The following is a 144179-nucleotide window of genomic DNA, read 5'->3' on the forward strand; positions in this document are numbered from 1 at the left end:
CTGAACAGGGTTGTTAGTTCATTCCTTTGCCAAAAGTCCCCATACCTGCCGAGGACAGGATGGTTTTATGGGCATTCTGGTAACTGCCCCAGTTTCTTCAAACATTCCCTTGCAGGATCAGAGCGTTGTGCAGCAGCTACAGCTGCTGTGGTGGATTGATCACCTGCAGTCACTGAGCACTTCTACACAAGAGGAGTGAGTGTAATTTGGATGGCACCAGCATCTGCCTCAAGGAGCGGTTCAGGCAAATCCCCCTCCCCACCCTGTGTACCCACCAAACAAACTTCTTTGATTGAGGGCACAGTCAAGAGGGTCTTGCCCCATGATCTTAATTTCTGGTCTTAAACATATGGGAGAAAATGGCCCTTAAGAAACTCTGGCCCAAGTCACATAGGACTTTAAAGGTCAAAACCAACACCTTGAATTGGACTCAGAAGTGGATTGGTAGCCAGTGTAAATACTATAATATTATGGTCACATGCTCCTGATAGCTGTCCCCAACCAGCAGTCTAGCCACAGTGTTGTGCACCAGCTGTAGCCTCTAATAAAGCAAGGTATGCACAGCTGGAAGGGAGAACTGATGGAAATTGCAGAGAATCCCAACACTAGCAGGAATGCCTTTTGTTCATAGAAATAGCCCTTAGATCCTACTAGATGCCCTTCTGTCATAGATTTCCTTTATTTGTTGCCATTATGCTCACCTTGAAGTGCGTTGAAAGGTGATATCATAAAATTGGGATGAAAAAATATATTGGTTGTGTTATCTTAAGTGTTTTTAAGCCTCCTGATGCCTCTAAAGGCTAGAGAAAGAAATACTCTCAATCACTTTCAGCTAAGAGACTGAAAATAATGTGCTTCCTTTGAGTGATACAACTATCGTGCTGCCACTAGCAAGCCAGAAAAAATGCCAATGAACTATAAGTATTAACTCCGCTTTTTGTTTGGTTTAAAATTTCTTTTGTACTCATACCATTTTACCTCAATGCTCCCCCCCCCCTTTACTGACTTGCCTGGAGCAAATGTATATCAAAGTTTTCCATGTCAGTACTGTCAAACTATGTGCAATTTTAATATCAAAAGTTCACAGGCAGAAAAAAGCAAGACAACACAAGATATAAATATTGATATGTAAAGTACAAAACTTGTACCAAATAAACCAGTCAAATTTATCCATATATGTGGCTCAGATGACATTGTTTTAAAAATGTATGAAAATCAATACATCCATTCTATTAAAAAAAGCAGTAGTTATCATCCAGCAGGGAAATAATTACTGAGAGCTATAAGGAAGGGCTATGGCTCAGTGAGATGCCACACACTCTGAATGCAGGAGAGTGTGGCTTTATCTGGCATTCCAAATAAGGCTTTTAGCTAGGTGGGCTGGAAATGGCTCTTTCCTTGAAAGCCTGCAGAGTTACCACCAGCGAGGCCGGACAGTAGTGGGCTAGATGCACTACTGATCTGACTCGGCAGAAAGTAGCTCACATGCTCTATTTACAATGCAATTTTCATAGCTTGTTACTTAATTTAATCAAAGGACACTATATTTGAATTCTGTTGAGAAATCTGTGATTGTTTTGCTGTGAAGATTGCCTTCTTAGGCTTAGTATCTGCAGAGCTTAAGCTTCCTTTATAGCAGGGGTGGCCAACGGTAGCACTCCAGATGTTTTCTGCATACAACTCCCATCAGCCCCAGCCAGCATGGCCAATGACTGGGGCTGATGGGAGTTGTAGGCAAAAAACATCTGGAGAGCTACCGTTGGCCACCCCTGGCATATAGCCATTGTATATCATCTTGCCTTGCAGTGTGATTGACAAACCAGACTTAATTCTTGGTTTCTTCTCCATTCTATGATTTCTGTAATCTTCTATTACTCCTGCACAACTGGAAAGAATTTCTGTATTTTCAAGAATCTAGTTCTCATTCTAGTACCTCTGTCCCTCCAGAGGAAAGTATTTCTGACCACAGAAATATTGAGCAGTCATTGCCTTTGCTGAAGGAGTGCAGAGACATTCAACCATTTTTCTATAGAATGCATAGTTGAGTTTCTTGTGATTCTTTCACAGATTGGACTTCAAAGAAGTTGGAAGTACTCTTTTGTTTAAAATTCTTCCCTCTAAAGAATTTTTAAGAAAAAATTCCAGATCATTTTCATTATATTTTTGTCAAATGCAAAGCTGATGATGGACCTCAGAAGGATGAATCCCAAAGAGAGAGAAAAAATCTAGAGCCATCAGGTCACAAGGAGAGAGTCCAGGAGAATACAGCTACTGGGGACCATGCAAAGAGTTTCCATTTTCTCCTCAATAATTCAGGGACTGACTCCAGATCAGGAAGCTTTTCAAATCCCTAGCAGTAGTTCACTGGATCAAACTGTACTCCATCATCAGAACCATGCAAATAATGATTCTTCAAAGCTGATCAAATGACTTTAATGGCAAATTCTCTCTGTCATTTCTTTCTGAAAGAAAAAAAAGAGAATTTGATATGAAGCCTGAGTCAACATAACTTGTATGCATCTAATTAAACTTTGCATGTAAAATACCTAGAATCTTTGGTAGCCTCAAAACCTTCTACACTGATATCCCCATCAATGAGGCAAAATTAGTAGGGGTTATCTAAGGACTTTGCTACCATCCTATAATCCTAGCGAGTTCACCACACCACTTTAATAATTTCAGTTATTGGATTTGAAAGTGGAAAACAGCTTACTAGTGCCTAATAGTTGCTACAGCCCCATATTATCCTATTTGTATTATTAAAATGTATATGCCGTATTTCAGAGCAAGGCTCACAAAGTACTGCATTGTATTACTTGATTTTTTTCATCCAGGTTTCAGAGTGGAGTTTAAAAAATACACTGCTATGCTTCACTACTTACACATACCTTTTTTTTCCTTCAAGCAAACTGAAATGGAATCAACTGACTGCTACATAGGATTACCAGCCTTCAGGTGGGGCCTGGAGATCTCCCACTATTACAACCAGGGCTTTTTTGAGCAGGAACGCAGTTCCAGCTAGCTTGGTGCCGGGGGTGTGGCCTAATATGCAAATGAGTCCTTGCTGGCCTTTTTCTACTAAAAAGCCCTGCTTACAACTGACCTCCAAGCTGGCAGAGATCAGCTGCCCTGGAGAAAATGTGGCTAGGGTTGCCAAGTTCAATTCAAGAAATATCTGGGGACTTTAGGAGTGGAGCCAGGAGCAAGGCTGTGACAGGCATAATTGAACTCCAAAGGGAGTTCTGACCATCACATTTAAAGGGATTACACACCTTTAAAATGATTTCCCTCCATTGGAAATAATAGAAGATAGGGGCACTATTTTGGGGGCTCATAGAATTGGACTCCCAGTCCAATCTTTTTGAAACTTGGAAGGTATTTTGTAGAGAGCCACTGGATGCTATGCTGAAAATTTGGTGCCTATACCTCAAAACACAGTCTCCCCCAGAGCCCCAAATACCCACGGATCAGTTCTCCATTATACCCTATGGAAATCAGTCCCCATAGGGAATAATGGAGTGCCCAGCAGACATTTCCCTCCCCCCTCCTTTCTGATTAACCTGAAGTGAGGGGAGGGCCTCCAAACCAGGGAATCCCCTGCCCCCACCTGGGAATTGTGCAACCCACCCAGAATCACGGCAAATTAGGCAGAGAAATCCAAAGCATAAAGCTTTCTGTGAAAACCAGCCTCCAGACACCAAGGACAAAATGAATAAAGAATGAATACAAAAGCATATATTAATTCACAATAATATATGCAGCCAACAATCCAGAAAAGAACAAGGTAGTACTGGAGCCCTTGTTTCACACAAGCTTCTTCGAGCTGCAAAAATAATTAATACTTTTTACACCATTTTCAAACCCTGAGTAAGAACGCCATTCTATTACAACATTGGAAGGCACTTGAATATTCAGAGACATTGATCAATTTCATAATTACTTCACCTGGATTCTTGTGGATGAACTCAGCATTGATTTACTACAAATATTGGACTGATTCCCGGTGAACACATTCCTTACTTGTATAGAGGACCAATTGTATGGTCTATTGTGAATTAATATATGCTTTTGTATTCATTCTTTATTCATTTTGTCCTTGGTGTACAGAGGCTGGTTTTCACGGAAAGCTTTATGCTTTGGATTTCTCTGCCCACCTGGGGATTGGCAACCCTATCTATGGTACCATGCTGAGGCCCCTCCCCAAACCCTGCCCTTTCTTTGATCCATCCTCAAAGTCTCCAGGTATTTTCCAACACAGACCTGGCAACCCTACCAATGATTCTATCTTTTCCCAAAATATGATCATGATAGGCTTTATACTTAGCTTAGACAGAGATACCAGACTATGAAGTATGCATACAAAATTATGAATTAGTGACAGCCTTAATCACAAAAAGACTTTTTGGTAACATAATATGGTATGCTAATGATTCTGTTAAGGCCATAACCACTCTCTGGAACAGGGCAACAGCCCAAACTATTGACACCACCACCCCTAAGCACCCTCTCCCCCCCCCCCCCAGATAGAGCCAAAAAAATCTTTCCTGGTTTAGTGGGGAATTGATTGCAATGAAACAGGAGAAATTATGGCCTGAGCACAGCTGGTGGAGAATTCAGGGTGAAACTAGCACCGAGCCCATATTAGAGCATATTTTGTTGCAGTGATGATGGCAAAAAAGGGAATATTTCTCTGCCACCATTGCAACTGTAATTATTTATTAATTATTAGATTTATTTATTAGACTGTATGGAATTGTCCAGCTGAGCTGTTTCATGTGGTTCAAGGGCTTTTATGTCATAGCCCCAGGGAATTGGAATCTGACAAGCCCATGGCTTGCTGTGATCGATTTGCTTCTTAATCTGCAGACAATCATTGCCCAAATCTGCTTTCTGGGTTAGATGCCAGCATGGATGCACATTCAGATGATGTACCTTTGGCACCTGCTCATCCAGTTTATATGGGTACCTTTCAGCTTGTGGAGCCCAAGGATGTGAACAAGATCCTTGGAGAAATGAGATCTACCACCTGTATTCTTGACCCTTGCCCTTCTTGGGTGATGAAAGCTGCCAGAGGGGGGCTGGCTAAGTGGGTAAGGTAAGTGATAAATGCTTCCTTGATGGTGGGAGCTATGTCGCCTATGCTCTAAGGGGCAATGATTAAACCTGTTGTGAAAAAATCCTCCCAAAGTCCTACTATGTTGGAGAATTTCTGGCCAGTCTCCAGTTTTCCATTTTTGGGCAAGATGCTTGGGTGGATTGTTGTTTCTTAACTCCAGGGTTCCTTGGAAGTGATTGATTTTCTGGACCCATTTCAGTCTGGCTTCAGGCTGCAATCTGAAACAGTGCACTTTGATCACTTTGGTTGATGACTTCTACCAAGAGCAAGACAGGGGGAGTCTTATTCTCCTGATTCTACTGAATCTCTCAGCAGCCTTCAATACAGTCAACCATAGTATCCTGCTGAGCTTCCTCTCAGCACTGAGATGGGGGGTGCACAATGTTGTTGTTGTTTGGGTCCTCTCTGAGACGTTGATTTAATAAGGTGGTGCTGGGGATTCCTGCTCTGCCCACAGATTCTGTGGATTCTGCAGGGTTTGATCTTACCCTCCCCCCCGCAATGCTATTTACTATCTACATAAAGCCACTGGGAGAGGTCATCAAGAGGTCAGTGCTGTGGTGTCATCAATACACAGATGATAACCAGTTCTACCTTTCTTTTCCCACCTATGACCCACTAGGAAATTAAATATATCCGTTCTGCCTATGTCTGCTCCTTTGAGTTACAGACACATTAGAAGAAAGTTATGAAGCAGATTGGAATGTAGACTTAATAAAGAAATTCCAGCCAAGCATATTCATTCTAAGCCAGGGGTGTTGAACTCATTTGTTATGAGGGCCAGATCTGACATAAATGAGACCTTGTTGGGCCAGGCCATGTGTGTACCTATTTAAGATTACGTAGCAGAGATATAAATTTTATAAGGAACACAAACACAAATATATATATATTTTTTTTAAAAACTAAAAACATGCTTAAAACATTAGCACTCATTGTTCTTAAATATGCTTTCTTTGTATTTCTCCCATGGGGTCCAGGGAACTGGGCAAAGGAAGTTCTGGCTCTTTCCTTCCTTTCCCAGGGGACCAGGAGGGGGAGGAGCCTCAGCCAATAGAAAGAAGAGAGGCTTGGCTCAGTAGCTCTGCTGTGCAATTGAAAGAGTCTGGCAAAGTAAGCTATCCTTCCCCCCACCCCTTCCTACTCAAGGGAGGAGCCTCAGCCAATAGTCTGTAGCTTCTGTGCAACTAAGCAAGCCTTGCAAAAAAAGCTGCTTGCAGAAGGAAGCCAGTTTCTTGGGGGCCTGATAGGAGCCCTCCGGGGGCCTGATTCGGCCCCTGAACTGCATGTTTAACACCCCTGTTCTAAGCTTTCTACACAAACTGTCCACCTGGCTTCAAAGATGAGATTCTTTTGTTTTCTCATTGAGATGAGTTTGTATCAGGGACTTTCTGGTTCACAATCTTACATTCTGATTAAATTAAAACCCTTTACATCTGATGGATGTATTATGTTTGCAAGATTTTGTTCCATTTATCAGTTTATTCCAGCTTAATGACATGATTCCAAATCATCAATACATTTATCACTTTAAAAACTCCAATTAATTGATCTCAGAATTAATTCCTATTCATAAAAAACACACCAATGAAATATTTCTATGGAATCTTTAATGAACTTCTAAATGGATTCAGCTTAGAAAAGCCTGAAGGCTTTAGTTTTGAAAGAAATAAATTGCTGAATGGAGGCTTGGGCAGCAAAAACAGAGCTTCAGTGCCTCTTGCAGAGTTGCCTTGGTGATAAATACAAGGATCAAAAGAAGCCGAAATGCATAAAAGGTTGTGTTGTGACTGAAATCCAATTTCCACTTCAATATTTTCTTTTCACACAAATACAAAAAACGGGCTGTGTGTGTGTGTGTCAGAGAGAGAAAGAGAGAGAGGAGGTGGGGAAACTTGCTATAGCTGTTGCCTATCACTTTCACCTTGCCGATGAGGTCCATATCACTGGGAAATTGTTTTTATACATAAACAAGGACTCCTAATATTCAATTTATACAGCTATGTACTTTATAGTATAATCATGCAACACTAGTTGGAACAGCAATCAAATGTGAACTATCGTTATGAGAATGTGTTTATGATATTCAAACAGTTCCCATCAACAAAGAAGGAAACTTCAAGAATTAAGTTTGAAATAATTTGTTATTTATTGAATTTATTAATTAAAACATATACACCCCACCTTTTTTCTTGGTTCAAGATGGTGAGCAAGTCAAGAAACTATTGTAAAGAAGTCAAAAGCAATGGAAAGGCTGAAATGAATGTTTTTTATTTGGGCAGCTACATCCATCTATATGAAAGCCAGTGCCCAACATTTTATAACACTCTAGCACAGGGTTTCCCAAACTTTTCTTTCCCGTGGCCCAGTTATTTTTACACTTCTCCTTCGTGGCCCACTAAAATTTGGGGGTGGAGCCGGGAGACAGAAATTATGTCATTTCCTGTGGTGTCAAGGACCAAGTGATGTCATTTCCAGGGCACACTGAACCAAAACTCCATTTCCTGTGATGTCACTTCCAAGGCACTCCCCCAAATCTGCCTCCTCTTTGGAAGTAAATTCATTTTCAGAAAAATCTCTCTGAAACTCATGCTGAGCCAAAATGAGGGTAGAAAGTGGGCAGTCCTCTCTTTTCACCCCCACACCTGCATGCACCTATCTGTGTATTTTTCTCCAGCTTGCAAGCACTCCTAATGCCCATGTTCAATTGCAGGCACCACCTGCACATCCCTTCCTCAACAGCACTGGCCAGTGTTTGCAGTTGGGAGTGCTGTTGCCATTGCCATCAGGAATGCCAGCACTGTGTATCACCCACACTGGGCCCTGGCAGTTGCTCTACCTCAAAATATGCTGACACATTTAGTAGGCCCTTCCTTCAGCTGCTACTACTGGAACACTGTCTCAAGCTACAACCAAGCTTGCTTGGTTTCAAGAAAATCTTTCGACAGCTATTTTTCATACTTTTCTTTGGTTGAAACACTGGGAAATTGCTGTGAAAGATAGCAGAGAATTGTACTGCAATTAATTAATTTCAAGTTATATGAAGTTCATACAAGCTTTTCTGCAGTTATCCCAAAAAGAATATTTATGAGGGGCTTGCAGCTTTTTACTGGCAGTGTTTCCCATGCCTTTAAAAGCAACCTGTTGTGCAGATACTTAGCCAGTGAACTACTTTCATCCTTTTTAATATCTATAGGAGGAGTTTAATTTTGGTGTCAGACAGCTGTTAAAAGCAGGAACAGTAAAATCGTGCCAAGTTCATAGTACCATCTCTTCCAGTGCTGGAATCTCCAATAATCTCTTTCTGCCCCATACCTCTTACTCTCACTCACACAGAAATTTCATAGAAGGCCACCTGGCTACAACTGGGGGTGCCAACTTTTCATTGGCAGAGCTCCTATGTCTGCAACAACAGTATGATGAACAGAAAAGTTTCATCCAGCAAAAATGGAAGGAAAGAAAGAAAAAGAATGAAAGGGGAGGAAAGGAAAAGGAAGACATGGAAAGAAAGAACATAAACATAAGAGGAGGCATGTTGGATCAGGCCAGTAGACTATCCAGTCCAAAATTCCCTCATACAATGCCCAAAAAGCACCAGAATGTCCACCAGTGGGGCCAGGGCACAAGAAGCCCTCCCACTGTTGCTTCCCCCTCCCCAGCACCAAAAATACAGAGAGCATTTCAGGGAAGGAAGGAAGGAAAGAAAGAAAGAAAGAAAGAAAGAAAGAAAGAAAGAAAGAAAGAAAGAAAGAAAGAAAGAAAGAAAGAAAGAAAGAAAGAAAGAAAGAAAGAAAGAAAGAAAGAAAGAAAGAAAGAAAGGAAGGAAGGAAGGAAGGAAGGGGGGCAAAGAAAAAAAGCCTTCCTCATCATCTGATTTATTTTATTTTTTAAATTTATTTATTTAAGATTTGTATCCCGCCCTTCCCACTAGTGGCTCAGGGCGGCTTCCAACAATTAGTTGGATGATGACCCCAACCAGCAAAAATTCTGCCCACGGGTCGTTTAGTAAAAAAAACAGCTACTGGAATTCCTACTCCCCGCCCCTCCCGGCTGAAAACACACACACACACACACCCTTCTTTGCCGTCCATGCCTCCCAGGGAAATCTCCCCAAAAGAACATACTGCAAGGCACATGAAAGCTCATACCCTGAAGAATACTTCATGGGTCTAAAGTGCCAATGGATGTCAGCTTTTCTCTCAAACACTGTGAGCGGGGGAGAAGGAAGGAGAGGCAGCCTAGCTCCTCTCTGCACAACTCAGAAATGGGGGCGGGGCCAGCTTTGGCTTTTCTTGTGACCCAGTAGTGAGGCTTCCGTGGCCCAGTCCTGGGTCACGACCCTGCAAATGGGAAACACTGCTCTAGCATGAACAAGAAACAAGCCAGGGATATGTTAGTGAATGGGTGCCATTAATTCCTATGGGAAAGGTAAAGTACTGCATTTGGGGACACATTACAAGAACAAAAACTGATTCTATTCCTGACATAGGCTGACCTGGCCTACACTGACAGGAACACAGGGTTGCCCACCAACCTTTCCAGATGTTCAAGATAGAGGGTCTCGCACTATACAAACATAGTAATGGTTCTATCCATTCCCACGCCTGTTGTGCAATTGTGAAAATTTAGGCACAATGTGCAAAATTGGAACTGACCTGTGACCAGCATGCCCATGAGCTATTTAATGAGAGCTGTTTGAGGACTCATTTCTTTCCCTCTCGTTTAAACCATTTTCTCCAAGACTAGCATGGAAGCATACATCAATGCTCTGAGCTGAACTAAGAAGGAACAGCTGATAAAGTTACTAAGGAGTCAATGTTAGGCTGACTCAAACTCCTCTGTGTGCAGTTAATGTTCAGTTTATTCCTGCTCTTAGTAATTCATTCTCATATGAAACTAATTACCTAAAACATTGGACAGTAATATTAACTGCCTTTTTGCATGCCACAATAAACTTCAAAACATCAATGAAGAAAAGGTAGATGAATGGGACCTGGTAGTCATTAAGAATGATCTACCTATTGGCACAGAGGACAAGTAGAGGCACAAGCCCCCAAAAGTAAAGTGTTTGTGTCAATTGGCTCTGAATCATAACATTAAGAATTGTTTCATGAAAATGTTCAATTTGAGGCCACTAGGCCAAGGGTTAAAACCCTGGCAACAGAAACACATTATAGGAAGTAGAATGAGACTGTGCCTGTGATCATCAATATACTTAATCTGAATCAATCCCTTTGTAGCCAGTTCCAATACCATTCTCTTTTTTTCTTTTGATCATTTGTTAAGTAACATTGCACAGAACATTTGTTCTTCTGGGCTCTTTACTGTTTTTTTTTTAAAGTGAAATGAGAACTGAAGGCATATCTCATATCTAGCATTTGCCAAGGCAGTCCAAATGTTTGTGACTCTTCCCCCACCCCCACCCCGCTCTGAAGTTCAAAAACACACAGAATTCTGTGTGCCTGGGGAGAAGAGTGGGAGTTTTATCTTTACTGTCCTTCCCTCATTTGTCTATCCACCCACACATTAAAAAGCTAAAAACAAACTGCAGCAAAATATTTTCCCAAGCATTCATCTCCCACTATTTTTTGCCAGTGAGACAGAGTGCATGTGTGAGAGAAAGAATGATAATGATCTATAGCACAGGCAACAGACTGGCACAAGAAAAGTAAGTGATGCTCAAGAACTGTTTGGTAAATGAGTTGCTTCATGGATACAGAATCCCATGTCTTGATTTGTTTTTATTCACCTTGCTATTGCATAGTATTTAAAAGTTTGAGTCATGATTCTGAAAAATGTTTTCTATCTGAAACATGCTTACATCAAGTGATGCCAAAGACAAGGGCAGCTGTTCACATCAACATCCTAAAATGTCTCCAAGTTCAATTGATATTGGCCATATGGTACTATTCTCCATAACTGCACCCCTTCAAGATGTATGCAGAGGCCTGTGTCAAGGAAAGTGCACTCTTAAATTGCCAGGTTACAACAATGCCCAAAGTCTGTAGGCAGCCTCTTTGGTCCAGGGAAAAAATCCCCCAAACAAAATGCTATAAAACCTCCATATTCAGACCAATCAAACATCACAGAACAGTGATTCAGCATTCTACATGTTTCAGCAGACTACATGTTTAATACAAAAAGTATGCTCAGGGAGAAAGAGGTTGAGGCACGGCATAATGCAAAATCCCCAGTCTGTAAAATCTAGAGTTTTAAGGCAGAATACATGATATGTCACAGACTTGTTGAGTACAAACAGGTTTCAGGAAGTACTCAAGGCCGTTAGGACAAAAAAGCAGCAAAAATGGCTTTTAAGAATACGAAAACCAGTAGTAATTACATTTTCCCAGAAATAATCAGAACACACAACCCCTTGTAAAGCATAGGACAGAAAAAATAGCAGTCTTTACTGTCAAAGAAGCTGAAATGTAATTTTAGATAAGGCATGAGGTAGTCAATATAAGCCAAAATGGGCAATATTACCTAATGGTTGCAGAAGTAATCCACATAAGCAAAGTCCTATCTGAAGATTATCTTCTCCCAGTTGCAGAATTTCTAACTTTTGTTTCCCTAAATGTCATTCTGTTAACGTGGCCTGTTATTCTGAGAAGTCCTGCCATAAGCAGTCAATAAAGCACTTACAGGTAGATCTGTCACCTTGACCAAAATGGATTTCAAATTCTGATGGTTCTTTCCCATTATAAACAGAAGCTTTTTTTCTGAGACTGCAAGAGGCTGTTGTTGACATTCCTTAAGGAATCTAATCACCAGCAGTCAAAAACAACTGAAAATTATCACTTAATAAGGAGAGAAAACATCTGCTCAGAGATGCATCTTTTCAGATGACCCCAGCTGTATTTGGTTCCACAGAATACTGTGATATGACAGGAAAGCATGGATTGTGGAACTTTTGTTCTCATTTTAAGTAATTCTTTCAGTGCATTCAGAAGATTTAGCTGAAGGAGCTTCAAAGATGGCAAAAGGGAATGAGGTGCCACAATAACAAGATATACTTTGCTGACAATGTTCCAACTGAATCAAAGCATGCAAGAAGATAAGCAGCTGCTGAGATGCGGAGCCCACAGAGAAAGGCCTGAAGGATCATGATTTATCAGGAATTAATATTACATACAACTAAACCACCCAAGAAAAGGTCTTTTGGTTAGAAAAGGTCCAAGAGGCTGGTAGGTATAGTCAGCTGGGGATCTGCACTGGCTGTTCTGGCACTGTAAATTTCTGGCAAATAATTATAGTAACACCTAAAATTTAGAAAGCTTAACTTAAAAATGGCAGGAGGGTGATCTTATCAGGAGGTGAGAAGCTGGGATGTGGCACATTCAATTCAATTGCTGTACCACATAACTATCTGGGTTTTTTTTTCCTTTTGCTGATTTTATTGTAACTCATTATTTGTTTTCAGTTGCTTTATTTGCAATGCATGTATATATTCCTATTTATTCAAAAGGACAACAACCCTGACTGTAAGATGACCCCTTAAAAATGTTACATACAACAAAATTTTATTTGTGAATCTAAGATGACGGCCTCTTTTTTGATAGTGTACCTGTGAAAAAACTAATTAACATTTAAGTAAATTCCTTTTTGTCCCTCCTTTAATCTTTTGTCCTTCCTCTGCAGAACTGTGCTTACTAAAACTCATTCATTTAATTCAGAGCAGTTCATGCTCAGTTTCTGTCTTCTTGCTGATCAAATATCTCAACCATGGGGGTGATAAAAAGCCCAAACTAACACAGTCCAGCTCACACTGTAGGAGAACCTTTGCTAACTGATGAGGACCTCACAACTGACAATCATGCCATTCAGCTAGTTTTGGATCTAGTAGCACTTTAGGGACTGTGGAGAAACACCATTTTAGACCTGTGCTTGTCTGGGAGTTGGCTAGAGGAGTCTTAAATTCTAGGCAAGGCTTTGGCCTAGTCTATTCCTCCTTCCCCCTCCCCTCCTGTCTGGGAACAGCAATTCTGAGGAGGCCTCCTAGAGTGACAGGAAGTCTGTAAGGCTGGTCTCCCAGAATGCTGCAGGCAGGAAAACCAGTTCCTGCGCAGGAACTGGGTTTTATATTAGGGGTTTTTTTGCAGGAAGCTGGCAATTTGGGATTTTGATTTGAGTCTTGGTGACTGGTGAGTCGGTTCTGGATGGTATGGTCAGGGCCAGTTATATATTAGGAAGGAAGGAGCATTTATCCCTATTTTCATTTATTACTTCTGTTCACCCTGTATTTAAAATGCCTGTAAATAGTTGCACGTTTTAAATAAATGTTTTATTTGTTTAAAAGGTAGTCCCTCTGTACCACCAAGGTTCCCCAACCGCCTTAGAGAACACTACTGTTAGAGGGGAGTCCAGGGAAGGCGTACAGTTGGAAAGGGTGCCAATCCTCCAGGGGTCTCCCAAAGAAGGATTGTGGTCTCCGTGTTAACCAGGTGCTGGGTTGGCAGAGGACCTTGAGACCACAGAACTGGCAAGGGGGATTGGGAGTCCTGTTCCTCTTGGTTTCCCTCTCATGCTAGCTGACATTGAAAACAGTTTCAAAACTGCAGCATGTGCAGAATTCAGCACTGTTTCATAATGAGGACAGGCACCTAGAAAAACATTATGCCACTGCTCCAGCATTTTTCAGTAACTCCATGCCATCTTCTGCTCACAATTTAAGATGAAGGTCTAAGGTTGCCAAGTCCAATTCAAGAAATATCTAGGGACTTTGGGGGTGGAGCCAGGAGCAAGGGAGTTCTGGCCATCACATTTAAAGGGACCGCACACCTTTTAAAAGAAGGATGGGGGCACCTTCTTTTGGGGCTCAGAGAATTGGACCCCGTAGTCCAATCTTTTTGAAACTTGGTGGGTATTTTGGGGAGAGGCACTGGATGCTATGCTGCAAATTTGGTGCCTCTACCTCAAAAAACAGCCCCCCCCCGAGCCCCAAATACCCGCGGATCAATTTTCCATTATAGCCAATTGGAATTGATCTTCATAGGGAATAATGGAATTCCCAGCAGACATTTCCCTCCCCCCCTCCCACTTTCTGATGACCATGAAGTGGGGGGAGGGCCTCCAAACTGGGAAATCTCCTGCCCCCACCTGGGAATTGGCAACCCTATGCAGGTCATATAACTTACAACCTAAATTGTCTTATATGGTTTATGTCTAACATTCCTTTTAGCACCTCCTCCCATATGGTTGCCGATCCCCAGGTGGGGGCAGGGGATCCCCCAGTTTGGAGGCCCTCCCCCCCACTGCAGGGTCATCAGAAAGCTGGGGGGGGAGGAAAATGTCTGCTGGGCACTCCATTATACCCTGTGGAGACTGATTACCATAGGGCAGGGGTGTTGAACTCATTTGTTATGAGGGCCGGATCTGACATAAATGAGACCTTGAAGGGCCGAGCCATGTCGGGTTGGGCCATGTGTGTACTTATTTAAAATTAGGTAGCAGACAAACACAAACATATATATTTTTAAAAACTTAAAACAGCCTTAAAACGTTAGCACTGATTAGTCTTAAAGGTGCTTTCTTTATAGGAAGCAAGAGAGAGGGAAAAGGAAGCAGATGACAGCCAGTTGCTCAGGGGCCTGATAGGAGTCCTCCGGGGGCCTGATTCAGCCCCCGAACAGCCTGCATATTTGTCACCCCTGCCATAGGGTATAATAGAGAATTGATATGCTGGTATCTGGTAGCTCAGGGGGCTATTTTTGAAGTAGAGGCACCAGATTTTCAGCATAGCATCCAGTGCCTCTCCTCAAAACACCCCCAAGTTTCAAAAAGATAGGACAAGGGGGTCCAATTCTATGAGCCCTAAAAGAAGATGCCCCTATCCTTCATTATTCCAAATGGAGGGAAGGTATTTAAAAGGTGTGTGGTCCCTTTAAATGTGATGGCCAGAACTTCCTCTGGAGTTCAATTGTGGTTGCCACCCCCAAAGTCCCCAGATATTTTTTGAGTCAGACCTGGCAACCTTATTCTCCCATGGGCCCCAATTCAACATTTGAGTTCCACAGAGGATCTTAAAGATCCTGTTTTTGTGGCAGGTTCAGACAACCAGAGAGGGGGTTGCTCTGTGGCTATCCTCAGCAGCTCCTTCATATTCAGCATGACCAAAGTCTAAATCTAAGCAACCTTAAAAGTGGGGGGGGGGGGGGGAGAGAGACTGAATTAGTAAGAAATTTCAACTTGTTTAGGAGAGGACAATTAGCACTTTCTGTCTTTCCCAAAAATAATCCACGATTTTGCTATTGCCTGTTGCTGCTATCTATTTCTCCCAGAAAATAAATAATTTTTTAAAAAGTGTTGTATCTTTAAAATTAGTCTTGGGCCTTGAGAGTGAAGCCACAGATTTTACAGAGCCAAATACAAAGAGGTACAAAGAAACTGTTCAGGGATGGAAGCATAAACAAGAGGTCTAGAATACCTTATTAACATATTGTGAAATGTGTGTGTAGAAATCAAACATTTTAGCAAAAGCATAAGTAGTGTACATAGATATTAGAGCCAGCAGGGCTGAATTTGATGAGACTTCATACTAACATGTGCAAACCATGGTGGTCTGAGCATATCAGTGGACCTGGACCGTAATTTTCTATCTGTAAAATGGGAACAATTACACAGCTCTTACAGTTATTGTAAGAGCTCTTACAGTTATTGTGAGGCATATTGGCAGTGCATGAGAGGGCTGGTGAAAGCTAAATTACTTATGCTTCTTCTTTGCAGAATGTACAGAATACCAAGTGAAAGGGGCTGCAGTTAGGCTGTGTAGATTTCATAAGTCTTGCTACCTTTTGAAGGTAGCACAAACCCCTCCTCTGAGTTTGAATACTTTATTTCAGGGGGTTTCACCATAACCCTGAGGGTTTAAAATATTGTGGGTTCTTAAAAAGGAAATATAAGAGTCCTATGAAGAGCTGTGAGATTCTGTGATAAGATCAGGGTTCTGTAATTAGCTACACAATAACAATTTCCTCAATTTCTATATCATTTGGGGCTCACGAACAGATGTGATAAGGAATTTACTACAGCCAGAAGAAAAGGTTCATAAATAAAGTTCAAAGCCAGGTGCTGACCTGAAACAAAATAATTAGTTTATAGTATCAGTTAAGAATCAGAGAAAGCAGATGGAGTTATGATGATGGTGAGGACAGGGCTCCTAAATAGTTGAGAGGTGTGAAGAGTGTCAGCCAATGTAACCTTGCTGAATAAAACGTCTTGTAACCTTACTGAATGAAATGCTTAGCTGCACTGTAGCCATCTTTGAACCCTGTTACTAACCATGAGAAAGAGCCTTGCATATCAAAGTAGAAAATTCAGATGTTACCAATGCTTACTGTGAACCTTCCTTTCCCTTGATACTAACAAAGGCAGAAATTCCACTCTTTGAAGATAAGGCGCCTCCAGGGACGGCTCTGGACTGTCCCCGGAAGACTAGCAGTAACAATAAGATAAGAGAACAAGACCGTGTGAATCTTTGCACCTCAGTTCAACAATGTTTAGAATTGTGGTTTTGTATGATTCCCTTTGATGTATCCCCATATAGCTATCTCCCTAATGCTATAGTGTATCAGTCTCAATTTCCCTGTGCTCAGATACTTATGGATTACAGAATAAAGCCTAACTTTGCAACAATTCAAGGTCTGGTTGATTCTGAGGTCCCATCGTCTGACAAAGAGTGACTATTCTGTTGCCTTTATGGTGTCGTGGTTAAGAGGGTCAGACTAGTGCTGTGATGGCGAACCTTTTAGAGACCGAAGTGCCCAAACTGCAACCCAAAACCCACTTATTTATCGCAAAGTGCCAACATGGCAATTTAACCTGAATACTGAGGTTTTAGTTTAGAAAAAACAACTCACAGTGAAATTAACAAACTGAAAGAGCATTTGGTCTGGATAGCATTTGCTTAGAAAACAACAAAATAGTAACTTGTCAGAATGGGAGAATGATGGTGAGAGTGTCATAAGGCAATAAATGGAGGCTATTCATTGCTCTGTTGCTTGCAAGTCTGGGTTAAACTGAGAACATGCCTTTCCCAGAGTTGTTCCTGTCCATCTAATTTACTTTTGAACATGTAACATACATTATAAACTTCATTCTAGTTTGCCATTTGGGAAAAAGAACACATTAAAATATAGTGTGTTTAGTAGGAGCTGGTGGTTAGGGTGTCCAAATCAGATCTGGGAGGTCCTGATTCATATGCCCACTCTGCCCTAGCAGCTTGCTGGGAAACCTTGGACCAGTAATATACTCTGAGATAACCCGCCTCACAGGTTTGTTGTGAGGATAAAAGAGAAGGGGAGAGTGTGTCAAACCACTTCAGTGACCTTTTGGGGGAGGAAGTCAGGGGATACATGATGTTAATAAATTAAGTTGATGAAAGGAGTCCACTGATTTATATGGCTGATTTATATGGCAGCACCTCAGAGAACAGAATTTTTGAGAGTCAAAGCTCCATTTATCTAATCAAGGGAGTTCTAATGCTGGAAAGCTTGTGCCCCCTCCCCCAAATCTTGTAGGTCTCTAAGGTGCTCCTGGGCTAGAATCTAGTTGTTCTACTATGGACCAGCATGGCTACCCTTGGAAACTTCAGGGATAGTCTGAATGTATTAACTAGAAAGTCTGATGTGAAAGAGGAGGGCCAGTTTGGTGTAGAGGTAAGCGTGTGGACTCATTATCTGGGAAAACCAGGTTTGATTCCGCACTCTTCCTCTTTCAGCTGCTGGAATGGCCTTGAGTCAGCCATAGCTTTCACAGAGCTGTCCTTGAAAGGGCAGCTTCTGGGAGAGCTTCTCTCATCCCCACCTACCTCACAGGGTGTCTGCTGTGGGGGAGGAAGATAAAGGAGATTGTGAGCTGCTCTTGAGACCCTGAGATTCAGAGTGAAGGGGGAATATAAATCCAATATCTTCTTCTTTCTTTAAACTAAAACTGCAATCCTGTGCATGTGTAGAGAGTAGGTGCCACAGTGCTCACTGTAGATTACTTCTGAGTAACCATGGAGAGCAAGCCCAATGAGGAATGGTTAAGGGAATTGGGGCTATTCAGTCTGGAGAAGAGGAGTTGAGGGGGGAGACATGATTGCTCTTTAGAAGCGCTGCCACTTAGAGGAGGGCAGGAGCTGTTCCTGCTGGCAGCAGAGGAGAGGACTGACACAGGAAAAACTTTTTAACAGTAAGAGTTGTTCAACAGTACAATCGATCCCCTCACTGGCAGTCTTTAAGCAGCAGCTGGACAAACACTTGACAGGGATGCCATTTGGCTGCCTGACCCTTTAAGAGGCTGACAATGAAGCATACCTTGGTAAAGCAGCATGGAGGCCAGCAGCTCCTATACCAGCCTTCCGCTTACTCACCAGGATCAGCATTGTGGCAGCAGTGGTGGGAAGGACGAAGAGTCACTGAAAACGTAGCCGATGCTTCCTCCCTGAATCGCAGCCACTCTGGGAAAAGACTACTTGTCAACAACTAGAAGTCGACCATAACCACGATAGTCCAAGACTTCCATTGCCACTTGGGGTTGTCTATTGTTTCACCGTTGATTAGAAAAGCGCAGTGTGCATGAACTTTCAAGAGGCAGGAAGTAGTTCTCCTACCTCTGAGACATGTGACTTCTAAAAGGAGACAAACTGGTAAGAACCTCCCTCACACCAGAAGAAGGGATGTAGCTGTCCAGCCCGTCCACTAGTTTGCGCCAATCTCCAACACCCAGAAAGGTCCAGCCTGAAACACCAGATGAATGAGATTTCCAGAGGACCCAGACTTAGGTGTCATCCACTACAGACTGTAATTGTCCGCAGCCACCAGCTGAATGCATCTGCCAGTATTTTGCTGCCTGATTTTGGCCAGAAGGACGTTTTGGCAAAACCAGAAGGAGGTCAGTTAGGAAGAACTGATCCAGACAAAGACTCCTTGCCCACATGCCAAGTGCGAATGGTCCAGAAAACACAACATTCAAGGACTGTGCAGCTTTGTGAGAGGCTATATCGCAGAACAATGTGGGGAGGGTAAAAGTTGCGGGTTACATACATAGTTCTTGTGAAGGGTCAGGGTGATTGGAGATGGTTTTAAAAGGTTCATGGAAGGTGTGTTTTGGGAAATATGAACTGAGCCAGAACCCAGCTCACCACCTTGGGATTGGGTTCTGTCATTTGAATAAGTGAGAAACTGATGGAGTAAGAGGGTTTGAGTGCTATCACTGCAGGAAATAGCAACATGACTCTACATGGACCAGTTAGGAGGGATAGTTAACTGGAGAAGCAGACCAGCCTGGTTTACTTGGGTTGGTCAAAGCTGAGACCTGTAAAGGTTTAAAAAAAAAGAAAAGAAAATGAGGCATTCCTTCAGAAATTTGAGTTTTGAAGCAACTGTAGTTTGCCTTGTGATTCTTAGCAAATCTATATTTGCACTTGGGAATTTGCATGGGGGGGTGGAAACCAGAATGGGGAATGAGAACAAATGGGATGGGACTAGCAAAAAGTCTGAATCTCACCAACTTCTGTATGCACCATGTTTTAACAGGAGATGAGTTGTTTTCATCCTGTCTGTGAGGAGCCCAGAACGGTCAAAATAGGATCATCGAAACAGATTGCAGAAGTATTTAGCCTGCAATTTATTTATCAGTGGACGGGATCTCCCTCACAAGAATTGGCAGCTAGACTTTCAATTGGGCTTTCCAAAATTATTGCTTCTATTAGGTGTAACACGAGACCAAGAAGGGAAGTGTTTGAGTTTAGAAGCACAGCTACTGAAAACGCAAAAAAGATATATTATTCTTATTCCCCAGAGTCAGACAGAAACCTGTCTATAGGTCAGTTTCTGTAATGTGGACTGGTACATTCCAGGAAGGGCTTACCAAGGTCATATATTTGGCAAGCTTATCAGACTGATTATCCCATGGAAAGGGAACACCACACACACACACACACAGGAGAAGAAAAGTACCATACAAAAGGGGTAGGACTTGGAGGAGCCTAATCCTAGATGAAAACTAAGATTTACCAGGAGTTTGTTTACTCACAGATATAAAATATGCAGCCCTAGCAGGCTCTTTGTTTGGACTGCCAGGTTTGGCAGCAGGAAATGGAGGGAATAAAGATGGGTTAGCTTGCCTAGTGGTAAAAAGGATCAATGGAACATCAGAAGTCATGAGGAATCTGTGGTTAGATCTCAAAGCAACAGAGAGGGCCAAAATACATGGTCATAGATTTCTTGATCCTTAGAGCTGTGGATGCAAAAAGTTTGAATGTGTTATCTAAACTGAAGTTCATTGTCTAAGCTTAAGTGACCATTCCCCATCCTTAGAAGCACACGTGGAAGAGCAACAAAACTAAGACACCATCAGTGAAGAAGTATTTGGAAACCTATTGGGAGGTGTTGGGAAATGGTTCCAAAGCCTGGGGTCAAGGGTCAAACTTGTCCTCATGAATGCTTGCCTATGCATAATTTTGCTTGCATGCTTTTGCACCTGTATTCAATGCATACCTTTGCTTATATCATGCTTGAAAACAATGAACAAAGGCTTCCCCCACAGGGAAAGAGAATGAAAAAGAGGAAAAAATATACACAGAGAGAGGCCTGAGATTGATGAAAGTGGAGCGTATATTTATTTTTTATTTATTTATCTGGGATTTATATCCCGCCCTTCCCACCGAGTGGCTCAGGGCGGTATATGCCTTCCCTCCACTTAATAAAAAGAAATTGTCGGATGTAGATTCAGATTTGTACTTGAACATGGACAGAGTGCCAAATTTGCACTAACCTGCCTTAACAGTTATAACTAAGCCCTTACATTCAAAGTATTATATTTGCATAACTTGCCTTAAAGTATATAGTGCCTCCTCTATGAATTTTCAAGGCCTAAAGTGGTCTGGGGAATAAAGAACAATGGCTTCTATTAGAGTCTTTGCTAAGCGTATTAGAGATGAAAGGAAGCAGGGCTTTTTATGAGGAGGAACGCACAGGAATGCAGTTCCGGCTGGCTTGGTGTCAGGGGATATGGCCTAACATGCAAATAAGTCCCTGCTGGGCTTTTTCTACAAAAAGTCCTATGCGTAACAATGGTGCTGTCAGGGGGTGTGGCCTAATATGCAAATGAGTTTCTGCTGGGGTCTTTCTGCAAAAAAAGCCCTGAAAGGAAGCCTCATCTTTAGCTGAAATTTGTTATCACCATTTGTTCTATAAACATCTTTTGGTGAAGAGTAAGCTATCTTTCCTACCTCTGGGAGCCTATCTCTCGGAGAAGGTCAAATCCTCATAGAGCAGAAGCTCTGCTCTTACACATTCTGGAACTGAGCCAGCGGCCTGTACTGGAGACCAACAGGAAGGGGGGGAAACCCGCAGATATGAGGATATGAATGTGAGAGTTGGAGGTCCTGATTAAGAGTAATATCAATTCATCTCTTGCTTCTAAATCTGGAGATGTGAGGTATTTGGCCAATGAGTGTAATCAAAGTGTCAGAAGTGTAGAACTGTGTAGCCAATCTGTAAGTTGGCCTTTGTTTATAGAAAGGTATAAATGTTATGACTATGGAGAAGATGGCTTAAGGAAAATGGAGGAAGAATGACGGAAAGGTGAAAGATTGTTTTCCTTCCCACATTAATGTGAAAATAATAAAATACCTGCATATCTATCTCTTTACACCTCTGTTGCCGAGTCTCTTGATTGTAAGAAAAGAGGGGACTCTGCTGTGTACAACATTAGGTACATCCATGAAGGGAGAAAATCAAGGAAAGAGGAAGAAACTTAACCGCTCTTAACCACTACACCAAACTGGCTCTTGAAATTTGCACAGCCAGACTCAATACCACTTCTACCAGTTTAGCATGATCTTAACTTGTCCCTGGAACTCACTACAAGGAAGATAACAGTCAAGAGTTGACCACTGATTACACCAGGTTATCAGCAGAAGGAGAAAGAAGCAGAATTATTACCAACACCATTCTGCAGTGCAGGAAACAACAGAAAAGTCATACCTTTCTGGAAAAGTATCTTATCCTTATTACCTATGGTTCAGAGACAGAAGCATATACATTCGCACTTGGAAATACAATCAGCTAATAACACTACTGTGGAGTTCTTGTCATTTTGCAAAGATGTGTGTGTAGAAACTTCCTCTTATTCTTTTTTAAGGGAAGCAGGAACAAAGAGGGAAGTAGATTATTATAGTCCCCCCACCATCTCACACTTTCTGGTTTCCTGGGTTTAAATTACTTTCCAGAGGTCATCTGAAACAGGCTCAGAATAAATCAGATGAAATATGGCAGTTCTTCTAGATGTGCAATATTGCACTCATACATTCTCTAATAGCAAGTGGCTACTTTTCATGGATAGAAAAGATATCCCTACTTTGGAAAGTTTCAGCTAAAGCAGAATCACATTTGTTTGGCTGAAATCCTATGCATACATATGTGGAAGCAAATTCCACTGAACTTGGCAGGGCTTTCTTTTGAGTAAATGCACAAAAGGATGAGGTAATCCTGAAACTGGAAAAAAAATTTAAATAGTGCTCCTGCCAAGGGTTCAAACCAAGACAGGTAGACAGATGCCTGAAATAAAGTGAGCAGCCAGCTATGAATCAACCAAGAACACTTTATTGCAAGAAGAAACAGTCACACCAGCACAGGCACTTCACTCATTATATACACTCTGGCCATGGTTAACCATGCCCCCTAGCAGGCAACAGTTACTCCTATTGGCTCACTCCAGAATTCTTCGTTTGCTTTTTTTTGTTACAAGCCTAGCATCCTAACTGGCCAGTTCTTCCAGGCTTCAGGATCCTGGTTTGCAAGGAGTGCCTGTCTCAAGCTCAGGCAACAAGACCCCAGTACAACACAATACATAACAATGCCCATAATTGATCCTGGTGTTTGGCCATTATGTGAGGAAGCAGATTGCTGCTTTCTGTGTCTGCCTGTCTCCCTGCTATTCCTTGAAACAGCCCTTCTGATTCAAAAGACTATGAGCTATTTGCTGTTTGAAACTATTTAGTGAATCTTCTGTGCTGCACCAACAATAATGCACCTATGTAACTTAACAGCACCATTGCTCCAGTGAAAATACTTTCTAGAAGCACAACTAGAGTAGAAATGGCCAGAAGTACAGCTGGTTATTTCATAACTCAATCAGTGAGGAAGAAAGAAAACATGTATGTTAGACAGAAGAGTGCACGAGGGAACCAGCTTGTGGTCTAACAGTCATCCTCTTTGTACATTAAAAAAATGAGAAAATCCTGCAGTGAAGATTCAACTGTAATTAACAGCTTGAAGTTGAGAGATGACTCAAAAGGTAGTAAGTTGCCAATTCTCAACTGAAACCAGAGATTTGAAATCCGCTGTAAATACTGATAGAGTAGTAGTTAGTTTAGTTAGTTAGATAAAAAAAAAAAAGGTGTTCTTTTCGGGTGCGTGTTGTGGCGGATCGCCCTCCGGGGCTTTCCCCCCTCCTTTGTTGCTCCCTAGTTTTCCCCTCCTCAGAGGATTCTGAGAAGGTTTTTCCCTAGCACGATTGTCTATGGACAGTCGTTGGGGGTTTTTAATAGTACTATCACTGATGAGGAAATTCTTTTCATTCACTCCCTGTTTGAAACATAGAAAGCAGGTATAAAGAATGGTAAAACTCTTCTGTACTTTGCTGCCTCCAGCAACAGTTACATCTATCCAGTATGACTTTGTTATGGGATTCCCTCTAAGAATAGCTCTCACATGAGGCAAAGATTGTATTATCTATATGAAGCAGCAATTTAGCAGGCAGCTACAGTGAGTCAGAATCTGCTCGAAGCTTGCTGAAGATGATACCGATGCAGGCAAGATGAAAGGGACTGAACAACAACAAAAGGCTTTTTGAATTCAGACAAATTTTTTGGTGCTAGGAATCTTCTGGGGATTTGTAGCTTGTTGAATTATTTTATTTGCTTCCAATATACTTGTGTTATGATCCTGGGCCTAGTGAGGCCTACAGACTCCAGAGATAGGGTTGGCAATCCCCAGGTGGAGGCAGGAGATCCTCCAGTTTGGAGGCCCTCCCCTCGCTTTAGGGTCATCAGAAAGCAGGGGGAGGGGAGGGAAATGTCTGCTGGGAACTCTATTATTCCATGTGAAGACTTATTCCCATAGGAAATAATGGAGAATTGATCCGTGGGGCTCTGGGGAGGCCCCTGTTTTTTGAGGTAGAGGCACCAAATTTTCAGTATAGCATCCAGTGCCTCTCCCCAAAATGCCCTCCAAGTTTCAAAAAGAGTGGGCCAGGGGGTCCAATTCTATGAGCCCCAAAAGAAGGTGCCTCTATCCTTCAGTATTTCCTATGGAAGGAAAGCATTTTAAAAGGTGTGCGGTCCCTTTAAATGTGATGGCCAGAACTCTCTTTGGAGTTCAATTATGCTTGTCACAGCCTTGCTCCTGGCTCCACCCCAAAGTCTCCAGGCTCCACCCCCACTCCTGGCCCAGATATTTTTTGAATCGGACTTGGCAACCCTATCCAGAGTAGCCTGTCTAGGAGTAGCTACAGAGGGCCTACGTTTCCCAAGATCCCTTCTGTCTCTCTGAATGGGTGGCAAGGTTTGCAGGGAAATTAGACCAGAGTGGGGTGAGACCTGGGAGAAAAGCATAAAAGGGCCAAGCACAGACAGTGTGTTCTTTCTCTGGAAAAGGCTGCAAGAGAGAAAGCAGCAGGAGAGATCCCTTACCCTAGGGATCAGTTTGGTATTAGAGGAAGGAAATGTCTAGCTAAATCCATCAGGGCTTCTGTTTATTTGCACCATTTTCTACTGTTTTAATACTTACTATTGCACTAAATGTTTTACCACCATTTATTGTTATTTTAGAGCACTAATAGAAGAAGATATAGGATTTATATCCCGCCCTCCACTCAGAGTCTCAGAGTGGCTCACAATCTCCTTTATCTTCCTCCCCCACAACAGACACCCTGTGAGGTGGGTGGGGCTGGAGAGGGCTCTCACAGCAGCTCCTCTTTCAAGAACAACCTCTGCCAGAGCTATGGCTGACCCAAGGCCATTCCAGCAGGTGCAAGTAGAGGAGTGGGGAATCAAATCCAGTTCTCCCAGATAAGTCCATGCACTTAATCACTACACTAACCTCGAAGTTTAATAATAAACTTCTTTTTGTTGTTATACTGCCTGGGTCCTCACGTCTCCGTGGTCATGGTTAAGAGGCATGTACTAACAAGGAAAACGGGTGGTTGGGTGCTCCATGCAGATCCTTACCAGAATGGTGGCAGCCAGTAGAAGGCCCTCTTAGACCCCTGCTGTAGGACAACTTGGATCATACATTTGTTCATAAAGTAAATATTACAGAACTACCATAAATCTGCAGGTGCTACCTAACCCAAAGAAAAAAGCCCAGTAGTATTGTCCCTGAAACTTCTCACTGTTGGAAAGTAGGAAGCATGTAACAGGATCTACATTCTTACCAGTGGCTCCAGTTCCCTTTGGTCAACCAAACTAAACTCACTGATGAAGTAATAGAAGTGCTTGTAGCAGGTGTTAACATGAGCTTCTGCACCCATGCTGATAATGCTGTCAAAATGGTGGATGTAGACATGAACAAAGACTCTGAAGAGACGTGTGAGGATCTTTGTGCAGACCTGCTGGAAGTTCTTTGGGAAAGGAACACCTGCAAGATAGAAGGGGGGAGGACTTAAGGGTGTAACATAATGAATTAAAACTGGACAGTACAATCTAATGAGTAACTTCCAATTGTGTTGCTTTAATGAACATTACACATATGTTCTGTTAACAAATTATAGTATGTGCAAATACTGTAGCCTAATCTGAAGTGCATTACCTAGCTAAGCCTTCTGAAGTGATGGTTGGCATAGTTTATTATTATCATACTTCCATGCATGTAGTTTTTTGAAAAAATAAATCTTTTATTTTGGAATAGGATTACAAGTTTTATTTTTTCATCAACTAGATTTTAAATCATGGACTACAATTCTGCTCCATCCCCAGCCATAAGAGGTGAAAATCAGCAGTCTCAGCCTCAGGATTCCTGGAAACTCTGGTGCCTCCTCTGCAGACCTATAAGTTATCAGCCCTCTCTAGTCAGAGGCACTGACAAAGAGAACACAAAACTGCTTTTCTTTCTTATTTGTATTTGAAGCAAAGTCTTTCATCTTTCACAGCAAAACTACTATGGGTTTTCTTCTAATAAGTAAAGAATTACAGGCATGTAAACTGCCAGTACTCAATCAAAAGCAACATCAAAATAGGTTTTATATTTGTTCTAAAATATTGGTGGACCTTTAACTCTGTTATTGTTGAAATCATTTTGTTGTACATCTATTAATGGGGGATGCTCCATGTTTACAGTAGACACCGCCCCACACCTCCTTATATTCTAAGTTCTCTTACTCTTAAGGAAATGTTTCATTTTTCAGGGTCCTTAAGAAGCTTCACTCAGATTTTAAAAACTGTTAATATTTTTTAAACTGAGGTTAAAATATTCCATAAAAGACCTTCTGTAACTACTTATAATATTGATACTCAGGGCTCTTTTTCTTGCAGGAGCTCCTCTGCATATTAGGCCACGGCCCCTGATATAGCCAATCCTCCTGGAGCTTACAGTAGACTCTGTACTAAGAGCCCTCTAAGCTCTTAGAGGATTGTCTACATCAGGGGGGCGTGACCTAATATGCAGAGGAGCTCCTGCTAGAAAAATAGCCCTGGTTGATAATAAAACCAGTTGGACATGCTCAAAGTAAACCAACAAAGGGTTTTTAGTTCATGAGCACTTATTGATAAGTTATTTACATGCTGCAGTATAATAAAACATTTTGGACGATAACTTTAATGCATATTACTAGTCACAGTATTCCATAATACTGCCTTTATTCCTGTGAAAACACCTTTGGTTAAAAAAAAAAACAACTAGAGATCAATCTGTCCCCCCTGCCCCTGAAGAAGGAAAACAAGAGTTCAGTAAGATTTTGAAATGACCAAGAAAAATTGAGGGAGGAAAATAATTTACAAGCTAAAATGGATTAAGTTCCCCAAAATACTAGGTGAGTTATAAACTGATACATCCATGGTGGCTGTGACGGAACGGCCCTGGTTTGCCTACCAGACCCCGTTCCCCTTTTTGGAGGGAGCTATTTCTCCTCCAGCCAGTTGGGCTCGCTGCCACCACCTGCTCAGTCTAGGGGTTTGGATTGAGAGGAACAGGACTCCCAATCCCCCTCTCCAGCTATGAGGCCAGGCCTCAAGGTCCTCTGCCATCCTGTACTTGGGTATCACAGAGACCACAGCACTTCTTCGGGGAACCCCTGGAGGATTGGCACCTTATACAACTACATGCCTTCCCCCTTTCCCCAGGGCCCCTTTCATAAAGCAACGTGGTCTAAAGCGGTTGGGGATCTATGTGGTACAAAGTTTGACTGCCAGCATTCAAAACAGTAAAACTATTTAATCAGAAGAGAAAAAGAAAAGAAAAAAAAGCAGTTGCATGTAAAAGTTTAGCACAGCACCTGAACAGCAACCAGAAGGACAAATAAAAGGTGGATTTAAACGCATCCTCCCGTCCCTGGTTTAAACTTGCCCTGCCTTGTGAAGGACTTCCTTGGTCTGACTGCTTGGAGTCCACTCCTCTCCCCCAGGAGAAGGCCTCTCCCACAGTCAGGAGCCCACAGACTGACAACCTCTCTCCTTAAGGGCCAGCCGAGAACTGGCCTTTTCCCACCTCACTCCAATAAAAAAAAAAGAACTTCCTGCCCCTCTAGGAGGCTTTCCCCCTAGAGTTGATGGTTTAACTCCGGAAGGGAGGAGGGAATGAGGGGAAGGCTAGGCCACAAAGCCTGCCTTAGCAGTTCATGTTCCCTCCCAACCAAGCACCACCATTAACTAAGATGGCGTTTCTCCACAGTGGCAAACTGGGCTCAGCCACAGGATCCTAAATTAAGTTCCCATCTGCATTAGCAAATTGGCAGCAAATTTTGAAGTGTTTTTCACAGCTTGCAAGGAGTTGTTATTAATCATGCATTTATGTTCCAATGCACCAGACTGATGAAACGAAGCAAGTGAGCAAAGCTCTGTGCTGTGGAAAGACCAAACATTTTCTAGGGTCATTAGGCAATCTAAGAGAATTTGGTATGTATAGGATTCTGCCTTGGAGCTGTACAGTCATATAATGAAAATATGAAGCCATCCAAGTCACAGCATTTGTTCACCTAGCCTCCTGAGAGGCAGCAATTCTCCAATGTCTCAGGCGAGGTCTCCAAGTACTTCTAGCCTTGATATCTGGGATCTCTGAAATTGGAAATGCCAAGTATTGAACTCAGGACTATCATTGTGTCAAGCTCTGCCAGTGAATTCCACGTCTTTCTCCTTGGACACCTTATGATTAAAATCTATAATTAATATTAGAGGCTCAAACACTTAATTGCCATTTTGAGGACTGAGTTTTCATTTCATTCAACATAATTCTTTATTAGTTCTGGAGGTTTACTTATATGATACACCAGGGGTCCTCAAACTACGGCCCGCGGGCCAGATGCGGCCCGCTGAGGACGTTTATGTGGCCCGCCGGGTTATGGCAAAATCAGACCGGAAGTGACGTTCGACCTAAACTCGCGTTAGCAACGCACACTTCCGGCACTGGGCTGAGGCGGCGAAGACAGAGTGTGAGGTGATACCGAGGTGAGGTGAGTTCCCAGGCCGGGGTGTGTGGTGTGGGGAAGGGAGAGAGATGCAGAAGACAGAGAACTGATGGCCCGCGGCCTTGTACAGTAACGGCAGTCCGGCCCTCCAACAGTCTGAGGGACAGTGAACTGGCCCCCTATTTAAAAAGTTTGAGGACCCCTGTGATACACCAACAGAGGGAGCTATAGGATATGCTTAGAATCTGAGAGATGCATGCTAAGATCATTTGGCAGTGATAGTATTGGGGAGGATGGGAGGGAAAAACCTCATACTCTCAGAGATTTCTACAACTTGATCACAGTGGCTAATAGAAAATGCAGTGAACAGTTATCTGAAAGGCTATCACATGCATTCAACCTAACCACCATCCACAATACAATGACAAAAAGGTAAACAGACACCAGGCCCTCCCCCCACCCCGCCAAATGGCTCATTAATATGTTTTAGCTTCAAACAAGCCTCAGCTTGCTTCTGCTGGCCACTAATTAACTCATAGACAGTTGACCTAAAACACACACACCAAATACATCTGGTCTCTTCATTATTCTATAATATCCAAATTTAAAAATACACATATCTTACTTAGAACCAGGGCTTTTTTTGTAGCAGTAATTCCTTTGCAAATTAGACCACACACCCCTGATGTATAACCAATCCTCCTAGACTAGTCTGACACTCTTAACCACTATACTATACAGGCAACAGAATAGTCACTCTTCTCCACACCTCTCAACTATTTAGGAGCTCTGTCCTCACCATCATCATAACTCCATCTGCTTTCTCTCATCCATAACTGATACTATAAACTAATTATTTTGTTTCAGGTCAGCACCTGGCCTTGAACTTTATTTATGAACCTTTTCTTCTGGCTGTAGTAAATTCCTTATCACATCTGTTCGTGAGCCCCAAATGATATAGAAATTGAGGAAAATGTTATTGTGTAGCTAATTACAGAACCCTGATTTTATCACAGAAACTCACAGCTCTTCATAGGACTCTTATATTTCCTTTTTAAGAACCCACAATATTTTAAACCCTCAGGGTTATGGTGAAACCCCCTGAAATAAAGTATTCAAACTCAGAGGAGGGGTTTGTGCTACCTTCAAAAGGTAGCAAGACTTATGAAATCTACACAGCCTAACTGCAGCCCCTTTCACTTGGTATTCTGTACATTCTGCAAAGAAGCATAAGTAATTTAGCTTTCACCAGCCCTCTCATGCACTGCCAATATGCCTCACAATAACTGTAAGAGCTCTTACAATAACTGTAAGAGCTGTGTAATTGTTCCCATTTTACAGATAGAAAATTACAGTCCAGGTCCACTGATATGCTCAGACCACCATGGTTTGCACATGTTAGTATGAAGTCTCATCAAATTCAGCCCTGCTGGCTCTAATATCTATGTACACTACTTATGCTTTTGCTAAAATGTTTGATTTCTACACACACATTTCACAATATGTTAATAAGGTATTCTAGACCTCTTGTTTATGCTTCCATCCCTGAACAGTTTCTTTGTACCTCTTTGTATTTGGCTCTGTAAAATCTGTGGCTTCACTCTCAAGGCCCAAGACTAATTTTAAAGATACAACACTTTTAAAAAAAATATTTATTTTCTGGGAGAAATAGATAGCAGCAACAGGCAATAGCAAAACCTTGGGTTATTTCTGGGAAAGACAGAAAGTGCTAATTGTCCTCTCCTAAACAAGTTGAAATTTCTTACTAATTCAGTCTCTCTCCCCCCCCCCCCCCCCCCACTTTTAAGGTTGCTTAGATTTAGACTTTGGTCATGCTGAATAAGAAAGAGCTGCTGAGGATAGCCACAGAGCAACCCCCTCTCTGGTTGTCTGAACCTGCCACAAAAACAGGATCTTTAAGATCCTCTGTGGAACTCAAATGTTGAATTGGGGCCCATGGGAGAATAAGGTTGCCAGGTCTGACTCAAAAAATATCTGGGGACTTTGGGGGTGGCAACCACAATTGAACTCCAGAGGAAGTTCTGGCCATCACATTTAAAAGGACCACACACCTTTTAAATACCTTCCCTCCATTTGGAATAATGAAGGATAGGAGCATCTTCTTTTAGGGCTCATAGAATTGGACCCCCTGGTCCAATCTTTTTGAAACTTGGGGGGGGGGGGGATGTTTTTATGAGAGGCACTGGATGCTATGCTGAAAATCTGGTGCCTCTACCTCAAAAAACAGCCTCCTGAGCTACCAGATACCAGCATATCAATTCTCAATTATACCCTATGACAATCAGTCTCCATAGGGTATAATGGAGTGCCCAGCAGACATCTTCCTCCCCCCCCCCCAGCTTTCTGATGACCCTGCAGTGGGGGGAGGGCCTCCAAACTGGGGGATCCCCTGCCCCCACCAGGGGATTGGCAAGCATATGGGAGGAGGTGCTAAAAGGAATGTTAGACATAAACCATATAAAACAATTTAGGTTGTAAATTATATGATCATGTTCCTTTTAAATGCCTTCCTTCAATTAGAAATACTGGGGGATAGGGGCACCTTCTTTTGGGGCTTATAGAATTGGACCCCCCTAGTCTAATCTTTTTGAAACTTGGAAGGTGTTTTAAGGAGAGGCACTGGATCCTATGCTAAAAATTTGGTGCATTTACCACAAAAAATCATCCTCCCCCCGAGCCCCAGATACCCACAGATCAATTCTCTATTATATATACTGTATGGTCTCCATAGGGTATAATGGAGTGCCCAGCAGACATTTCCTTCTCCCCCCCCCACCACACTTTCTGATAACTCTGAAGCGGGGGGAGGGCCTCCAAACTAGGGAATCCCCTGCCCCCATCTGGGGATTTAGGCAAACAGGAAAACACAGTGTAACGATTGGTAAGGCAAAAATAGGAAAACAGTGTAATTTACAAAGCAAGAATAAATGCAACCACTCTTATTATGCTTTCAGTTCACTGGAACATCACAAACACAACTTTCAACCAAAATACAGTGGCTCTTCACTGAACTCAACATACATAGTCGTTCCAGATCAATATGCAATGCTATACAGGTACAATACCTTGCTGTCTAAAAATGTCCTGTTTCTTGGAAGACGCAAGTGTACCATTTATTCAAGTGCAGTGAGGGTAGCAGTCCTCAATCCCACAGGTACGGCGACATGGGGCCAAGTTTCCTTCCATGTTTCATATGCCACTTCCACTGGCCGCCTGTATTTTTTCCGGAACCCGTGCTTATGCAACAGCTCTCACATAGCTTACATGTCTCATCTGCATGCTTGGTTCTAAACGTGCAGATGAGACATGTAAGCTATGTGAGAGCTGTTGCCTAAGCACGGGTTCTGGAAAAAATACAGGTGGCCAGTGGAAGTGGCATATGAAACACGGAAGGAACCTTGGCCCTATGTCGCCGTACCTGCCACATGTGCTGAAAGACCAGGCATCTGGCGCAGGTATGCCGGTCGACAACGCTGCACCAAGGAAAACCTCCATGCCAACAAAATGGCCGCCGCCATGAGGTTGCACTTGTGGACGTCATCCAGGCACTCACCACAGGGACCCAGGTATGCCAGTTACCCCTGCCCTCCCCGGACAAATATCAAGTGACTGTGTTCATGGAAGGCAAGCCCTGCAGAATGGAGGTAAACTCCGGGACAGACCAGACGGTCATTTCAGCCCGCACGTTCAGGGAAATGTGCCTGGGGGGGGGACGACCCAGCTACAACCATCCCCATTCATAGTCCACGATTTTCAGTAGCGGGAGGTTGCAGTCCTGGGAGTGGGTCAGGTCCACATCATGTACGGAAGGTTCAAAGGCAAGCTCCCCCTAATTGTTGTGGAGGGTGATATGTGTAGCCTTCTGTGGCGGTCCTGGTTCAAGGCCCCGGGAATCCGAGTGATGGGTATCCATCATGCTCCCTTTCAAAGAGATTTTCAAAAGGTGTGCAAAGAATTCCCCACTGTTTTCCACGGTACACTGGGGACGTACACTGGGGCTAACGTAACATTACAATTGGACCCCAATGTGCAGCCCATACAGCTGAAGGCCAGGCGCGTGCCCCTAGCTCTGAGACCCAAGATTGGAGCTAGACCGCCTCATGGCCCAAGGGTTCTGGAACCAGTCACTAATGCGAAGTGGGAGACTCTCATCGTCACCCCAATCAAACCCAATGGCAGCATCTGCATCTGTGCCAATTACAAATGTACAATTAATAAGGTGCTGCAAGGCCACGCATACCCAGTTCCGGTGGTGAGCCATGTGTTGGCGTCATAAGCGGGGGCAAAAATCTTTGGAAAACTGGATTTGGCACAGGCGTACCAACAGCTTCCTGTGGACACCACCACAGCAGAGGCTCAAACTATTGTAACGCACTGAGGGGCTTTCAGAGTCAGGAGCTTGCAGTTTGGGGCAGCTTGGCTCCGGGGATTTTTCAGAACTTGATGGACTCCCTTCTTAAAGATATCCCCAGGGTCCAGCTGTTCTTCGACGATGTGCTGATAGCAGCAGCCATGGAAGACGAATTTGCTGACCACCTTCGGATGGTGTTGCAGCGTTTTGATGGGACAGCGTTGAAGGTAAAACGGGAAAAATGTGTGTTGGGGGTACCCACCATAGACTTTCTGGGGTATACAGTGGACGCGAGCGGCATTCACCCAGCCCAGGACAAAATAAAGGCCATTTGCGATGCGCCAGCTCCCACCAATAAGGCAGAATTACAATCCTTGAGAATCCTCAGTTTCTACCATGCCTTCCTTCCCCACAAGGCGGCGGTAGCAGAGCCTTTAAACAGACTGTTGGACAAAAGGGCGCCGTGGGTTTGGGGTCGCCAGCAAGCCGCTGCCTTTTAAGCAGTAAAAGACAATTTTGACTTCAAACAGCTTGCTGGCACACTTTGACAAGCAACTGCCCATTGTTCTTGCGTGCGATGCTTCACATTACGGGGTGGGTGCCGTATTGGCCCACGTGCTACTGGATCGTCGTGAGGTTCCAGTAGCATATTATTCAAGGACCTTACAAAAAACAGAGCAAACTACGCTCAGATAGACAAAGAGGGCCTGGCCATTGTGTCAGGGGTTAAAAAATTCCACGATTACCTGTACAGCTGGCCCTTCACCATCTTGATGGACCACAAGCCCCTGCTGGGCCTGTTCGCCCCCAACTGACATATGCCCCAAATGCTTTCACCACGGGTGTTGAGGTGGTCCATCTTCCTGGCAAGGTATCAGTATGACCTTAAGTATCGCTCAGGGAAAGCGATGGGTCACGCTGACACTTTGAGCTGCCTGCCACTGCCTTCCACGGACCTAATTCCAGCCCCGGAGTTCCAGATTATGTTGCTAGAGTCTCTCCCAGACTGCCCGATGCATTGACCGCCACTCCGCTAAGGATAAAACCCTCTCCCGGGTTTTGGACTGGGTGTGGAGGGGGTGGCCAGAGGAACAGGTGGGCTCGGAATTCTCGATGTTTGCCTCACGCCGGGACGAACTGTCTGTTGATAAAGGGTGTCTGTTGTGAGGAAGTAGGGTGGTGGTGCCCCTGGTACTGCGGCAGTAAGTCCTAACAGCGCTGCACAAAACCCACTGGAATTGTATGCATGAAGGCGCTGGCCCGCAGTTATGTATGGTGGCCAGGGATTGACGATGCCATAGGGTCCTGGGTGGCCCAGTGTCAGCCATTGGGCGCCCTGTGCCCCAGCCCAACAGTGGGAGTCCATTCACAACCCCTGGTCCTGCCTGCACCTCAATTTTGCGGGGCCTTTCCAGGGGCAGATATTCTTTCTTATTGTGGACTCCTACTCCAAGTGGCTGGAGGTGATACCAGTAGCAGCCACATCCTTCCGGGCGGCATTAGGGGCGCTCCACAGGGTTTTCGCCACACATGGCCTCCCACACATGTTGGTATCAGATAATGGGATAGCCTTCACCGCGGCCGAGTTTCAGGATTTCTGTGGCCAAAACTTAATAAAGCACATAAGGTCAGCCCTCTTTCACCCAGACACCAATGGCCAAGCAAAAAGGATGGTGCGGGCTACAAAGGAAACGCTATGCTGCATCATATATGGGGAGTGGGAAGCACGCCTCACCAAGTGCCTCCTGGCACAACATTCCACCCCCAGTACAGTCAACGGTCGCAGCCAAGCTGAGCTTCTCATGGGCCGATGGCTGACAACCCTGCTTGACCGCATGCACCCAGACCGTGCCCCAGACTTACAAGAGGTGCCAGAGACAGTCCGGGCTCCCCAGGGGTTCGATACAGGGAACTTAGTGTTCACCAAAAACTTCAGGGGGTGGGCAGTGTGGATACCAGCATGTGTATCCCAGGTATTAGGTGCCATCATGTACGAGGTCACCTCCAAGGGGGGGTTCACAATGAGGTGACACATTGATCAATTATGGGCACGTAAGGCACCTGGGGGGGGGGGGGAAGAAGAAGAAGAGAGCTCCGCTACCCCGGCAACAGCACCAGGCGCAATGACCCCCGAGCTGATAAGATTTAAAAATCTTACAAACCACAGGAATTGTTGACAGAACTGCTATAAATAAGTTCGCATTTTGATTTTTTTCTTTTAAGTGACACTTGAAAATGGCATGGGAACAGCTGCAAATAGTGACATTGCATTAATCTTAAAAAATATAGGGATGGGGAAAAGAATAACACAAGGATTCTGTAACACAATACAAAAAGATGCCATAAAGTGCTTCTAATCATTTTGTCTGATTTTTTTCACTGCTGGCAGATCATATTACAGAGATCATTCTTCTCTTGTCTTATGGGAAACTATGGATTTTTAAAACATATTTAGTTTACATGTCTTCTTGCCTTAGTCACTTTCTCTAGTGGTCCACCCCCACTCCCTCCCACTTCCCAAGCCCCCATGGCCATTTTAATAGCAATGGAAGTGTCAGAGATTCCAAACAAAGATCTCCTAAGAAATGTATAGCTTGGCTCCAAGCCAAAGAAACTGTCCCTCTGTCCCAGTGCCTCATTCCTAACTGTGCTCAGGCTGATACTGATGCATAGGATACTCACAAACAAAGCCAGCCTTTGATTATAACTTTTGTATATTAACAGATTTTGCACACGAAAACAATGTTTGCTGTAATCAACATGATTAATAATGCCAGTCATATTCTAATCTATCAGTGATACTTCTTTATGATTACCTTTCTGCCTGCCTTAATACATATGTTGCTTCAAAATGTTAGACTCACAATATCTAGATTAGTCCAGTGACTTTACTAAGCCAAAGTTTTTTGTCCCCTTGTTAGCAAAAGTGCCACTTAGCTTCTCTTTGATTACATTTTTTCCCTTCCAGAAGACTAGAAACTGGGGGGAGGGGGGTGTTACCCAAAAATGAATCTAGGACTGAAGAAAAAGTGGAAGTCAGCATTATCTGCATCAGAAATCATAGCTCACAACTTTCAGCAGGATTGCCAGGGCAGAAATTCTTGGGTTTTCTATGCATAATAATTTCCCTTTTACAATCTCACAGGCAGCATCAGGTTCGTGCTGAACAATACATTTTCTGAACAATATATTTCCCCTTGAATAGGCCCATGAAAACCACAGAAATTATATATGGCTAAAACATTTAGCAAAATCCAATTAATAGTAAGCATGCATTGATATAACACAACCTCTTGGAGCAGAAAAATGTATTGAACCAGCCCAGTACCTTTTGGAAGACTGAAGAACCCACCACAGTCTACCTACCTATTCTGGTAGGAAAGATGTCCTCATTGTTAATTAGAGTCTCAATCCAATCCATCAGCATGCTCATATACTGTGGTGCTGGCAACTTGGTAGGCTTCTTAAATCTGTGGTCATCCTGCCATCGGTATTCATACTTGAGCCCACCCGACATAATGGGGCAACTCTTCTCAGTACAGACTTCTGACATGGTGCCATAGATAAGATTTATTCTGTTGAAGAAGTCCACAACATGCACAGCAATCCAGTCATTGATGTTCTCCCCTGGGGGTAACTGGACTACAGTTTTCAGGTCCAGTCCTGATTTCAATGAGGCTTGAGCTTTCTTGTATAGCTCAAACCGCTGGGTGCCTGGTTCAAATTTCTTCCGGGGACGAAATGTTTTGTCTTTGTTAAAAACTTGTTTAAGACACAAAGCCATGCTGAATGAGAACCAGCCAGGATGGGGGATAAGAGTATTTGTTCCAAAGGAGAAATTAAGGATGACTTCTGAAAGATAAATGCACATTTTTAAAAAAAAAATGTATTTGCAATGCCACTTTATTAATATGGAAATTTGGTAGAGAGAATCATCAGATAGATTAGGAATTCAAGCAAACACTAGCTTCCACAGAATATACCTTAATGCCCATCATTCCTGCCCCTATTTAATCAGTCTGTAAAAGTGAGTGCTAGAAGCACTCCAGCCTGTAGTGAAATCTTGGAAGTGAGGAAAGATTCTTGGAATGGAGATAATTAAGAATACAATAAAGATAGCATGGTGAGCCACCTAAGTGTTCTAAATAAAATTCACCATTTACAAGCTAGCTCTGTATATCCACTCTTATAAGGACAGAAAGCCAGTAGCAAAAAGTAGACAGCCGCGGAGTAAATACCAGAGAAGTAAAAAGAAAACTTAGTGTTAGCAAACCTTAAAGAGGATAAGAACTTCAGGGCTCCTTATGCAGGTGATATAATGAAACTAGAGCACAAAGGTCAGAATTCTTACTGGAAGTTCCATTTTGGGTGGCAATAAAGAAACATGTGAACATAGGGTCATATCTCTTCTAGCTTTTTTTTTTTACCTCACCTAATCCCCCTCTAGGGTTGCCAATCCCCAGCTGGGGGCAGGGGATCCCCTGGTTTGGAGGCCCTTCCCTGCTTCAGGGTCATCAGAAAGTGGAGGGGGGGGAGAGGAAATGTCAGCTGGGCACTCCATTATACCCTATGGAGACCAGTTCCAATAGGATATAATGGAGAATCAATCTGTGAGTATCTGGGGGGGGGGCTGTTATTTGAGGTAGATGCACCAAATTTTCAGCATAGCATCAGGTTCCTCTCTTCAAAACAACCCCCAAGGTTCAAAAAGATTGGACCAGGGGTCTAATTCTATGAGCCCTAAAAGAAGGTGCCCCCACCCTTCATTATTTCCATATGGAAGGAAGGCATTTAAAAGGTGTGTGGTCCCTTTAAATGTGATGGCCAGAACTCCCTTTGGAGTTCAAACATGCTTGTCACAACCTTGCTCCTGGCTCCACCCCCAAAGTCCCCAAATATTTCTTGAGTTGGACCTGGCAACTCTATTGCAGCCCCCATTCTATATGGCCTTAGCCCATTCAGATCCCACAATACCTGGCAGAGCCTTTGCTGTGATCAAAAGGAAGCCTTCCTCCAGCTTTTACCAGCAGAAAAGATGGCAGGATGCAACACATATTCTTTCATCTTGCATAACAAAGATAATACCAGCTTAATAAAGATATTGCTTCTTGAAATGTAGGCTTACTACCATTTCTAATCAAGCCGCAAAATCACTGTGCTATTTTTAGTGAAAGTTAAGTCATACCAGAATCAAAAGTCTCATCTACTAACATTGGATTAACATTAATTGACAAGTAGTACTCCAGGATTATCACTGAATACAAAATACTGTTATCTCCATGCTGCTGGACAAATTCTGCTTCAAAACACTAGGTCATATCTGTGACACTTCATGGCAGGCCTAAAAATATGTATACTTTTTTGGGGGGGGGGCAGGAAGAGGAGGGGTTTCCTCAGCAGCTGCTGTCTTATCAACCCAGGAAAATATTCCTTTTGCTTTGTCACAAGCTTAGCCACTCCTTCCGCATCTAATGGGAATACAGATGTTTGGCAATTCTCACAGTTTTGCAACTCTCAGTTTAAGCACTTATTTACAGCACTTATGTAAATTGAAAACCCTTGGGCTTCAGCTTCAAGTACAATGGTGTCCCAAGGGAACAACCAATAAATTTTTGAGCCATGGGAAGAAACAAGGAACAAAGGCAGTACTGCCCTGTCACAACTATCATTCTACCATTCAGTATACTAGATGGACCTGTAAAGAAGCAGCAGCATTTGGTGAACTGTGACAAAGATGACATTTTTAAAGTGCAGGTTGGAACATGATGTAGTATCCATCTGCACAGCACCACATAGCAAACCAGGGAAAAGGCCATGACTTCTTGGTAAAAGCATGCTTTGCATATATGAAACTCCACATTCAACTCTTATTGGCAGATAATTCCACACATTAGTAGCTCACTGAGTGAAGTGGTAGGTCCCTTTGTTTCTCCTGAATCTACTGTCCATAAACTTCACTGAGTGACTGCAAGTTCTAGTGTTATGGGGGGAAAAGATCTTTCTAAACACTTTCTCCACCCCATGTATAATTTTACAATCTATCATGGTGCCTCTCGCTTAGCCCTCTTTTCTTAAGACTAAAAAGCCAAAGCAACTCAAAATAGCCAAACTCTCACTAAATAAGTATCTTCCCTCCGCCACTAAAACATCACCAAAGTCTTGCATGCGCATTATACACAATCTGGGGAAAGCAATCTCAGAAAGCTGCAATGTCTGAGCCAGACTTCCAATGCTCTGTGCTCATATTTTCCAAATGTAAATTCTTTTGGGGACAAGAATCTCTCTCTCTCTTTCATATTTTTACTGTGATAAATAAAACATTGGCAGGTTATAATAAACTCTCAACCTTGTTATTAGAAGTTGCCACAGCGTAGAAGACTGATGAGGACTGATCCAAGTCATTCCTAGAAATTTGAACATAAGAACATAAGAGAAGCCATGTTGGATCAGGCCAACGGCCCATCCAGTCCAACACTCTGGATAATTTCTTTATTTCTTTATTTTATATTATAAATTTCTTTATTTTATATTAAAATTAAGACCTTTACATACCCAGAACTCCTTCATTGAGATATTTCTCTATCTGCATTTTATTCTAAAGGCATAAGTGTATGTGTGTGTCTTCCCTGAAGTTCTACTAAAATTGCATTCTATTTATTTAAAATATTTCTAACCCACCTTTCCTATTCAGCTCAAATCAGTATTATAATGTTTCGCATTATTACCTTACATGCTGAACCCCAGAACAGCACTAATATATTCACTGCAGTTTAGACACATAAAAGAAGCCTGCCCCACTACTGAAACTAGGAATGAATAGAAGGATATGGCTAGTACCTGCCAATAGCTGCTGGAAACATTGGATTGCCAATCCCCAGTTGGGGGCAGTGGATCCCCCAGTTTGGAGGCCCTCCCCTCTCTTCAGGGTTATTAGAAAGTGGGGGGAAGGAGGAAAATGTCTGCTTGGCACTCCATTATACCCTATGGAAATCGGTCACCACAGGGTATGGAGAATCAATCCATGGATCTCTGGGGGAGTTGTTTTTTGAGGTAGAAGCACCAATTTTTTAGCTTAGTATCTGGTGCCTCTCCTCATTTAAAAAAAATTGGACTTGGGGGTCCAATTCTATGAGCCCCAAAAGAAGGTGCCCCCATCCTCCATTATTTCCGGTGAAGGGAAGGCATTTAAAAGGCATGTGGTCCTTTTAAATGTGATGGCCAGAACTTCCTTTGGAGTTCAATCACACTTGTTCACAACCTTGCTCCTTGCTTCACCTCCAAAGTCCCCAGATATTTCTTGAGTTGGACCTGGCAACTCTATGGAAACAAGCAGACACCAGGACATGTTTGCAGTCTTAAACTACCTGGAGACTTGTGTCACCATAGCTGCACAGATCAACGGAAGCCTGTGATTCACTTCCTGTTCCTTTCCAAAGCATACAGTTCTTCCTCAAAGACATAATCCAGCCCCAGGGCCTTCTCTTGACACAATAACTGCCTACTTCCTTAGTGCTTTTTCTGTCATGCTTCCTATCCTCTTCATAAAATTCCCAGGCTCTTCAAAAAACAGAACAGAGACACAGATATGTCAAATCAGGCACATCTGACGTTATTTCAATAATTCAGTAATTATATGATATACTGCAGGGGTGGACAACGGTAGCTCTCCAGATGTTTTTTGCCTACAACTCCCATCAGCCCCAGCCATCAGCCATGCTGGCTCGGGCTGATGGGAGTTGTAGGCAAAAAACATCTGGAGAGCTACCTTTGGCCACCCCTGATATACTGTATTACACATGGGTCCAACCCAAATACAAAGGTGACTTAGGCAACCACCTGGGATGACAAAATTTTAAGGGCATCAGCCTTAGCTATGTAACTATGACAGGTCTCAGGCAGATTTTTCCTGCCAAAACTTCACTTCCCCTCATCGACACAGACACTGCACAGCAGTGTGTATATCTTCTATATTGAAATAAACTATCCCACCGTTTGTTCAGATAATGGTTTAAGGCTTTCACTCAGGACTGGAACTTAAGGGAAAATACAAGAGCTGTCTTGTGTTATATTATATAAATCTTTTTTGTATTGGCACTTGAGGCAGATAACTTTCAAAAAAATCTTTTTTTGTATTGATATTTGAGGCAGATTAACTTTCAAAAAGAGAATAAAGATTTTCTTAAACAGGCAGGATATATATATGGAGGAATCAAGGTTTAGAGATTATTGAGGTAAAAACTATTTAATATATACTGATTTGGATTCTTAGTACATTCAAGAGAGCATATTAGTAGTTTCAAGGGTTTTTAGTTCTTTTCTTTAAGAGGTACTTTGCTTAGTATAGTGTTTCTAGAGTGTTTTTAAAACGCCCCCCAAAAAACAACCCTTGAGTTAGCCCTGTTGTTATACTGCACCACTGTTATGTTGTGGTGCTCCATTTTGCTTAGTAATACACTGCTCTCAGTATTCACAGTGTTCCTCAGTCATTATTGCAGGAAACCTTACAGCAGCCCCCTAAGGCCAGCATGATTCCTATTGATATGTGGAAACCAAAGCAAAAAGAAAGTGGTATAAGTTTTCAAGATTTAATGAGATCAGGCTATACCATGCCGCCTTCTTCTCCCCTGCTTAGATTATTGCCTATAAATTAGGAATCATTGCTGTCCATTTCACAAAATTTATCAGCAACTGTCCTTACCCCACCCCTTCCTTTTCAAAAAGCACTGGATGCAGGGCTGGCGCATGGGAGTCAACCAAATAGGTGGTTGCCTGGGGCGCCACCTGGCCTAGGGGTGCCAGGAGGTGCTCCCTCTCCTCACGCACAGTGCCCGCTTCGTTCCTGACCTCGCCAAGGCTGCTCGAGCCTCAGCGAAGTCGGGGGCATGACAGAGAGTGCACTCAGAGCCTGGCTTTAAGCGTGCCTGCTGCTTAATGTTCCCGACCTTGCCAAGGCTGCCCAAGAATTCTAATATAATATAATATATTAGAATTCTAATTCTATATATACTAATAACGGAATTCTAATATAAGATAATGCAGTAAAACTAGAAGTGCCCCAAGAGTTATATAGCAACATGAGACACCTAGAAAATAACACAAGGGAAGTGGAATATGTTATGAGATGGTAGAATGCAGATAAATATTTTTTTCCCCTAAATAAACAAGCAACATGGCATGGGCATACCAAGATACCAGTTGTGGAGGACAAACAATCAAAACAGACAAGAGAGTAAATTAAATTAAGAACATAAGAGAAGCCATGTTGGATCAGGCCAATAGCCCATCCAGTTAGGCTTCCCAATCCGCAGGTCCCAGTGGGAGATCACCCAGTTTTACAGGCTTCCCCCCGCCCCTAACCAGCTGGCCGGTGGGGGAAGCCCGGCCCCCACAGCCACCATGCAGCTCTAGATCTTGGGCAGGTTTAGAAACCTGCAAAAAGGTCCGTTTCAAAATGTGTGTGTGTCTGTGTGCCTTTAAAGTTGAGCAGGAAGTACTTCATGGGAAGGGTCAGCAACACAGTCCCTCAGTTTGTTTTGCTTTGGTTTCAAAGCAACTAAGAGTGTGGGCGTTTTCGCACAGACCTTAATCAGCAGCGACGCCCCTCTTCACCGCGCAGGATCTGCGCGGATTTCACACCAATTGCCGTGGAGCACCCGGAAGAGCCGCAAAGTCCCGCGGCTTTTGCGGCGCAAATGGAAACTGGGTTTTGGCGGTTTCCATTTGCACCGCAAAAGCCGCGGGACTTTGCGGCTCTTCCGGGTGCTCCGCAGCAATTGGTGTGAAATCCACGCAGATCCTGCGCGGTGAAGAGGAGCGTCGCTGCCGATTAAGGTCAGTGCGAAAACGCCCTGTGTGTGTGTGTGTGAGAGAGAGAGAGAGAGCACCATAGCTCCTGTTCTTTTCAGATGTTGTTGTGGAGGAACCAGATCCAGTAAGTGTGTGTGTGCGAGAGAGAGAGAAAGGGTTGCCAATCCCCAGGTTTGGAGGCCCTCCCCCCCCGCTTTACGGTCATCAGAAAGCGGCGGGGGGGAGCAGAGAGGGAAATGTCTACTGGGCAATTATTCCCTATGGAGAATGATTCCCATAGAGAATAATGGGGAACTGATCCGTGGGTATCAGGGGATCTGGGGGGGCTGTTTTTGAGGTAGAGGCACCACATTTTCAGTATAGCATCTAGTGCCTCTCCCCAAAATACCACCCAAGTTTCAAAACGATTGGGCCAGGGGGTCCAATTCTATGAGCCCCAAAAGAAGGTGCCCCATCCTTCTTCATTTCCTATGGAAGGAAAGCATTTAAAAAGGTGTGCAGTCCCTTTAAATGTGATGGCCAGAACTCCCTTGGAGTTCAATTATGCTTGTCACACACTTGTTTCTAGCTCCGTCCCAATGTCTCCTGGCTCCACCCCCAAAGTCCCCAGATATTTTTTTAATTGTACTTGGCTACCCTACGTCCAGTCCAACACTCTATCACACGTGGCTACAAAAAAAGGTACCATCAAGAGGTCCATCAGTGGGGCCAGACCACTAGAAGCCCTCCCACTGTTGCCCCCCCCCCAAGCACCAAGAATACAGAGTATCACTGCCCCAGACAGAGAGTTCCATCTATACCCTGTGGCTAATAGCCACTTATGAACCTCTGCTCCATATGTTTATCCAGTCCTCTCTTGAAGCTGTCTATGTTTGTAGCCACCACCACCTCCTGTGGCAGTGAATTCCATGTGTTAATCACCCTTTGGGTGAAGTACTTCCTTTTATCTGTTCTGACTGCTCAGGAATTTCACTGAGCCTCCATGAGTTCTTGTATTGTGAGAAAGGAAGATAAATAGTTCTTTCTCTGCCTTCTCTATCCCATGCTTAATCTTGTAAACCTCTATCATGTCACCCTTCAGTCATTGTTTCTCCAAGCTGAAGACCCCCAAGCATTTTAACCTTTCTTCATAGGGAAAGTGTTCCAACCTTTTAATCATTCCAGTTGCCCTTTTCTGCACTTTTTCCAATGCTATAATATCTTTTTTGAGGTATGGTGACCAGAATTGTACACAGTATTCCAAATGAGGCCACACCATTGATTTATACAGGAGTATTATGATACTGGCTGATTTGTTTTCAGTTCCCTTCCTAATAATTCCCAGCATAGCGTTGGCCTTTTTTTTATTGCGGTCACACACTGTCTCAACGTTTTCAGCGAGTTATCTACCATAACTCCAAGATCTCTCTCTTGGTCAGGCTCTGAACTCCCTCTCAGTTCAGATGCCATCAACGTGTATTTATACTTAGGATTTGGGGCCCCAATGTGTATTACCATGCATTTGGCCACACTGACGTCCACTCACCCAGCCTTGCCGGATCCCTTTGGAGTGCCTCATAGTCCTCCGTGGTTCTCATTGCCCTGAACAACTTAGTGTCATACACAAATTTAGCCCCTTCACGTCTTCCTCCCAATTCCAAATCATTAATCATAAAATCATAGAGTTGGAAGGGACTTCCAGAATCATCTAGTCCAACCTCCTGCACAATGCAGGAAATTCACAAATACCTCCCCCTAAATTCACAGGATCTTCATTGCTGTCAGATGGTCACCTAGCCTCTGTTTAAAAACCTCCAAGGAAGGAAATAGATACCAGGGATGTCAATGAACAAATTAAAAAGCACTAGACCTAGTCCTGAGCCCTTTGGTACCTCCAGGACTAGCTTGAAAGTGCATGGCGCCCCAGGCAGACTTACTGCCCATGTGCCCCCAAGCTGACTCCCTCCTGTTTTTTCTGTGGCGTCACAACGCAACGCCACGCTCCACTTCCCCCCCCAACCCTGGCACGCTCAGACACGAGACGCCTCATGCTTACCGGCTTTTTTTGGGGGGGGGGCATCAGAATAGCATGCTCTCTCTTAATACAAAGCAGAACGAGGCTTCACTCCCCCCTCCCTTCCTGTTCCGGAAGGGAAAGGTGAGAACAAAGCCTCTTCCTGCTTTGTATTAAGAGATGGGTCTATTGCAATGCCAGCCAAAGTGAGTAAGCACAAGGATAGCATCCCGACTCTGAGTGTGCGCGGGGGTGGGGCACAGATAGGCCACCTTCCCCCCTCCACGTGCTCAGAGTAGCGATGCTTACCCACTTTGGCTGGCATCGCAATAGACCCGTCTCTTAATATAAAGCAGGAAGAGGCTTCGTTCTCATCCCTCCCTTCCGGAACAGGAAGGGAGGGGGGAATGAAGCCTCGTTCTGCTCTGTATTAAGAGAGAGCACGTTATTCTGATGTTCCCCCCAAAGTTGGTAAGCATGAGGCATCTGGTGTCTGAGCACGCTGGGGGTGGGGGGCATGCCCGTGTGGGGGAGGGAGGGAGGTGGCCTGCTCACCACTGCTGCCACCTAACCTAATTGCCCTGGGGCAATTAGGCATTTGTCTTGGGTGCTGGGGGGGAGAGCCCAATTCTGGCAGAGCATTCCACCAAGTTAGGGCCAGGACTGAGAAAGCCCTGGCCCTTGTTGAGGACAGCTGGACCTCTTTAGGGTCAGGGATCACCAGCAGATTTTGACTACTGGAGCGCAATGCCCTTCCAGGGACACAGTGGAGGAGGTGGTCCTGTAGATACATCAGTCCCAGACCGCACAAGGCCTTAAAGGTCATAACCAAAACCTTGAATCTATCCCGGTACTCAACCAGCAACCAGTGTAGCTGACGCAGCACAGGTAGTCTATGTACTGTCCATGGTGTTCTTGTCAGGACTCATGCTTCCGCATTCTGGACCTGTTAGCGCTTCCGGATCAGACTCAAGGGGAGGCCACCATAGAGCAAGTTATAGTAGTGTAGTCTAGAGGTGACCGTTGCATGGATTACTGTGGCTAGGTCTAAGCGAGATAGGAAAGGAGCTAGCTTCCCAGCTTGACGAAGATGAAAAAATGCCACCTTGGCAATATATGTGTGACCTGTGCCTCCACTGAAAATGAGGTGTCCAGTGTCACTCCTAAGCTCTTGACGGTGGCGCTGGTGTTGGGAACTTACTTAGGAGCCTTTGATGAGATTATTGTGACAATAATATGGAGAATATGGGGGCTTGCCAGTCCCCAGGTCCAGGTGGGGGATCCCCCAGTTTTGCAAGCTCCTCCCCACCACCGGCCAGCTGGCCGGTGGGGGGAAGCCCCGCCCCAACAGCCATGATGTGCCTTTATATCTCAGGCAGGTTCAGAAACTTCCAACTGCTTCTGTTTTGGAAGGGGTGTGTGTGTTTAAATCTCAGCAAGACTGAATTTTTTTTGAGGGGGGGGGCACGGTGAGGAGGAAGAGCAATGTGTGTAAGAGAGAGGAAGCCAGACAGCCTAATCCCTCTGTTCATTTTGCATTCCTTTCAGAAGCTGTTTGTGTGGTGAAAGGTATAGTGAAGAGTTAACTAAAACTCTAGACCTCAGTCTCCATAAATTGGCTGAAATATAGCAGATTGTTACATTCAGCAACTCTGGTGAGTAAAACTATCTATACCAGGGGTGTGAAACTCATTTGTTTATGAGGGCCAAATCTGACATAAATGCATATCATAAAATGTAGCGCCAGGTAGTGGATATATAAAATTTTTAAAGGATACAGACAAACACAATTAAAGATATCATTTTAACTTAAAATACAAACATGCTTAAAACTCTTTGCTATGTTTTGTTTAAAATGAAAATGTGGGGGAATAGTGGGATTTGGCAATGCAATAAAATGCTCTGGGCTTGGGAAAACATGAAATGGCTGGACATTGCAAGCTTCTTCCACTGCCCCTAGGTCTACTCAGATTGGCAATGGCTCTTCAGTGAAATATCCCCCTTTGGCTGTGGGTTCCCAGGTTAGAGTACTCACTTGGCAACAGTTCTAAGGTTCATTCAGCAGAGACATGCTGGCTCAAAGCATCAACCCTTTATTTGCAAGGTCACATGACTCCAGCAAGGAACAGCTTCTAACTGGCCATATATATGCTGAAAAGTAAAACTGAGCTCAACTCCATTAAAATTCAAAGCTGCAAGGAAAACACAGAATGGACTTTCCATTAATGTCTCTGTGCCTAGACAGAGAACTCTGGGCACAGAGTCCTTAATGGAAGTCCATTCTGCATATTCCTTGCAGCTTTGCAAGCCCAGAAATATTTTCCGCTTCAGCTTGCAAAGACAAGGAAGAAGGAGCTAGGAACTTTGGCAGCCTCAGAGTTTCAAAGGGTGAGGATAAGAGGGGGGAGAAAAGAGCCCCACGGGCCTGATTAAAGCTCTGAGTGGGCCAGTTCTGCCTCATGAGCTGTACATCTGATATCCTGATCTATACCATTGCCCCAGGGAGATCACAAACGTATGGGCATGCAAACTGTTTATTTTGGTTGCTTTGTGAATGTGTTTGTGCGTGAATTGACTTTCATTTTAGTGGAAGTGCAGCTGCTGTGGAACCATTTGAATGCAAAAAGGAGGAGGAAATTAAGACTGTATTAAGGGGAACTACACTACTGTATTTCTATTTAGGTATTTATTTTTAGGGAATGGGAAAGTCTCCTGGGTCCACATCCAAAGTCCCCAGATATTTTGTGAGCTGAATCTGACAACACAAGACAAGAACCATATATACCTTCCTGAGCTCTTGAAGGCAGAATCAAGGTAGGTCCTGTTAAAGTATTTTAAATTAAACTGACTTTACGATTTCAAAGGCTGGAATGTGACAGTTGCAGCCCTCCAATACACCCTTACTTGTAAGGATCAGACTGCAAATTTCTAATTACACTTTAAAATACCATTAAAATTACTGCAGAAACACAGATATCATGCCACTTTGTGCTCCCAGGATGTAGATGGAGCTTTGGGTCTGAAGGAAGACCCATATTCATAACAACTTCCTATCCTAGCTTACCTCAGAGTCACAGTTGGGAAGCATGAGTGAAATGGTTCTCAACCACATTGTATAACAGAGTTGTCCTGTCCCTTTAATAGAAGTTAACTGTAGAAATGGCATGCAGGTAAGTAATATCTCTTGGTAAACAACATCCCATTAATCCTTTAATAAAAAGACAAGATATTTTTTTTCTCCAGACAGTTGCCAAACCTTGAATTATATTAAAAGAAGGTCTATAGAAAACACTAATAACTGCTTTCATCACCTGTTGTGCTGTGAAACATGTTCCAGGGCATGTGAAATCATTCCAGGGAAGCATCTATTTGGAAATAATTATGTGTCCCTCTCCCCTTAACCCTCCTCCCCAAGGCACAGTATTTACGCATTTCGAGGCCAATATGAAAGCCTGATCCAAACTGAGTACATATCAATTTTGGTGAACTTTGAATAAAGATTAATGAGCTTTCAATAGTTTATTATGGAAAGCTAAATACATCCTGATCTGTACAACAACCATATAAATCTAACTACACTTTCTTAATGGATCTGAAACTACTAAAGCATGGCCCCCCCAACCCTTTCTGACACATGGGCACCTTTGGAGGGTGGTGGGCACAACCACAAAATGGCCACCACAAGAGGCAGAACCACACACATTTGAAGTCCAAGTGAAAGAGATTAATGGAATAATATTAAAAAATATACTGGGAAAAATTAATGAGAGAGAATATAACCCAAGACTGCAGTGACATTGTGCTGCCAAAACAGTGTTATTTTAATCTGCACAGCCAATCAGATCTCTAGTGTGCAAGCAGAAGCCCCGAAGCCCTACCTGGTCCCATTCACTTCCTAAAAACACTTGGCAGGTGCCAGAAAAGATGTTGGTAGGCTCCATGCTGGGGACCCCTGCACTAAAACATTGTCAAATGTTTCACCTATCAGCTTGAGTCTAATCCACAAGGCGCCAGTTTCTACGCATATATCTGAATATGGATTCATCTGAATATGGATTCATGCTTTATAGACCAAACTCAATATTCAATTTCTACAAGCACCCTGAGTACAAAATATGATATTTGGCCTAGAATCTCAGAACCTTACTAGTAAGTGTGCGAAGTAAAGCTACAAATTAGTGTTATATACTCTGCACATAACTAGAGGCACTTCTGGGTATCATAGGATTCATAGCAAAGGGATAGCAGTTTTAATTCATCATAGTTGAATAAAACAGTGCAGTCAGTCCCACAAAGCAAGGCTGCAGCTAATGCCTGACACAAAGGTTCAATGAGAGGTGCCCATATAAGTTAACTGTTAAAAGTTGTGAGAACTTCATGCCACCCCTCTCTTCTGAGATAGGGCAGGTTTCTCTCTCTCTCTCTCTCTCTCTCTCTCTCTCTCTCTCACACACACACACACACACATACACACAAAGTTATTTCAGCGAAGCTATTTTCTCAAACACACTGGAACCAGTTTTCAGTACATACAATTATGTGATGATTCAGTCTGTCGACAAGGGATTATTGGGCATTGTGCTTCTCGTTTCCTTGGTGTTGTTGCCAAGTGGCAACTGGCAGCTATCCAATACTGACAGTCATACTTGGGCATTTTCTGCTCTGGAAAACAGCTCTCCTTGCATGTGTTTCCATCCCTAATAACTGGCTCCAGGCCACTAAAAATCCCTAATAACTGACTCCAGGCCGCTAAAAATATTTGTAACTGCGTTAACCCAACCCAACCATCTTCCTAGAATCCTTTTTGCCGCTCCCCACCCCCATCCCCCGGTAACAGCATGGTCTCCTGAGCTGTTGCTGGCAGCATATCGGGTTGAAAAGTTCAGAAATCCGTATTCATGGATGGCCTTAACGCCCAGCGTTTTTAAGGGGACGGGGTGGCTGCAAACGTGTGCCGACCGAACCTACCTGCAAAGAACGTCAAAGCGAAGAGACAAATTAACAGGAGCGTGGATGTTTTGTCTTGCCCGGAAGCAAACTTCGTGAAAGAAAATGACTCGCTGTCCACGCTACAGCCGACCTGAATAAAACTCGCTACCTCTGCTGTGCCAGAGAAGGCCAAAGAAAGCGATCCATTCAGTTCCCCTAAAACAGTCGATGAATACCAAAGTATTTCAAAGAAGAAGCTCTTGCTGGACTTTTCAGTGATGTCACATCCTGATTGTGTCTAGAGGTCTGCAGCTGTCCTTGCAGTAAGGAGCCAGATCTTTCTTTCGCCCTCCCCCGACTGCGCCTCCTCCTCTGTTAAGGGGGGGGGGGGGGGAGAGAGAGAAATTCTCTCTATCTCGCTCTGTCTCTCTCTCAGTCTCTCAAACAGGCACACACGCAGGCACTACCAACAATCTCAAGTTTTTGTTTTTTGTTTTGTTTTTTATTTGTTTTTGTTTTTTTCTTAACTGGCTCAAGAGCAAAAGGAACACTTGGACACATGAAAACATCACTGGGAAAATTAAATTTAGATCATCACTATTTTCACAAGCTTCCAGAGGATGAATTTAACTTTTCACATTAAGAATTATTTTCTCTTATGTAAATCAATTTTATTATTTTTGTAATACATTGAAAAATATACCTCTGTCAAAGACCAAAAATAATCAGTCAATACATTACAAATTTTCCTCCCCCCCCCCCCCCCCGCTTCCACATTTGCGCATACAGTGTTCTCACAGCTGAAAGCAAATACCACAACAATGTCCTGTTTCGCTTCGGAAAGCTTTCCATTTGTAATAGCACCAGAAAGACATCTGGTGCTCTCTTAATATTATAGCCCAAGATTTTCGAAATCTCTTGTTGAATCATAAGCCAAAATTGTTTCGCCTTTTCCCAAGTCCACCACAGATGGTAGAAAGAACCTTCATGTTTTTTACACTTCCAACACTTGTCTGAAGCTTGATTATTCATTTTTGCTAATTTTTTAGGTGTCATATACCACCTATACAGCATTTTTAAACAGTTCTCTTTTATATTATAACACGTCGATATTTTCATAGAGTTCTTCCATAGGTGTTCCCACATTTCTATTTGTATTTCCTTGTTAAAATTTATTGCCCATTTTATCATTTGAGGTTTCACCACCTCTTCTTCAGTAGATCCTTTCAGTAACAACATAAGTCCTTGAAATTAGTTTTTCATTTTCACCCAACAGCATTTTTTCCATTTCTGTTTGTTCATGCCTTATACCTGTATTCCTAATATCATTCTCTACCAAGCTTTTAATTTGCTGCAATTGTAACCAATTAAATTTATCCTGTAACTCTTTGGCTGGCTTCAATTCCACTTTGCCTCCATGGATCTTTAGCAGTTGTTTATATGTTACACATTTTTCTTCCTGTGGATCTGAAGACAACTTTATAACTTCTGTTGGCACAATCCAAAGTGGTTTTCTTTCATCACCATATTTATTATATTTTTTCCAAGTATTCAACAAATTCCTCCTTATATAATGGTGTGATAAAAATCCATCCATCTTCTCCTTCCCATAATACATATAAGCATGCCAACCAAAAATATTTCCATGGCCTTCTAATGCCAATAGTTTTCTGTTAAGCAAAGTTATCCAGTCCTTAATCCATACCAAACAAACTGCATCATGGTATAACCTTAAATCAGGTAATTGGAAGCCACCTCTTTCTTTCACATCCATCAGAATTTTCATTTTAATTCTTGGTTTTTTGCCCGCCCATACAAATTCTGAAATCTTTTTTTGCCAAAGATTAAATTGTTTCTTATCTCACACTCTTGGAATAGTTTGGAAAAAAACCATAATTCTTAGTAGAACATTCATTTTAATAGCAGATATCCTCCCCAACATGGATAGATTCAATTTATTCCATTTTAACATATCCTCTTCAATTTTACGCCAAAGCTTTTTGTAATTGTTCTTGTATAGATCAGTGTTCTTCATCGTAATCTCCACACCTAAATATTTTACTTTTGAGGTAACTTCGCATCCAGTAACATTTTGTAACTCTTTCTGTTTGCTTAATGACAGATTCTTACTTAGGATTTTTGATTTTTCTTTATTTATATAAAACCCGGCCAGCTCTCCATACTCTTTAATTTTCTTTAACCACAAGGGTGTCACTTTTAATGGATTTTCATTAATAAACATCACATCATCCCCAAAGACCCTATATTTATAGGAAAAACCTTTCAGCTTCAGACCCTCTATTTCCTTATCCTCTTTAATTTGAATCAACAAGACCTCTAAGGTCATTATAAATAGCAATGAGATAGAGGGCAACCTTGTCTTGTGCCTTTGCTAATTGTCATTTTTTCTGTCAAGTCAGCATTCACACAAAGTTTAGCTTGTTGTTCTGTATATATTGCTTTGACCATCCTTATAAAATCACCTCCTAGTTTCAATTTTTCCATCACTGCAAACATAAAGTCCCAGTTGAGATTATCAAAAGCTTTTTCTGCATCAGCAAAGAATAAAGCCACCTCCTTCTCTGGATGCTTTTCATAGTATTCTACAATGTCTATTACTGTTCTGATATTGTCTCTTATTTGCCTTCTGGGGAGAAAACCTGCTTGCTCCTCTTGGATAGAAATGTTCAAATGCTGTTTCAGTCATTCTGCTAGTGTTCTAGCAAATATCTTGTAGTCATTGTTCAGTAGTGAAATCGGTCTATAATTTTTAACATTCGTGACATCTCTTTCCTCTTTTGGTATCAGTGAAATAACTGCTTTTTTCCATGTATTTGGCACCTTCCAATCTTGTCTGATACTGTTCATCAATTTTTGAAGCTTAGGTACTAGTACATCTACTAAAACTTTATAAAATTTTGCTGAAAAACTGTTGGGACCTGGAGCTTTTCCTAATTTCATTGAACTTATTGCTGCTTCTATTTCTACTTTTTCAATTGGTTCATTCAAAGTTTTTTTCCATGTTTTCTTTTAGGGGTTTCACTTTTATTCTTTGCAGGTATGCTTCTATTTTCTCTTTGTTAACTTGTTGACCTTTAAATAATTTAGCATAGAATTTATAAAACTCCCTTTTAATTCCGGCTTGATCCACAATTTCTTTACCCTCCGAAATAATTCTGTTTATGAATTTTTTTCTCCTTTTTTTTCTTCAGTTGCCAAGCCAAATATTTCCCTGGCTTATTAGCACCCTCAAAAGACTTCTGCTGTAGCCTTTTTAAATTCCATTATACCTCTTTGTTCAATAAATGTCTCAGTTGGTTCTGCAAGATTGTAATCTCCCACAATATTTTCTTTTTCCCTGGTCTTTTTTTCCAGTTTATTTTCTTTTTTACCTATTTCTTTTTGTAAGTCCACCAATTGTTTTTCTTTGGCTCTTTTTTCTTTATTGTTCAATGTAATTAATATTTCTCTGATAAAAGCTTTGTACGTGTTCCCTATGGTCTGAATTTTAATATCCTGATTTTCATTCACTTGGAAAAAAGCTTTAGTTTCTTTTTCTAGAGACATCACTATTTCTACTTTTTGCAATAAATCTTCATTTAGCCTCCATTTTCTCACCTTTTTCCTTTCTTTCGCTAACCACATTAATGGATTGTGGTCTGCACCTATTTTCGGAAGAATCACTATCTTTTTAGTAATGTCCCAGATCCTTCATGGACCATACCATATCAGTTCTTGAGAAGGAGTTATGCCTTGCTGAACAGAAAGTATAATCACACATATTAGGGTTAAACTTTCTCCATTTATCTTCCAGACTTTCTTGCTTTGTTAGTTCAAAAAATGACTTTGGCAGCTTGCCATCTTTATTTTTTTTATTTCCAGATCTATCCAAAGAGTTCTTAATAGTTCCATTGAAGTCTCCCAATAACATTACTTGATCATAAGTCACTTGGTCTAGTTGTTGCATAATGTCTTTTTAAAAAGCGTCTTTCGCCCCATTTGGGGCATATAATCCCAATAACAATGTCTTTTTTTCATTCATAAACACCTCCACTGCAACAAATCTGCCTTCGTTATCTTTGAAAATCAATTTTGGCTCCAATTCCTTTTTAATGTAAAAAACCACTCCCTTTTTTTTCTTTAGCCAATGAAAAAGATTCTTCTCCAAGTGATTTATTCCATAAAAATTTATAATCCATTAATATGTACTTCTTGTAGACAAACTATATTACACTTCTGTTTTTTAATCCAGTGGAAGGTTGCTTTTCTTTTTTGCGGTGAATTAAGTCCATTTACATTCCAAGAAATTAATTTGTAATCCATAATGATTCTTCAATTATTCTGTGTCCCCACACTCTTTATTGTCCGCAAAAAACTTCTCCATGCCTTGAGTATCTACTATTGTCATTCTCAGTCTTTTATACTCAAAGCTAAGACCTTCAGGTAAAATCTATCTGTATCTTATTCCCTTTTCTCTTAACTTGTCTGTCAATTTCTTGAACTGTCTTCTGTCACTGATGACCTTCCTTGGCAACTCTTTCATTATCCTTACTCTGCTTTCCTCCACAACCATTGGGCTCTCAAATTGTTGACTTAAGATCCTTCTCACCATATCTCTTGCAGTAAATTTTATTACCACATCCCTTGGTAGCTTGCGCTTTCTGGCAAATTCTGAGTTGACCCTGTAAACATAGTCACACAAACGCCCCATCAGTAAAAGTCGTTTCAAAGCCTATGTTGTACTAATTGTGCCTGGTATACACTGTGTATGCACTGTTGATGTGGGATAAAAGAGAATCATCTTAAAAATAAAGATACCTTTTATCCAACATGAGGCTTTGCATCAAGAAATCTGAAGAATAACATGTATCTAATAACTCCCCCACATGTACCTGCTGGTGTGACCCTGAGTCAATCACAAGTTCTTTCAGAGTTGTTCTCTCAAGAGCAGTTCTCAAAAGAGCTCTCTCAGCTCCACCTACTTCACAGGGTGTCTATTGTGGGGAAGAGAAGGGAAAGGAGACTGTAAGCCACTCTGAGACTCCAAGTGAAGAGCAGGATATAAATTCAATCTTCTTCTTCCCTAAGAATGACTCTATGTTATTCTTTTTCAGTATCAGGGACCTTTTTTTCCCTTTGAAAAGCTGCCTTGAAAACACAATAGGAAGTTTAATTTTTCTCTATTTAAGTTATGTCTTAGCAGCATCTTTATACAACATGCCTGAGGAGGCTTTCTGTAATACAAACATATAAAAATACAATAAAGAAAATAAAGTAGTTATCTGTCTGGCTTCAAATTGGACTAAAGTCTGCTTATATAATTTCAGTATTTCCCCCATAAGGCAAGGCCTCAATTCTATTCAAAATGATATTTTAAATTTGTATGCATGTCTGATGAAGCTTTACAAATAGCTGAGGAAAGAAGGAAAGTGAAAGGCAAAGGTGAAAAGGAACGATTCACCCAACTGAATGCAGATTTCCAGAGAACAGCAAGGAGAGTTAAGGAGGCCTTCCTGAAGTAACAATGCAAAGCAATAGAGGAAAATAATAGAATGGGAAGGACAAGAGATCTCTTCAAGAAAACTGGAGAAATCAAGGGAGTGTTTTGTGCAAATATGTCCATGATAAAGGTCAAAAACTGTAGGACCTAACAGAAGCAGAAGACGTCAGGAAGAGGTGGCAAGAATACACAGAAGAATTATACAAGAAGGATCTCAATGTCCTTGACAACCATGAGACAGTGAAATCGCTGACCTTGAGCCAGACATCCTGAAGCGTGAAGTCAAATGGGCTTTAGAAAGCATTACTAACAACAAAGCGAGCAGAGATGATGGTATCCCAGTTGAGCCATTCAAAGTCCTAAAAGATTATGCTGTTAAAGTGATGCACGCATTATATCAACAAATCTGGAAAACCCAACAGTGGCCACAAGATTGGAAAAGATCAGTTTATATTCCAATCCCAAAGAAGGGTAATGCCAAGGAATGCTCAAACTATCACACCATTGCACTCATTTCACATGCCAGCATGGTCATGTTAAAGATCCTACAAGCTAGGCTTTAGCAGTATGTTCAAGCTGGGTTTCGGAGAGGTAGAGGAACTAGAGATCAGATTGCCAACATTTGCTGGATTATGGAGAAGGCGCGGGAGTATCAGAAAAACGTCTATTTCTGTTTCATTGACTACACTAAAGCCTTTGATTGTGTGGATTGCAGCAAACTGTGGCAAGTCCTTAAAGAGATGGGAGTACCAGACCACCTCACATTTCTCCTGAGAAACCTGTATAATGGTCAAGAAGCAACTGTCAGAACAGGATATTGAACAACTGATTGGTTTAGAATAGGAAAAGGAGTTTGACAAGGATGTATATTGTCACCCTGCTTATTGAATTTATATGCAGAGTACATCATGCCGAATGCTGGCCTGGATGAAGCACAAGTCAGAATTAAGATTGCTGGGAAAAACATCAATAACCTCAGATATGCAGGTGACACCACTCTAATGGCAGAAAGTGAAGAGGACCTAAAGAACCTCTTGTTGAGGATGAAAGAGGAGAGCACAAAAGTAGGCTTGAAATTCAACATAAAAAAACTAAGTTCATAGCATCCGGCCCCATCACACCTTGGCAAATAGAAGGGAAAGACGTGGAAGTAGTGACAGACTTCACATTTCTGGGATTCAAGATCACTGCAGATGGTGACTGTAGACATGAAATTAAAAGACGTTTGCTTCTTGGGAGGACAGCTATGGCGAACCTGGGCAGTATAATAAAAAGTAGAGACATCACCCTGCCAACAAAAGTCTGTATAGTCGAAACGATGGTATTCCCAGTAGTAATGTATGGCTGTGAGAGCTGGACCATAAGGAAGGCCGAGCACAGAAGAATAGATGCTTTGGAGATGTGGTGCTGGAGAAGAATCTTGAGAGTCCCTTGGACTGCAAGAAGATCCAATCAGTCAGTCCTAAGGGAAATCAACCCAGACTGTTCCCTGGAAGGTCAGATGCTGAAGCTGAAGCTCAAATACTTTGGCCACCAAATGAGATGACTGGACAGCATTACTGATGTAACAAACACGAATTTGAACAGACTTCAGAGGATGGTGGAAGACAGGAGGGCCTGACTTGACTTTGTCCATGGAGTGGCAAAGAGTCGGACTCGAATGTGCGACTGAACAACAACAAAAAGTTAATGTGTAGAAATAACCAATGGTTAGGGGGAAATGTAACTAAGGCTGGAATCTTATGCACATTCCTCAGAGGTCTGATTAATAAGGCTGCAATACAAAGTGTTCTTACCTGGGAGTTAACACCATTATGTCTCATTACAGAGTAAATAGACAAAAGAATGGACTACAGGAGAATCTGTGCCTAAAACTTTGTACTCTGTCATGCATGATGATTGTGTGAAGGTCTGTTGCATGGAAAAGAGTAGTTTCCATAAGCATCTTGGAGTGCAATTCTATGCAGAGTTACTAAACCCAATGAGATTAGGGTGCGGTAACTCTTGGGTTTACTGCATGAGAAAGAGGCTAGAACCATCAACCTCCCTTGTCATGTGTAACAAACTAAGTTGTTCAAGTAAAGAATCACACCAGATTTATGACACCAGGGGCGTTTTCGCACTTACCTTTTACTGGCGCGACCACCCTCCTCACGCCGGCGGATCTGCAGGGATTTCGCACCAGAAGCGCTGGCGCAGCCAAAAGAGCCGGCAACTTCCGTCGCGGAGCCAGCTCAAACGGAAACCGCCAAGAAGCAGGAAAACGTTTGAGCTGGCTCCGCGACGGAAGTTGCCGGCTCTTTTGGCTGCGCCGGCGCTTCTGGTGCGAAATCCCTGCAGATCCGCCGGCGTGAGGAGGGTGGTCGCGCCAGTAAAAGGTAAGTGCGAAAACGCCCCAGGTGTTTCTTTGCTCACCTCCTCACCTCACTTCCAGTGTTCCCTCTAAGCTGAGTTAGTGTGAGCTAGCTCACAGTTTTTATTCTCTGGTCCACCCATTTTTGTTAGCTCAGGAAAAATTACCCTAAAGCAAACTTATCTATGCAGTAGCTCACAGCTTTAATACCAGTAGCTCACAAAGAAGAATTTTTGCTCACACGACTCAACAGCTCAGAGGGAATATTGCTCACTTTTTATTTTCTAGATAAACAATTTTCTTTATTTTCATTGCATCTAAAAAAGTGAGCATTGTTTTGAGGAAACTGAAGCTGGAATAAATGTTTTTAGCTTTTAAGGTACAACTGGACTTCTGTTTTCTTTGGAAATAGTGTAAATGTCTGGACGTTTACCTAATTCTTACATGATGATGCACAGTTCTTGTACCTAGCTTTCATTGCACCAAAGTAGGGAAAACAATATCTTTAATTTTGATTTATTATTTATTTAATTCATTGAAACCCCACCTTTCACCACAATGGGGAACCAAAGTGGTGTAACATCATTCTCTTCTACTTTATCCTCAAAACAGCCTTGTGAGGTAGGTCACCCTGAGTGAATGCTTGGCCAAGGTCATCTAGTGAGCTTCCATGGCACAAGTGGAGATTCAAACCTGGGTCATCCAGATACTAATCTGACACTCTTAACTACTATACCACATTGGCTGTCAGTTTAAAAGAGACCATTGGATCATAAAAGCAGATGGGCAAATCCTGTTGTTTAACATGAAGTTAAAAAAATAAAACTTTCCTGTCTCATTGCTGATTATTTCCTCACTATAGCCACAAATACTGCAGGTATGAATAAGTGATTTTTTTTCTATGTTCCCTTGAAAATACTGTATGAGAACCAAGAAGAATTTGCCACCTCCTGACATCTGCAGCACAACATGGATATGGAAGAGTACACTGTTATAATTTTGTTTCCTTTTGCTCATTACAATTAAGCTGAACTTTGGTTGTTTACCTTGAGTTACCTCACAAACAAACTATAAAGATAAGAAAAGACCAGAAACTATACACCTACCCATCAAAGGTCCCACACTTTCACCTTGCATTCCAGCACAGTAAGTAGCTGCAGATCAAGCGCTCTCAGAGGCAGCTGAAAGAGGAAGAAGGGAAATGAAAGAAGGTCTGTGATTCCAAATTGAATTTCAGTTCTGTTAACAATGAGCTTGTGGGGGCGGGAGTGCTGAAAAACTCACTTGGCTAGTTTGCAGTTCTCTCAGAACTGTTTCCTCCTGCAGGATGTCTTCTCCGCTCTTGGGGTTAGATCCTCAGAGGGCTGCTAACCAGCACAGCTTTACTGAAGATCCATAAATTCTGTCAAAGTATCTGTGCATTTATGCTGAATCTCTTTGGAGCTAAAGAATTAAGAAGCAAAATTTCTCTGTAACCTCTACAAAAATATGTTGATTGTCACTTATTTAAACCTGGATTTCTTTCCAACCCATACAATGGATTCCCAGTGTACAAATTTATAATGGAATTAATACATAGTCAGAATGCTAAAAAAAGAGAGAGAGAGAGATAAAGGTAGTCCCCTGTGCAAGCACCAGTTGTTTCCAACTCTGGGGTGACGTTGCTTTCACAACGTTTTCATGGCAGACTTTTTGTTACGGGGAAGTTTGCCATTGCCTTCCCCAGTCATCTACATTTCCCCCCCCAGCAAGCTGGGTATTCATTTTACCAACCTCAGAAGGATGGAAGGCTGAGTCAACCTGGAGCCGGCTACCTGAATCCAGCTTCTGCTGGGATCGAACTCAGGTCTTGAGCAGAGCTTAGGACTGCAGTACGGCAGCTTTATCACTCTGCGCCACGGGGCTCTTAGTCAAAATGCTAGCTTTGCCTTTTTCAGAGCCAATATATTTTGCCTCTGCCATGAGGTTGAGGATGCCTGTTGAAAGAGAACTGGCATTGCTCTGTCATCCCAGTGGACTGAGCCAATACTATTTTCCGGGAGGCCCCTGAAAAAGTTCTTGCTTCCCATGTAAACTAATGAGAAAGTCAATCTCAGTTAATTACTAATGTTCCTCTTCCATTTGGCAGTATTACTCATAGGTTCCTGCAACAAAATGCTAATAGCAAGTTATGGGAAGTACTATGGGGAACAGTAATAAATCATAAAGCCTGAGACTCCAACAGGTTTACCTGAATTTAAGAGATATCAAAGTGTGCAAGTTTTGAACTAGCACCTGGAGAAGGTAGTGAAATGGTTTAGGGCAGGGGTGTCGAATGAGGGCCAGATCTGACATGAATCAGACATTGTCAGGCCAGGCCATGTGTGTCATAAAATATAATGCCAGGTAGCAGATATGTAAAATTTATAAAGGACACAAACACGATTATATATTTTTTTTAAAAAAAAATTAAAATACACTTAAAAGATTAACACTCTTGCAATATTTTATGTAACAGTTTTTGATAACTGACATCTCTTGCTCTGAATTATTGCATCAAAATCTGGAGACAATGTCTGTGCTGCAGCAATCTTGAGTATGCTGTTCAGGGGTTGTTCAGGTGTGTGTCTGTAAGTTGCAAGCCTACTTTTGATTTATTGACATTGATTACAGAAATCTCATGGTCAGTGTCTTCAGACTAAGACTCAGGGGAAAACATGAAATGGCTGGGCATTTTTGAGCTTTTGTTCATAAGTTGCTTCATGTGCTGGTCAGCCAATAAAGAAAACAGAGACTTTGATTCTGGAAGATGATACAACAAGAAATCTCCAAAATTTTGGGTTATGACTTTAAGAAAAATGCAGAGACTTTTTTGCTTGGATTACAATTAGAAAAATTTCCAAAGGAAGACAGGACTTTAATTTGGTACTTGCTCTCAGCTGCTAGGACATTATATGCGCAGCTGTGGAAACAAGCAAAAATACCAGAAAAATGGGATTGGATTGTGAAAGTTTTATCGTGGAGTGAGATGGACAAATTAACTAGAACTTTAAGAGACTATGATTTAGATATATTCAAAAAGGAGTGGAAGAAATTTAAAGGATATATGGAGAAAGAGTGGAATGTAAAAAGACATTGGACAATTTTTTAGTAGTAATGAGAAAAGAAAAATATTGAACTTTGATTAGTTAGCGGTACCTTTAGTATTGAATTTAAATTTATAACTTCGGGGAAGTCAAATATTGGAGGGAGGGGGGTTGAAATATCATATGGGTTAGCAAAGAAAAGATACAATTAAGTTTTGTAACCATATGTTATCAATAAATTGTTAAAACAAGAAAACAGAAACTTTGCTCTGTAGCCCTGTGTGATTGAGCAAACCTGGCAAAGCAAGCAGTGATGCCAAAGGAAGCAGATGACAGTGAGTTGTTTGCTGGCCTGATAGGAGCCCTCCGGGGGCTGAACTGGCCCTCAGGCTACATGTATGACACCCCTGGTTTAGGGCTGATCAACTTGAAGTTCAATCCAGACAAGACTGAGTACCTGCTAGTCTATGACAAAGCATGTGCTGGAAATGGGTGGGAAAACAGAAAAGGTGGCACATACAGATGCACTGCAGACATTTCAACAGCATTCTTGAGTGAAACAGAAACTCAGAGAACATTTAAGAACAGGGGGGAAAGAGTTTTCATAAAAATGGCTCAACTCTGCATTGCAAATGAGATACAAATGGCTTTGTGTGAAATGGTTAAAACAATCAGACAGTCTTGGAGGGGGTGCCCATTCCCTGAAGTCACAGCTTGGAGGTGCTGTTCATGTTTCGGCACAGGTACTGTCTTTTATTGGTTTTTGCTGATATACCAGCTACAGCCTTGAAAAGCATGATGTGACCACAACGATCCATGCTCTGATCAGTTATCATACCCAGGTTAGGTTACTGTAATGTGCTATCTGTACCTTTGAAAACTGTCCAGAATGCCCTTTAACTGATCCAGAATGCAGCAGTCAGGGGCAGGATAGGGTTTTAGATCTTCTGTGTGCTGAAAGGTCTGTACTGCCCATCTATTTCCAGGCATAATACAAAGTGCTGGTTCTTATCTTTAAGGCCCTGTGTGGCTTTGGGGTACTTGAAGAACTGCCTTCTTGTATATTGTGTGCCCCACCAGCTGTCTCCTAAGGCATGTTCTCCATGCTCCTGCCTGCAGAGATGAAGCAGGGGAAAACTAAAATTAGGGCTTTTTCAGCTGTGGTACCTCAGCTTTAGAATGCCCTTCCCCTTGAGGCTTGCCTGACACCTACCTTACTCACTTTTAGGCACCAGACCAAAACATTACTTATCCAGTCTTTTTACTAAGTGGTTCCATCTTTTAAAGCTGTTTTTATTATTTCCTTCTAGCCCAGGGGCAGGGCCGGATCAAGGGGGGGCAGCAGGGAGTGCTTGCCCCGGGTGCCGGCGGGGTGGGGTGGGGCTGCCCAGTTGGGTATTGAGTTCATTGTATTCTATGGGACCATAAGATAGAATGGCCCATAAAGGGCACCATTTTTTAATTTTGCCCCCCCCCTCAAAAATCATGTAGATCCAGTCCTGCCCAGGGGGTAGTCAAACTATGGCTTGGGAGCCACACACAGCTCTTTCATACGTATTGTGTGGCTCCCAGAGATTGAGGCTTACTCTTGAATAAGTCTATGTAGCATTGGGACCTCAGTCAGCCTCTGAGTGCTGAACCATACATAGGCAACTATTTCAACTATGTGTGAAGGAGGAAGGAGGGGGAAATAGGCAGGCTTGCAAGCTCTTCTCATCCACCACAGAGGTTGCTTGGAGACCTAAAGTTGGAAAAGAGAGTGCAAGACACAAGGGAGAAAAGTGAGCGTGTAGGGGATGGAAGCTGCCAGTTGCGCCACCAAGTCCAGTATTAAGTGTTTTAATAAAAATGTGTGTGTAGTATTTGTTCATGTATTGCGGCTCTCAAACATCTGATGTTTATTCCTTGCGACTCTTACATTAAGCAAGTTTGGCCATCCCTGTTCTAGTTTGAAGACAGTTTGAGGAATATCACAATCACTATATTTTTAAGATCACATGAGAAAAACCATCTGTCGCATAGCCTGCTATTCTCTATTGAGACCAGTAAAAGTTTAAACCTCATTAGAATGTAATGTCATTTAGAATAGTATAATGGAATGCATTCCTCTGGCCTGATAACAGAGGAGACATAACACTGCAGGACAAATCACCCCACCTCAAAGAAAAAAGATGCTGTTAGTTACCTCCATGCTTAAGAGGAGACAGATGGAGAATAACACCAAGGTCTCAGTTAATTACTCTTACCACTCCAGAATTAAGAAGGATACATTTACACATCTATCTCCAATTTTGACATATTTATTTGCTTACTTCCCCTCTAAATTTAATCCAAGCAAGTGGTGACCATATGGATTTAGTTTGTTATTTCTGTTTGCATCTGCTATTATGTTGTATGCTAATCTGCTGTTCAACCCCTTCCTTATACGTATGGACTGGTAAGTTTAATTATACTTTGTATGAGGAAGTGTGCACTTCCTCACACTTTGAATAAAAGCTTGTTAGTCTTAAAGGTGCCACTGAACTCAAACTTTGTTTTACTGCTTCAGACCAACATGGTTACCCACCTGAAAATAAAAGGGTTTTCCTTCTAAGATATATTGCAAATTATAACTCATCTCCTGCTGCAGCCCCAATGCCCCCCCCCCAGCATATCAAGGTGCATTTGGGGCAACAGTGCCAGTGAGGTAGTAAGAAAGTAATGCTTCATGGGCCGAAGTCTTTGCACTCATTGAAATGCTACTCTAGATCCTCTGACTTATTACATCTGACTCAGAATACAGCACTGGCTACTGATTTGTCTCTGGACTCAATTACAGTTACTGGTTTTGGCCTTGAAAGGCCACTGTGGCCTGGGAGCTGCATACATTATTGGTCCATCGAGGCCTCTCTGTGTAGAAACTCTTGTGTAGCAGCTGTGTTCCTCACTATAGTTCCTCCTCATTGTCTGTTCACTCAGAGAGGTTTAGTCAGGAGTGGCCTCTTTCAGGGATTTTCTGTGATTGCTTCAATGCTTTGGAACGAGCTGCCAATGATAGCAGGAACTATCATTGTTCAGAGGAGCATGTAAAGTGGTTTTGTTTTGTATGACTGATTTTATGTAGCTGTTCATGGTTGATATATATGATTTTAAGTTGTTAATTGTTGTGTTGTGTTGATACAGTGTTGCTTTTGTTGCTTATGCTTTATGCATGTGTGGAAATGGCCTTGAGACCACAGTATGGAGAAGAGCAGTCTAGACGTATCTGAAATAAAAACAAACAATTGTCTATCACTGTACACCATGATTAGTATTTTGATTTCCCTAATGGAAACCCTCGCCTACTACAAGGGCTATTACAGTTCTAATTATTACAATATTGGTCCCAAAGAGTGCTTGTGAATGGTTCCTCATCCTCTTGGAGAGGAGTGACAAGTGGAGTGCCTCAAGGATCTGTTTTGTTCAACATCTTTATCAATGATTTGGATGAAGGAATAGAGGGAATGCTTATTAAATTTGTCGATGATACTAAATTGGGAGGGGTTGCAAATACAGTAGAAGACAGAAACAGGATACAGGATGACCTTGACTGGCTGGAAAACTGGGCTAAAACCAATAAAATGAATTTTAACAGGGATAAATGTAAAGTTCTGCATTTCGGTAGGAAAAATCCCATGCATAGTTATAGGATGGGGGAGACTTGTCTTAGCAGTAGTATGTGCGAAAAGGATCTAGGGGTCTTAGTGGATCATACGCTGAACATGAGTCAACAGTGTGATGCGGTGGCTAAAAAGGCAAATGCAATTTTGGGCTGTATCAAAAAAAGTATAGTGTTCAGATCATGTGATGTGGTGGTATGGTATCGCTTTTCTCTGCTCTGGTAAGACCTCACCTGGAGTATTGTGTTCAGTTTTGGGCACCACGTTTTAAGAAGGATGTAGACAAGCTGGAACAGGTTCAGAGGAGGGCTGCAAAGATGGTGAGGGGTCTGGAGACCAAGTCCTATGAGGAAAGGTTGAAGGAGCTGGGGATGTTTAGCCTGGAGAGGAGGCGGTTGAGAGGTGATATGATCACCATCTTCAAGTACTTGAAGGGCTGTCATATGAGGATGGTGTGGAATTGTTTTCTGTGGCCCCAGAAGGTAGGACCAGAACCAATGGGTTGAAGTTGAATCAAAAGAGTTTCCGGCTCGACTTCCGGTCTGAGATTCCAGCTGAGCTGACGTCTCCTGAATAAGGGGAAAACTTAATTCTTTGTTCAGGGTAGTAAGAAGCCTTTTTGGGGCTTCCTGACTACATTTCTCAGATAGAGATTTGTCCAGGATTACGTACAGAAAACTTTGAGTCAGTTAACCTCAGCTAATGATAGATCTCGGAGGGGGTCTTTCTGAGGCTTTGAGGACCGGCGGAGAAAAGTGGCGTCGTTCAACATCTACAAAGGATTAAAGAGCCATTTAATTGGCATAAGCCTGGCTGGATAGCATTCTCTTTTGGGAATGATAAACATCTGAGAAGTGACAAGACCGAAGTTTAAGAGGCATAGCCGTTAAAGTTTCTAAGCTAATCTAAATAACATTGAAAGGTGGGGAAAATCGAATAACAAAGAAAGAGAGGGGAGGAAGAGGAAACTTGAAATTTGGACTCTGTTAAACTAAAGACTTTGATAGAATCTGGGAAAGAAGAGAGTTGTTTTGAATACCTGAGGTCACTGGCGTATGCTTCGGTGTTATGGCTCTGCACTTGCAATCAACACAACAAGCATTCTAAAGACCGCGATATTTGGAGAACATGAGCTGGGCTTAGTGAACCAGGAAGTAAAAGCTGAAGGTGAGAGGAGCACGAAGAAGGCCTTTGCTAGGAATTTTAACCATAGAGAAATTACGATCACCATTTTGAAGAAGGGAAAATTGCCAAAAACTGTTAAAAATCAATATTTCAGCCCAGGAAGGTCGGAGAGGGGCAAATTTTAAAGAGCAAGTTCTAAGCTACTTATTTTAAAGAGCAAGTTCTAAGCTACTAGACTTGGTGTTGGATTTAGAATTAGAGTCTTTGGATTTTTGGAAGGTTTTTTTATGTCAGAAGAAAGACAAACTCGTGCAAGAACCCACTCTTTGGATAAAATGCAAAGTCAGTTTGATACCATGGAGGCCAGAATCATGAAGGGTGTGGAGAAGATGTTAACAGCTTGTAAAAAAGAGCTTAAGAAGGATATTGGAGACCTTAAAAAAGAAGTTGAAGATTTTAAAAATGAATTGGGTATAGTTACAAACAGAGTCAAGGATGTTGAAGAGAAAGTTGATGTACATGCTTCCACCTTATTAAAGCTTCAAGAGAAGGTAACAGTACATGACTGCAGATTAATGGAAACTCAAGTGTGTCTGAGAGGAATACCTGAAGGGGAGGGAACTGATTTAATGAACTATATGGTGAAAATAATTGCTGACTATTCAGAGGAAGATCCTGAAAGGTCCAGAAACATGTTTGACAGTATCTATAGAGAATTCATCATATGCAAAAGATAAAGGCTTACCAAGATATATAGTTAAAAAACTAAGGACAAAAGACATGGCAGGGAAAATTCTGAATAAAATTTTTAAAAAGGCTCTGATAGTGGAAGGGAGCAGAGTCAAAATAATGAAAGAGCTGCCAAGACAAGTGATAAACTACAGGAAGAAATACAAGAAGTTAACCGAGAAGCTACGTGCAGAGGGAACAAGATATAGATGGATGATACCCGAAGGTTTGGGCTTTGAGCAATGTGGAAGAAGAATTACAATTAGGAATGAGCAAGAGATGCGTAGTTTTTTTGAAGAGAAAAAAGACTTTGCATCATAATGGATTACAAGTTATTATCTTGGAATATAAATGGACTAAATTCACCACAAAAATGAAAAGCAACATTTCATTGGATTAAAAAACAAAAATGTAATATAATTTTTTTACAGGAAGTTCATATACAACAAAAGGATTACAAATTTTTGTGGAACAAACAATTGGGGTTGGAATTTTTTTCATTGGTGGATCAAAAGAAAAGGGGTGTGGTCTTTTACATTAAAGAACAATTAGAACCAAAATTGATATTTAAAGATAAAGATGGAAGATATATAGCAGTGGAAGTGATGATGGATGCAAAGAAAATGTTGTTACTAGGACTATATGCACCTAATGGAGCAAAAGATGTTTTTTTAAAAGACATTAATTGACAGTTGGATGAAGTGTCCTATGACCAGATCTTGATGATGGGGGATTTCATTGGAACAATACAAAACAATATAGATAGGTCTGGCCAAAAGAGTAATAATAAAAAAGGGAGACTGCCAAAATCATTTTTTGAGTTGGTTAAACAAGAAAGTTTGGAGGATATTTGGAGAAAATTTAACCCTGAAGTAAGAGACTATACTTTCTTTTTAGCAAGACATAATACTTTTTCTAGAATTGATATGCTATGGGGCTCTAAAAGTTTGGGCCTCATAACTAGAAAAGTAGAGATTCTACCAAAGATATGTGCAGATCATAATGCAATATTTTGGGCTACAAAATTGCAAAAGAAAACAAGAAGATGGAGAATAAATGAGGATTTGTTACAAGATAAAGATATTGTGACATTTCTAGAAAAAGAAACTATAGCTTTTTTCCAAATAAATTATACTGATGATATAGAATTCCAGACGGTTTGGGATACTTACAAAGCAGTGATGAGAGGACTATTGATTACATTGAATAATAAAGATAAGAGGGCAAAAGAAAAGCAGATGTTGGACATTCAAAATGAAATAAAGAAAAAAGAAGGGGAACTAAGAAAAAGACCAGGGAAAAAGAAATTAATAAGGGAAATTACTATATTACAAGCTCAAGTAAGACATTTGTTGAATAAAGAATTAGAATGGAATTTAAAAAGTTTTCAACAAAAATCGTTTGAAGGTGTGAATAAACCTGGGAAGTATTTAGCTTGGCAACTGAAGAAAAAGAAAGAAAATAAAATTATTAATAAAATCGTGGCTAGTGGAAAAGAGATAGTAGACCAAGAAGGAATTAAAAGAGAATTTTTAAAATATTATGCAAATTTATTCAAAGGTGTGAAAATAAAAAAAGAAAAAATGGAAGAGTATTTACGAAATATTAAAATAGCATCCTTGACTGAGTATATGAAAAAGATTTTGAATGATCCAATAGAAAAAATTGAAATTGAAGCAGCAATAAATGTAATAAAAGTAAGTAAGGATGGATATACAACTAAATTTTATAAAACTCTTATAGATGAGATGGTACCAAAATTGCAAAAATTGATGAACACGATAAGAATAAAAGGGAAAATTCCAAATACTTGGAAAGAAGCTGTAATCTCGTTGATTCCCAAGGAAGATAGAGATGTCACAAATGTAAAGAACTATAGACCAATTTCATTATTAAACAATGACTATAGGATATATACAAGAATCTTGGCAGAACAACTCAAGCAATATTTGATTAATTTTGTAAAGGAAGATCAAGCGGGATTTCCCTCTAAAAGGCAAATAAGAAACAATGTAAGAACTGTTGTAAATATTGTAGAATATTATGAGAAACATCCAGAAAAAGAAGCGGCGTTATTTTTTGTAGATGCAGAAAAAGCCTTTGATGATCTGAATTGGGACTTTATGTTTGCAGTAATGGAAAAAATAAATCTGGGAGAGCATTTTATAAGAATGACAAAAGCAATATATATCAACATGCAAAATTGTGTATAAATGCAGACCTTACAAATGAAATGAAGCTGAGCAAAAGGTACAAGACAAGGATGTCCGCTTTCACCATTGTTGTTTATAATGACTCTTGAAATTCTGCTAATGGAAATACAAGACGACAAAGAGATAGAAGGATTGAAAATTAGAGGATTTTCTTAAAAATATAGAGCATTTGCAGATGATATTGTGTTTATAACTGAAAATCCGATACAAGTGGTACCTTTGTTGCTAGCTAAGATAAAAGAATATGGAGAAATGGCAGGACTCTATATAAATAAAGAGAAATCGAAATTTTTATGTAAAAATATGCAACTAAATAAGCAGAAAGAATTGCAGAGTTTGACAGGATGTGAAGTCACTTCTAAAGTTAAATATTTAGGTCTAGAAATAACAATGAAGAATATTGATTTGTACAAAAACAACTATGAAAAGTTATGGCATAAGATGGATGAAGATATGATGAAATGGAATAGACTTAATCTGTCTTTGTTGGGTAGGATTGCTGCAATTAAGATGAACATTTTGCCAAGAATAATGTATTTGTTCCAAACTATTCCGATTGTGGAAGATAGTAAACAATTTGTTCCAAACTATTCCAATTGTGAAAGATAGTAAACAATTTAATAAATGGCAAAGGAAGATCTCAGAATTTGTATGAGCTGGGAAAAAACCAAGGATTAAGATGAAAATTTTAGCGGATGCTAAAGAGAGGGGAGGATTTCAGCTTCCAAATTTAAGATTATATCATGATGCAGTTTGTTTGACGTGAATAAAGGATTGGATGATGCTGTTAAATAAAAAGCTTTTATTGTTAGAAGCTCATGGAAATAAATTCGGCTGGCATGCTTATATGTACTATGGGGAAAAAAAGATGGATGGTCTTTTTTCTCACCATTATATTAGAAACAACTTGTTAAAATACATGGATAAAATACAAGAAATATGGTGATAAAAGAAAGCCGTTATGGATAGTGCCAGCAGAAGTAATAAAAATAACAGTTGAATCTGATGAAGAGAGAGGGCTGTCATATAATCAGCTGCTAAAGATCCACGGTGATAAAGTTGAATTAAAATCTGCCGAAGAGCTAAACAACAAGTATGACTGGTTTCAAATGCAACAAATAAAAAGTTTGATGGAGAATGATATTAAATCTGATGGAATTAGATGCGAGCAAACGGAATTGGAAAAGGTTCTGTTTGGAGATAATGAAAAATTAATATCGAAAATATATAAATTACTGTTGAAATGGTCTGCAGAAGAAGTAGTAAAATCTCAAATGATTAAATGGTCAATTAATGTAAATAAGGAAATACAGATGGATACATGGGAATATCTTTGGAAGAACTCTATGAGAATATCAACATGTCAGAGCATTAAAGAGAACTGTTTCAAGATGATGTATAGGTGGTATATGACTCCGAAAAAACTGGCAAAGATGAGTAAAAAGATGTCGGATAGATGTTGGAAATGTAAGAAACATGAAGGTTCTTTTTATCATATGTGGTGAACTTGTGGAAAAGCGAAAAAGTTTTGGCAGATGATACAACAAGAAATATCTAAAATTTTGGGATATGACTTTAAGAAAGTTGCAGAGACTTTTCTGTTGGGATTACAAATGGAAAAATTTCCAAAAGAAGATAGAACTCTAATTTGGTACTTGCTCTCAGCTGCTAGGACACTGTATGCGCAGTTGTGGAAGCAAGAAAAAATACCAGAGAAATGGGACTGGATTGTGAAAGTTTTATCGTGGAGTGAGATGGACAAACTAACAAGAACTTTAAGAGACTATGATTTGGAAGTGTTTAAAAGGGAATGGAAGAAATTTAGAGGATATATAAAGAGTGGAATGTAAAAAGACATTGGACAATTTTTTAATAATGAGTATGAGAAAAGGGAGAATTGAACTTTGATTGGTTAAGGGTACTTTTATAAGTGGACTCAAGTATATAACTTCGGCGGGAGTCTAGTAACGGAGGGAGGGGGGATTAGAAAATATCATATGGGTTAGGGATAGTAATGATATAAACAGACATTGTTACCATATGTTATTAATAAAATTGTTTAAACCACAAAAGAGTTTCCGGCTCAACATTAGGAAGAACTTCCTGACTGTTAGAGCGATTCCTCAGTGGAACAGGCTTCCTCGGGAGGTGGTGGGCTCTCCTTCCTTGGAGGTTTTTAAACAGAGGCTAGATGGCCATCTGACAGTGATAAAGATCCTGTGAAATTGGGGTAGGTATTTGTGGGTTTCCTGCATTGTGCAGGGTTTGGACTAGATGACCCTGGAGGTCCCTTCCAACTCCATGATTCTATGATTCTAATGAACCCAGAAACACTTATTTCTCAGAAAACATACATGGAACTGGGTTGTTTGCAAGAATTTGTCTTGCAAACGGCTGGTTACAGTTGTCATTCATAATTGACCCCCACTCTTTCCTTACCCATTATAGGTCTGTCATTTCCTGGAGATAGCAGAAATGCTTATATGTTTCCTGAGGGCACAATCTTATGCAACAAGATATGAGAGAAGGCTGGAACAGCTTGGGCCTCAAAAAACTTGGGCCCTAAAACCCTAAAGCACCTAAAACAAAGCACAACCATGCCGAAAACAAAGCACAGCAGAAAAAAGCAGGTAATTTTGATATATGTCAAAAAGAGTTACTAAAGTATGAGGGGAGAAGAGTTGTAGGGTTCTTTGCTGTCTACAGTCCATTTATGGTGACTCCATAGGGTTTTCAAGGTAAGAGATGTTCAAAGATGGTTTGCCATTGCTTGCCTCTGCATAGCCACCCTGGTGTTCCTTGATGATCTTCCATCCAAATACTAACCAGGGCTGATCCCACTTAGCTTCCAAGATCCAATGACATTATACTAGCCTGGGCTATCCAGGTCAGGGAAGGGAGAAGGTACTAGTATTATATTTTTTGAAATGCCAGAAACAAAATTTGTATAAAACACCAGCCCCAAAATTCATTCACAGTGTTGGGGTTAGTTACTGAGTAAGTGAAGTAATAGTAAAGAAAGTCGCTATTTATACCTTTTATTAGTTATTTAATCACTTCATTTATACCCCACCATTCTCCCAGTGGTGACTTAAAGTGGCTTACATCATTCTTTTGTCCTCTACTTGCTGCATATGAAACCCTTCACGTAGGGTTGCCAACTCTTGGGCTGGAAAATTCCTGGAATCTGGGGAGGTTCTTCCACATCATCTACTACCTGTTTCTTAACTGGGGATTAAATTTGAGATATCCTACATGCCAAGCAGATGGTCTACCTAGGAATGTTCATTCAGACATGTCCAGTCCAAATATATATTTTATACACTTCATCATACACACACACACACACACTTTATCAGCGTTTTTTAGATACATTTGTGTGTCAGAGTGGTATTTTTAGAATGTTAGTAAATGGATCCCCAAAAATTCTAGAAATATTCAGGACTATAGAGAATATTCAAGCATATTAAGGCTCCCAGGACTATTATTCATCAATTTGACATTGTTTCTGTGTCAGTGTCTTGTTGTCAAGTCTTGGTATTGGCTTGCCAACTTGGTTTGGCTTGGATTCTCTGGTTTGAAATTAGTTCTGTTGGTTATCCAACAATGTCCCTTGCTTAAATTGGTTTGCTTTGGGTTCCTTGGTGATGTTGGTCATGCAATATTAGCCAGTGGTTCTTCCGGGATTCTCTGGTTTGACACTGGGTTTGCCACTTTGGCCTATGGGTCTGCTTTGATGTTTGTTCTTTTTACATTGGGAGGCTTTTGGACACTAGTTGCTTGCTGTTGTGGGTATAGCTATTGGTTTCATTCCTGGAGGAAGCATGTAACTCCCCCCCCCCCCAATATGAAATTACAGAAAAAAAGTCGGATGACTAGGACAACTTATTCAGGGGCTCATAGAACTGGAACCCTTTATCCAATCTACTCGAAACCTGGGAGAACTTCAGCAGACAGGCAGGACTAAATTCCCTAATTTTAGTGCCATTTGCTTGAAAGGAAAAATGACACACCAGCCCCCCAGATATATTCCCTATGGCAGGGGTGGACAACGGTAGCTCTCCAGATGTTTTTTGCCTACAGCTCCCATCAGCCCCAGCCAGCATGGCACCAAATACACTAATGTCCTTTTTTAGAATTTTAATAGATTTTAATCAATTGTAGTTAAAATGTTATTTATTGTACAATGTATGCATTAAGTTCTTGTTGTTAGCCATCCTGAGCCGCTTTGGCGGGGAGGGCGGGATACAAATAAAATGTGACTGTGACTGACTGACTGACTACCATTGGCCACCCCTGCCATAGGGAATGGGCCTGAAAAGCTTCAGAATTCCAGGGGGGGGGGCAAATCTGAATACTGAAATGGTATTGGGGGATGTGACTAACATACAATGCTGGTATTTCTTCTCTTCCTGTAATCCAAATCTGTAAAATAAATAAAAAATCAGGTACCCTTTGCTGCTTCAACCAATGTGCCATGGCCCCTTCCCTAATGTACTTGTGTCAGGAATGCAGCAATTCAAAACTGAACCCGTGAAGTCATTAACAGTGCCATCAACCTAGGCAGAGGCACATATTTCTGAGTTTATTAAAATCAGTAAACAACTCTGCTTAGGATTGCACTGTTGGAGACTGAAGTGTAGGTCTCACAAGCAGCAACTGAAGTGGTCATTGATGTCACGGCTGGGGCCAGGTCAGGCCAAGTCCAAAGGCAGTCCGAGGTCTGTAGCCAGTAAGCAGGAGGGTCCGAGGCGCCAAATCCAAATCACTGTACAAGTATCGCAGGTCCGAGGTCCAGAAGCCGAGATCAGGTAGTCCAGAAGTCACAAGCCAAAGTCAGGGAGTCCAGAAACCAAAGTCAAGCCGGAGCGGATGCTAGAACGTCAGGGAGTTGACTAGTTGCTTCCACAAAGCCTCCTCCCAAAGCCTACAGCTATATAGCCCTCTGCTGGCTGTTGCCCATTTGGGCTAATTGCTGGCTCAGAGAGGCAGCCAGGATCCTGTTACAACTCAAGCATCCTTGCTCTTAGAAGGGCCAGAATCCTCTCAAAACTCAGGGCTCAGGGAGCGTCTGGCTTGTGAGCGTGCCGCCCTCCTCCGATCCCTGAGGTCCTGACGGAGGCGGTCACGCACACGCGCTACCCGAGAGGGCGAGGCAGGGGGGCTGGGATCTTCTCCAGCAGGAGGCAGGGGCACTGGTGCAGGTGGCAGGGGCACAGTTTTTTCTGCAGGCTCCACTTCCTCTGCAGGGTCCCCAGCACCCATGACACTTGACTGGTCAGCCATTTTTCAGGATTGTACCACTTCAGAAAACAAGCAGATTGGGGCTTATATGAATGAACACATCTTTCTGTCTCTCTGTGTGTCTTGTGCATATATGTTGTTTGCCTTCAGGCTATGAAAAGTTTTAGCTACTCATTTCCACACAATGAATTTATATTAAAGGGTCAGGATGTAATTCTCCAGGGTTGCTGGCAACCAAAGGAAACACCCAATCAGTGTCTGCCCCTAGTTGAACATGCTAGCATCATTCAATTCTCACATGCTTCTAAACATCCTTATTTCACTGTATGCTAATTTGCTGCTATTCACAGGTGTCTCCAGTTGCCTTCATCCAGTCTTAGCTATATTTACTGCTCATTTATGTACGCATCTTCACTCTAATTGGCTGTCCTAGCTATATCCTCCTCACCCATTATCTATATGTAGTGGACGGTGACTTCTGTTTTAGTCTCTGAAGAAGTGTGCATGGACATGAAAGCCTATATCCAGAATAAAACTATGCTGGTCTTAAAGGCGCCACTGGTCTCAAACTTTGTCCAATCTCTACTTGCAGTGTGGCATCACACAACCAATAAATAAGTTTACCTCCTCCGCTAGCATGGCATGACTTGTGAGGGGATATTAAACCTAAGTAGCCTAGAACTTTGTTACATTGTTAAATGGAGAAGGCAGCAGCCAGGTTGGAAAAGAGCTAAAAGTGTTTGCTACAGTAACAGTATATATCACATAAGCAGGCATTGGTTCCAGATCCAAAGCATATGAGGATTTTCCTTGAGCTTCAGGGCTTTGAAGAAGACAGTTTCTTTGAAATGGGAGCTTATCTGGAACCCCACTGCCACCATTGGGGAATCTGTGGGCGACTTGTGCCTTCTTCTTCAGGCACAAGTCACTGTTATTAGAGAATCAACAAGAAATTTCAATGGACTTAACTTTGTATTGTTATATGAATTTTCTTTAGTATTAGTTTTTATTAGTATTATTAGTATTCTTTAGTATAAGTTTTGTTGTTAGCAAGAATTTAACAATGTTTATGGATGCCTGGTGTCTATAATTTTGACACTTTTATTCTTTCAGTGCTTTTTATTGGCTTACTTGCAGTGTGGCATCACACAGTCAATAAATAAGTTTACCTCCTCTGCTAGCATGGCATGACTTGTGAGGGGATTTTAAGTCTATGTGGTTTTTCTGATTCAGAAGGGAGGTCAGGGGAATATTTTCCTAATTTGGAAAGCTGGAAGTTAGTAAACTTCCAAGCTTGTTATTGCTGGGTTAAATTAACTTTTCTGCTGCACTAGAAAAATGTACCATTAAGTCCCATCATATGACTTTGCCAGTTTACAAACTCAAATGTGGCTTTTATTGACAACCATGTCCCATTGGTACAAAATTAAGCTCATTTGCTTCAGTTAGATCATGTTGCCCTTCAAAAACAATCAAAATGAATGAACCGCTCTATTTGACAGCATTACTTTCAGATCTGGCCAGGATTTTGCTTCATTCATTTCCATTTAAATGACAGCATTTTCCCCCTTCACCCTGAGAGAAAGAAATATATCATCTCTTTAATATAGCTGGCTGAGCTAGAAATTGCTATCAAGAAAGCCAGAGATGTAGAAAAGTGCTAGGGATATTTTTATTGCCTGATATAAATATTTGGGGGTATTGATGCATCGCAAAAATATATTTATAGAATCTTATTTGCCATGTAATACTGAAGGCAGTTTACAAATGACTAAACACAAAACACATGGCAAGAGGCCATTATAAGATCAGAAGACAGTAAAAATTATCCATCTTAAAAAACAAAACCCCTCACTAAAACATAAACCTGCTCTGCTCACTCAATTCTGTGGCAAAACTTTGAAGGGCAACTGGGCAAATGTGTTTGCCATATCACAAATTCAAGAGCTGCTCTTTATCCAACTAGCCTTCCTACACAATTAGAATATTCTCCCCCCACCCACCCACAGTTGGTTTAACTGGGTGTTCTTGAGTAAAGGGAGAAGGAAGATTGGAATCAATGCTTCAAGCTGTGGAGTCTTGTGAGCAAAAAATCTACTTTGTGAGCTACTGGCATTGAAGTTGTGAGCTACTGCATAAATTAGTTGGTTCTGGGGCCATTTTACTTGAGCTAAGACAAAAATGTGTGAGCCAGAGGCTAGAAAACTGTGAGCTAGCTCACACTAACTCAGCCTAGAGGGAACACTGATTGGAATCAATATTCCCTCTAAGCGGCAGAGTCTTGTGAGTCTACTTTGTGAGCTACTGGCATTAAAATTGTGAGCTACTGCATAAATTATTGCGTTCTGGGTTCATCCTTGCTGAGCGAAGACAAAAATGTGTAAGCTGGAGCCTGGAGGTTAAAAATCTATGAGCTAGCTCACACTAACTCAGCTTAGAGGGAACACTGGTTGGAATATGTAAGTGCCCTGGAAAGGGGCATGGCTCCATGGGCCATAGGTTTGCCATGCCAGATCACAATGCAGGCATCAGGCCTGCTGCTATTTTGAAGTATTTGAAGACTCAAATTGCTGGGCCTCCTCTACTTGCTCTCCTTCCTCTCTCACTTGTTGCACCAAGCAGTGTTCCACTCTTAGTTCACAGTAGACAGGGAAAATGCTAAGCAGGTAAACTGCAGGATTAGGCAGAAAACACTGTGGTTATGCGTGCTCCTGCTACTTTTTAATGGTTAAGGGAGGCTAGCAGACAGACAAGCACTTTGATAACTGTTTCCTATATTTATAACTAACCTTCCTGCCCTTAAATGCTCAAAACTAGCTGCTTTTCTACAGGATACACTAGATGTGGCTGATGCAGTCCATACCTGCACTAAAAACTGTCTTTGATTTGGGCTCTGGGGAAGTCAGTGTGGTTGCTGAGTGACTGACTAGTTTGCTCTCCACATTTCTAGTGCTTCCCCCTGCATTAGGATGCGCAATTTCCAGATGCCTACCCAGATTGCACTTCTCATCACAGAGTGTCAACTTCTTTACACAGAAAAGTAGTAATTGTGCTGTTAAATAACAAGCAAAAGTACTATCCCATGGGCACATTTTTGAAGATCTCCTTGCAAGAATGTAGTACAACTTTCTGAATAGTCATTATTACTTGGGTCTCTTTTCCGTTTCTTCTTGTAAATGCATAAAGAGCCCACTTAGAATAGAGGGATGAACGAAAGATTGGAAACAAGTAAAACCAGGGATGGACAAACTTGCTTAATGTAAGAGCTGCATAAACATCAGATGTTTGACAGACACAAGGAAGGAAGACAAATAGAAGAAGGTAAAGGTCAAAAGAAAACAACTTTAAATGCATTCTCCAAATTGCTGGCTGGCTTGGAGAAGCGATTGAGAGAGAAATGCCTTCTCCAAGCTGGCCAACAGGGCAATGGGAGCTTTGAGAGCCACACTATATGTATGAAAGAGCCACACATGGCTCCTGAGCTGCAGTTTGGCCACCCCTGAACTAAACCAAAAAGGGAAACATCATGAGAAGGAACATATATTTAATAGTAAGCAATCCTGCCCTCTGGTGTTTGTTCTTGAGCTGCATGTTTTTAAGTTTCTTGTTTCCCAAGATCTACACTGGAATTTTCTGACTTCTGCAATGATGTGGTAGAGACCCACTTGCAGTTGGAAAATCCATGTTATTTTATAATTAACCCTATTGTAAAAGTAGTACTGAAGCAAGACTTTAAATGGGCCTCAAAGTTACAGACTGGATCCAATTACAGCACCATTTTCAATTAACAACTTCTACTTACCTCACCACCTCCACCCACTGCTGAGGGTCTGGAAACCCTCTGAAACCACAGGGCACAACACACAGTGGGCTGTTCAAGATAGAGGAAATCAGCTGAAATTGCTCTTCCCCTCCACTCAAGCAAGATTACAGTGGTCGATCCCCCTTTTTGTTGCAGCTCCCCCAATGCCGTATTGTTTTGGAGGGTCCTGTTAATTTCAGCAAAACTTTTATGCACAGTATGAAGAGCTGCTGGGAAAAGGGAACAGCTGTGAACATTACCTGCACAAGCTGGTCTATTCACAAAAACCTTGTATTCACTAATACAGGCAGAAATTGGCATTCTTGCTTCTTCCTGTTTTACCATTGAATGTGCATTTTCAAGTTGATCTACTCAGGAATATGCACACACATTGATATCACATGGTGACTAAGGATGTGAACTGTGGCTCTGAATTCAAATCTCATTTTAGTCAAGGCCCCATCTTTTAGCTTCACTTGCTCTATGGCAGGGGTGGCCAACGGTAGCTCTCCAGATGTTTTTTGCCTACAACTCCCATCAGCCCCAGCCATTGGTCATGCTGGCTGGGGCTGATGGGAGTTGTAGGCAAAAAACAACTGGAGAGCTACCGTTGGCCACCCCTGCTCTATGGGAATGAAAACACAGATTTATGTTGTAAGGACTATGGAGATAATCCATGAGAAGTAATCTGAACACTGAAAATGCTGTACAATACTCTCAAACATTTTAAAGTTTCATAGATTTATTTCCTCAGCTCTAACACTAAATATAACTGAACTTTCTATATTCCAAAAGGGGTGGAGGAGAGAAAGAATCAAAACATCACTTGTAACTTTAAATATTTAAGAGATTAAGTGTAAAAAGGTAGGTCTTTCATAGTTTAAACATTGTTTCTGTTGTCACATCCTCCACCATATCACAGAGCTTGCATTTCCCAGATGTCATACATTACTGCTCTGTGGAAGGAAAAAGGAAGTCACAGCTGTACTCCAGCTAGCTGTCCACTGATGTTTCTACCCTGCTTTGCTGATATTCTCTAGGGCACTGAGATTCAGTTTCCAGCATGTTCCATTAGAATGACTGTGGCAGTAGGACTGAGCAAGGGCAATGGGGACAGATAAAAATCTGTTCGTATGTGCCAGCACTTTAGATTTCTCTATTTAACTAAACTCGGGAAAACAACTGAAAATTGCAGCAATCTTTCATTCACAGAATAAAGTAATTACTTGCATTTTATATTTCTGTGCATATACACCAGATAGTCTGGCTTTTGAAAAAGTAGATAAACTAAAACTTTCATGTCTTCAAAAGCATAAATTGGTTAAAGTCTAGACATAACAGTGACTCCCTGATAATAATTCTGTCAATATCAGTGGTCTTCAGCAATAAGTGAGTGGATCAAGGAGCCCTAGTCGCTGGATTGTGAGACCATGCAAAACTGTATTTTTATGTTGTTTTCTGAAAGGACCTGCTGCTAGAGCACATTAGTAAGTTGCAAGGCCATCACACCTTTTGCATTTCTGTGCATGCATGTGGAGGCAGGAGTAGGACACACAGGCAGAACTAAGCGGTGGTTTAGGCTGTAGAAAGCTAGTCTCAGTGAGGTTAATAAAAGGGAACACAGGCTGTGGCAAATAAAATGCAAGTCTGTTATCAGACAGGCAAAAAGGGAATATGAGCATATTGCAAAAAGCATAAAGACTAACAATAAAAATTTCTTCAAATACATTAGAAACAGGAAACCAGCCAGGGAGGCAGTGGGGCCCTTGGATGACCAAGGAGTAAAAGGATTGTGGAAGAAAAATGGATGAGAAACTGAATGCATTTTTTGTCTCTGTCTTCACTGTGGAAGATGAGAAGTGCTTGCTCATTCCAGCAGAACCACTGATTTCAGGAGGGGTGTTGAAAGACCTGAGTCAGATTGAACTGACAAGAGAGAAGGTCCTACAAATGGTAGGCAATTTAAAAACTGATAAATCACCAGGCCCAGATGGGCATACATCCAAGAGTTCTGAAAGAACTCAGATGTGAACTTGTGGATCTCCTGACAAAAATATGCAATCTTTCATTAAAATCTGCCTCCATTCCTGAGGACTGGAAAGTAGCTAATGTCACCCCCATCTTTAAAAAGGGTTCCAGAGGAGATCCAGGAAATTACAGGCCAGTCAGTCTGCTGTCAATACTGGGAAAGTTGATGGAACCGTTATTAGAGAGAATTAGTAGGCACAATGAACAAAAGCTATTGAAGAAGACTCAGCATGGGTTCTGTAAGGGAAGATCTTGTCTCACAAATCTCTTGGGAGTTCTTTGAGGGGGTGAACAAACATGTGGACAAGGGGGACCCAATGTTGTTTACCTTGACTTCCAGAAAGCTTTTGATAAACTCCCTCATCAAAGGCTCCTAAGTAAGCTCAAGAGTCATGGGTAAAAGGACAAGTCCTCTCATTGATCAAAAACTGGCTAATAGGAAACACAGTGAGTATAAATGGGCAATTTTCACAGTGGAGAGTGGTAAGCAGTGGATGCTGCAGGGCTCAGTACTGCGTCTGTTGCTTTTTAACTTGTTAATTAATGTTTTGGAGTTGGGAGTAAGCACTGAAGTGGTTAAGTTTGCTGATGACACTAAATTGTTCAGGGTGGTGAGAACCAGAGAGGATTGTGAGGCACTCCAAAGGGATCTGTCAAGGCTGGGTGAGTGGACATCAATGTGGCAAATGAGGTTCAACGTGGCCAAATGCATGGTAATACACATTGGGGCCCCAAATCCTAGGTATACATTCACGTTGATGGGGTCTGAACTGGCAGAGACTGACCAAGAGAGAGATCTTGGAGTCATGGTAGATAACTCACTGAAAATGTCGAGACAGTGTGTGACTGCAATTAAAAAAAAAAGGGCCAATGCTATGCTGGGGATTATTAGGAAGGGAACTGAAAACAAATCAGCCAGTATCATAATGCTCCTGTATAAATCAATGAAGCGGCCTCATTTGGAATACTGTGTACAATTCTGGTCATCACACCTCAAAACAGATATTATAGCATTGGAAAAGGTGCAGAAAAGGGCAACTAGAACAATTAAAGGGTTGGAACACCTTCCCTATGAAGAAACGTTAAAGCGTTTGGGTCTCTTTAGTTTGCAGAAACATCAGCTGAGGGATTACATGATAGAGGTTTACAGGATTATGCATGGGATAAAGGCAGAGAAAGTACTTTTCTCCAATACAAGAACTCACGGACATAGAATGAAATTGCTGAGCAGTCAGGTTAGAACAGATAAAAGGAAGTACTTCTTCACCCAAAGAGTGACTAACATGGAATTTGCAGCCACAGGAGGTGGTGGCTGGCAGCTCCAAGCATGGATGGCTTCAAGAGGAGATTGGATAAACATATGGAACAGAGGTCCATCAGTGGCTATTAGCCATAAGATATAGATGGAATCCTCTGTCTTGGCAAGTAATGCTCTGTATTCTTCGTGCTTTATTTGGGGTGGGGGGGCAACAGTCGGAGGGATTCTAATGTCGGCAACAGTGGGAGAGATTCTAGTGTCCTAGCCTCACTAGTGGACTTCCTGATGACACCTGGGTTTTTGGCCACTGGGTGACAGAGTGTTGGACTGGATGGGCCATTAGCCTGATCCAACATGGCTTCTCTTATGTTCTTAACTAGAAACTCTGGCTCCTGCTCTTCTCACATGATTCATGTCATATGACTTCCTGCTACATGCTTGTAGCTCAGTGGATCTCATGTAGCTGCCTGATATTAAAAGGTGTTTTGAGTTCGGAAAGGTTGAAGACTGTTGGTCAAGAGGATGCCCCAAGAACCTGGGCTAGATACAGCTATTCCCCACATGAGTGATACACAAAGGGGGAAGAGCATAATTTCAGCAGTCCCTTGCAATGCATCCTACATTGCTCCTGGAGATCCCTTGGAAGGATGGGGGATGCACTGCACCAAGACGAAGGAGGCAGGAAAGATGTAGTTTATGAGTAGAAGTCTGTTCATGGTTTTTAAGACCTTTCCCCTCTTTTTGTCAGGCTGTAACATTTAGTTGATGAATGTTAGATTGACCAGAAACCTTTTGATCAACTGAAGAGACACCTCCCCAGTTGTTTTTAATACAAATGCTCATGAAAGCTGCAGGTGGCAGGTGCCATCCTAAAAGATTTATTTCCCTTTGATACTGACACAAAAGGAAATGCCTCTTCAAAGACACTGCCTGCTGCATCTATATATGTGCATCATCTAAAAACAAACCATTTCCCCCCAAAGTTATTGTATTTATTCATAGACAAATACATGCATATTTAAATCAAACCATATATAATCAATAGAGTTAGATTTCTTTAAATTAAGTCTTCTCTTTTCTTACTCTTTTCACCCTTATTTTTCATTAAGGTACTGTAATACTTTGGTTTTCAAAGAAACAAAAATGAGAATTTAAGCAAGTTATTTCAAAGTACAAGACAGGATTATGTTTTGAATAACATATCTTTAAGACATAGAATTGAGATTTTCTTGGCAGAATGAGGACCAGACCATAGACTAAAGAACACTTGGAAACCAAGTGTATGATTCAAACTCACATATTCCCCAAACCAAAATAAAATGTTATTCTATGCTCTCCTTCTTGGACCAGAATAAGCATATTAATTATGAAAGGGATGGATCAAACATCTATTCCTTAGCCTGAGAAAGGAACCAATCTTGGGTTCATATGGATTTTCCCCCCTCTTCTCATTTAGTCCTCCACAGAGAGACAGTAGTATCTAACCTACAGAATACCAGAATGAACTGTTCCTGGAATTTCCTGAACCTAATACTTGTTCCCCTCTCATTTAGACTCTCAAATGCAAATCTGGGCCTGAGGAAATGAGAAATGGGACAGAAAAGAAAGAGCTCTAGCTAATTTTACAAATAAATGATGAGCTGATGTTCTCAAAATTGAGAATAGGCTATGAAGTCTTTCTTGTTTCAATGACAATTTGATTGTATCTCATAAGGGCACTTTAAAGGCTGAAAGCACTATATCACTATTAAGGAAGTCATCTGTTTACCACAATACGGCAGGCACTCTTAACTAAATTCTAATTTAAAAACAAAATATCGGTTCATGTTTTCAATTATGCATGATGCAAGAAGCTGGTAAAAACATGCATTTTGCACCTCCTCTCTACTGGACATTTTAAAAAAAATAATTTTACCTTTCTAGATAGGGTAAGGAACTGTCCCTTTTCTTATGTTGTAAAGTGTCACATATATTGATTATGTTAGACAAATAATAATCAAAAAATACAGCATGTGTAAAAACTCATCATCTCTTTCAATTGACAGGAGTCCCTCTCAGCTCACTGTCTCCTTCTCTTGTTGTTGCTATATGGACAGGAGATATCTAGAACCTTCACAAAAGTGGAAATTCAATTATCTGTGCAATTTCAAATACACAATGGACACTGATATATGCTAATGGCTGAATATTTTTTTCTTTCTCCACTTCTTCTGTCATTCAGAAATATGTTATAGGAGTGGCATATAAATTGGCCAGGTGAGGCTACCTATGTGCCCCCATTGGCCCCACAGCCTGAATAGCCCTCTTCGAGAGATAACATTCTTCTCCCCATCAGATTCCATGGATGACCCCTTTCACAACAGAGAAACGTCTGCACCAAGACACCCTCATGCGTCAATGTCTCTTACATCTGCTCAAGGCTATTGTACTCCTCAAGCAGTAGGCATTGGTGGGTCCTGCTGAGGTCTCAGTTCTTGCCCAAGCCTGCTCTGCTCAAGCTCAGTGATTACAGACATGTATTTAAACTGATCAGGCTGGTGGTTAAATGTTTCCACTAAATTGTAGGTCTCCTGTCGATCTGTTGCATAAAAGAGCTGCACCTGGCTGGCTAGGCACTGAGCTTCTGGCACATTCTGTGAATGTAAGCACACAATGCAAGTTGTCACAATAATTACACTTCATAATCCATTCAACTCCCCCCCCTCCATCATATTAGCTGTCTTTTAACTCTCTTTATTAAGGCAGAGCTTCAAGCTGAGCCACTGGTCCATTTTGACTCTCCTGTTCATGGTTTTGTTGAAGCTGGATTTAACGTCTACAAAGGTGACCCCTTGCCATGACCCCAGTACCAAAGCCATGAAGCTGAACTACCCACTTCTGTAGTATTGCTCTCTCAAGACTGAAAGCTCCCCTAGGTACAAAATAACTAAGATCACTAAAAAAACCTATCAAAGAGCATGGTTTAGTATTAATGGGGATATTATTCTTACCATGTCACGGAAAAATTAAAGGAGGGAAAATAGAACTGTAGCCATTTAACTCTGTACTAAATCTTGCATTTGTACTAGCAATCAATTTTCTCACTACAATGCAATACTTATGGCAATATCATTAACAACTTTTGTTGCCCAGAAAATGGATATGGCAACAAGGCACAAGTAAAATAAATGCTGTGAATTTCTATGATATTGCTCAGGCTGCCTCAAAGCAGCTACAATGGTGTGATGAGGTTAATTCTGAGCATATGGGAAAACTAATACAGCCCCTTTTTGTCCATTAAACGATCATAATATTAAAAGAGTTGTATTAATCAGCCCAAAGCCTGTCCAATGGCAAATGTTTGTCTTCCTAATCTCTACTATTACTTGGAACAGGAAATTGCTACAATTTCAGGCAAGTGTGACTGGATCATGAAACACTTGCAACAGCTTCTTTGAATTCCCTCCCCCCACACTGGTATTATTTGAGGGGGAGGGAGAAGAAAGCCATTAATGACTCAGCTTTTTTTTACCAGGAAACTAGAATCCATTTCTGCTGTCATCAGTACAATCCCCTTGTCCTCTTGAAGCTCAGGATAATGGTACAGGATCAGCTGGCTAGTTGCAGTTTCACCTTGGGTCTGCAGAAAATAAAGAGATGTCAAGTCCAAGGGCCACAGGAAGAACCCATATATGCTGAGTAGTTCATGACAATTTATTATTAAATAGTACACACAATATTCTCTGATCCTCTAATGAAGATCAAAAGAGGAATTTTAATAGAAGAAGCCAGATATTTCAAGACTGAGGTTGATGCATTAAGGATCTCCCCCATGTAAAGAGACACTCATAAGAGATAAACTGAGAAAATCCTAATACAGTCCTGTTCGTGGATGCAAAATACTATGCAGGCATTAAGAATATAAATGCAGTTACAGAGCAATTAGACAATAATGTAGAAACAACAGGAAAAATCTTTGTGCTGCTTCACTTTGCCTATGTGAAATGCTCAGGACAGACAGTGCACAATTTGTTTTCACTAGACAGGTAACACTAAATGCCTGTTTTCAGGGGAACAGAATTGTTCCTGTAAACTCCCAAATCAAACTTTCACCAGGGGAGAACACAATTTAAACTATCAGCCTCAAAAAATTTAGCACATTTAACACTGCTCATTAGATTTCTCATTACATACATGGTTTCACACTGCATAATCCACCTTGAGTCTCAGTAAGAAAGTCAGGCTATAAATAAATTCAGTCAATAAATAAAAATAAACAACTGCAGCATGACGTATATGCAGGTAGAAAGAACTCAAGAAAGCCCATCATCATCAACAAATATAAAACTGTAAGCAAAGACACCAACTTGAGGAACTATTGAAGGACAATTCAGTTTCTTCAGATTACCTAACTGAGTGAAGTTTCATCAGACCACTGTGGAAACTCAAGAGTACAGCATCCATTTTCCAACTTAAACTCTGTAACTCTCCATATTGTTAAAATATCCAAATTAGGTTCTGGAAAAATTAACACAGTAGCTTCCCAACTAAGACAATAATTACGAAGCCATTTGGAGAACAGAATCTCTAACTCAGGAGTGTCAAACATGCAGCCAGGGGGCCGTATCAGGCCCCCAAACAACTGGCTGTCATCTGCTTCCTTCTCTCTCTCTCTTGCTTCCTTCTATATCACAGCTTGCTTTGCAAGACTTGTAAAGACTCTTATTTTCTCCATTGGTTGAGGCTCTTCCCTTGGGGAGGAAGGGAGAGCTTGCTTTGCCAGGCTCTCTCAATTGCACAGCAGAGCTACTGAGCCAAGCCTCTCGTCCTTCTATTGGCTGAGGCTCCTCCCCCTCCTAGACCCCTGGGGAAGCAATGAAAGAGACAGAGCGTCCTTTGCCCAGTTCCCTGGATCTCATGGGAGAGATACAAAGAAAGCACCTTTAAGAACGAGTGAAGTGCTAATGTTTTAAGCATGGTTGAAGTTTTTTTTTTAAAAAAAAATTTAATTGTGTTTGCCTGTGTCCTTTATAAAGTTTATATCTCTGCTACCTAATCTTAAATAGGTACACATACGGCCCAGCACGACATGGCCCGGCCCAACAAGGTCTCGTTTATGCCAGATTTGGCCCTCATAACAAACTAGTTTGACACAGCTGCTCTAACTAGTATGGAGAACTGACAAGTTTTATGAATCCTTGGAAAAAGCATACACTGATGAGTGGCTTTATATGGAAATATCAGTGAACAAAATGCTAAGAAACATATGGAGGATAAAGACCATGGCTGAAAATAAAAAATTCTCCTTATGCCCCACTGTAAAAGGAATGATGTATTAATTATGCCCATGTGAAACAATAAATGGTCACATGTTTTATGGGATGTTTTGAAGGCCACAAAAATAGCAATTTCAGTATGAAATCTTAAGCCAATTACTGTAATCTATTTCCAAAGAAAATCACCTACCTGAATGTTTATGAGAGAACTGAAATGGAGTTCTGCTCCTGACCACTGGCCCACAAAAAATTCATAGCCTTCCTTCCTTGGTAATGCAAACAGAAACTGGTGGGTGGTGGGGAGTGACAAAAGATTTATTAACCAAGTTCAGTTTGGGATGAAATCAGAAAAATACAGCTTTCATGAAAGCACCTTTGCCATCACAAAAACACTGAATAAATTACAGAGACTGATTCTTTTTCAAAACACACCCCCTGTTTTGAAAGAGGTAGAGAGGTTCAAGTTTCTTTTGCTCATGGACTTTTATGAAAGAGAACTGATATTAATGCAGGAAGATCCCTAGTGCAGAATTCCTGGTCTGAAAATGCAGTGATTGACCTTAAATCTCACTGGCCTTTCTGAACTGCACCTCATGCAGTATGTTTGACAATCACAAAGAGTTTGAGATTGGATTGAACATAATCAAGTATTTACTGAATCTGTATTTTGATTTTCCTTCTAAAGCTTGGGCTGGCTTACTTGGAATCAGCCCATGTTATCCTCAAAAATCACTCTGTGAAGCTTAGGCTATGAGAGAGAATGCTGAGCCTGCAGGCCAAGTAGAATTTATATTCAGGGCTGCCTGGTCCAGTTTCACCATGCTATCCAACACACCTTATTAGCTCATGGGCAGAATGACTGGCTGGTTTCTGAAATGCCTAAGAGTAATCTTCAGCTAGAGATCAGGCAAGATTCTCAGTAGGGATGGGAATGAACCGGGAAAATCAAGGTTTGTTTCAATTTGTGGGGCCACATGAACAATGAACCTTCACAAACCTTCCTGTTTACCGAACTGGTTCATTTCGTGAAGTTCATTATGTGGTAGAACACCCCCTCCCCTGCAGGCTAGAGATGCCAATCTGGCAAGCAAGTCTCTAGCTGACTCACCTCTTCTTGCTCTTCAAGTCTGATGAGGACTGGATTTAGGGGGGCTGAGTTACAGCCCCCCCTCCAAAGCTGGTTCCCCCAAAAAAGCACTCTCTGGAGAAATCTCAGCTACAGGTTCAGGAGTGTGCTCAACAGCCCCCCTTCAAGCTAGAGACCTCCCTGGATTTATTGAGAGCAACTATCCATATCCATCCACTGGTAATGCCAATCTTAAACGACCCAGTAGTACGATTTCTGGATATTATTCAGGACAATATTGCTAGCTCCTCTTAATGGTAGCAGAAACAGATATTTACAAAATTTACACCCCTATCTTTCTACCCTCATCCAGACGAAGGTTGGCTGTTTAAAAATGTATATAATGAAATCATATCTTAAAAACCTTTACCCCCCCCCCCATTAAAACAAAACCTAAAATTCGCATTTAAAATATAAAACAATTAAAATATACCATACAAATAAGAGGTCACTGAGGGAACACCAAAACAAAAAATTGCCCTGCTGGCAGAAGACGGCAACAGAAGGGAACAGATCAGTCTCTCTGGGGACAGTGTTCCAGAGTTTTGAGAAGACCCTTTCCCAAGTTGCCAACTACCCTTGCTCTGGGGAGCAGGCACCAATTGTGCTTGCCTGGAGCTAAGAGGAAGGTGCTCAGTTCCATTGGACTGCCACTGGTAAGTCCTGTCAACTCAAAAGTAAGTGACCAAGAAATTCCAGCAGTGGAGAAGGATGGGCAGGCATATGTGACTGCACAAAAAACATGCCATTAGAGCAGGGGTGGCCAACAGTAGCTCTCCAGATGGTTTTTTTTGCCTACAACTCTCATCAGCCCCAGCCAGCATGGCCAATGGTTGGGGATGATGGGAGTTGTAGGCAAAAAACATCTGGAGAGCTACCGTTGGCCACCCCTGCATTAGAGGATAGCTCTAGAACAGGGGTATCAAACATGCAGTCCGGAGGCCGAATCAGGCCCCCAAACAACTGGCTATCATCTGCTTCCTTCTCCCTATATCTTGTTTTCTTCTGCATAACAGCTTGCTTTGCAAGGTTTGCTCAATTGCACAGCAGAGCTACTGAGCCAAGCCTTTCTTTCCTCTACTGGCTGAGGCTCCTCCCCTTCTTGGTCCCCTGGGGAAGGAAGGAGAGACCCACAGCTTCCTTTGCCCAGTTCCCTGCATCCCATGGGAGAAATGCAAAGAAAGCACCTTTAAGACCAACAAGTGCTAGTATTTTAAGCATGTTTTAAGTTTTTAAAAATATATATTTGTGTTTGTGTTCTTTATAAAGTTTATATCTCTGCTACCGAAGCTTAAATAGGTACACAAGCGGCCCAATCCAACATGGCTCAACCCGACATGGCCTGGCCTGGCCCAACAAGGTCTCATTTATGTCAGATCCAGCCCTCATAACAAATGAGTTCAACACTCCTGCTCTAGAACTTTCGCAGTCAGGTTTGTGTGCAGGTGCAAACCCATGTGTGAGACTACAAATTGACCACAAAGATATTTCTGTTATTCCTTAGTGTTCCTTGTGTACTGGGCTAAAGAACTGTTACGGCTGGAATGTAAGGATTCTTAGTAAGTGAGTACAGTGGCTGTATTTCATACCTAACATATGCAGTTGCAAACTTTTGTGCAACAGCCTATAAAATCTGTCAGCTGCTTTCATTATCAGGGTTTATGCAAACCTGCCTATTTATATTATTGTCTATTTTATTATTTTTAATTGTGTAACTTTAAATTAATAACTTTAACCTTGTGTTTTTTGCAGTATTTTATCTATGTTGGTCTTTGACCGTACAATAAATCTGATTTCATTTGAACCTAGCATACCCAGGTCAAAGTCTTTCCTAAACAATTTCACCCAAACCAACAACATTTGAACATCTGACTATTAATAATAAAGTTCCTACAATAGGAAAAGTGCAAGAAACAAAACGTATGCTGTAAGAATTGGATAGAAGATTTGTGTCTAGAAACATATCCACTTACAGATGGGCAGTGCTGAGCTCGCTTCCATATCAAATCAAAGGTCTTCCCCTTCAGAAAGGAAAGAAAAATAACAAGCAGTTCTAACCACAGTAAAATAATGGGCAGTGTCATAATTTAAAGAAAACATTTACATCCTGTCTTTCCTATCACTTGATATTGCTTATACCATAAATAATATACTAAAAACAGTAACAAGTTAAAAATCAGTATAAAAATAGAAAGCCCTATATCATTATGAAGAACTAATCTTCATAATGTTATATACTGGTGAAGGTCTAGAAAAAGACAGACTTGGGTTTTTTTGCCAGAGATTTACACAGACAGTACTGTACAAAGCACCAGACATGTGTCTTTCTAGACATAATTTCTTACATCTTCACTTATTTTATGGTTGGATAACTATAAAAGTATATAAAGGTCCATCTCCTCCCATACATTCTTGCTTAGGAACTGAGGTCACAGGGAGAGTCCCTTGTGAACATCCCATAGACCAAATAAGCTCGTCTGGTAGGTACGTGAAAGAGGGCCTTTTCAATGGAAGTCCCATGATTACAGAACAAACTCTCCAGGGAGGGGGACCTGCTCCCCCTCACTCCCAATCTTTAGAAGGCAGCTGAAGACATGAATTTGATTAATATTTCTGCCTATCAGCTGTTTTAAATTATTGATTTAATTACTGTTTTAATGTATTTTATATTTTGTGTTCTGTTATTATTTACACTATAAGCATTATTGATTTAATTACTGTTTTAATGTATTTTATATGTTGTGTTCTGTTATTATTTACACTATAAGCTGTATAAGATAGGAAGATGGCTTACAAATGTTTTAAAGAAATAAACATATATTGTATATTGTGCCAAATACAAATACCCTGGCCCAAATTCTATGTGTCACAACAATTTTTTTTTCATTTTTCTGAAAAGACCTAGTCCACATACACCAAGAAAAGCATCTGTAGACCAGGTCCTTCAATTCCATACAATGGAGAAGCTCTGCCCATAAGCAACTGCCAGTACTGGTAGCCTCTTCTGTCATTAAATTCAATACTAGGGAAAACAAACAGTGAAGCATCTGTTCTTAGGACATTACATTAAGTGTTTTGTCTATACCTGTCACTTCAGTTTACCTCAGTTACCAGTTCCATTGTTTGATTAGTTTTAAAAATACCCTCAATTAATTCAATTTAACAAAAGCACTTTATATCCTAGAGCAAAAATAAGCCTACTCAACAGATCTTTCAGCCCTAATCTCAGACATTCTCACTGTGGAGTATGAGCTACACTTACAGGAATAACAGCATAAACAGTGTCCTCTCCAGAAAAATATTGCTTCCATATCTGTATGAAAGAAAGGACTACATTAGCTTCAGAGACTATCATGGAACACAGAGGTAGCCTCAAGTGAATGCAATAATCATCATATTGTAATGGTCCCCACACTGCATGTATGTTTGGAAAGCACTGAATCATTTCTCTAAAGAAAAAAATGCATTTATTCCATGAATTTATAAAACATCTCTCCAGAGTTCTGTTGATGTTGTCTTGTGAATAAAAACACTACTACAAAATCATAAAACATAATCTATTGTCAACATAAAGGCAAAACAATCCAGGGATGCAACATCAGCACAAACCAACCACTGAACACCCTAAAATAGCTATAAAATAGAAGTCAGACTATGCATAGAAGATTGGGTAAAAAGAAATGTTTTCGGTCTGGTGCCCAAGAAACTAGGCTTCAGGCAAACCTCAAGGGGGAGGCATTCCAAACTTAAGTAAGGTCTTGACTGAGGCATTATTTAGTCTGATGATTGCCACATGCCAGTCACTCAGAAGAGCTCAGCACCACTTCACAAATTGCTGGTTTCTCACATGGTAACAATCTGTAGCTAACTGTGCTACGTGAAGCGTCGCACAAGTGTGGTTTCAGACAGCATGTATGTCAACTGAGCAAGCCAACTGGCACAGCAACTGCCTAATCCTGTAGCATGAGAAGACAGCTGTACCACACTTCATGCATAATGGTCAACATATTGATGTGCACCTGAGAGTGAATGCTGAGATTGATGAAGCAGCTTTGAGTGCTAGGTTATGAATGATATGGCACTCTGCTTACATTGGCTTTCACAAGATTCCACAAAATGAAAAGTTCTGTGAAGCAAAGGATTTACAACAAAGTCTAATCAAAATACATTTCTATCATTTGAGAAGTTTCTTTACCTGTTTTATTTCTTCAGGCTTCTTCTGTTTCACTATCTCAACATTAAGTATAGAATCAAGTGTCTACAACAAAAAACACAACAATAAAGCTCATTGTTAGTTGAGAAAAATCAGAAGGTTGCATTCTTCTTCATATACCTAGACCTGTCAGCTACAACACACAAGATTCACAAACATAGGTGGAAACTCAGTTTCAAATCCCCCATTTGCCAGGGAAACTTGTTGGATGATCTTAGGCCAGAAACACTCAGCCTAACCCACCCCAAAGGGTTACTGAGTGAATAAAATGGAGGAGAGAATGATATAGGCTGCTTTGGATCCTTACTGGGGGAAAAGGCAGCTCATAAATGAAGGAAAATAAATTCAGATGGGGAAAGCCAGTTTCAATAATAGGAGAAACAGGTGCAGTGAAGCAGAAGCAGCCTCCTAGTTCTACAGGTGCTGGTATGGAACAGCCTGTTATTCCTGCAATGAATTGGGGCATATCCGGAGTCAGTGCCCAAAATCTACCACTACTGTGGCATTTCACATGATGCCAGTGGGCCCTGGACCCACTTCTTCTGAATTGGACCCTGAATGTATTCCTCAGCATCACCGCAGGGAAGTGACTGTGGATGGGCATGATGTGATAGCCTGGCGAGACACTGGTTCCCTTTTGACTTCTGTACATCGTTCTCTTGTGGATCCAAAGTATTTCCTCCCAGGTGAAGGAAGGATGGTGCTGCGCATCAATGAAGCAGAAGGAGTTACTCTTCCAGTGGCCAGGATACCCATCCAGTATGAGGGTTGGACTGGAACATGGAAGGTCGCTGTGTATGAAAGCATGCCTGTGTCTATGTTTACAGGAGAGGATTTGGCAGAACATGTACTTAGAAGGCAGATGAAAGCAACTGAATCCGAACACTCTCTCAAAGTGGACTGGGAAGAGGAGAGAAAAGCTGCAGATTGCAAATATCTACAGAGACAGGGTTTTAAGAAACCAGAACAGATGAGAAAACTGTTTGTAGCTGGCCTGAGCTTTCAGACTACTGATGACAGTTTGAGGGAGCACTTTGAAACCTGGGGCATACTCACTGACTTTGTAGTAGTGAGAGATCCACAGACAAAACGTTCCTATGCGTTTGTGACCAATTCTTGCCAGGAAGAGGCAAATGCTGCACTGGCAGCTGCACCACATAAGGTGGATGGTTGGGTGGTGGGACTACAGAGAGCAGCTCCTAGGGAAGGTTTTGTGAAAATGGTGCCTACTTAAGTGGAAAGAAAATATTTGTAGGGGTAACTGGAGACCTGGAAGAATGTAAATTAAGGAACTATTCTGAAAAATATGGTCTGATCAAAAGCATACAAGTAATAGAAGATAGGCAAAGTGGGAAGAAAAGAGGGTTTGCTTTTGTGACAGTTGATGATTGTGAGATGTTTAACACAATTGTTTTGCAGAGGTACCACACCATAAATGGACATCACTGTGAAGTGAAACCACTTTCCAAGCAAGGAATGCAAGCCGCTACTGGTCAGAAGACTCTGTAGAGCTATCTGTTCTTGATTTACTGTTTATTGCTGTAATGTTTATGTCCGTCACTTAGTATCTTGAGGTATAATTAAGAAGAAGGCAGTACCCGTGGTATGTAGACCGCATCGATGGGGATCTAGATTGCCAGACCCCATGATATGGTCTAGCGGGGGGGGGGTGTCATGATCCTGAGCCTAGCGAAGCCTACAGGCCCCAGGGAAGCCTGCTTTAGAGTTACTGGGAAAACCCTACATCTCCCAGGATAACCTCTGTCCCTCTGATTGGGTAGCAAGGAGTTTGGAGGGAAACAGGCCCAGAGAGGGGTGGGTCCTGGGAAGAGAATATAAAGGCCAAGCCCAGGAAATGGGTGTTCTTTCCCTGGAAGGCTTAGCTGGAGTCAGGCTGTCGCCTGGAGAGCTGAAAGCAAGGGAGAGGCCCTTACCCAACGTGGGGGGGGGGGGGGGGGGGGCGCGTAAGTGTAGTATTAGAGTAGGGACGGTAGAGATAGACAAGTTAGGGCTTTTGTTTATTTTTCTTTCACTGTTTTTTGCACTTTGTTTATATTGCACTGATTTTAAAATAAACCTTTTTGTTGTTGCACACTTTTCCAGGTCTTCACACCTATTATTTGGCCTAAGCTACAGGAAGCCAGAAGGGCTTGGGAGGGGACTCTGGGCCTTCTCAGGGGAGACCCTTAACCCAGAGTGATGGCAGCAATTGGTAAGACCCCCCTGAGTCGTGACAGAAGCCAATGCCTGAACTGAAACTCGCCACATAGAGATACATACTATACCAGGAGCAAAACATCACAAGAACAAGATCAAAACCCAGCTTCTTAAACTGAAAATATTAACTTTACCTTATTTTTTGTGAATCCTCCTTTTGATGTTTTATTGCCCAAGGCATCTGCCTAAAATTGAACATTAATAGAGGTTTTAAAATTGCTACTAAATGCCATTATGACCTACTTGAAGACCAAACTTCTCAGCTGTTAGGATGATACACATATATTCTTGCTATGAAATAATGGTATTCTACTACAGTTTGGGCAAACACATCATGCAAGCCTTGGGGGCGGGGTGGAGGGCACAGAGATGCAGTAAAATGAGAGTGCGAGTTTCACGCAGTTTTTTCATCTCCTCTACACTGCATTGTTACTGGATGCATTACACTTTATTCCATTAGTCTGTAATTGCCAAACCCAGTTTTACTGCATTGTTTGTTGGATATACAAACAATATATTGGATATATTCCATTATATTCATCTCTATTATATTGTTTTTGTAATGTTGTAATCTGCCTAGAATCTCAAGAAAAAAGTAGACAACAAATAAAATAAATATATAAGACAGCACAATATATTCACTTATATTTGGATTTTTAATAAAACCCCCAAATTTTCATCATCCACAGAAATCAGTATTATTACCAGTATCCGCCAGGAGAGGAGTATGTAAAATGAACCTTAAGGTCTTAGTCAGGATTAAACAAAAATGAATTGAGTTTGCTTGATAAAGCGAACGCCTGCCTGAGAGTTCTATCCTCCTTGTTATGATGAGACTCCTCACTTGATGAATGGGGAGCTGTACTTGTTCTTCAAGCTGCAAAAGACTGGCTGATATACAGGGTTTTAGAGAGAACAAACAGAATCCTCTCTGCCTTCTGTGACTTATTCTTCCACTACACAGTACAAGGATATGGGCAATATATGTATTGTGGCTTGGTGGGGAAAGGAACTGTCATTTATAACACTGCAGTTAAGGCTTATTTATACAACCATTAACTTCACAACAATCACATCTGGGTGGGTAGCTGTGTCGGTCTGAATAAATGTGACAAAGTTAGAGTCCAATAGCACCTTTAAGATCAACAAAGTTTTATTCAGGCTGTAAGCCTTGTCAAACAGGATGGAATCAGACTTGTCTGCCTGCCTGCCTCTCTCTCTCTCTCTCTCTCTTTATATATATATATATATATGAGGTTGAACAGCAAATCAGCATACAAGCATATAATATAATGAAATGTTTTAACACATGCAAACAGAAATAACAAGTTTATAAGGTCATTATAGTTTAGATTCAATTTCAGGGGGGGGGAAACAGGCAAATAAACATCTCAGAGTGTTAAGAGTGATTATATGACCCTGTTGTCATGTCTCCTCTCAAGTGTGGAGGTGACTGATAGTACCTTTTTCTTAGCTGTGATGTTGGCGTTGTCTCCTCTGTTGCCAGACCAAAGGAGTGCATTACAAAATACCATTCTGGTTCATTGCACTACAGTTACAATCCTGCTATTCTAAATAAGAAATAAACTAAAATAAAGAGAATGTATAGCTTTTCTTGATGGGAATACAGATATAAGGACTGAATAAATTTAGCACATGTAGTGAGATAAAAAAAAAGAGCCCCATGGTGCAGAGTGGTAAAGCTGCAGTACTGCAGTCAGAGCCCTCTGCTCACAACCTGAGTTTGATCCCAGCAGAAACTGGTTCAGGTAGCTGGCTCCAGGTTGACTCAGCCTTCCATCCTTCCGAGGTCGGTAAAATGAGTACCCAGCTTGCTGGGGGGAAAGTGTAGATGACTGGGGAAGGCAATGGTAAACCACCTCGCAAAAAGTCTGCCGTGAAAACATTGTGAAAGCAATGTCACCCCAGAGTCTAAATGACTGGTGCTTGCACAGGGGACTACTTTTACCTTTGTGAGATAAAAATCCAGTATCCCTGTTGAGCCCTGGAGAGGTGTTTGTTCTATGTGTTGTAAAATGAAGGGCATTGCTGGCACTTAGTGGCATATGCGAGGTTACAAAATGAGCAAATGAATGAGCCTGAGATGTTGATGTTAGGTTCAGTGACTGTGTTGTCTGGGTGTATATGACAGCAAAGTTAGCATTTGGGTTTTGGTTTTACTGCAAATTTTTGGGTTTTGAATTGAGATACCAACATCAACTACAACATCTCTGGCTCACTCACTTGCTCATACCACATTAAACACAACAATTAGCAAGAAGCATTTTCTAATCCAGATTTCAAATTGTTAAAAAAAATCAGGTGAGTTAGATTTTAATATTGGCCTTGCCTTTTCCTCCATGAATCTGACAAATTCTGCTTGCTTTGAGTATCCCATTGGCTGCTTTTTCTCATCGCTCCTTCTCTCCATTCGAGTTGCAAAAATATCAGGATTAGATCTGAATCAAAGTTAGAACTGTTTATTGCTATTAAAAGTCACTGTTATTAATTTACATTTTATTCCCATCCTTTCCTAAAAGCCTGATGTGAACAACAGTCTCTCCTCATGACAATTTATTTCCAATATTAATACTGGAATGGAAACTAATTAAAAACTAATCTGCAGTACTAAAACCAGCTGAAGACAAACGTTAACACTGTGGTCATAACAAAAAAGGAGTGTCTATAGCGCGTTTTAATGTTTCTAGTCCCTAGAATGTATTGGGATTTTGGGACACAAGCTTCCGAAGGCTACAGTATATCTCATCCGATGTCATGAAAACTACTGCCTATTTCTGATGCACCAGAGAAATCTTGTAATCCTAAACCAAGTTATGGCCTTCCGAAACCACTGAATGTGGGAAGAGTGTAAAACGGCTACACCATTCGAATACCAGTGACTGCACGGAACAGGTGGAGCAAATGGCCTGAAGGAGAAAAGGACAGGGCTAGACTGGGGGCTGCAGGATTTCTGCCAAGCTTCCGCCTCTTCGAAACTGCCAGCGTGGAGCGGCTTCATGCGCTACCGGCGTCAGGAATTATTTCCCGCGCGCACACACCCCCTTACTTGCGCAGCTCCTGGATTTTGCGTTGATATTTTGCGTAGAAAGGATTCTCCTCCACAGCTCCGTCGCCTCCCATTCCCTGGACCCTCATCACCAGCGGCCGAGGTTGCGGGGGCAGCAGCATACCAAGAGGCCGAAGGGAGGCAAAGCGGCCCACTAAAACTCCTCGGGAAAGGCCGAGTACCGCCGCACCGCAAAGCTGCTGTATGTACCTTGCTGCCATACCTTTCCTGTCAGCCCACATCCACGGAGAGCAACACGTAACACCAGCCGCCTCTTCCTCATAGCCCAGCGCAAAGGTTCCGGCCGAAAAAGCACAACCGGAACTTTTTGAGGAGAGGTGATTTCATTTGCGCTGGCCAAGGGGGCGGGGGCGAGTGAGCATGGGCGCAGTAGGTCAGGGGGTTTGAATGCGCTTTGATCCAAGGGAATCTCTAGCAAGAATAGTCATGCAGCAAGGACATAAGAGACCCCTATTTTCAACGGATGTGATTGCAGCCTTACACGTAGCTCGTTCTGTGACACTTAAAACACAGAGTTTATGGCAGCCCACTGTAACTGTGGCGTTTAAATTGCTTGTTCAACCAACCGGTAGAACAACGCCCGAAATAAATCCGGGGTTAAATTAGCACGATAACTAGAAAGGAAAAAACGATCTTCATGAAAACGTTGTTTCTGCATAAAAATCCTGGCCTTTTTTTCGAAATAGAAATTATTGCAGTATAAGATCAAGAAATCGTAGCATTTAATAGTTGTGGTTTTTAAAGTTGCAGAAGTATTTTCAGTTCTATGGCTTATATATATGCAAATATTTAAGTAGACTGGTCTGCCTAAGAGAAATTTTCCCTCAGGTGTTGAAGCAATGAGTTTTCCTTAAAAGAGAGAAAATAAGATATATTAATAGCTAAATAGCCAAGAAGGTCCTTTGTGGAATCCCTATTCCTGGCTGGCCAATTTTTACAGAGTATCTAGATCAGGGGTGTTGAACTGTTTTGTTATGAGGGCCGGATCTGACATAAATGAGACCTTGTTGGGCTGGGTCATGTCAGGCTGGGCCATGTGTGTGTACCTATTTAAGATTAGGTAGCAGGGATATAAATTTTATAAAGAACACAAACATATATATATTAAAACTTAAAACATGCTTAAAATGTTAGCACTCATTGGTCTTTGTATCTCCCATGGGATGATTTGGCCCCCAAACTGCATGTTCGACACCCTTGAGCTAGATAGCTCTGGATGGAAATAAGTAAAAGTTGGATCTACACAGATCTTCATGAATTCATATGATTTTTACACTGAAATGAAATCAAAGCACCATCATACTGTAGATCATATTTTAGACTATAGGCAGCACCACAAAAATCACACCTCCACGGATTTGTGAAGCCACACTACTGCAAAAACAGTTCCAAAACATGGATCCTCATGAATTCATATGATTTTTATGCTGAAATGAAATCAAAGCACTATCATGCTGTAGACCATGTCTTAGACTATAGGCAGCAATGGAAAAATCATGCCTCCACAAATTCGTGGCACCACAACAGTGGAAAAACATGTTTCTTTTTTTTAACTTTAAACATTTTATTAAGGCATAAAAGTAGCTTACAATCCATAGCGCAAGAAGTTTACCGTCAAGATTAACAGAAATAACATCGTAAGCTTAATAGACAGAATACAGAGGAAAAACAACCTTTAAAAACAAAATACAAACTGAAGGTAATAGTAATTATAATTATAATTACACAGTATTTGAAAATAAAATAAGATCAGGGAAAGGAAAAAGGAAGATATAATACACTTTAAATAACTTGAAATTAACTTGTTAAGAGAATTTTATAGCAAAAGGAAATCCTTATACATTTTATTTTTAGAATAAGAGTTAGCATAAAATGGATCGGTGTCAAGCTTTTCTAGAATGGGAAGCCAAGTTGCCAGATATTTAGCGTAGGCTTGGTATGGGTCTTTGTGGTCTATGGCTGCCTGAATTTTATCCATTACAATGTGTTCCCAGACTTTAAGTAGCCAGTTGTCAAGTGTCAAATTCAATGAGTTTTTCCAGGACTGCGCAATCGTGGTTTTAGCAGCTGTCAGGAGTTTAACTATCAAGGATTTTTTAGAAGATGAAAGACGGGTATCGGACCAATGATTGAGAAGTATCCTTGTTGGTTCATCTGGGATCAAGACCCCAGTTAGGGAGGAGAGATGGGCACAAATTGAGGTCCAGAATGGTCTGATTTTGGGGCAGTCCCACCAGCAGTGAAAATAAGAGGCTTTGAGCCCACAGTTTCTCCAGCAGTCTGAAGAGCCTAACTGGGTCATATGGGAGAACTGGTTAGGAGTAAGGTACCAACGTGCTATCAATTTAAAGTTTTGTTGAGATATATTTATAATGGTAGATTGTAGGGCATCACTAGCCCATATAGAGTCCCATTGGTCGGGAGAAAGGATGATGCCACAGTCTTTATGCCATTGGGTGGTGTAAGAGGGTAAGGTTGCTTCGAGTTTAGACAATAGGATTCGATACAGCCGTGAAATGAGACTTTTAGGCGTTCTCTCTTCGTGAAAATGAAGAACTAGATGTTCGTAGTCAGATGAAGGGCGAGAAAATGAAGAGATCACTTTAGGGTCCTGAAGAAAGTGCCTGATTTGAAAGTATTCAAACCAAGGTGCTGGCTTAGTCAAAACTTGGTCTAGATCATTTTTAGGTAGAAGTTGTTTAGAAGATGAAAGAAGATTAAAGAAAAAAACTTTTGAGGAGTCTCTCCAGACCTTGAAAGAAAAGGGTAGTTGGGCAGGAAGGAAATATTTTTGTCCTATAAAAGATGAGATAGTAGAGAGTCCTGGAGCCAGAAAATGACGCTCCGAATCCCATACTGACAAGAGCGCCCTGAGGAATGGGTTCATGAATTGCCACGGTGGGCGTTCATTTTTCTTGAGCCATAATAGTTCGTAGTATTTCAGTGGGGTAAAGTGAGCTTCCTCTATGGGCGTCCACGGCGGCGGGGGATGTTGGTACAATATTTTGGTCATCTGGGATAAAATAGTAGCTTTATAATACTTTGCAATGTCGGGAACTGCTAGGCCACCTTTTTGTCTTGATCGACATAAAGTTGAAACTTTGATTCTAGGCTTTTTATATTTCCAGATAAAGGAGGTCAGTATTTGTTGCCAGGATTTTAAGGTAGGCTGAGAGATCTCAATAGGAAGAGCCCGAAAAAGATATAAAAACTTGGGGAAAATAAAGGATTTAATTACATGGATTCTTTCCATCCAGGATAGTTGCAACTTATCCCATTGCTTGATCCTCATGGATCCCTATGGTTTTTGCTTCGGATCCCCCAAAGCTCACCATCAATTCTTATAGCATGTCTATGGGCAGAGTTTGCACCTCAGAAATCGTGGATCCACAGGTTTGAGGCAGCACCATGGAGCAAAAACATGGTTTTAAAGCATGGATCCTCACAGATCCTCAGGGTTTTTGTATCGGGTCATCTGAAGCTCATCCTCAAATCACATATGGTGCCAATGGGCACAGTTTGCACCACAGAAATCGTGGATCCTTTATTTCGTGGCAGCACCATGGAGAAAAAAACATGGTTATGAAGCATGGATCCTCATGATTTCTGCATTGGGTCACCATAAGCTCACCCTCCAATCACATATCATGTCCATGGGCAGAGCATGCACTACAGAAATCACAGATGCCTTGCTTCATGACAACACCATGGAGCCAAAACATGGTTTTGGAGCATGGATCCTCATGGTTTTTACTTTGGGCCACCCAAAGCTCACTATCCAATCCCATAACGTGTCCAGGGGCAAAACTTGCACTACAAAAATCATGAATCCACATCTTCACGGAAACACCATGGAGTCAAAACATGGTTTGAGGCACTGATCCTTATGGATCCTCATGATTTTGCTTTGGGCCACCTCATGCTCACCATCCAATTACATATCGTGTCCATGGGTTGAGCTTGCACCCCAGAAATCGTAGATCCACGGCTTCATGGCAGCACCATGGAAGAAAACTATTATTCCAAAGCATGGATCCTCATGATTTCTGCATTGGGTCACCCAAGTTGCACCATGAAATCATATGTCATGTCCATGGGTAGAACTTGCACCCCGGAAATCACAGATCTACTGCTTCGTGGCAGTGCCACGGAGCAAAAACTTGGTTTTGAAGCATGGTCCCTCATGCTCATGGTCCCTCATGATTTCTGGCTTGGATCACTCTATGCTCACTATGTGTCCCGCCCAGTGTGGCCCCCCCCACACTTGCCAGCTGTTTCCCCCCCCCCCACCAACACCCGGGAAGCTCCTGTGTCACTGCTGGAGGCCCCCACAGCCGCCCCACCACCTACCTGGGATGCCGCCAACACAGCGATGCCCCCAGCAGCACCCCTCAGCCAGTGTGCTCGCCCGCGGGTGCGAGGAGTCCGGCCGATGCAGAGTGTCAGGAACGGCCAGAAGCCAGAGACAGAGCCCAGCAGCAGTAGAGGGAGGGGCCAGTAGGCCGAGCCGCGGCGGCTAGCACCACTGCGCCCCAACGCTCCACGGAGGCTGGGGACGACCCAGACACTCCCAAGAGGCCAAGCCCCGGAACGCCTCTCCTCGGAGTCTGGGCTTTTGAACAGGGGTGGAGCCAGAAGGGGGTGGGACCCAGGGAGTGGGGAGGGAACAGGCAGAGGCATAAAAGGAAGGGAGGCACAAGGTCGGGGAGGAAGCTGGCGGGTAGAAGGAGGGGCTGCCTCCTGAGAGAAAGGAGCCCATACACAGCCAGAGGAGTAAGGGGGCCTGAGGTGCTGTAACCTGGCTCCCACTCCTAATTCTGAGACCTCAGGGGGGCACTTGCACAAGGCCCAAAAGGGGAAGCCCTGTCAGGGGGGCAACGGCCACACCTGGGGACTGCGAGAGGCGCCCAGGGCATGACACTATCAAATCCAATTCCAATTCCAAAAACCTTTATTTGCATAACACTACTATCAAATCACACATTGTGTCAATGGGCTGAGCTTCCATCCCAGAAATCACAGATCCACAGTTTCGTGGCAGCACCAGAGAGCCAAAACATGATTTTGAAGCACAGATCCTCATGATCTTTGCTTTGGGTCACCCCAGTCTCACCATCCAATCACATATCTTGTCCATGGATGGAGCTTGCACCACAGAAACCACGGATCCACAGATTTGTGGCAGCACCATGGAGCAAAAACATGGTTTTGAAGCACAGATCCTCATGGATCCTCATGATTTTTGCTTTGGGCCACCCCAAGCTCACCATCCAATTACATATTGTGTCCATCAGCAGAGCTTGCACCACTAAAATCACAGATCCATGGCTTCATGGTGGCACCATGGAGCACCAATCACACATCATGCCCATGGGCTGAGCTTGCAACCCAGAAATCATGGATCCATGGCTTTGTGACAGCACCATGGAGCCAAAACATGGTTTTGAAGCACAGATCCTCATAGATCCTCATGATTTCTGCATTGGGTCACACCAACATCAGCATCAAATCACATATTGTGGCCGTGGGCAGAGTTTGCACCCTAGAAATCATGGATCCATGGCATCATGGCAACACCATGGAGCCTAGATATGGTTTTGAAGCACAGATCTTCATGGATCCTCTTATGAGAAGACAGGAGTCTTGGAAAATATGATCAATTTCACAGTAGACTTTTAATCCTGGTTTAGCCCTGTCCCCAAGCTGACATTCTACACTAAAATCATAGAATCGTAGAGTTGGTGTTAACAAGTGAGTCTGATGCGTGAGGAGACTGGTATCAGTGAATCAAAGCTCTTTTATTGTGATTACAGAATGGTAATAAGCAGACTAAGACCATAGTACTATGCCAATGGGCCAACTATATATACACCACAGTTCCCATGCTAGAATGTCATTGGGTCACTTGAACCAGCAGGGGGCTGGTGATTGGACTGGGGAAGCAGAGATGAGCCAAGCAGGAACTACCCACACTCATGAAACATAAAGTCCACTATAATATAGTGGCTTCAATGCAAGAAGGAGACGCGGTTGTAGTGAACATAGCTCTCTTTATTCAATACAGCATAGTGATGACTGAACTCTAAGACTGATGAACTGGGCCAACAGGGCCAACTATATACACTTCAAGGTTCCCACGCTAGAATGCCATTGAATCATTTAAACCTGCAGGGGGCCAGTGATTGGAGCAGGGCAGCAGGGATTCGGATCCTACAGCCCATTATTCCTGAGTCCCAAAGCCCAGTCCTAAATGAGCCATGCAGGAACACTATTACTAATACACAACATTACTCCACATACACAACATCCCTCCTCCCCTAGTTCACAAGCCTTAGCAGACATAGGTAGGCAGGCTTGCAGTGCTCCTGTGTGGACTGCCTCAACACTGGAGTGGGCGGAGGAGTGGTTGCCGCTTCAGGTGTGATGAGCAGGGGGGAGGATCAGCCTAGAGTGCAGGATCAGCCTAGAGTATCCCCGACAAGTGTTTTTCTGGCTGCTGCTTAAAAACTGCCAGTGATGGGGGAGCTCACCACCACCCTCAGTAGCTGTCTCCACTTTCAGACAACTGTTATTGACAAACAGTTTGTCCTAATGTCCAGCCGGTACCTTGACAACCTTATATTAAACCCTGATTGTGAGTCTGCTCCTCTGCTCCATGCCCCCCTCTAAGTGACAGCCATTGAAATAATTAAAGAGAGCAAACATGTCTCCCCTCAACATCCTCTTCTCCAGACTGAACGTTCCCAAGTGCTCAGCCTTTCCTCAGAGGGATTGGTCTCCATATCATAGATTCCAGTGATGGTCTGAAGCAGCAGAACAAAGTTTGAGTCCAGTGGCACTTCTGAGTCCAACAAGATTTTATTCCTGGTATAAGCTTTCATGTGCATACACACTCAAAGATTTTACTGGAACCAAACTGTGACATATCATGTGCATTCCATGGCTTCACTGCAAAAGGAAGTCCTGTCCAGCAATACTTTGGAGTTTCTAGATAAAAGCATCTGTTTGTTGGTGATGTGTAAGAAGAAGATAAGAAGATATTGGATTTATATCCCGCCCTCCACTCCGAAGAGTCTCAGAGCGGCTGACAATCTCCTTTACCTTCCTCCCCCACAACAGACACCCTGTGAGGTGGGTGGGGCTGGAGAGGGCTCTCACAGCAGCTGCCCTTTCAAGGACAACCTCTGCCAGAGCTATGGCTGACCCAAGGCCATGCTAGCAGGTGCAAGCGGAGGAGTGGGGAATCAAACCCGGTTCTCCCAAATAAGAGTCCGCACACTTAACCACTACACCAAACTGGCTCTCCTCAGCCCAAGTATAAAAAGGAAAGCCAGAGCAGCCACTACTGTCCTTGACTGGTAATGATGTGACTCAGTATATGTGTGATATATCTGTAGGGACAGCTTGGAGAATCCATTTCCTTTAATAAGAATTCACATACTACAAGTCTGAGATCTTTATTTTTGGAAGCTGTGGAGACTGTGGGAAAATAGGCTTCCCTAAAAATTTGAAAAGTGACCTGGTTTGTAATTTTTGTACACATCAGTTTATAAAGTTTTATTTTTATTATTTATTTATTTATAATTTAAATGTGTACTCTGCCCTCCCCCACAAGCAGGCTCAGGGCAAATCACAACATAAAAACAAGAAAAGAATCAATATAAATAAAAATTTAACAGTGATAAAACAGTATAAAAATTATTTTAAAATACAGGGTTTCCAGCTGAAAACATTGGTCTCCAATTTCACAGACTGGTTTACATAAGGTGGTAGATGGTATTTTAGCAATATCAACAGTGCCAGTAGTGTTGGGGACGGGCGGGCTAAGATCTTCCTGGATGCCTGGATGCTTCAACCAAAGGCCTGGTGGCCTTTTTTAACCAGGATTCAGCACTATTGTGAATGCTCACAAAAACTTTAAGGTCTGGGACTCCAGGCTAACCATAGTATAATTTCCCTTCTTTCAGTTATGTACTCTGAAGAAAGAGTATTACTTCATGATCTTCCACTTATTGAGCTTCATTCAACATATGCTGAAAAAGGAAACATTTAGGTTCTGTAAACTTGGGGTGGAGTGGAAGTATAGCCAGCTCTTGGCAAGGGATGTATGACAGCACTTCTTTAGATTCACTTAACTGGCTGAAATTATGAAAAGACAAATTAACCCTGGATTTTGGGGACAGTATTAGTAGACAAGCTGTTAACAGTAGACAAGCTGTTAAAATTCATTTGAAATGTTTAATGTTTAAACTTCCAATACTATGCACCCTTGTTTAGAAGTTAGTCATATTTAAACAGACAAGATTTGCTTTTGAATATAGTAGGACTGGATTTTAAGGATGCCATTTTAGTTGCACTTAATTGGCAGTAAAGAGCCCCGTGGTGCAGAGTGGTAAAGCTGCAGTATTGCAGTCTGAACTCTCTGCTCACGACCTGAGTTTAATCCCAGCAGAAGTTGGTTTCAGGTAGCCAGCTCAGGTTGACTCAGCCTTCCATTCTTCTGAGGTCAGTAAAATGAGTACCCAGCTTGCTGGGAGGAAAGTGTAGATGATTGGGGAAGGCAATGGCAAACCACCCTGTAAAAAGTCTGCCGTGAAAACAACATCACCCCAGAGTTGAAAACAACTGGTGCTTGGACAGGGGACTATCTTTACCTTTTTAAATTGGCAGTAAGTGCCATGGAACCCATAGGGAAGTAAGTGTGCACAGAACAGCAGACCAAATCTTACATTAGTTGATTGTAAGGACTTTCTGTTTCTAATATTGCTAAACACTACAAGTTAAGCATTTGTATGTGTTTAGTAGTTTATTGTCAAAGATTCAAAACGTGGTAGAAAAAAAAACAACCTACATTTCCCTGCACGTTAACTGAACAGGTGCTGAGCAATGTACAACTAAAGCAACAAAGAGATCACAGGGCACTATGCCTCATGCTATCTTTCTGTCTCACAGAAAAACTTTGCTGTTGTCTCAGATGACAGCCTGAGCAAATTTTGGCACAAGCAGACATGTCTTTTCTATGGCATTTCTTGTGGTAGTTAAAGGGAGATGTGAAGCAGCTGGTAGATAACACAGTTAATGTGCTTGATTTGAAAAATGAGCAAACTAGTCACATAATACACAAATTAGGTTATCCAGACTTGAGAAATTTCTGTACTGTAACTCTAGGAATTCCATTGTTTCACTGGTAGCTTTAGAATGTTGATCTTTTCGTCATTCTGTTCCAATGACACTTCCAACTTCAGTCTTCTGGTCTTCTGGATTTCAGTTGCCTTTCTGTCCCTAGAACAGGAAACATAAGGAACATAAACCCAAGAAAAGAGAGATCTGGCACATTCTAAACTCTTTTTGGTATAAATGATGTTTACATCAAATGGTAAGTAGCATAAACTCACTTTCTAAATTATTGATAAGTTATTCTAAGAATGATATTAGGTATTAGTTCTTATAGTAAGTGGGTGTACACATTACTTAAAGAGGACTGTGTGAGGGTGGTAAATGCCTGATCTGCATCTGTGGCACATGATCTCACAGGGCATATAGGTGATTTTTTATTTTATACATGTAATGAAGAGTGGGAACCTGGGGTTCAGCAACACACACTATTCATGTTTACAATTCTTCCCAGGGGAAACATCATAACAGATCAGTAGCAACTTGCCATAAGCCATGTTATCCCCATGAGAATTATTCCAGGAATGCCCAGGCAGAGAAAAATGGTCCTTCAGAAGGGGCCCAAAAGGATGAAAAGCCACTTTGGCTTGGTAATTACATCCTGCAAGAGGGGGAGGCTAGCCCAGAGGGCTGCTGCTCCAGAGAGCCATAGCAGCTAAGGGTAAACTGAACCGAGTCCTCATTTTGGTAGAAGTCCCATGAGAAATCCACAGCTCTGACTTGGCCTGATTACAGCCCAATGACCCCACTGGTGCAACCAGTGCCATTAGATGCGTGGTTCTGGACCACTTGTCCCAATTATGCCATGTCATTCCCTATCCAGGCTGTCCTGCAACATATCCCCTCCTGAATCCCAAAATGCCTTGTGTCCTCCCCTTCAATCAGCCCAACATCTGCCAAATCATCCAAGCCAGAATAGGCAGGCAGGCAGCTAACCAAGATAATATTTTCTGTATGTTGGGCCCTCTCTGTACAAGCGCAGGCAATTCTTTGTAGAGCACCACAAAGACCTTCTTGAGGCAGTCGTGTGATGTGGCACGTGGGGTTGAGGAGGGTGACATGGCACAAGTACTGCAGGCAATGGTTCAGCTAGGCCAGCTTCATCTCCTCATTCTTAAGCTGCTGTAATGTACTGAGAACCGAGATGGTTTGAAGGCAACATAGTTTATTCAGTAGCATATTACAAGAGAGCGAACATGCCGGCCGGGCCCCGCTTATATACATTGCCTGGAACAGCCCCCTCATCCGACCAGGCCAATCCTGTTTGGTCAAATTTCCCGCCACAGATCTTGATGGGCGGGGCGATTGGTGAGCTCCATCCGGGGACCCGAGGGTCGCCTTCAGTAGCGATCGCCATGCGGCCTGATCTCTTATGTTCAATACATAACATTCCTCCCCCCTAGCTTAGGACACATAGTCCCCCAAGTACGCGGGGGCCGTGCGCTCCCGGGTAAACCTCCTTAGGATGGCGGGTGGAGTCGGAACAGTCGCTGGTGCCGCCGGGGCCACGGCCGCCACTGCAGACGGGGCGACTGGTTCCACACGTGGGAGAACCACCAGCGTAGGGTTGTCTGCGCCTTGCAGCTCGTCGGGTGTCCCAGCTCCCTGGGGGTCGCCCTCGCAACGGTTGGGCTCTACTTCTCGATCGGCGGTGTTGGGGTGGATCTCTGTGGGGGCGCGGCTGTGAGCTCCTCCTCGCCCCGTATTGCGGCTGGTTCTTCCGGCAAGGTGCGGCAATGTATTTGGTCTATATGCCTCCGCAATACACTGTCTCCCGCCGTGGACACATCGTAGTGGCGAGACCCTATTACTCGCAGCACCCGGCCTTCTACCCACTCGGGGCCGCTCGCATAGTTCCTAGCGTATACTGGATCTCCTGGGAAGAATCCCCTGGCCGCTTCTCTGATCTCTGGGGAATAGATAGATAGATAGATAGATAGATAGATAGATAGATAGATAGATAGATAGATAGATAGATAGATAGATAGATAGATAGATGAATTTATTGTCATTGTTCTCAACAAAAAGAGAGCAACGAAATGAGGTGCTCTTCCACAAACATACCAATACATCAAACACACATATTCATAAACCATTTAAATACATCTAAAACCATTAAACCATTTAAACCATTAAAACCATTTAAATACATCTAAAACGGATAAACATTCATAAAACCATTAAAACCATTTAAACCATTAAATAAACATTCATAAAACGATTAAACATTCATAAAACCATTAAAACCATTTAAACCATTAAATACATCTAAAACAGATAATCCTTCATAACCCTGCATTTAACCTAACCACAGCACTTGGATAGAAACTGTCCTTAAATCTGTTTGTCCTAGCCTTCAACACTCTATATCGTCTACCTGACGGTAAGATCTCAAAAAGCAAATGGCCCAGATGTGTATGGTCCCTTAGGATCATTTGTATCTTCCTTTTACATGCCATATTGTACAGATCCACCAATGAGGGGAGAGAACATCCACAAATCTTTTGTGCTCTTCTCGTCACTCTTTGGAGCACCCTTCTCTCTGCTTCCGTGCAGCTCCCAAACCACGCGCAGAGGCAATAAGATAAAATGCTCTCAATGGAACTACGATAAAAGGCAACCAGCAGACTCCCTGACAGTTGTAGTGATCTTAAGAGTCTTAAGTAGTATAGTCGTTGCTGGGCCTTTTTCTCTAGAGCTAAAGTATTTGCCCCCCATGTTAGATCCTGTTTCATGGTAATTCCCAGAAACTTCCATTCTGTCACCTGTTCTACCATAACACCATCAATAAACAACGGCTGGGTGTCCAAACTACTCTTCCTGTAATCCACTATAATTTCCTTCGTCTTATTTATATTTAAAATAAGATTATTTACTTTACACCAAAGGGACAGCTGTTGAACTTCCCTCCTGTACGCAGACTCATCATCCTCAGAGATGAGCCCTACCAACGTTGTATCATCTGCATACTTAATGATTTTGTTACTCAGACTGCTAGAAACACAATCAGACGTGTAAATAGTGAAAAGAAGTGGACTCAAGACACATCCCTGAGGGGTGCCAGTATTTAAGATCTTCATGGAGGAAATATATCCATCCATTTTAACCCTTTGTGAACGACCTGACAAAAAATTCAAAATCCACTCACATATAGAGTCCGACAGCTTCAAATCTTTAAGCTTAAACAACAATCTATGGGGTGATATTGTATTAAAAGCAGAACTAAAATCTGCAAACAACATTCTAACATACGTCCCCTTTTTATCCAAATGCGATAAAGCAGTATAAAGAACAGTATTAACAGCATCCTCAGTAGATCTATTTTTCCTGTAAGCAAACTGATATTCATCAAAAATAACAGGAAGGCAGGAAATAATATATTTTCGAACTAATTGTTCAAAACACTTCATTATCACACTTCATTATCATTCTCTTAACAAGTTAAGTCTGGGGCTAGGAGGCCCAGGAGCGGTTTGTGGTCTGTGGCTATGGTGAAATGTCTCCCGTACAGGTAGTCGTTAAACTTATGCACCCCTGCCATGATTGCTAAGGCCTCATTATCTATTTGGGCATAGTTCCGCTTTGCTGGGGTCAGGGTCCTCGAGTAGTAGGCTACCGGGACCTCCCTCCCATCCGGGAGTTGGTGACCCAGGACGGCGCCCACCCCGTACGGTGACGCGTCACATGCTAAGATCACCGGTAGGCTCTCATCAAAATGGTGGAGCACATTGTTAGATACGAGCAGCTTTTTGACGGCCTGGAACGCTGCATCCTGCTTCTTTCCCCAGACCCATGGGGCATTTTTGTCTAAGAGTCTGTGGAGGGGTTCTGCTATGGTGGCTTTGTGGGGTAAGAACGAATGATAGAAATTTAATAACCCCAAGAAACTTTGTAGCTCCGCCTTGCTCTTGGGGGTGGGGGCTTCCACTATGGCCCTGGTTTTGTCCGGGGTCGGGTGGATTCCCGCTGCGTCCACCGCGAACCCCAAAAACTCCACCCTCGGTACCCCGAGGGAACACTTTTCTCGTTTGACCTTCAGACCGGCCTCTTGGAAATGGTGGAGGACTTCTTGCAGCCGGTTGCTAAATTCCTCCACGTCCGGTGCGGCGATCAAAACGTCATCGAAAAACGGTTGCACCCCGGGAATCCCTTTGAGGAGAGAATCCATCAGGCTCTGAAACACCCCCGAGGCCACACTCACCCCAAACTGCAACCGCCACACCTTAAATGCCCCCCTGTGGGTTACTATGGTCTGCGCTTCTGCCGTAGTGGCGTCCACTGGCAGCTGCTGGTACGCCTGGGCCAGGTCTAGTTTCCCAAAGATTTTGGACCCTGCTAGTGCTGCCAGAACGTGGCTGATTACTGGAACGGGGTAGAGGTTGTCCTGTAGCGCTTTGTTAATGGTGCACTTGTAATCGGCGCATATGCGCACCTCCCCGTTCGGCTTCACCGGGGTAACTATTGGGGTTTCCCATGTGGCATAGGCCATGGGCTCCAGCACTCCCTGGGCTGTGAGGCGGTCTAGCTCTGCTTTGATTTTAGGCTTCAGATCGAATGGAACCCGCCGGGCCTTCAGCCTTACGGGTCGCACTTGGGGATCTAGAGGTAAGGATATAGGAGGGCCCTTGTAGCACCCCAGGGCCCCGTCAAACACCTCCAGGAACTCCCAGAACACGTTTTCGAATCCCTGCGTCCCCAGCTGTTGCACCCCCACAATCTTTATTCCCAGTGGCCGGAACCAGGCCAGGCCCAACAAGGTGGTGAGCTGCCTCCTTTTAACCACCAATATGTCGAGTTTATCCCTAAACCCACTGTACTCCACCCCCACCGTTGCCCAACCCAGGATTTCAACGGGGTTCTTTTGAAAGTCCCGTAGCATGAAGCATGCCGGTCGCAGTCTGGGCAGGCCACGTGGGCACAGCTTCCTTAAGGATTCCTCTGAAATTATGGAGTTGGAGGAACCCGAGTCCAGTTCCATCAGGCAGGGTTTGCCCTCGATCCTGACCCAAACCTTGACTTTTTGGGGGGTATCGTCGGGCAAGTTCATTATCTGCATGGAGGTTGAGGCGATCGAGTGGTCCTCGGTCGATTCCTGGTGGGTGGACTGGCTGTGGCGGGTGTTCTTGGCCTGGCAGGCCCTCGCGATGTGGCCCATCTTGCCACAGCTCCTGCAGACCACGTTGCGGTAGGGGCAGTCCCATCGCTCGTGTTGGTCTCTGCAGCTGGCGCACTTAGTGGTGGCTGGTCTGTCGGTCGCTTGGGGTCGCTGGGACGCTCGTGGGCCTGTCCCCGGTTGGCGGCGTAGCTGGAGTGCCTCTTCCTCATCAAGTTGGCTGGGGCCCACTTCTTCCTGATGGACGGCTTCGGCCCTCGTTTTGGGGAAGGTCTTTGTGGTCCGCTCGAACGCAACGGCCTCATTGAAGGCGCTCTGGAGGGTGAGCTCTTCCCTCGCGAAGAGCTTCTGTTGCAGTCTTTTGTCCCTCAGGCCCCAGATGAAACGGTCCCTCAGGGTCTCTTCCAGCTTTTCATAGCTGCAGTTGCCCGCGATTTGGCGGAGAGCAGTCAGGTAGTCCACTGCCGATTCTCCCGCCTCTTGGTCCCTCTTGTGGAAGAGGAACCTGCGGGCGACGAGTGAGGGTTGCGGCAAGAAGTGTCTAGTGAGGAGTCTGATTATCTCCTCATACGTCTTCTCCGTGAGCCTCGCAGGGGTCGAGAGACCCTTGGCGATCTCGAATGTGGCCTCTCCTCAGATGCTCAGGAGGACGTCTCTCTTCAGGCTGTCCTCCATTATCCTGTTCGCTTGCAGGTAGCACACGACCCGTTCCGTGTAGGTCTCCCACCTCTCCGGGCCACAGATCTTGATGGGTGGGGCTACTGGCGAGCTCCATCCGGGGACCCGAGGGTCGCCTTCAGTAGCGATCGCCATACGGCCTGATCTCTTATGTTCAATACATAACAGCTGCAAAGAGGAGAAAGAAAGGGCCATGGTGCCTCAACATGAGGACCCATGGCTCAAGGGAAATCTCTCTGATCTGGCACTTCTGTGGGCTACAAGAAACAAGACTTTCAGAAGCTGCCTGTGCTCATGACCCAGGTATCCTGCCTGGTACTATGTACTCAGGTGCCTCACTCTGTATCTCATGTGGGAACTTGCTAAGGGAAGAAAACCATTTCCAGCTTTCCAGCTTTCCCTTTGTATGGGCAAAAAGTAGTATTGCAGCAGAGGCCAGGTGACACTGAACTCCCAAAAGAATTCCATCTGTTCCTATTAAGTGGCTGACTTTTATCCCAACTCCTTGGTCTGAGGAACACTTTATGGGGATACAAACTGGTTTTCTGACCAGAATTCTTTCTCTTGCAAACATCTATGGCCACATTCTCTCTTTATTGCCTTTCTCCTATTCAAAAAGGAGGAGGAGGAGAATTGGATTTATACCCTGCCCTTCACTCAGAGACGGTTTACAGTTTCCTTCTCTTCCCACAACAGACACCCTGTGGGGTGGAGAGAGCTGCTCTTGAAAGAACAGCTCTGAGAGAACTGTGGCTGACTCAAGATCACCTAGCAGTTGCATGTGGCAGAGCAAGGAATCAAATCCAGTTATTCTAGATTAGAGTCCATGCTTCAAACCACTTTGCCAAACTGGCTCTTTATGGCTATCCATGATCTAGTCAGATTTTGGAAGTTAAGCAGGATCAGCTCTGATTAGTATTTGGATGAGAGACCACCAAGGAGTACTAGGGTTGCTATGCAGAGACAGGCAATGGCAAACCATCTCTGAATATCTCGTGCCTTTAAAACCCTAGGGGGGTCACAATGTCAGCTGTGACTTGATGGCAAAAACAAATCCATGGAGAGAAGCATAGGACTGTGGCAAGAAAGCAGACTCTGTGGGGAGCCAGATGCAGAACCCACTCAGGAGATGGCTGGGCCTGATCCTTGAGCAAATGTGATTACCAACAAGGATGAGAAAGCCAAAAGGTCCCTCCTTGCTTCTACTTTGCCCCTGCCCCATTTGCCTTGGCACCTGAGACTGATATTCCTCCATATTTGGCATCACAAGCAAGCAAACAAGTCTTTGCTGAGCAGAAAGGACAGAGATTGGAGCAAACTCTGTTAACTCTGTTATGCCCGTGGCAGGTCTTTGTGTGAACAAGGATGGCACAGCAGTGCCCAGTGGCATAAACGTATACAGGATTTCTCAGGGCACCCTCATGGGCAATTCTGTAGGTCTGCATGAAATCGTAAGATGGATGCAGACAGGAGGCAGTTCCAACATGCAGTGCCAAATTAAACTCTGTGGAGGCCCCTACGCAGTCAAAATCTTGGGGGGCTCCTCGCAGATTATCTCAGGGTCGGAGCACCTGCCCCCCCCACCTGTGGACTTGCTGCAGCCTGCAGGCACCTTCTCAAAAGCCCCTTTGACAAAGCTATGGGGAAGAGGCAGAGAGAGGCAAACACGGCAAGAACACCAGCAGCAGCCGCACCAGGCAAGTCGGGCAAAGAGCAGCTCAGTTGCTGGCTGAATGTGCAGGCTGGGAGGGCTGCAAGCAGGCGGAAAACCGGGGTGGGGGGAGGAGCTGGTCCGGGGCCCCTAAAGGCATGGGGGCCTATAGGCTGGTGCCTACTCAGGTTGTTTGTTAATCCAGCCCTGCCAACATGACTCCTGTACACTGTGATAAAACACAACATTTGCGTTGGCCTAAGGATAATCTGACATTCTTACTCCTTCCCCCAGGTAAGTATGACACTCCCAAGCCATCATGAATGCAGCGGTTTCTTATCAGAAACTCCTCTACCAAAATGTACCCCTTTTGTCTTTCATGGGTGTGGGATCACACCTTGCTTAATCTCTGGCTTCAGCAATTCCTGGATATTATCTTAAACAGAGTTGTCGAAGTCATTTGTTATGAGGGCCAAATATGACATAAATGAGACCTTGTTGGGCCGGGCCATGTGTGTACCTATTTAAGATAAGATAGCAGACATATTAACTCTATAAAGGACAAAGAAAAATGCAATTAAAGGTTTGTTTTTTAAAAAAAACTCTTAAAATAAAACATGCTTAAAACATTAGCACTCGTTGGCCTTAAAGGTGCTTTCTTTGTATTTCTCTCATGAGATCCAGGGAACTGGACAAAGGAAGCTTCTGGCTCTTTCCTTCCTTCCTTTCTTCCCCAGGGGATCAATAGAAGGCAGGCGGGCTTGGCCCAGTAGCTCTGCTGTGCAATTGAGAGAGCCTGGCAAAGCAAGCTCTGCCTGCCCCCCTTCCTCCATGTCATAAGAACATAAGAGAAGCCATGTTAGATCAGGCCAATGGCCCATCCAGTCCAACACTCTGTGTCACACAGTGGCAAATTTATATATATATATATATATATATATATATATATATATATATATATATATATATATATATATATATATATATATATATATATATATATATATATATATATATATACACACACACACACACACACACACACACACACACTGTGGCTAATAGCCACTGATGGACCTGTGCTCCATATTTTTATCTAAACCCCTCTTGAAGCTGGCTATGCTTGTGGCCGCCACCACCTCCTGTGGCAGTGAATTCCTTTGGGTGAAGAAGTACTTCCTTTTATCCGTTTTAACCTGTCTGCTCAGCAATTTCATCGAATGCCCACGAGTTCTTGTATTTTGAGAAAGGGAGAAAAGTACTTCTTTCTCTACTTTCTCCATCCCATGGATTATCTTGTAAACCTCTATCATGTCACCCCGCAGTCGATGTTTCTCCAAGCTAAAGAGTCCCAAGCGTTTCAACCTTTCTTCATAGGGAAAGTGTTCCAGCCCTTTAATCATTCTAGTTGCCCTTTTCTGGACTTTCTCCAATGCTATAATATCCTTTTTGTAGGGTTGCCAAGTCCAATTAAAGAAAAATCTGGGGACTTTGGGGGCGGAGCCAGGAGACTTTGGGGGTGGAGCCAGGAGACATTGGGGTGGAGCCAGGAACAAGGATGTGACAAGCATAATTGAACTCCAAGGGAGTTCTGGCCATCACATTTAAAGGGACAGCTCACCTTTTTAAATGCCTTTCTTCCATAGGAAATAATTAAGGATAGGGGCACCATCTTTTGGGGCTCATAGAATTGGACCCTCTGGTCCAATCGTTTTGAAACTTGGGGGGTATTTTGGGGAGAGGCACTAGATGCTATACTAAAAATTTGGTGCCTCTACCTCAAAAAATAGCCCCCCCCCAGAGCCCCCAATACCCACGGATCAATTCCCTATTATTCCCTATGGGAATTGTTCTCCATAGGGAATAATAGAGTGCCTAGTAGACATTTCCCTCCCCCCCCACGCTTTCTAAAGGGGGGGGAGGGCCTCCATACCAGGGAATTCCCCCTCCCTGCCCCCTCCCTCTCTCTCACACACAAATACTTACTTGGTCTTCTTCCCTCTGCCTGCTGTGAAAATGAAAGCAAAGAAAGGGAGGGGCCGTTCTCCGAAGCCCTTCCTGTTTCCTCCTTCTTGCCCAGCCTTAAAGGGGCAGACATTTTACAAACTGCTCAGGAGCTCTACACCAACATGAACCCTACAGGTATGTTCTCCCCCCCCTCCACCCCCACCCCCCCGCTTCCTGATATCTGGAGACCGGGGGATGAAGCTGCGAACCCAGAAGTCTCCCGCCAAAGCGGGGGGGGGGGGGTTTGGGAAGCCTACCTTTTTGAGGTGCGGCGACCAGAACTGCACACAGTACTCCAAATGAGACCGCACCATCGATTTATACAGGGGCATTATGATACTGGCTGATTTGTTTTCAATTCCCTTCCTAATAATTCCCAGCATGGCGTTGGCCTTTTTATTGCAAACGCACACTGTCTTGACATTTTCAGTGTCAGCTGGGTGTGGGGGTGCATATAGATGTTAGACAACATTACAGAGAGGTTTGCCCCTTGAGAGACCAACACACCCAGGGATATTGAGGCAACACCCTCTCTCCTAGCATCATCTTCTGTCCTTGACCCTGGAGGAATGAGGTAATGCCTGCTGTGGCTCCCCTCCATCTTTGGGAGTGGCCAGATCATCTTGGAGGGTCCCTTTCTGGGTAAAACGTTCCTCATATTGGTAGATGCTTACTTGAAATGGGTGAAGATTTATCCCATGTCTATATCAACTAGTGAAGCTACCATTGAAAAGTTAAGAATATGGTTCAGTATGCCTGAAATGCCTGTGATTAATAATGCAAGTTCTTTTCCTAGTCAACAATTCAAACAGTTTATGGAAGAAAATGGCATCCAGCATGTTACCTCTATGCATAACACCCAACATCAAACAGCCTAGCAGAATATACATTGCAGTCTTTGAAAGAAGGCATGTCCCAGATACCAGATGAAAGTCCCAATATAAGGCTTGATTGTTATTTGTTAAATTATAGAATTTTGCCACATTCCACCACAGCTGAAATGTTAATGGGCAGGAAATGGAGTCCAGGTTTGATTTGTTACATCCATATCTGGAAGGACATATGCATCATAAACAACAACATGGTGATATGACAAACAAAACAGCTTATAATTGGAAATGCAGCCTGTGTTAAAAAATATTGGCTCCACCCCTTGTGGATACCTGCTACTGGGAGAATAGTTACAGGCCCCAGGACTTATTCTGTCAACTTACAAGATAGAAGGATCATATGGAGACATGTATCGCCTGAGAAAGTGTGTTGTCTTTTCTCCAGCTACGCCTAGTGTTGCATTCCAAGGAGCAAGCCTTCAGGTCAAATTGTCCAGGATCTCTTTCAGATTTAGGAAGTCCAACTATTAATCTGTTTGGGAGCACAGTCACCAGCACTGAGAAGTTGGACAAAACAGTGTTGCTGTTCAAAATGAAGGGGACTCAGAATATCCTGTGTCTCCCAGTATTACAGATGCACTAAAAACACCACCATCTGCAGGAATGCCAATCTGTCATTCTACACATCAGAGATTAACTTCTACTAATTTTAAAGATTATGTAGTATAAAGTTCTCCGTGTTCTTCATATTAATATCACTGTTAGTGTATAGGTTTAGATTCAGCCTGCCTGCCTTGTGTCTGGTCTATAGGGTTGCCAGCTCTGGGTTGGGAAATACCTGGATAATTCTCTGGTGGACCCAGAGAAGAGCAGCGTTTGAGGAGGGAGAAACTTCAATGGAATATAATGCCATAGAGTCCACCTTCCAAAGCAGCCATTTTCTCCAGGTGAACTGATCTCTGTCACCTTGAGATCAGTTGTATAATCCCAGGAGATCTGCAGTCACCACCTGGAGACTGGCAACCTTTCTGGTCTGGGAGGCAACAACAGGAGCAAGACATGCCTGTTACTGTCTCCCAGGTGATGTCACTGCTGCTTTGGTATTCCAAGTGACTGCTGGAATTGCTTAGGCAGTAAACTAGCCCTGCCTGGTGTGACAATTTTATGTGCTGGAAGTTTTTACATTGAGGAGGATTTAAAATGTGGCTCTTCCTCTTTGCAATCTGAAGACGTGCAACCCATTTGACTACCTCATTCTGCTTATGTGTAGACCAGCTCTTCTAGCACCAGCACCCATATGGAAATGTGCTATAAAAAGACTCAAGTGGGGACACCTAAAGGTAAAAGTAGTCCCCTGTGCAAGCACCAGTCGATTCTGACTTTGGGGTGATGTTGTATCACAATGGTTTCATGGCAGACTTTTTACGGGGAGGTTTGCCATTGCCTTCCCCAGTCATCTACACTTTACCCCCAGCAAGCTGGGTACTCATTTTACTGACCTCGGAAGGATGGAAGGCTGAGTCAACCTTGAGCTGGCTACCTGAACCCAGCTTCCGCTGGGATCAAACTCAGGTCGTGAGCAGAGCTTGGACTGCAGTACTGCAGCTTACCACTCTGTGCCATGGGGTATATCTAACCCTTTAAAATTATATACACTATTATTGTATAAGTTACAAATCAGGCAAATTTTTAAAAAACAAGTCTTACAACCATGCCTTGGAACTTTTTTTAAAAAAATAGTGATTAATATTAGACACATGCTTACAAGTATATTCAACAAAATCATCGTGCTCCACAACAGTTTGCATCCCTAATTAATATTCTTACAATCTGGTTTTACTTGCAGGTTTGCTACCTAGCTATTTTGGAGGCCTAGGGCTTTGTTATATTCTGGTATTTAGTTGTATGTTAGTCCTTCATTGGAGGAAAAGAATCCAACGAGAACGACGTTCAAAAGCGTGGGTGGAACGGATGAAAACAGAATGGTTTTTCCACCGCACGTTGGCTTACTGGGCTGACAAAGAAGCACACCCTGAAATTAAAACAGATGTGTCCATTCTCGAATCTAAAAGCTTTTCAAAGCAAAAAGCAAGCAACTTCTCCAGTGAGGCTACCAAAGATACTATGAGTGATTCCTTCATTTCCCTTCCAGATGCAGATCCATACAAACCAGTATTTCACGAAGTCTCTTGTGCCAGTGCTGTTGCTTACTTTCCACCATTGCTTGAACATTCAGCCTCCTATCCTTGCTCTAATATTCCAGCCACAAACACTCCATTCAACTCGCCTCTGAAATTTGCTATGTTGAAAAATGAGTCACACCATGCTGGCAGCAACATGTCTGCTTAACAGCCAATTTAGCAATACAATACAAAGCAACTTTACATGTTTAATAAACACCTCAATTAAAGATTGGCTTCAGAACACTTGGGAAATTCAGTGTTGTAGTCTGTTTTTTACTGGGAGGACAGCAATGATCTACAGCAAATGTAAGTTATCTTTAGACATCAAAACTGAAATCTCGGTTCTAAGTTTTCCTTTAACACATTAACTGGAACAGATATGGTTTCTCCAAGACATGTAGCTCATTCTAACTGACAGGTCTAAAAAATACATAGTAAAACATGCAGAATGCAATAAACTTGTATTTAACAAATGCCCAGTATTCAGGGTTGCACAATAATACCTTATTCTTTTATGAGCAGGCTGAGAAGAGGCAGCAGGACTCAGGCAGGCCTGAAATTAGGTACCTACTGTACCCTTAACATCACACCTGTATATTTGTGGCTCCAGCGTCAAGGGGAGGGGCCAAGGCAGGCACCTCAGGCAAAATTCCTCCCTCCTAACACATTCTAGTTTAGTTTACAGTTTCAACTGAAATAACACACAAGCACACCATTTTCAGAAAAAGTGAAATAAAATTGTCCACAACTTTATTGGTTACAGCTGTAGTAAGCCTTGGCACAGCAAGGGGTAAGGATCTCACTCATCGACTGACTTACCTGCCAGTCAATGCTCTGCTGGTCACCTTGGAATGGCAGGTTAGGGATTTCACTGGGGCGGAAGCCCAGGGGTGGTCTCCCCTGCCACCTGAGCGTGCGGGTAATCCCCTGGACATGCCTCTGGGCTGGGCACATAAGTCGCCCCTCATGCCAAGATCCCTTAAGAGGATCCCCATACTCTGGAAGTGGGCACGCAGGCTGATTTTCCAGAGAATGGATCCAGCCTCATGCTGATACCACCACAAGAGCCGAGCCTCAGCTGGCTTTCACCAATGCTTCTACAGCTGTAGCCAAGGGCATAGTGAATCCTCAATTCTGTATAGCCAGATATCCATACAACAAATGAACTGCCTCAGAACAAAGCAGGACCTTCAGCCATGTTGAAATTTCATGATGCTGAATCCAGCAACCCTCCAATAGCATCCATGATCCTCTGCAACCTGTTGGTTGGCTTCCACTTTGCCAATTCCATCTTATCCACAGGGCGTGCCCCTTGCTAACTTTGGCACTGCAGCCAGTTCAAACCAGAAGATCATCACCGCCAGAAGTATCTCCCCCAATGTCAATTTCATCTTATCCACAGGGCATGCCCCTTGCCAACTTTGGCGCTGCAGCCAGTTCAAACCAGAAGATCATCACCGCCAGAAGTATTTTCCCCAATGTCTTCAACGGCTCTGTGTACCAGACCTCTGCCAGAGTGGGCCTCAAGTATTTCTCACCAAGTTGCATCAACAGCATGTTGGGGGGGGACCATGGTGACTTCCACCTCTCACTCACCTCACCAAGTGACTTCCATTTTGTCCTGCAGGCCAGTGTCCCACCCCTAGCCAGACTTGTGTCTGCAAATTCAGACTGACTGGTGCCATCTCCCCTGAAACTAAAGGAATTAACGATAAAGGAGTCAATGGTAAAGAGTCAAAATAACATGGCCGGAACCAGATGTGGCCTACTAGAAGTCAGAAAATGCTGTCTGCCAATCCAGGTTGATTGGCCCTGACCCCTTAAACTGATGGAGTCAACTGTAAAGAGCAACAATACACAGCAGGAACCCAATGCAGCCTAAGATAAGTCTTGCAAACCTCTGAGTCAACATTAAATGGCAGAACCAGGGGCATCCCATTTCATGCCACCCTATGTCAATTGACTCCCAACTAAGTCCGCATAAATGCTTGACCAGTGTACAGCACTATGCCACTAGGCTTCCCAACCCTCCCACCCTTGCGGGGGACCCCAGGATTTCCACCCTCTTCCCCTGCTCCCCCAAAAAACGGAAGTGGGGGGAGGGGGTGGAAATGGCACCGGGGAGCATGGCCAGCCGCCGCATCCCGGAGCCGGCAAGGCCGCCGCGCCGCTGATGCCCCCTCCCCTCCCACCACAGCTGCTCCTCTGAGATGAGCCCAGGCTGAGCCCATCTCAGAGGAGCAGCCAAGAGGCAGCAGCAGCGCAGGGGAGGGCGAGGCAGGCCAGGAGCATGGCGAGCCGCGAATCCGGACCCTTCTAGGACCCGGACTCGTGGCTCGCCACGCCCCCGGCTCGCCTCCACCCCCCCTCCACTTCCACCCCAGAGGCGGAGAGGGCGAGGCGGCAGCGGCGCGGCGGCCTCTTCTCCACTCGCCGTGGCTGCTCCTCCGAGATGGGCTCAGCCTGAGCCCATCTCAGAGGAGCAGCCACGGCGAGCAGAGAAGAGGCGTCAGCTGCGCAGCGGCGTCGCACACTCCGGGACGGGGCGGCTCGCCGTTTCCCCCCTCCCCCCTAGCTCCACCCCAGTGTCTCCTGGCTCCACCACTAAAGTCCACAGATATTTTTGGGGTTGGACTTGGGAACCCTATATGCCACACAGCCTTGCCACTTTGTGCTCACAGATCCAAATGGACTCCTGCCAGCCCCCTGGAAATGAATGAATTTATGTTAGGTATCAGCTGTTCCCCTGAAATGGAATAGACATCTAAAGCCAGTTGCAGATCAAAGTATATCTGGTCACCTCAGTGCCATCTTCATGGCCCTACATTTGAAGGGCACACACCATCTTCCATCATGCTGAATCCTGCCTGGCACCACCTGGCTGAGGTCACACAACCTACTTATATAAGGCACCGTAGGTCCATCACATGCATAATGCTGTGCATATGAACCCATAGGTCATTGTGTCATCGCCCATCCTTGTTGTCTCCCTGGGATTGAATAAAGCATAGTTAATAGTCAGAGGCCTGTGCAGTGTGCCGCAACTCTGTACGCTGCCTCCTTGGAATTGAATAGCCATTGCAAAGAGACTAAATTGTCAGCAGTCTGTGCACAAGAGTGTGCATGCAACTCCATGCTCCTTACACTGGGTCTCTAGAACTGAATAGGCATTGTAAATAACCTAAACTGTCAGCAATCTGTGTACAAGAGTGTGCTGCAACTCCATGCTCCTTATGCTGGGTCTCTGGAACTGAATAGACATTGTAAATTGACTAAATAGTCAACAGCCTGTGCACGAGAGTGTGCCTGCAGCTCCATGCTCCTTACGCTGCCTCTGTGGAATTGAATAGACATTGTAAATAGACTAAATTGCCAGCAGTCTGTGCACAAGAGTGTGCCTGCAACTCCATGTTCCTTATGCTGCCTCCCTGGAACTGAATAGACATTGCAAATAGCTTAAATAGTCCGCAACCTGTGCACAAGAGTGTGCCCATAACTCCGTGCTCCTTATGCTGCGTCTCTGGAACTGAATAGACATTGTAAACAATCAGCCACCCAGTGCAACCTGGCCAAAGGCTTGACTTCATCCATTGGCCACTCAGGTTCAGCCTACCATGCTCCATGCCACCCCATGTGCCATCACCCTAAACTGAATAGGTCCGGTGAAGAGTCTCTGGCTGTGTTAAAGATGGCTGCTGGTGCACAAAACTGTGCCTGCAACCCCACAGCACTGCCTCCCTGGAACACAAAGGCATTGTTAACGAGCAGCAACCCAATCAGCCTAGCTGCGGTGCTTCCCGCATCCAGATAAGGCTGCTTATAGTAAGGCCAGGTGAAAAGTTGTGTCTGCCAGTGCACCCTAGTTCACACCACATTCCTGGAACTGAAGGTCATGTTAACCACTGAAGGTCATGTTTACAAATGGCAGCCATTTCACAGTGCTGCCACTCTGGTTGCTCTCAAGTCCAAACTCATACACACTCCATACCTTGCCTCGAAGAAGGTAGTGTTACAGAGCTCCTCAGTAATGCCTGCTCCCAGGGAGATGAAATGAGGCATCTGTGTCATTCATATCAATGCCCACTGCATGACAAGTAGGAAAAAACATGAAAGTGGCTGATAGGTATGCTAAGGGCAGGTTGATAACTGTTCAGGGAGGGTACATGGATCATTGTGAACCATGGACTTTATTATTATTTATTTATTTATTTTAAAATTATTATTATTACTATGGTTCTAGGAGCAAGGTGTTTCATGTGCTGAAGGACCCAGTCTTCCAGCCCTGGCCATGAATCCAATGGAACATCCTGGGAAATGTGGCAAGGTACAAGGTTGACCACTGTTGGTGGGCTATGGAACCTTGCCTCCTGAAGGTGAAATGCAGTATCTTTGATGCTATTATCAATACCTGGATGATGGCCAGCTGCCAATACCTGGACATCTTGCTCCAGCCACCGTCCCCCATGGAACTGCTGCCACACTCCCTACTACACCCAACTATTACCTTTATGCTGTCACCCTGTCAGCATGCCATAATAGTGGCATGTCCCAATCCAAGTGCTTCTCAATCCAAGTGATTGCTTGGCCAGTGCTTGTATAAGACAGATGTGGTAAGGAAGGTGGACACTTGGCCATACTCTGTGTAAGTGGTGCAGCATGGCGAGGCGTACCCTATATGCTCTCTGCTGGGCCAGTGAAGGAAAATGAAAGCCCATATGATGTGTTTGATGCAGGCCCTGGCAATTGTTTACAGGCCTCAAAGCAGCACATTGTATAAATCAAAGACTGCAATTCTGATAGCATGCACCTAATGCCACAGACAATGGCCCTGGTTGAAATTCCCATGAAACCAGTGTGGCTGCTAGTAGTGATAGGGCCACTGGCCTGATGTGAAGGAATCCCACATCCCCTTAATGCCTGGGCCAACCCCAATGACAATGATTTGTCATGCACCAAAGTCTCCTGACTTCAACTTGTGTGAAGTGCATTTATGGATACTTTTGTGTATTTCTGAGGTGATCAGATGCCTCCCCTCCTCTTGCTCCTCCCCTACTACCCAAGCAGTTGACTTACAGCCATTAATTTTGAGATCTCAGAGAGGCTTGCAATCTCCTTTATCTCCCTCCCCCACAACAGACAGGCTGTGAGGTAGGTGAGCCTAAAAGAACACTCGCAGAAGCTGCCCTTTCAAGGGCAACTCTCGAGAAAGCTATGGCTGACCCAAGGCCATTCCAGCAGCTGCAAGTGGAGGAGTGGGGAATCCAGGCCAGTCCTCCCAGATAACAGTCCATGCACTTAACCACTACCATCCCACTGGCTTTAGTGACTTTAGTGAGCGTGAATTCCACCCCCATCCCCCATCTAGCCACATCAGCATGCTCAGTGCTTGAACTATGCACCACATGACTAGCAGGTAGGGTTGCCAATCCCCAGGTGGGGGCAGGGGATCCCCTGGTTTGGAGACCCCCCCCCCGCTTCAGGGTCATCAGAAAGCAGGGGGAGGGGAGGGAAATGTCTGCTGGGAACTCTATTATTCCCTATGGAGATTTATTCCAATAGAAAATCATGGAGAATTGATCCGTGGGTATCTGGGGTTCTGGGGGGGGCTGTTTTTTGGGGTAGAGGCACCACATTTGCAGTATAGCACCTAGTGCCTCTCCCCAAAATATCCCCCAAGTTTCAAAAAGTTTGGACCAGGGGGTCCAATTCTATGAGCCCCAAAAGAAGGTGCCCATATCCTTCATTATTTCCTATGGAAGGAAGGAATTGAACTCCCTTTGGAGTTCAATTATGCTTGTCACAGCCTTGATCTAGGCTCCACCCCTAATGTCTCCTGGCTCCACCCCCAAAGTCTCCTGGCTCCACCCCCAAAGTCCCCAGATATCTCTTGAATTGGACTTGGCAACCCTACTAGCAGGTGCTCTGTTTTGAGCTGCCATTCTTTGTGGGGAGGCATTTGTCTCATCAGGGTAATTCACACTGAAAATAGACCTTCTGGTGCCTAGCCAGCCCTGCCTCTCCGCACCTTATTAATGCTACTATTAGTGTTATAATTATACATCCTTTCAAAATGCTTTGGATTGCCTAGATAGACTCTTAAAGAAAAAGTATCAAATATTGGATTCAGGTTGCTGCCATTCCATCTTTCTGTTGCATGTAGAGAAAACCAGACATCTATATAAGACTTGGCCTCAGTTTTGGCAGAATTTGGATAATCCAAAATGAAGTGTACCATGCTGTATTCTCTCTTATAATTCAATTGCCTTTAGAGGCACAAGATAATTAAATGAGGACTGCCTTTTCACTGGACACATCCTAGATCTTACACAATTTAGATGGGAAATCAACGCTGCATGCTAAACATTGGCACAACTGAAAGGCTGAAGAGGTGAATGGGGGTGGCTTGCCATTGCATGCCTCTGTGTTGCCATCTTGAACTTCCCATTAAAATCCTACCCTGACCTAACTATGCTATGCCCACAAGGTCTGCTGAGATTGGTCAAGCTGTCTTTCAGAGGATCTATATTCTGCCCCTCCATCTGCCTATCCAGTTTAAATACCTATCTATCCCAGTCTAACTAAATAACTAACCCCCTCTCCCATTTATCTAACTAACCTCTTCACTATCTAGCTACCTCTAACTGTGAATCCCAAAACTCTCCATCAGCTGCCTGCACCCACCAGTAGTTCTGGAGCCCATCACCCAATGGTTAGGAGCCTATAAATGTGAATAAAACTAATGCTGGGAAATCTCCAATCAGCTCCTGGAGACTGGTTTATACAAAGTTTATACCTCTCTCAGGTTTATACAAAGTTCTGGGAAATCCCCAGCCACCAACTGGAGATTGGCAAATGTGAATCTGTGCCATACCAATTCTGGAAGATCCTGAAGTGCCTCTTGAAAGTTGGCAACACTTGAATAAAGGGGGTGGGGGGGAAGTGCCTGTGAGAAATTCCTGCACCTGGGAGATGCCCTGGAGGGAGTTGGCAGTTCCAGCCCTGTGCCCAATTCCACATTTCCCCTCCCCCTTCTTGGATACAGGTGTGGCCATGGGGGCAGAACCAGCCACAGGTGCCATCTTCCTCGAAGCTCAAGCAGGTGCAGATGTGGTGGAGGTGGCTCTTGCCCAGCATGTAGACCTTCTTAGTGGCATGTTGCTCTGAACTCAGAAAAGACAATATTTAAGAGTGGTCCCTCCCCAGCCTGATATAGAGGACCACATGCAAAGCTGAATTAGAGTTACAGAAATGCCACTGAGATGCAAAAGCTGAATGAGTTATTGAGATGCCACTTTACCAAATTAACCTGTCATCCTATGCCTGAACCAGGAAACCCATAGCACCCGTAATTTCCCCCCAGACTAGAGAACAAGGCCACAGCATGAAGCTGTCTTATACTGAATCAGACCTCAGCAGCCTGGTTACCACACAAAACTGCTTTGTCCAGAAATAAACTGCCACATACTGAATCAGATCCCTGCAGCCTCACTTCATAATCAGCTGCTTTACACTAAACAGACACCTGCAGCCCCAGCGAGCCACCCTTGAACACTATACAAAGGTGCTGTATACTGATTTGAACCCCCACTGCCTTGTGGCAAGCATAATTGAACTCCAAAGGGAGTTCTGGCTGTCATATTTAAAAGGACAGCATGTTTTTAAATGCCTTCCCTCCTTTTGGAAACAATTAAGGATAGGGGCACCTTCTTTTGGGGCTCATAGAATTGGACCCCCTGATCCAATCATTTCGAAACTTGGAGGGTCTTCTGAGAAGAGGTACTGTCTGGGGCTCATGCACATGAGCCCCCAGACCCCACAAAGCCTGAAGACAGAAATGTGGGTGGATCACTATTTTGGCATATCAGCCTGAGCTGCCTACGTTGTGTCTGAAAGGCTAAAAGGGCGCAGACATCTTACACTCGTATTCACGCTTCCTTTTGCTGACACATGTATTCTTGACAACTGCTGAGCTGGTATTAGTTTCTGTAGACTAGGCAGACATGACCTCATGGTAAAGGGGGGTATGTCTTCCGGTTAGTGCTTTTGTCCGATGCTGTAAGCTGGTTTATTTCTGGCGCAACTGATGCAGAGATAAATAAACCCTTGCTCAGAGAGGCAAGGCAGAAGCATTTTCTCTTCAACACGCGAATTGTGTGGTTCATTCCAACAGTACTGGATGCTATGCTAAAAATCTTTACTTCTTTTACTTTTACTTGAACCTTTACTTCAAAAAACCGCCCCCCCCCCCCGAGCCCCAAATACCTGTGGATCAATTCTCCCATTATACCCTATGACAGGGGTGGGGAACCTCGGTTCCAAGGGCCATATACGGCCCTTGAGGTCACTTGGTGTGGCCCTCGGGGATTGCTGGACCGAACCAAGCCATGTGGTAGCCTCCCTGGGGTCTGGCTGGACAGCGAGGATTGTGGGGCCCAGCCGTGCTGTGCAGCAGCCTCCCCAGGGCCAGGCAGGGATCACAGGGCCCAGATGTACTGTGCGGCAGCCTCCCTGGGGCTTGGCTGGTTGGCCAGAATTGCTGCAGAGCCTAGAAAAGTTACTGTCACAGTTCAGTTTGCATGTCACGGCTGGGGCTGGGTCAGGCAAAGTCCAAGGGCAGGCCGAGGTCTGTAGCCGGTAGGCAAGAGGGTCTGAGGCACCAAATCCGAATCACCGTCCAGGTAACGCAGGTCAGAGGTTCAGAAGCCGAAGTCAGGGAGTCCAGAAGTCAAGAGCCGAAGTCAGGGAGTCCGAAAGTCAAAGCCGGAGGGGATGCTAGAACATCAGGTAGATGACTAGTTGCTTCCACAAAGCCTCCTCCCAAAGCCCACAGCTATATAGCCCTCTGCTGGCTGTTGCCCATTTGGGCTAATTGCTGGCTCAGAGAGGCAGCCAGGATCCTGCTACAACTCAAGCATCCTTGCCCTTAGAAGGGCCAGAATCCTTTCAAAACTCAGGGCTCAGGGAGCGTCTTGCTTGTGAGCGTGCCGCCCTCCTTCGATCCCTGAGGTCCTGACGAAGGCGGTCACGCACACGAGCCACCCGAGAGGGTGAGGCAGGGGGGCTGGGATCTTCTCCAGCAGGAGGCAGGGGCGCTGGTGCAGGTGGCAGGGGCACAGTTTCCTCTGCAGGCTCCGCTCCTTCTGCAGCATCCCCAGCACCCATGACATTGCACTTGATTATCCCAGATGGTGTGGCCAAATATGCTAATGAGTGTGTGACTTAATATGCTAATATTAGGGGATGTGGTCTAATATGCTACTGAGTTCCTGCTCGGCCTTTTCTACAAAAAAACCCTGGACCTATGTATTTGCTTAGGGCGGCGGGCCAGGTGTGTGTGTGTGTGTGTGCGTGTGTGCACCAGATTAGGCTCTCCCCACATGACTTCAAATAGAAAAACAATTATTTGCATTAATTTTGCTGGCCTGAATCATTCTAACTCAGCAGAGCACCAAGTTGATAATTTTTTATGGCCCGCAAATGATGTTATAAATATCCATATGGCCCTTGGCCGAAAAAAGGTTCACCACCCCTGCCCTATGGGAATTGGGTTTCTCTAGGGAAAAATGGAGTGCTGAGCAGACGTTTTCCTCCCCTTCCACCCTGGTTTTTGGTGGCCCTGAAGTGGGGGGAGGGCCTCCAAACAGGGGGAACCCCAGGTGATTGGCAACCCTAGTCATATGAGCCCCAAGCCACTCAGCAGCAGTGTTGCAAAATTGGACTCATTGAGGCAGATTTAACTCCTGGAGTGATCTCCTCCCCCACCTTTTTCCTTGCTCAACTGGGGTTACAGATCTAGTCGCAGCATAAACAGAGCTGCTAGGGGGCCCAGGAGACTGTTGGGGGGGGGGGGGGTGTTTGTTACCCTCATGGAGTATCCTTGCAGAGGTGAAGTAAAGGCCATTTCTGTAAGTTTTTTCCAGTAAATGTTTGTGAAAAAATGGGGAGGGTAGAAACTTGAAGTTCCTTGGAGGAAAGATGCGATTAAAACCGGATAGAGCAGGAGTGGCCAACAGTAGCTCTCCAGATGTTTTTTGCCTACAACTCCCATCAGCCCCAGCTAGCATGGCCAATGGCTAGGGCTGATGGGAGTTGTAGGCAAAAAATATCTGGAGAGCTACCGTTGACTACCCCTGCTTTATGGGAATCACTCTTCATAGGGAATAATGGAGTGCCCCACAGACATTTCCTTCCTCACCCCCCACTTTCTGATGACCCTGAAGCAGGGGGAGGACCTCCAAACTGGGGATCCCCTGTCTCCACCTGGGGCTTGGCAACCCTATCTTGAGAGTTCTGGCACCTCTTTTCCAGAAAAAAACCCTAGGCAAGGCTAGTATTTCAAACCTCTTATTTAGAAGTGGCTCACACTTGCAATATTTGGTTTAAATCAATATGGGCTTTTTGTGTCTCAAGAACACTCAAGAGGAAAATGGAGAAACACACGGATGCCCCTTATGAACTTTTAAACATTTTTTAAAAAGAATTTTGTTTCCACAAAGAGGTTCCAAAACCCTGTTCTGCTGCATTCCCCCAGAAAAAAGCCCTGTATCTAATTCTCAATGCAGCCCCATCTGTGCAGACTTAAATCCAGAGACTGGGACCATAGACAAAAAAAATAGATCTTTCTACGAACCTGAGCAAAGTCCAAGTCACAGAACAATTTGAAACCGTAAAAAACTGTAAACGCTAGGGGTATCCCAAAATGATAAAAGGGTTGCTTGTAGTTTAACGATACAGGTGTCCTCAGTGGCCTTTGCTAGATAACTACAACAGTATTCACACTTTGGTTGGTGCCCTTTCTAGGGCTGTTTTTGCCTTTGAGGGGGACTTATTTGGGCCAGGCTCAGCAGCAGCCACTTGGCAACTTGCATGATCCACCTGGGCCTGGCTGCTTGCTACCACTGCACAAAAGCTAGTGTACTGGTTAGAGTTTCAGATAAGGATCTGAGACACCCAGGTTTGAATCCCATCCCCTCTGCTGAGGAAGCTCACTGGGTGACTTTGGGCAAGTCACACATTCAGCCTAACCTACATTATAGGGTTGTTGTGAAAATAAAATGGAGAATGTCATCTGCTTTAGTCTCCATTGCAGAGAAAAATGGGATATAGATGAAGCACCTAATAAATATAGTTGAAGATGGGAGGCAAATCAAAGGTAGGTAGGTCGGTGGGAAAGAGAATGAAACAGGCAAAGGTGATGATACAGAAGCTAGGAAAAGAGAAAGAGGAAATAATGTGGGGAACGGAATACTGCGGAAACTGAGGTGCCCTCACAAGTCCTTGCAGGTTCCCCACCACACCTGGCTCAACCAGTACTGTGCAACTTGGCCAGAGAGAAGAGGCTGCTGGGGGAGGGAAGGAGGGAAAGTTGAAGACAGGTGAGCAGATAAATTTAGGTTGGCTGATGGATAGGAAAGAGAGAAGGAAGCAGGGAAAGGGGAGATATTATGGATGCTTTCAAGAAAGATAAAGATAGGGTTGCCAAGTCCAATTCAAGAAATATCTGGGGACTTTGGGGGTGGAGCCAGGAGACTTTGGGGATGGGGCCAGGAGACATGGGGGCGGAGCCAGAAGCAAGGGTGTGACAAGCATAATTGAACTCCAAGAGAGTTCTGGCCATCACATTTAAAGGAACAGCACATCTTTTAAAATGCCTTCCTTCCATAGAAAATAATGAAGGATAGGGGCACCTTCTTTTGGGGCTCATAGAATTGGACCCCCTGGCTCCATCCTTTTGAAACTTGGGAGGTATTTTGGGGAGAGGTACTAGATGCTATACTGAAAATTTGGCACCTCTATCTCAAAAAACAGCCCCCCCAGAGCCCCCAATACCCACAGATCAATTCCCCATCATTCCCTATGGGACTCGTTCATGGAGGTGCATAATGGCTTTGGGGGCGGGGCTTCCCCTGCCGGCCAGCTGGCTGGGGGAGGGGGGAAGCCTGTAAAACTGGGGGATCCCCCGCTGGGCCCTGGGGATTGGGAAGCCTAGATAAAGAAGAAATAGTGGGGTGGGGTAGGGAAATGACATGCTCTCTAGAAGTCCTTGTGCCCTTCATGACTGGCTGCAGGGAAACCTGTGTTGGAGGAGCTACAGGGCCTTTCACAAGATCCTTTCAGTCCCTCTGATTGGGTGGGCAACAGTTTTGGAGGGAAAACTAGCCCAGAAGGTTGGGACCTGGAAGGAAATCTTAAAAAGGCCAGCTAGACAGGGAAGTTTGTTGGGAAGGCTGAGCTGGAGACAGGCTGCAGCTAGAGGGTTCCCTCACCAAGTAGTAGGGTTACCAATCCCCAGGTGGGAGCAGGGGATCCACTGGTTTGGAGGCCCTCCCCCACTTCAGGGTTATCAGAAAGTGAGGGAGGACAGTGGATGGGGGCGTGGCTTCGACGCCAGGGAAGATTGCCGCTTAGGAGAGTAGTTCCTTCCCTTGATCCCCTTCAAACTTCTCTTTCTATAATCTTCAGGCAGAATTATTGGCATTCTGATATGGGCAAGAATAGTGGAGACAAAGCGACTTCAAATCCAGTGGGTGGTAAGGCTATACCTGCTTTTTAAAACAAGCCGACCCCTGACAGAAGCTCAGTCACCTCACTAGGGTTGCCAATCCCCATGTGGCGGCAGGGGACCCCCTGGTTTGGAGGCCCTCCCCCCACTTCAGGGTCGTCAGAAAGCAGGGGGAGGGGAGGGAAATGTCTGCTGGAAACTCTGTTATTCCCTATGGAGATTTATTCCCATAGAATATCATGGAGAATTGATCTGCGGGTATCTGGGGCTCTGGAGGGGCTGTTTTTTGGGGTAGATGCAGTATAGCATCTAGTGCCTCTCCCCAAAATACCCACCAAGTTTCAAAACGATTGGACCAGGGGGTCCAATTCTATGAGCCCCCCCAAAAGGTGCCCCTATCTTTCATTATTTCCTATGGAAGGAAGGAATTGAAAAGGTGTGCTGTCCCTTTAAATGTGATGGCCAGAACTCCCTTTGGAGTTCAAATCCCTTTGGAGTTCAAATATGCTTGTCACAGCCTTGATCTTGGCTCCACCCCTAATGTCTCCTGGCTCCACCCCCAAAGTCCCCAGATATTTCTTGAATTGGACTTGGCAACACTACACCTCACTGACAATGACATGGCGACTGACAGTGCTTCCGTGGAGCAATGTTTCCCCCCATCAACTGATCAGACGCTAGTTTCACTTTTCCCCTAAATAGGGTGACCATAATGTCTGAAGGCCAGCCAGGGACACGTTGGGGGGGGGGGGAGGTAGGGGAAACAGGAAGTGACGTAACTTCCGGTGACGTCACTTCCGGTGACAGCATGCCACCACAGGAAACAGGAAGTGACATCACTTCCTGTGACATCATTTCCCCGCGTCACCTGCCGGAAATGGGAAGTGACATCACTTCCTGTGACATCATTTCCCCCAAATGACATCATTTCCCCCAAATGCCACTGCCGGAAACAGGAAGTGACTTCACAGCACTTCCTGTGACATCCCCAAAAATCCCCCAAATATCACCGCCGAAAACAATTTTGTTCTGAAATCCTGTATATACTTCATCAGTATATGGGATAAGGCACTTTCTCAACTGTGCTGCATAATGCAGCCTATTTATTTTGTCCTGTTTGCTCTGTTGGCTCTATCTGCGCCACCTTCATCACTTTCGGGGTGTGGATCCCCCAGTGGGGTGCTCTCCCGACTCCCTCCGCCGGCTGTTTCTGATAGCCCTGCACCCCCTCTTTCATTTGATATGTGTCCCGTGCGGGTGCCACCCTCCCGCCGGGAGATGCCGCAAAATGAGCCCCCTTGAGGCTTATGGCGGCAGGGCTCGGGGGAAGCGAGCTAGACTGCTGTTCTTTTGAGGGGTTATAGAGTGTTTTGAGCCCGTCCCTGTGGCATCAGTCCCATCGTTGTGGGGCCCAGGGGGCCGGCGCAGCGGCACGCCGAAGCAGCCTGTCACTAATAACACAGGTCGAGATGCAGGACAGGAACCCGGAAGTGACCGACAGGCTTCTTCAGCGTGCCGCTGCGCCGGCCCCCTGGGCCCCACAACGATGGGACCGATGCCACAGGGACGGGCTCGAAACACTCTATAACCCCTCAAAAGAACAGCAGTCTAGCTCGCTTCCCCCGAGCCCTGCCGCCATAAGCCTCAAGGGGGCTCATTTTGCGGCATCTCCTGGCGGGAGGGTGGCACCCGCACGGGACACATATCAAATGAAAGAGGGGGCGCAGGGCTATCAGAAAGAGCCGGCGGAGGGAGTCACGAGACCACCCCACTGGGGGATCCACACCCCGAAAGTGATGAAGGTGGCGCAGACAGAGCCAACAGAGCCAACAGGACAAAATAAATAGGCTGCATTATGCAGCACAGTTGAGAAAGTGCCTTATCCCATATACTGATGAAGTAAATACAGGATCTGAGAACAAAATTGCACCAGAAGACACAAACACAAAGCTCCCTTACACTGAATCAGTGCTTGGGTCCACCAAAGTCAGTATTATCTACTCCAGTCACAAACACAAAGCTCCCTTACACTGAATCAGTGCTTGGGTCCACCAAAGTCAGTATTGTCACATAAGAACATAAGAGAAGCCCTGTTGGATCAGGCCAGTGGCCCATCCAGTCCAACACTCTGCGTCACATAAGAACATAAGAGAAGCCCTGTTGCATCAGGCCAGTGGCCCCTCCAGTCCAACACTCTGCGTAACATAAGAATATAAGAGAAGCCCTGTTGCATCAGGCCAGTGGCCCCTCCAGTCCAACACTCTGTGCCACGTAAAAATATAAGAGAAGCCCTGTTGCATCAGACCAATGGCCCCTCCAGTCCAACACTCTGTGCCACATAAAAATATAAGAGAAGCCCTGTTGCATCAGACCAATGGCTCATCCACTCCACCACTCTGGTCACATAAGAACATAAGAGAAGCCCTGTTAGATCAGGCCAGTGGCCCCTCCAGTCCAACACTCTGTGTCACATAAGAACATAAGAGAAGCCCTGTTGGATCAGGCCAGTGGCCCCTCCAGTCCAACACTCTGTGCCACATAAAAATATAAGAGAAGCCCTGTTGCATCAGACCAATGGCTCATCCACTCCACCACTCTGGTCACATAAGAACATAAGAGAAGCCCTGTTAGATCAGGCCAGTGGCCCCTCCAGTCCAACACTCTGTGTCACATAAGAACATAAGAGAAGCCCTGTTGGATCAGGCCAGTGGCCCCTCCAGTCCAACACTCTGTGTCACATAAAAATATAAGAGAAGCCCTGTTGCATCAGGCCAGTGGCCCCTCCAGTCCAACACTCTGTGTCATATAAGAACATAAGGAGGGAAGGGAAGGGAGGAGGGAGGGAAGGGAAGGGAAGGGAAGGGAAGGGAAGGGAGGAAGGAAGGAAGGAAGGAAGGAAGGAAGGAAGGAAGGAAGGAAGGAAGGAAGGAAGGAAGGAAGGAAGGAAGGAAGGAAGGAAGGAAGGGGGAGGGAGGGAAGGAAGGAAGGAAGGAAGGAAGGAAGGAAGGAAGGAAGGAAGGAAGGAAGGAAGGAAGGGGGGAGGGAGGGAGGGAAGGAAGGAAGAAAGGAAGGAAGGGAGGAGGGAGGGAAGGAAGGAAGGAAGGGAAGGGAGTGAGGGAAGGAAGGGAGGGAAGGAAGAAAGGAAGGGAGGAGGGAGGGAAGGAAGGAAGGGAAGGAAGGAAGGAAGGAAGGAAGGAAGGAAGGAAGGAAGGAAGGAAGGAAGGAAGGAAGGAAGGGGGGGAGGAAGGAAGGGAGGGAGGAGGGAGGGAAGAAAGGAAGGCCGCCCCCCGCCCCCCCCGCTTTCGGCCCCCTTACCTGATTCCAGGGCGGCGGAGAGTCCTGCGGCGGCGGGGAGTCCTGCGGCGGCGGCCTCGCGGCGAGGGAGGGAGGGAGCTGCCGGCGCTGGCCTCTGGAGGCCTCCAGGGACCAGCGCCGGGCCTCTCCGCTACCGGCGCTGGCCTCTGGAGGCCTCCAGGGACCAGCGGAGGCCGCGGGGAGGCCTTCGCTGGCCGGCGCTGGTCCCGGAAGGCCTTCCAGAGGCTCTGGAAGGCCTTCCGGGACCAGCGCCGGGTGCTCCGCGGCTTCCCCGCGGCCTCCGCTGGTCCCTGGAGGCCCTCCAGAGACCAGCGGAGGCCACGGGGAAGCCTTCGCTGGCCGGCGCTGGTCCCGGAAGGCCTTCCAGAGCCGCTGGAAGGCCTTCCAGGACCAGCGCCGGGTGCCCCGCGGCCTCCCCGCGGCCTCCGCTGGTCCCTGGAGGCCCTCCAGAGACTCTAGAGGGCCTCCAGGGACCGGCGGAGGCCGCGGGGAAGCCTTCGCTGGCCGGCGCTGGTCCCGGAAGGCCTTCCAGAGGCTCTGGAAGGCCTTCCGGGACCAGCGCCGGGTGCTCCGCGGCTTCCCCGCGGCCTCCGCTGGTCCCTGGAGGCCCTCCAGAGACCAGCGGAGGCCACGGGGAAGCCTTCGCTGGCCGGCGCTGGTCCCGGAAGGCCTTCCAGAGGCTCTGGAAGGCCTTCCGGGACCAGCGCCGGGTGCTCCGCGGCTTCCCCGCGGCCTCCGCTGGTCCCTGGAGGCCCTCCAGAGACCAGCGGAGGCCACGGGGAAGCCTTCGCTGGCCGGCGCTGGTCCCGGAAGGCCTTCCAGAGGCTCTGGGAAGGCCTTCCGGGACCAGCGCCGGGTGCCCCGCGGCCTCCCCGCGGCCTCCGCTGGTCCCTGGAGGCCCTCCAGAGACTCTGGAGGGCCTCCAGGGACCAGCGGAGGCCGCGGGGAAGCCTTCGCTGGCCGGCGCTGGTCCCGGAAGGCCTTCCAGAGGCTCTGGAAGGCCTTCCGGGACCAGCGCCGGGTGCCCCGCGGCCTCCCCGCGGCCTCCGCTGGTCCCTGGAGGCCCTCCAGAGACTCTGGAGGGCCTCCAGGGACAAGCGGAGGCCGCGGGGAAGCGTTCGCTGGCCGGCGCTGGTCCCAGAAGGCCTTCCAGAGGCTCTGGAAGGCCTTCCGGGACCAGCGCCGGGTGCCCCGCGGCCTCCCCGCGGCCTCCGCTGGTTCCTGGAGGCCCTCCAGAGACTCTGGAGGGCCTCCAGGGACCAGCAGAGGCCGCGGGGAAGCCTTCGCTGGCCGGCGCTGGTCCCGGAAGGCCTCCGGGATGGCCTCCGCTGGTCCCTGGAGGCCGCGGGGAAGCCTTCGCTGGCCGGCGCTGGTCCCGGAAGGCCTTCCAGAGCCTCTGGAAGGCCTTCCGGGACCAGCGCCGGGTGCCCCGCGGCCTCCCCGCGGCCTCCGCTGGTCGCTGGAGGCCCTCCAGAGTCTCTGGAAGGCTTCCAGTGACCAGCGGAGGCCACGGAGAGGCGTCCACCACTGCCGCCGGGCCCCCGCGCGCGGGCGAGGAAGGCGGCGAGGGAGGGAGGGAGCGTCCCTGCGCAGGCGCAGGGGCCCTGCGCAGGCGCAGGGACGCTCCCTCCCTCCCTCGCCGCCTTCCCCGCCGGCGCCCGCGGCCCACCGCCTCCGGGGCTGGCTAAACCGGGACCTTTAATGGTCCCGGTATAGGCAGCCCGGGAGCCGGGATTGGGTGGCCAGAACCGGGAATGTCCCGGGAGACCGGGACGGTCTGGCCACCCTACCCCTAAATGGAAACTAGGCTTAAAGGCACAATGACTGCACTTATTCAGCCTCTCACAGAACAGCTCTCTGATTTTAAACAAACATTCCAGGGTGCCCATCAAACCGCTGAGGGTGCGAAGGAATTAGGTCTGTCTTTAAAAGAAGATGATCTTTTTCACACAGCCTAAGTATTCCAGTATGGCAGCTGGTCAGTTACTGAACAGTAACGGGTTTCTGTTGGCATTTCAGACAGACCCAATTCAGTAACTGCCTCTACCGGAATACTCTCACCTTTTCACACAGTCCCACGGCTGTCCCGGTAGTGAGGCATGCCTGAGTCGTTACTAACAAAGAGCAGCTTCTTCCACTTTTCAACCCCTCCTTCCGGGTTGAAATCGCTATGGGGTGCTGTGTGATGCCTGGGTTCCATTAAGATGCCAGAGATCACCGCCACTGAAACTTGGTAACTTATCTCAATGGAGCCTAGCCATCTCTATGGTGGTGCTGTTGTGATACGACGCTATAGCGGTCTTTGCCCGACGTTCCAAAAAAAAAAAAAGCCGGAGATCGCGCGCCAGCAGGCGAAAATGGCTGGCACTGGTGGAAGCGAGATAAAAGCGGAACAGTGTGAAATGGCTTGCTTCAATCACGGAACCCTACCGAGAAAAAAAACATGTCTCTGAAAACTCCCATCCCTGTCTCGGATTACTGCAAGGCGGCACAATACCGACTCCCTTCCAGCTTCCACTGGTAAGTGTGAAAAGGGCCGATGTTACTGCCTTGCAGCAGGAAAATGGCGCCATCCAAGATTAGGGTTGCCAAGTCCAATTCAAGAAATATCTGGGGACTTTGGGGGCGGAGCCAAGAGACAGTGGGGATGGAGCCAGGAACAAGGGTGTGACAAGCATAATTGAACTCCAAGGGAGTTCTGGCCATCACATTTAAAGGGGCAGCACACCTTTTCAAATGCCTTTCTTCCATAGGAAATAATGAAGGATAGGGGCACCATATTTTGGGGCTCATAGAATTGGACCCCCTGGTCCAATCATTTTGAAACTTGGGGGTATTTTGGGGAGAGGCACTAGAAGCTAAACTAAAAATTTGGTGCCTCTACCTCAAAAAATGGCCCCCTCAGAGCCCCCAATACCTGCTGATCAATTCCCCATTATTCCCTATGGGAATTGTTCTCCATAGGGAATAATAGAGTGCCCAGTAGACATTTCCCTCCCCCCTCACACTTTTTAAAGCGGGGGGAGGGCCTCCAAACCAGGGAATCCCCTGCCCCTTCCCTCTCTTACACACACAAATACTTACTGGGTCTTGTTCCTGCAGAACTTTACTCGCTCTGAAAACGAAAGCAAAAGAAAGGGAGGGGCCGTTCTCTGAGGAAACTGTTACTGATCCTTTCCCATGAAGCCCTTCCTGTTTCCTCTTTAGAACATAAGAACATAAGAGAAGCCATGTTGGATCAGGCCAACGGCCCATCAAGTCCAACACTCTGTGTCACACAGTGGCAAAAAATGTTATACACACACATACACTGTGGCTAATAGCCACTGATGGACCTGTGCTCCATATTTTTATCTAAACCCCTCTTGAAGGTGGCTATACTTGTGGCCGCCACCACCTCCTGTGGCAGTGAATTCCACATGTTAATCACCCTTTGGGTGAAGAAGTACTTCCTTTTATCCGTCTTAACCTGTCTGCTCAGCAATTTCATCGAATGCCCACGAGTTCTTGTATTGTGAGAAAGGGAGAAAAGTACTTCTTTCTCTACTTTCTCCATTCCATGCATTATCTTGTAAACCTCTATCATGTCACCCCGCAGTCGACGTTTCTCCAAGCTAAAGAGTCCCAAGCGTTTCAACCTTTCTTCATAGGGAAAGTGCTCCAGCCCTTTAATCATTCTAGTTGCCCTTCTCTGCACCTTCTCTAAAGCTATAATATCCTTTTTGAGGTGCGGCAACCAGAACTGCACACAGTACTCCAAATGAGACCGCACCATCGATTTATACAGGGCATTATGATACTGGCTGATTTGTTTTCAATTCCCTTCCTAATAATTCCCAGCATGGCATTGGCCTTTTTTATTGCAAACGCACACTGTCTTGACACTTTCAGTGAGTTATCTATCATGACCCCAAGATCTCTCTCTTGATCAGTCTCTGCCAGTTCACACCCATCAACTTGTATTTGTAGCTGGGATTCTTAGCCCCAATGTGCATTACTTTGCACTTGGCCACATTGAACCGCATCTGCCACGTTGACGCCCACTCACCCAGCCTCAACAGATCCCTTTGGAGTTCCTCACAATCCTCTCTGGTTCCCACCACCCTGAACAATTTAGTGTCATCCGCAAACTTGGCCACTTCACTGCTCATTCCCAACTTTCCTGCTCAGCCTTCAAGGCACACATTTTAAAAACTGTTTGCAGGTTTCTAAACCTGCAGGAGCTCTAAAACTACAGGATGACTGTACCAATTAATTGCTGTAGACTTAATTCATTTAATAGGGTGCTTAAAATTGATCTTTATTGTTTGTGGTGATTAAGAAGGGGGTGTATATATATATATATATATATATATATATATATATATATATATATATATATATATAGTTATGTTATATTTGATTAACTTACCACGTATTATAATCAATTTCCTAATTTACTCTGATTATCCAATACTTCATTATTGCTGCATATTAATTTATCTGTTGCTTGATTATATTGGTGCTTTTATACCGTCTCTATCATCTCTCTCTCTTTACTTCTTCCACTCCTGTGCCTACTTCATTTCTTGGCTTTTTTGCTCCTACGCTGACTACTCTACGCTTTTCTCCTTAGTCTGACTTTGGTCTACTTTATCAATCTCTACCTACAACATGAGTCAGCCTTGGAACATTACTTCTCTTAATGTGTGCGGTCTGCATAATTCTGTCAAAAGAAAGAGAGTTTTGAGTAACATATTTAAGCTTTGTTCTGATGTCACACTACTCCAGGACACCCATTTCAGAAACCTCTCTGAAACACTGAAGGCCTCATGGATTCAATCGCAATATCATGCCGTGGGTAGTTCTAACTCCCGTGGAGTCACCATCTTGATCTCTAAACTTGTTCGATTCCAACATCAGGAAACACAAGCAGTTCCTCGAGGCCGTTTTATCTTTGTGAAGGGTCTCCAAGATGACATACAGGTCACGCTTGCTTCAATCTATGCTCTGAATGACAACCAGATGCAATTTTTGGAAGAAATACTTGGTACCCTGCAAGCTTTCAAGTAATTGAAGTAATTGTAGATGGAGACTTCAGTCTTATAGCAGACTACTCTCTTGATCATTCACATAACACTCCTCATCGCACTCATGTCAACAAACACATCAAGAACCTCAGGATTGTTCCAGAGATTCAACCTGATTGATATTTGGCATCAGATGCATGGAACAGAGAGAGACTACACCTACTACTCTTCGTGATTCGATGTATGTACCAGGATTGACTATATTTTAATTTCTTCTCATCTTCTTAGCAAAGTTCTTGACTCCAAAATTGGTCCCATAGTCTGGTCGGACCATGCTTGGGTTCGATGCTCCTTCAATCCTGATTTCACCCATCATTCACCCAAACATTGGACTTTAAACAGGTCTCTTCTGCTTAACTCAGATTGCTCCCACCAAATAGAATCACAGATTAAACAGTATTTTAAAGACAACAAAAAAACCTGATACCTCAGCCTCCACAAGATGGGAAGCTCTAAAAGCTGTGCTAAGAGGTGGTCTAATCTCCTTGTCTTCCTCATTGAAGAAATGTAAAGAGGGTCTTAACTCTGAAGTCTTAGCCCGCATTCATCAACTAGAGGCTCTTCACAAAGAACATGGAGGTAAAAAGACAAGAAACTCATCATGGAAAGAAAAATCCTAGAGTCTTTGGAAAGTTCTCAAATACAGAAGAATTTACTCTATGTCAAACAACATCACTGGACCAATTCACCTCATTCTCTTAAGCTGCTCTCCTGGAGAGTTAAAGACAAATTTACCTCACGATTTATTCATGAGGCACGAGATATCAATGGTCGTCTCTGTCATGAGCCCTGAGGAGGAGGAGCTGGAAGGGTTAACAAACGAGGAAGAACCAACAGCTGGCTCATCAATCACTCTCCCTACATTCCAGGCACCTGCGCCGGCTGTTGACAATCAGTCTCCTCCAAGCTCTCCCCTCCCATCTCAAGAATGCACAGCCGTCTTTGACAAACACTGACAGAACACAGGCACGCTGCACGCCAATCTTCCGATCTCTTAGCCCTGATTACTAGGAGAACTATGGCCACCCAGGGAGCAGGCTGATTGAGGTGCCCATATAACTCACGCCCGGGACTTGGCAACCTTGTGGAAGCAACAAGTTGATTCCCTTCCTGATTCCAGTTCCTGACCGGTTTGAATTCCTTGGCACCTGACCCTTTAGCTTTGGACACTGCCTTCTGATTCTGGTTTGCAATTTTGCTGTGGTGACTCGGTTCCTGACTGACTCCCTGAACTTTGACTTCAGACCGGCTTTGGACTCCCTCCTGCCTGTGCCCTGAGAACGTAACAGATTGCTTCCACCTACACACTCACTCCACAAGATGGATGAGGATTCAAGCAGAGGCTCTGGGCAGCTAGCAGCCTTGCTCACCCAGATGCAGCACCTCACCCAAATGGCGGCTTATCTGCAACAGCAGCAGCAGCTGCAAGCCACTGTTGCTGCACCCCCCAAATGCCTGGTGCTTCCCCCAGAGAAGTTTGCTGGGAAGGTGAAGGAGTTTCCTGCATTCCTGGTACAGTGCAAACTGTATATCAAATTACGTTCCAGAGACTTCCCCAATGACAAGACCAAGGTATGCTTTATTGTCAGCCTCTTAAAGTGGCAGGCAGCTAAATGGGCTACCCCCTTGCTTCTAGCCCCATCGCCCCTGCTGACTGACTACCAGGGCTTTCTGGATCATATGGTGGTAGCTTTAGCTAACCCCCAGCAAGCAGCCACCGGCAACCGGAAGATCCGGACCCTGAAACAGGGCAGAGACTCAGTTTCCCCAATACTCCACCGAGTTCAAGCTTCTGGCCCAAGACCTGGCCTGGATCGAGGCACCCCTCATGGACCAGTATACGGAGGGGCTGGCTGATGAAGTCCTTGATGAGCTGGCACGAGTAGACTGACTGGCCACGCTGCAAGGCCTCATCACACTGTGTCTACACATCGATGGCCGCATGGAAAGCCGCCGCCAAGCACGAAGCAGCGCCTGTCCCTCTCAGCTGCCCTGCCACCCAGCGATGGAGACAACCCTGATGCACCCCAGTCCTGGGACTGACGACCCTGAGCCCATGCAACTTGGGGCTGCACAGCCGCGGCTCACCCCCGAGGAAAAAGCATGGTGCTGCTCACAAAATCTCTGCCTGTACTGTGGAGGGGTGGGGCACTTCTCCTCCGTCTGCCCCGCCAAGCACACCCAGCCCAGCACCGTGCCACCACCACCAGTAAAAGATCAGCCCCAAGTCTAAGTGGACCCCCTGACTTGGGGCACCTAGCTGGGTCCCCTGAACCCTACATTACCGGCCAGGGCCCGTTCCTCATACTGGTCGCACTCGGCTTGCCGGACAGGTGCTGGCTGTTTGTCTACGCCATGGTCGACTCCGGGGCCACCCGCTGCTTCGGCAACGTGGCCTTTGTGAAGCAACACCAGATCCTGGTGCAGGACAAAGACACCCTAGCCCTTGTTGAAGTGATCGATGGGCACCTCCTATGCTCCGGTCCAGTGACTCAGGAGACCCCGATCCAACACTCCAGATCCAACACCATCACAAGCAAGTACAATTCAATGTTGCTCGCATGCCCTGTTTTCCCCTCATTCTGGGACTCTTCTGGCTTGTAAAACACAACCCCCTCATGGACTGGGCACAGGGAAAGCTGAGCTTCAAGGACCCTTGACCTCTTCAGGCCCAGTTAGCCACCCTGGCCGCTGCTGCCCCAGCTGCTGGTCCTTAACTTCCCCCGGCCTACACAGACTTTGCCAATGTCTTTGAGGAGAAGAGGGCTGACCAGCTCCCCCCGCACTGGCCTTATGACTGCATCATCGATTTGGTCCCAGGGGCACCCCTGCCCATGGGGCAGCTCTACCCCATGTCTGAACTGGAGCTAGCAGCCCTGCAGGACTTCTTCACCAAAAACCTGGAATGGGGTTTCATCCGGCTATCCACGTCCCCGCTGTCTGCCCCTGTTCTCTTTGTCAAGAAGAAAGGCGGCGTGCTCCGGCCCTGCAATGACTACTGGGTCCTGAACAAAATCACCATCTGGGACTGCTATGTATTGCCACTGATCCCAGAACTACTGGATCACCTTAAGGGGGCCCAGGTCTATACCAAGCTGGACCTCTAGAGCACATACAACTTGGTGCAGACCCACGCAGGAGACAAGTGGAAGACAACTTTCGGAACCCGCTATGGCCAGTACGAGTACCTCATGATGCCCTTCGGCCTGACCAATGCCCCCGCCATCTTCCAAAGGCTGATGAACAACATCATCCGCATGTTTGACCACTTTGTGATCATTTATTTAGATGACATTTTAATTTATTCCCAAAGCCCCGCCCAGCACGCAGGGCATGTTCGCCAGGTCCTGCAACGCCTGCACGAGCATGGTCTCTAGCCAAGCTAGAGAAGTGCGCCTTCAACTTAACAGTGGTCGAGTTCCTTGGCCACATTGTCTCACCCCATAGGACTCAGATGGACCCGAACAAAGTCAAGACAGTCCTGACCTGGCAGAAGCCACAGAACTGCAAGGACGAATTCTGAAATTCTTCAAAGCCTATGAGGAGTCTTTACTGTTACGTCTCCTTGAAAAGCGTCTCCTTGAAAAGATTCAAGATGAAGGCCAAATACCGACTTCATGGCAAGAAGCTACAATATCCTTAATCCCAAAAGAAGATGCAGATTTGAAAGATATTAAAATTATTGCCCAATCTCTCTTTTAAATGTGGATTATAAAATCTTTGCTGCAATATTGGCACAACGTTTGAAGAAAGTTCTACAGTCTATAATACATCAAGACTAGGCTGGATGCCTTCCTAGAAGATACTTGAAAGATAATGTCAGAATAGTTTGTAATATCTTGGAATATTATGAAACTCATCCAGAGAAACAACTGGCATTAATCTGCTTGGATGCTGAGAAGGCCTTCGATAATGTTCGTTGGCAATTTATGTTACAGCAACTGAAAGGTATGGAATGTGGTGAAAATTTCTTGAGAGCAGTAGAAGCAATATACTCTCTTCAAAGAGCAAGGGTGACAGTGAATGGTGAATTAACAGAAGCAATTAATATTGAAAAGGGTACAAGACAAGGCTGTCCACTGTCACCACTATTTTTTATTCTATCTCTAGAGATATTGAATAATCAGATAAGAGAAGACACAAGTATCAAGGGACCGGTGATAAAAGGTGAACAATACAAACTGAGAAATTTCGCAGATGATCTAGTTTTTATACTAGAGCAACCAATAGACTCAATTGACTGTTTTATAAACAAGATCACTCAATTTGGCTACTGGGCAGGACTAAAGATCAATTACCACAAAACAAAATTCTTGACAAAGAATATGACGATGGAACAAATCCAGTGTCTTCAACAAAAATCAGGGGTTTTGTATGAGAAAAGAATCAAATATCTAGGGGTACTTATCTCAAATAAGTGCAGCAGTTTAAAAATAGACAATTATGATAAACTACTTAAAGAAATTAAAAAAGATTTGGAAAAATGGCATGATTTGAACTTATCCTTAATGGGAAGAATAGCCTCAATAAAGATGAATATCCTTCCAAGGCTATTATTTGTATATCAAACTATTCCAGTATTTCTAAATAGTGGGTTTTTTTCAAGAATTGAATAAGATGGTCTCCAAGTATGTTTGGCAAGGCAAAAAACTTAGAATCAAACTAAAGACATTGCAAGACTCCAAATTAAAAGCAGGAATGGCCTCCCAGACTGGCAATTGTATTACAAAGCTTCTGTGCTTTTGTGGGTAAGAGACTGGATATTATTGAATGACAAGACACAACTGTTGTTAGAGGGACATGATCTCACTATGGGTTGGTATGAGTATCTATGGTATCAAAGACTTGAAGGACATTCCTATTTTTAGAACCACTGGTTTCGGAAATCTTTGTATCATACATGGTCATGGTTAAATGAGAATTTACCAAAAAATTCCAAGATGGGTCTCCCCAGTGGAAGCATTTACTCATCCAAATCTCTT

General features: G+C 43.8%; 4 protein-coding genes across 6 annotated transcripts; 2 read left to right on the forward strand and 2 right to left on the reverse strand.

Moving 5' to 3' along the window:
* Positions 1-1045: 1045 nt before the first annotated feature.
* On the reverse strand, positions 1046-50186 carry MOB3C (MOB kinase activator 3C). 3 transcript variants are annotated; one of them, XM_060231772.1, is made up of 4 exons: positions 49861-50186; positions 36459-36944; positions 25538-25740; positions 1046-2462 (listed from the first exon to the last, which is right to left on the reverse strand). In XM_060231772.1, exons 2-4 carry the CDS (start codon positions 36874-36876, stop codon positions 2433-2435), a joined length of 651 nt encoding a protein of 216 aa, XP_060087755.1. In that variant the 5' UTR covers positions 36877-36944; positions 49861-50186; the 3' UTR covers positions 1046-2432. The 3 variants fall into 3 exon arrangements, with proteins under 3 accessions (XP_060087755.1, XP_060087757.1, XP_060087756.1); XM_060231774.1 differs by lacking the exon at positions 49861-50186 and adding an exon at positions 49426-49445; XM_060231773.1 differs by lacking the exon at positions 49861-50186 and adding an exon at positions 37256-37278.
* A 31452-nt stretch (positions 50187-81638) lies between these two features.
* ATPAF1 (ATP synthase mitochondrial F1 complex assembly factor 1) lies at positions 81639-96951 on the reverse strand. The gene is made up of 9 exons (XM_060231775.1): positions 96655-96951; positions 95938-96046; positions 93722-93772; positions 91353-91415; positions 90420-90470; positions 89131-89178; positions 86222-86317; positions 84288-84395; positions 81639-83409 (listed from the first exon to the last, which is right to left on the reverse strand). The coding sequence occupies exons 1-9, from the start codon at positions 96894-96896 to the stop codon at positions 83209-83211; spliced, it is 969 nt and encodes a 322-aa protein (XP_060087758.1). The 5' UTR covers positions 96897-96951; the 3' UTR covers positions 81639-83208.
* LOC132567796 (heterogeneous nuclear ribonucleoprotein A3-like) lies at positions 91885-93532 on the forward strand (the record flags this gene model as incomplete). Its single annotated transcript, XM_060233480.1, is given in 3 exon segments — positions 91885-92587; positions 92590-92862; positions 93507-93532. Coding segments are annotated over 3 exon segments (1002 nt in total), but the record flags the coding sequence as incomplete, so codon positions are not given.
* Positions 96952-117964: 21013 nt separating the features above from the next.
* TEX38 (testis expressed 38) lies at positions 117965-118485 on the forward strand (the record flags this gene model as incomplete). The annotated part of the gene is made up of 1 exon (XM_060231777.1): positions 117965-118485. A coding segment is annotated over one exon (513 nt), but the record flags the coding sequence as incomplete, so codon positions are not given.
* Between the last annotated feature and the right edge of the window lie 25694 nt (positions 118486-144179).

The sequence above is a fragment of the Heteronotia binoei genome, chromosome 2, assembly GCF_032191835.1.
Source record: "Heteronotia binoei isolate CCM8104 ecotype False Entrance Well chromosome 2, APGP_CSIRO_Hbin_v1, whole genome shotgun sequence".
NCBI classification, from domain to species: domain Eukaryota; kingdom Metazoa; phylum Chordata; class Lepidosauria; order Squamata; family Gekkonidae; genus Heteronotia; species Heteronotia binoei.

Coding starts and splice junctions, on each gene's coding strand:
- MOB3C (XM_060231772.1), bottom strand. CDS start 36,876: ATGGCTTTGTGTCTTAAACAAGTTTTTAACAAAGACAAAACATTTCGT. Junction 25,741..36,458: donor CATCTTTCCTACCAGAATAG/GTAGGTAGACTG, acceptor TCTATCTTGCAG/GTGTTCCTTTCCCAAAGAAC. Junction 2,463..25,537: donor AAAGGGAACTGGAGCCACTG/GTAAGAATGTAG, acceptor TTTTTCTTTCAG/AAAGAAATGACAGAGAGAAT.
- ATPAF1 (XM_060231775.1), bottom strand. CDS start 96,896: ATGTGGGCTGACAGGAAAGGTATGGCAGCAAGGTACATACAGCAGCTT. Junction 91,416..93,721: donor GAGGATTCACAAAAAATAAG/GTAAAGTTAATA, acceptor TTTTTGTTGTAG/ACACTTGATTCTATACTTAA. Junction 86,318..89,130: donor GAGCTCAGCACTGCCCATCT/GTAAGTGGATAT, acceptor ACCACCCACCAG/TTTCTGTTTGCATTACCAAG.